We start from the raw sequence: 121,896 nt of genomic DNA, 5'->3' as shown, positions 1-121,896 counted from the left end.
AACTGCATCGTTTCATCAGACGCTTCCCTGAACAGTATATTATACTGAATTAGGAGTGGAATCAATTGACTGACTCCCAACAACAAAGTGAGAGGATTTGCCAGAATTACACTGTTCTTTTTAAAATGAATCTGTAGCCAAGAGGTGGTTGGCTTATCTTAGCATACAGACTGGAGGTTGGGAAAAACAGCCAACTCGCCACCTCTGTCCTAAGTTACTCTGTCTACCAGCACCTCCATCCCTCACTGACACATTATGTGTATGAGATATAACGTGTTAGCCAGGAATTTAAAAAAAAAAAAAAAAAAAGTGAAAATGAGAAGTTGGGGTTTTAGGGGGAGTTATATGGTGGAACTACTTCTTCCCCAGTGATGACCTAAGCTATGAGCGAACCACCTCATGGCTGCAGCACCGCACTTAACAGACATGAGACTGGTATCAAACTCTGCAAGAAAACAAATGAGTCCAATCTTAAAATGTTTCAGTATTTCTCTAAAAAAATGTGTTATTAAGCTGAAGCCAAGTGAACCCTGATGATGTGATTATCTGGATCTGAGGTTATTTTCTTGGACCTGACAGAGCTCCCCCCGGGCCCCAGTAGACATTATAACAAGCCCTAATGCCCTCCACTAATAGACTGACCTTTATGTGTTCCCTTCAGTGAAATGCAGGTTACTTTCACAGCATAACATTTAATCATTTTCAGTGCATATGCAGAGAAACGCAGCAGAAACACAACTGTCAATCACCCAGTTCCTTGTGTAAAGTCAATTTTATTTATTCTGATTCATAGAAGCATTTTTAGAAAATATACTCATTTTCAGGCCTGCAAAATCAGATTAAACCTGGAAGTGATTCACTGACTGACTTAAATACTCTTGAAGAGATGGGAGTGCTAAGAGCATGAAAACGCATTTCTCAATCATCGACACCAGCATACACCAAAAGCATACAAACACAGTTATCAAATGGTAGATTATCACAAATAAAAACATGATTGTTAACCAGTAGAGTACCACGATGGTTAGTGCAGTTTTATATTCAGTATTTACATCTCCGTTGGAATAAATACAGTACAAACTCACTTAAAGTAGTCACAGATTGTCAGTAAAAGACAGGGAGGGGATGAGAGGACAGAGTATTTCCATTATTAAATGATTCTGCACAAATGCGTAAAACAACAGTTCATGACGAGCATACTGGAGAGACATTGAACTACCGCGTGTGCTTGTGTGAAAGGTACTTTATGTACTGCAGGTCAGAGCTTCCCTTATGCCTGAGAAAAACCATAGCAAGTGCAACCAGTTAAAAACAGAAAGCATACAGTACATGCATTTTCAGCAACAAATGTTTAAATGGAGTAAAAAGGAAAAACAGCTGCTGTTGAATCTTTGTCAGTTGAGTCCACAAAAGTTTTAAAAGCTCGTCTCTCTCCAGTCCTCCTTGTTCCATTCTTCCCTTCCCGGAAAGCTTCGCCTGCTCCACTGGTAATGTCATAACACGTCTCTGTGACCAAGCTGGGGGCTTTCATAGCCTGAAGAAGCAAATACAGTGTCAATGCAGGACTTTAAAGCAGCACTAATCAACAGCATAGATTAGCAAGTCATCCAGTGGTTAACAACAGTGACAAACCTCCAGTCAATTATCACCCAGACCTGCACTTCCCTCGGATTCTCCGGTTTTTCGGCTCATTGTTTTGGTTTTACAAACCACAGACTCCACTTTTACTAAGACTGTGTCCAACAGCAACATTAAAAGCAAAAGACACTAAATACTCACTGTGCATGGAGTTAATGGCTAGAAGCTAGAAGCTAAAGAGGCAGGCATTTCCCTCGGGGGTTGGTGGGGAGCAAAACAGAGCTAAAAGGTGAGTGAATGTTGGACCAGCAGCTGAACACAAACACAACTCCAAACAAATGCTAATGCTGCTGAGTATCTGTGTAAATAGGCAACTGTTTCCCGTCGACAAGGTAACTTTTGTTGACAGCAAGTGGCCAAAAAATCAGTCCTTGCAGGTTAAAGCTGCACAACTCAATATTTAATATTAACAATGGAACAAATGACTAAACCCAAACTGTGCAGACTGTGCAGCTCTGCACAGCCTTTGGTCTATTTTGGATCAATGATTTTGGATTTCTGGCACGCAACCCAGCCCTCGGCAATCCTCGTTTCGACCACAGCAGACAGCTGTTTTGAGAAAAAAAAACCAACAACCTCTACATAAATAAACCAACTGTACCTGCTCAGCATCAAACGGCAGAGACACAACATGACTAACCAGCAAGCAGAGTGGAGGATTTAGCTGATACGTGGTAAAAACAGAATGAAATTTGGAGTAACATTCATCAGGTGGGAGAGAACTCCAAATCAAAACTCATGTTCTGTGTGTGCTGGATGTGGAAACACTTCGCCAACAGATTTGCCGTATCAGTTTGATAAGTTGATAAGACTGTATGTCAGCTGTGTTTCAGCCTGTTCCGCTGCCCCCAAGCAGCCACAGAAAAATCAATCCGCTTTAAGTCTGTCAAACTTAGAATTAGGAGCTAATTGATTTGCCACAAACAGAAAGAATCCCTTCAACGCAGACCTCACACTTTGATGTGTTCAGAAACATGTGACAATCTGCATATTATCAAGTCTCCGCTTGATGCATTAGCCTCCCAAAATTTCACCAGACAGGGTTCAGAGGAGCGTTTAGGTTTCACACTTTCTATATATCTGGTTTCTATGCCATCATTTGTGATGTGACCCTTTTATCATTCTCACCTTGATGATAATTGAGTCCCCTGCGGCAGGTTTTATATACAGCTCTGTATTACAGAGGTAATTGGCAGGGGTTTTGCCATGTCATTTGTGGCCCTTGAATTGAACTGCCTCAGGGTTTTCATCCTCAGTGCCAGCTCGGTGTAGAACCTGATGATGAATCAGCTATACATGGCTGCCAATTATTGCAATAATGGAACATAGTAGTTTCAAAAAAGAATTAGCTCCATCTAATGCAGGAATGATAAAATATCTAATAGCACACTTATCCAGGCGGTGTCAGTGCCAGTGTCAGCTGCAATGAGATGTTTCTGGAAAACAGCCAAATCACATCTTCATTTCTTTGATCAGCCAATTACAAAATACCAGAACAAGCATGCATTCAATATGTAGGGTATGACTGATCCATGTGCGGTGAAACGAAAAGTCTACATAGAGTTTGCAACAATCGTTATAAAATGAAGCAAAACATTCTTTTGCATTTAATTAAATTCTTAAAGATGATGTGAATTTCCTACAACTTCGAGTAAGATTAAGACAAAAATGGTTTTAAAATAACTTTGTACTGCAATAACCCTCAAGGGTGCAAACCTTTCCAAGTACATGGTTGTCATACCACACATATTTGCAGGAGGGGAGACAGATACATACACCTGGTCCCAGCAGGGCAGTCCAGAGATCTGTTTCTGTACTGGGGGAAACAGGGGTTTTTCACAGGGAATCTGCGATCTGAAGGCCTCTCCAGATCGTAGGGGCTGTCCCGTTCCATGCCTGAGGGGAAATGGCATGAGACAGACACAGAGTGGGGTGTGGGAACTGAAAAGGGCCAGCGAGCTCTGCAGGCTTGGGAGCACATCAAATAAAAAGACTGCGTGCTGCTTTCATTTGATAAAAAATAACAAAGGTATTGCACCATTGTTATGAATTATGAACAAAAACAGCAAGATGTGCACTTGGACAGCCGTGTGTATAACTGAACAGCATGCATACTGCGCAAATCATGTGCGCACAACAGCAGGGGCATAGACAGACAGTACCTATGTCAAACGAGTTGGACTTCCTGGTGTGACGCGATGTTGCTGGAAATCCATTATGACCCTCTTCCTCGCCTGGTTGGTGGAACAATCACAGCCATCATCATTATCATCATCTGCACAATCTTATTCTGTCCATATAGCCTTACTGACATCAATGACACAGTGTTCTGTCTCCTATACGCCTGGCAGTTCATTCTAACTGGAATAACTTGCATGCTAAATATATTAGCATTAGCAGCTAGCGAGAAAATCCACCAAAAATTCCAAAGACACCGTTTTATTATGAACGATCACATGACGGCGTCTGACTGCTGTGATATAACACTGTTCGAGTACCTTGACTGACAGGATCTGCTGCCTCTGTCCCAGGCTTGGCAGACACTGGTGGGCTTCTCCTCTCGGCTGCCCCCTCCTCTTCAATGACTGGCTGAGCGGGAGGCAAGCTCCTCTGCTCATTGGTTGGTTCTTCACGTGGACTGAGGGGTGAGGTTTTGGGAGAGGTCACGGCCTTTTCCGGAGAGGTCTTGTCTCTAGCGAGGTCGAGACACGGCTGAGGGAGGAACGCAGCATTTGGTCATGCATCAGCTGTGTGAGAGTTACCATGAAAAGGGTTTTTTTTTTCTTTACATGCTGTACACATACCTTATTGGGTATGAGGGGACGCTGTCCCTCTGGCCCTCGTGCTCTCTGGTTCTCTTCATGCTTTCTTTCGCTCTGGTCTTCTTCTCCCATCAGCCTTCCTGCCTCTTCTGGTGAGACAAAAACAGAGACAACCTTACAGTGACCCATCCACGCTAACATTAACAGTAAAACCCTTAAGTATGAATGCTCACAAGCAGCAGGAACACACATTTAATGTGCATCTAAGTCTTACCTAGGCTGGGGCTGAAATCACTGCCAAAACATGATATGCATAGCATACTGGCCAGTTGTTTATATGCTAAACTATCTCCAGTTAAGGGGAATAAACTGCAGCAGCTATTAATAATTTTTTCAGTCCACATACTGCAGCAGGGTTTTCAATCAGAGGATAAGGCTGTGCTTTTCTCCATTTTTAATGTCAATCTGCAGCTGTATAAAGGCCTCTAGCTATTGCACTGACCTTTTAATTCCTTTGAGCCAGAGCGCAGTCTATGGATACCTTTCTAACTGAGGTGGTTTGGCTCATTACAAAGTCTAGTCTTGAAACTAACAATAGGCCAGAACAATGGCCCTCTCTCTGTAAAGGCCCTTATAGTTCAGAGCAGCGTACCTTTGGGACGAAGCCAATCACATCTCTGCACACTACTTTATCTCTCATTAAACTCACGTTGAGAGGCTTGTTTTGAACAAATGTTCTTTTAATGATGTTGACTGTTTATAGTATGATGAGATTTTATTTGGTGTCTTCTGAGCTTTTTCCCAAGAGTTTACACTCTTTAAGCAGTGAGACAAATATGTGTCAGCTGACATTCACACATTTCTTTGTACGTGTCGATCTGATAAAGCATCATTGATGTAATGTTATCACTTGTAATTATTGTCAGTTGAGGCCCCTTACATGATTGAAAAGGTGCCATATGCTGCATTTTAAGATCAGCAAATGTATTTTGAAGAAAGTGTGTAATTACACAGATCTAGCTAGCTTTCTTCATCATTTGTTTACAGTATTATACCACAGGTATCACAGTTGATCTGACTAACCAAATCTGCCACATCGTTTACAGATCCTCGCTTATCAGAGCAGCATTATGTTTATCACAATCATGTTGCTCTAAATATAAAATACTGTTTAATTCTAAATTAAATGGTATTCATCAAATAATGTTGTCAAAAGTACAGTATGTAATTTGCACCAAAATATGCAATGCAGTCTGCAAAGGTCACTGCCACAAGATTACATAAACAGCAATGAGAAATGAAAATTTCAAAATTTGAAACAAAGTAAAGTAAGAATGACCTTTGAAAACTGTCATTTTCGGTATTAAATATACTGTATTACAGTATGTATAGATAATGCAGTAAAGAGTCTGACTTTACATTATTCCTACATTAATGCAGGACAAAAGAATGCTTGGAACTGTGCATCACTGCATCAGTTTACTGTTTGTTTATCAAACTTAAGAAATTGAACTTACTTGCATGTTTAACTATCTACAGTGAGATACAATAATAATGTAATGCAGGAAAGCATTAAAACAGTCTACACTACTGCAACAGGTACTCGACACATTGTAACACTTTGACATTAATCAAAAGGAAAGAAACTGCATTTCTTCTATGGCAGCAGCTTCACTTGCTGTCTAAGTTGCAGTACCTAAGCTCTCCTGCAGGTGTCTCTGTCTCATTGCAGCCAGACTGGGCTTGCAGCTCTGTGGAGGTGGCTCCGGCCGCGGTCCACATGGGGCCACACTTCCACCGCCACTCTGTCTGTCGTCCTCTGTGTCAGTCCGCGAGTCTGTCAGGGGTACGATTCTCTCCTGCCTGCCTGTCTCCATCTGTCTGTCCGTCTGTTGTTTGGAGGACACCACGTGGCCGTTACTCCGAGTATCTGCGGGGGCATCTGAGATGGTGGTTGATCTGTCAGTATCGTCTGTCACTTTGATGTCACAGGTGCTGCTCCCATCTGAGTCCTCGATCTCTGCCCCGATGCAGCTGTACACCATGCTGACCAGGTCTGTGGACTGCACAAAGACAAGAGAATTGATCGCTAAATTGAGTCCGCAACCCCTAAAAAAGTCAGATCTTTGACTTCACATACCTTTGCATGATGCAGTATACTGACTAGGCTTGCCTGTTGCTGGTGATGTACTGAATCATTTAACTGCATACTCGTTGCAGTGAGGAGAGTGAAGGCTATGATTAAAAGGTGCAATTCTAATGAATTCAATTACACCAAAATTAAATTATCCCTTAATTTTGCTGGGGATGTCTTCAAATCCCCACATGGATCAGAGAGGATCCCTGGACTCTGTTTTAAGAACCAAAGGGATTTGGATGACTCCAACTCTGTGTGTGTGTGCGTATTTGGGCAGAGATTTAAAATAGGCCATAAAGTCCTCCACACCTCTGATGAGCTGCACAAGTACAACACAGAAGAAGGCTGGGAATAGCAGGTGGTGGGCACAGCATGCACTGTGACGAGCCATGTTAACCTACAGGAACTGGGAGCAGGATGCTCACATTCTGGATAGCTATTTCCGAGTAAGACTGGAGGCAGACAGAAGCGACTGAAAGAGTCACACACTTACTTTAAACTGTTTGTTATGCCAGATTGATGCACTACTCCACAAAGAGAATAATGCAACGTGAGTCACAATGTTTCGGCAATTTGGAAGCAAAGATGCTCTTCAACAGATGACACATTACAAGCTCTGCCAATGGTATGAAATGCCACCGCACGTCCCCCCTGGAGCCGCACAGGGAACCCCTGTCAGGGGCCGCTTGGATTTTGGATTTCCAGCTGAACCGCGGTTGCACCCACCTGTCTTTGGATGAGGCAGGGGGGGCTGGCGGCCCTCATCCCATGGACAGGTATGCCCTGCGTTGGCCGAGGTGAAGGCATGTTCCCGTTTGCTCCGGGAACAGTGCTCTCTGGCCTCCCAGCGTCCTTAGGGTGCTGAATCATTGAGTAGACGTTTTCTAAGGCGCTGCTGCAACAGACAGAAAACACAAGGAATTTTGATGAGCGAGCCAAATTTACAGACATTAACGGGCTTTGAACTGTGAGGAGCAGGATGTGAAGAGTCAGGTGACCTAACTTGTCCTTAAATTGACTTTCTGGCTATATCATTAATGTTGAGCATAGGAAATCTGTATTCATTATAAACAAATACAGACACAATGTACTGTGTAGCACAAGAACATACGTTCTATGTCAGTGAATACATCTTTAGGCCAGACGCTCTTACATTTCCCACACTCACACACTGTGCTGTTGTAGAAAGGCCAAAGAAATGGATGCAGAAGGTAGCCAATGCAACGACAAGCTCTTTGATTGCTTAGCAACAACGTGCGAATGAAACACAACAACACACGGTAAATTGTTTTTAAGAAGCTGTTTCTATCTATAGCTGGCTTCCAGATGAGTCATCTGTGCCTTTATGATTCTCTGTCAGACAGCTGTAGGCTACTGGCCGCCTTGTAAGAGTGTCACTCCTGCACCACGGCCAGGCTGTTAACCAGCAGAGGTGATTGCGTCACCCATTTTGAGCCTCGCCACAATTCCTCTAAGTTGAATTTATAAGCGCCTCGGTCAGCTGAAACACGCGCTGCAGCTCTGACTGAGTGCCTTTTTCTCCTCCATTTGGTGTAACTCCTTTTAATGGCAAAGTTTACAAAGACTGCCGACTGAGCGCGAGTTCCTTCCCTCAGCTATTAATCTGTGTAATTCATTTTTTAAAACAAGTTTGCCACCTTGAACTTCTTCCCTCTTTGCAATACTGCCGTCTACTTTGTAACTATGACGCCGTTATGTAACAGCAGCGTAAATGTATGCAATGCCATGAATTGGAAGCAAAGGGAAACAGTTGGAGACAGCGAAATATTTTCTTCCATTAAAATATTTATGAAGCTATGACGTGACGTTAATGCCCTGCGCTGGATTCATTTAACAGCCATCTTATTCTCTGGGTCTGTGCACTTAAACGTTAACTTTCCTCCCCTCCTTCCACTCCGCCCCTGAGCTGCAGACTTACTCTGAGTCCTGATTAGAGATGGTGGAGTTGCGGTTCTTGCGGAAGCCGGAGAAAATGGACAACACGCTGCGCCTTTTCTTTCTCCTCAGTGACTGGGCCTGATGGAGGGATGACAGCTGACTAAAGGGTTGAGAAAGAGGAGAAATGCCAGAGGTTATTAGTGCGAACAGAGGAAAAGAAAGGATGGACAGTAGACTCAGAGGTAGACATTATTTTGGTGAGGTGTACTATTAATACATTAAATATATACACACATTCTATACAAGTCATCATTGGCTAACAGAGTCCAGTCTATCTATCTATCTATCTATCTATCTATCTATCTATCTATCTATCTATCTATCTATCTATCTATCTATCTATCTATCTATCTATCTATCTATCTATCTTTGTCATGTGTACAACAACTCCAGTGTTGGCAATGAAATTCTTGCTATGCTAATGAACCATTTGACAATAGCAGGCTTTACTCGGGCTGGGTCTGTGCAGATGGTTTAATATATTTGACAGAAGGCATAGTTTCTGCTCCCTCAATCCATCTTTTTTAGCACACACTGTCAGCCATACAACTGTTGGGGAGCTGCTACCTCTGAGTGGTTTGGGTCATCACACTCCATCATGAAAATTTCTGAGCCATGCGTTATTTTCTTCTAATCTCACTGAATATTTTTAAGCAATAACGTGCCCAAATGACGTAAAATCGCTATCTTAGAAACCGAGCTTTAACGTCATTACAGTCTTACCCCATACTGTGCTACTCATGGCGATGTAATGATACTGTGCTGAAGAATCATTTATGCAGTACAGTACTTCTTCCACATGTAATTTGTAGTTTTGAAATAGCTGGTGCAGTATTAGCCTGTAGGAGGAGGAGGGCTGGTGGCAAAATCTGTTTATTTTCATAGTAGCCTTAGCATCTTTTATTTACTAGGGTCATGTACAGTATATTTATCATGTAGTTTAAACTTTGTTTTTAATTTGCTGCTTGTTTTTTCCATATTTTATATATACTGTATACATACAGTTTCTGTATATATCTGAGCACAGATCTGATTTTGGTGATACACTAAAAGCTGGAACTGCTGCTTAATATTAGCAGTGGTTTATTTTTTGGTCACTTAGGAGCAATGAAAACAAGTTGTAAACACAACGTAAACATTAACATTATGATTAGGACATGGAAAGCTCGTTCGTTAACTGTTTATACATCCATTAGAACAGTATTATTAGTCGCGTTTCTGTCAACTTGAAGAGTGACAAAGAATATCCGTTTTTGGATTCCTCAAATTTCTGAGGGGATTATCTGAATTTTTAAGCTGCTAAATTCTTCAATATGTTCACAGCTTGTGGCTAACTTTGTCGGTCTGCCATTTGGCGCCGGGTGCGTAGTGTACAATGTGCTTTTATAGCTCATTCAGTGAAACTAGCCACCTGCTGCGGGCCTGAAAACCAAGACAATGAGCTAAATGATGCTAATTATCTGTGGATTCATCACATTCACATACAAGTAGTCATGTGAACCATTAGTTATTCAAAAACATTGATTCTAGTCACTTTAAAGTGACCTAAAAGGATACAATCATCACTGGATCACACTGTTAAAAATGGTGCTTTATTGAAATTGATTATGTTTAGAGTATACTTTCACATCTTGTGCCACTGACTACAAACACTATAATCTGGGTTAAATGAGTTTTAATGATGATGTAGACAGTCACTACTGTTTTTCTTACAGAGAAAGCACACAAACGTGCGTTGCCGCCGTGCAGTTTCAAAGAAAGTTTGTTTATGAACAGGAGGCTGGGCTTTGAGATGAGTCATCTGGAATATGTTCTAGTGATTTAACAAATAGAGCTACAAATGAGCCTTGCATTGAGCAGAACTGGAACCTCTCCACTACATCTGTGCCCAAATACTCTGAGAGCATGCTGTTCATTCACTATTGATTGATGTACAAAAACATTTCAGAGAAGGGCATCTACTCGTCCTGATTTGAATACATGTAGTAAGACCTCATCAGTAGCATACAGGAGGGACCCTTGCCTTATGTAGGTGTGTAGTAATATATTGCTTTTTTCCATGCGGCAGGTTGAGAAGTACTATTCTATGCCCAGAGCAGATGTACCCTGTCAGACATAGTGCATCTCACCCATTGGAACCAATTTGATTCACATCTTCATACACAATTAATCTGATGCATCTAGATACATGTTAAGCACCCACAGTATTTCTACCATTCACGTCAGCACGATGTGGGTGAAATGTATGAACTGATTTTGTCCAATTCAATACAACGTGATGGACCACTGATAATATTTCCATTTTAATTATACTGATATAGTATTGAAGCACATTGCATTCACCAATGGGGGAAAAAAATCATCTCATCAGTATAAATTCTGTTTCTCATAATGAGACTCAGAGTCTCATGATTAGAATGTAGTGTCTTGTAATCATGAGGACACATTTTCATAATTCGGAAATCTTTAAGTGATAATTATGATAAAAACTATCCAATATAAATGCTGACAAAGATCAGCCACCCTTTCAGCAGATGGACTTCAATGACAGTTGCTATTATTTCAATGACTAATCTTCATGTTATTATTCATGCTGTGGGTCAACACTGGCCAGGAATCTTAACTTTAACATGCATTATCTCAGGGGGCCTGCTGGGAGGCAGCAGTTGGGTTGAGTTATTACTTAAATGTTCGCAAACAATTCCTTATTTACACACCTAGCAGCTACTTAGCACTTGTTTTTGTTGTTGCTTTGTGATGGCCACCCGACTCTTTAGTCGTTAAATGCTCCAGTATGTCCACCAGTTAGTTGCTAACTTTGTGTTTCTGCCGTTAAAGGTGCTCTGTGGGGTTTTCTTGTAAACACACACAGTTTGTCTTTACATTCAGTGTTACTCACCTACTCAACGTGTGTATTGCGTTGCGTTTCTTTGCGTGTTACTGCCTCCTGCATGTGTGTTTGAACACAATAACAAACAAAATAGGGACCCTTATATAAAAACATTGCTCCATAGCACTACTAGTGGTCAAAAACTCCACAGGGTACCTTTAAGTGGTGGGCGTACAGCAGCATATACTGAGTTTTTAGTTGTGGACGGAAAACTAAAACAATGAGCTAAAAGAGGCTAAAATGAACAACTGCAACTGCAGAGTCATGCGATCATTCATCGTGGGTTCACCATTACAGAGACCCCTTTCAATGATGAGGAGTCATTTGATCCATTTTTCAGATAAAACTATTGACCCTGGCTGCTCTGAGGTTGCTCTAGTAATCTACCAGCTCCAGCCACCAGCACTGTTTTGTGGGAGTGCAGGTCCTTTAATGTTGGTGCTTTCATTCGTGTATGTGTGTCTTCCTCTGGGGCCACTGTAGTAACAACATATCTACTGCAGTTTTAAACTAGTACAAAAATAAAACCAGTTCTATGAGCTACCTGTCGGGTAGAACTCTCTTGCTGTAGAAATCAGGCAGTCCATCCTCCAGCATATTGACTCCTCCGTTCTCTGAGCAATGCTACACACACAAACCACAGGAAACAGATAGAATAACAGGATGGCAAAGATCAATCCACCATGTCAACAAAAAGCTGAAAGGCTGACAAAAGGTATTATCATTTCAAATGGCTGGCTGGCTGGCAAAACCAAACCCACTGCCAACAGAAGTCTGTTTGTAAAACAACTCCTTATCATGCTGCCCTAACTGGGTTTGTACCGATTTAGAAAAAGCTTTTACTGAGTTGCAAAACAAACAAGTTGCTAAGTTAGAGGCTGCCCTGCAGCCCCTGGGAGATGGTTGTGCATGATTAACATTTGAGTCACAAAGACACATGTGACAGCTTCCAACTTTAAAAAGGATCGTATTTTTGGAAAGTGCCACTGGCATGGAAAACAAGATAAATAAGAAAAGTTCACACAAAGCAGTCAAAAGATTTAAAAAAAACTATACATGCAGGCTCTACTCTCTCACCTCCCTGAGCTCTTCTGTGGAAGCACATGGACTGAACTCACGCTCAAAAATGGGGCAGTTAAACATGATGTCACTGGCACAATAACCCCTCCTTTACCTTCTAGGTGCCATAAAAAGGTTACATTTTAAAAGTGGCAGCTGTGTTAGAATCAGGTGAGGACACAAATCTCATACATCTGTTTATGGCGGAGCCACTGCCCTGCAGAGATTTCCATCACAGGAAGCTCGAGGGAAAAGGTGATTCCTGTCTACTTCAGCTCATAATGAGGTCAAAGGTCACTGCCATGCTATTTGCCATCAACTTACAGATTCTGGGGGAAGGTGCCCTGCTCTGTGTCTCCGGGGCGGGCGAGGCCTGACGTGGGTCACGTGACGCAAGGGCGAGCCATTGGTGGGGAGGGTGGACAGACACTCCCATGATGCCGAGTGGGCTAGAGGGGCTGAGTGTGGTGGAGCAGAGGGGGTAGGAGAAGGACTGGCCTCATCACCGAGACCTACAACAAGACGAGGAAGGATAGTGATGAAATCAAATTTCTTTCGTCTTTTCGACAAGCACATGTACCAGTTTCAAGATCCTCTTTGATTCAATTAGATAGACTGAAGTTGCAATCAAATAATGACTAATGACTAAGACTTCTTAGATTTCCATGTTTTTTTTACATTAGAACCTTTTATATGGCCATTTTTTGCGTAAAAAAACCTAAAAACTAAAATAAAGACCAAAAGCCCATAGCCACACTAGCTGCCCCGCCAGGCAGAAAATTAATGAAATGGAAAGGCAACTCTGCTCTTCTTGGACCATTAGCACTAATGGGGAAAAAAATGTCAAGTTTGGACTGAGGGCAGTATCAGAGACAAGGCCGTGTTATTAAAAAACATGAACTAAGAGGAAAATTTAAATCCTTCAATTCCAAAGAGATGACATGCTAAATTAAATACACTGGTTAATAAACAATTGCTATTAGCATTAGCATTAGCATTAGAGAAAAGTTGAAGCAGGCGTGGCTGAAGAAAGCACGGTGCCTCTACGATACATTTCATGAAAAACAGAAAGTCAGTTGACCCTGATGCTGATATTACTTTAAATCCATCATGTTATATGAGCACTTCAGGGCAATTGGCTGCGCGTGGAGGCACAAAAACTCACTCAGTCTGGTGGAGACGGGACGAATTCTTCTAGTTCTGGAGCTCCGCTTCTTAATAGCCATTGTGTCCTTTTGTCAAAGGAAATAAATGTATAATGAGCAGTGACTTGTTACCTCCAGTACATTTTGAAGCATTAGCAGAAATGTCTTTAACAACCAACAACAATAAAATGGAAATCACTTTGGTTGTGTTCCAACACGAAACAGGAGAGTGGAGAAAAAGCTTTGAGAAATTTGGGACAAAGTGGAGGGAATGAAAAGCTGGAGAGGAAACCACTCAGCATGTTCATCCTCTTCAGTAAAAGAAAGAACAAACAAAGCACAAGTGTGAAGAGGGAGACGCCAGCATCTTCTTTCAAGTAGGAAGCTAAAGGGATTCTGGGAAATGTGGTCTTAATTTTGACAAATACTGAAAGACAATAAAAAAGTGTTTGGGGATAGAGGAGCCATTACAGTAAACCATGTATTAGCAAACACCATTAACATGTTCATGTGGGCAGCTGTGGCTCAGGGGGCGGAGCGGTCCTCCACTCGTCAGGAGGTCGATGGTTTGATTCCTGGTGTCTGCAGAATCCTTGGGCAAGATACGGAATCCCAAATTGCTCCTGATGTGTGTGAATGGTTACTGTTTATTGAGCAGGTGGCATCTTGCCACCAGTGTGTGAACACTGGCTGGTGCTGTGCAGCGCTTTGAGTGGTCGATGAGACGAGAGAAGCGCTACATAAATACAGTCTATTGACCCTTTTCATGCAGGACTGCACACATGATCATTTTCAGTTAATGTATTGGTCTTTGTTTTGGTTGATTGATTTTGTAAATCTAGAAAAATGTCAGTGTTCTAAGAGGCCAGGGAGACATTTTCAAATTGCTTTCTTTGTCCCTTCAACAGCTCAAAATCTGATAATATTCAATTACAGAATTTGCTGCAGAGGAAAAGTAGCAAATTGTCACATTTCAGAGGCTGAATGTTTCTCACTTTTTCTTGAGAAATTGATATTCATTTGGTGCAAATCAGCTAACTGATTCAACTATATTAGTTCTATGTTTGGCATGAATAATCTGACATGTTTGCCTTGGAATAAAAAGAACTATTCACTTTCCAAGCACACACACATTACTGGCACATACTCAGATACTTACTATTCCCAGGTTGACGCCGAGGTCCTCATCAGGAAATTCTAGAGACTCGATTATCCTGGACTGTCTGACAGTGCGCCTGCCCGTCCCAACGTCATCCCAACGCTTCGCCTGAGACACTTGCCGCAGCTGATGCAACACACACATCAAACGCAGAGACAGACACACACACACACACACACACACACACACACACACACACACACACACACACACACACACACACACACACACACACACACACACACACAGTGATGACACCTGGAACAATCTCCTTCAACACAATCTCAGAGGAGAAGAGCGTCTGCCCTTGTAGCCAAGAAGCTCCCAAACAAAGCAAAGGGTACCTTGCTGTAGTTTGCAAAGACCATGAAAAATATGACTAAAATACAATAGCTTGATAATCAAAGTGGAGTGAGGCATGATAGAGGACAAACTGGCACTGCAGCGAAAACAGAGAAAGGAAAATGAAATGTAACAGGAGAGGCGGTGAAGGGAATGCAAAGCAGAGCAGGGCAGGAGCTGTTTTTGCCTGAAGTCTATTTTTGCCTCCTTTTCCACCAGCTTCATTTTAAACAATTTCATTTTATGGAGAGGAGAACCTGCAGGGTTTAATCGTGGCCTTAACTGCCTCACATCGAGTTGTTATGTTGTTTCTAAGTGCAATATTCTCCTAAAAAAAAGCTGCTGCATACTTAGAACACTTCATCCCGATGTGGTAATGACATGCAGCAGCTCAAGCACGGTGCCTACTTCAATCACTTAAAGACACTACAAATTAAAGATACACAAATTTGAATAGGTCCTCAAAGCCTTCCATAAGAGACCACAGAGTAATAATGAGCTTCTGCGCTCGAAACGAATTGCGCTACTCCTGTTTTTTAACAAAATTATAGCATTACTAACATTTACTAAGAGTGTAATCTGGAGGCATTTCTGAGCTGGCTCTGCAGCACTCTGGTTGAAAATCTGTGTCTGGAGGTCGAGTTTACATTTTATCAGTAATGCACTACATAACACTGATGTACTCCACAGTTAAGAGTAAAACTGGAGGATATGCTTTAAAAATTCAGCTTTGAGTGTTCAGATGAATCCATGACTCATATTGTAGGAAAATATTGACTCACAAACTGAAATCATAGTGTGCGCACACACACACACACGCGCACACACACACACACACACACACACACACACACACACACACACACACACACACACACACACACACACACACACACACACACACACACACACACACACGCTGCACAGATCAGTGAGTGTCAATGGTACTGAATGCTGCTGTGGTAGGTAACTCATGGATGATTATTATTTGTATAAAAGCAATAAAAATGAGTTGTTTTTGGAAAATATATCAGATTCAGAAACACAGAGAGACTTTTCAAAGCGTGGAAACAATCCAGCCAATGAGAAGAGGTCTGAGGCAGAGGGCGTGGCTGCATCGCCTCTAACCTACCTGAGGGGGCGGAGCCTGGCTCGATTAAAGTGAGTCATTGTTTGAGATGCTTTAAAGCTCCTCAGACTCCTCACAAATTTACTTTGAGGTCACAGATTTATGTCCACAAACTTAAAGGAATCGCTCAACATTTTTTGCTTTTTTTCACTTTTCTGCTGAGAGTCTTGTCGTCACTGTGAGGCTGCTAGGTAACCAGCAAAATTCTCCAGGAAGTCATTACTCTCCACAAAAAAACAGTCCACCACAACACATTGTAAAACTGGAGTTTTGTTAATTATTGAGCTTTGCAGGTGCTGCTAGGAAGACAACCTTTGGACAGAGTCTCGCTCAGCTGCATATTTAGTGGACAGACAAGTGTGGTATCAATCTTCTCAATCAATCTAACTCTCAGAAAAAAGGCAAATAACCACATTCCTAAAATGCCGAACCATTCCTTTAAAAAAATCATTTCAAGAATCAGAATTTAAAGCTGAAATCTGTAATGTTCTGTGATTAATACACTGTCATGATCCATCGTTACCAGAAAGCGGTAAAACATAAATAAATGGAGCTTTTTCTGTGGTTTGTACTATTCTCCACTCCTCAATTTGTTGAGAAATGTTAAATCCTGTTTGTCTGGGAACAGATCAATGTTGCCACCACTGCATTTCATCATGTCCTTAAGAAATAAATCAATATCAAGGTGAAACAACTTTGTAACCCCCGAGGACACACTCCATCATCTTTCTGTGAAGTTATAGATTTCAGCTTTAAACACTGAAACATTCTTTTCTACATTTCTACAAAGAAGTCATGCAGTGAAGTGATATTACCAGTACCAGGGTTTTATGAGTGGTATAGAGCTCTTGCAGAATCTGATCCACGATGGAGTTGGTTAGATAGGAGACCACAGACAACTTCACCTCCCTGAGGAGAGGAGAGCAGAGGGGTACAGAGGCGGGAATACCAATTAGATCGCTGTGTTAGTGTCTGCTACATCTTGGCTTGACCTGAACTGTTTCACCAGATCTCTCTCTTACTCCAGAGCCCTGTTAATATCCTCAGCCGCTCTCTCCATGAGGGCGTTGCGGATGGCGGAGCGAGGGATGGAAACTTGCTCGGAGATGGACGAGAGAGGTGGGCTGAGTCTCTCGGCGGCGGAGCAGGACATCGGGCACAACTCGCGGCACAAAGACACCATCGAGTCCACCACCACCTGGACACAGTTGACCCGAGACATGCGCCACGCATACATTACATAGCATTGTTTTTATAACTTCCCAGCATACACACAAGTATGTTTCCAAAGCGTTTCATTATTCATGCAGTGTTTCTTAGATTCTCATCTGGCTTCTTTACTCCGACTTGTTGTCATCTTTTATTTACATGCAGTGCAGCAATCCATTCATCCATGTATCACCTAGTCACGTGACCATTCATTCGTTCACAACTTCCTACAAATCTTTAATTTTCAGTCAGGCATTTGTCATGAACACACAGACGAAAATTCCCCAGCTGATATTTTTCCAACTTAATTGATCTTGAGCTTAGCAAATCAGAAATGTAGCCTTGCGCAATTGGAAGACACAAACACAAATGTAAATTATGCTCAAGTAAGTTGAAATTCAATGCGACATATCCCAGATTTGTCCTGAGGGTGTGCTGCATTTTTATCATTCCACTGCACTGTGCCGCTGAATCCCAAGGGGGACGGAACGGAACTAAAAAAAATGTTAAACTGTTCCTTCCCTGTGAATTTAAATGCTACATTTCTTTTGAAGTCAGCATACCTGCGCCGCACACACAGCCACGTGCTATTAATGGGCAATTTAAATGCAACTAGTCCACAACTCCACTACTGTTTAAAATACGAGTGGCATCAGGGAATGGCCGTTTCTGCAATTATGTCCACAATTCCACCTCCACCCTACCTGCAGTTCTTTGTCGGCAGCCTTGGCAAGTTCTCCAGCGAGGGTGTCCAGTCGCTGCTTGACGGGGCCGTCCACTGACAACACATGGGCCAACTCACACAGAGAGGGATACAGCTAATACACACACACACACACGCGCAGACAGGAGGAGGGCAGGGGTGAGAAGAAGTCAAAATCATTTTCAAAAGGTGTGTACGTATGTATGTGTGTGTAGTATTTTGATGTCGCAGCAGGAAAAGGTGGAGTTAACTTTGACTACGTGACACAGTATTCTATTGGTTGGTTTATTCACCAGCAAAAATCATCAGATTTTATAAAATGTCTTGTTTTATATAACAAATAGGTACAATTTTCTAACCAGTTATTTTAATTCATAAATCACTCAAAAAGAACATAGTTTGGGTTGCCAGGTTGTGAAAAAGCTCTCCAGCTCTCTCACATTTGCTGTTGGCTTATCAGAAAATCGTGACCTTTACCATTATGACTTTGATACAGGAAACTCAAAATTATGAATCTGTGGCTTAAAAGGCGCTAGTCATGTATGTCTACTTGCCAGCAGGACTTGAAATGTCCCTGTTTGCTGTAAAAGGCTTCTACTGTATGTCGTTCTGATCTTTAATTCCTGGTTCATACGCTGGGCTTCAAGCCTGCCTGGCTCTGTTTTATCACAGAGAAAAAAACAGGTCCAAAGAGGGAACACTGCTCCACCTGGGCGTCTCCTTTGATGTGGGATTGACAGTCATTAGCCTAGTAAGAACTGACTGGAGGTGGTCTCTGTTGGACAGCTCAGGACTATCACGTGAAACATGTACATTTGGAGGATTTTTCACTAAAAGCATGTTTGTGTTCAGCGTGAAATTCAACCTGAACTGGACACAAAACAGCCATAAATGGTTTAGTTCAGGGAGGAGGTACTGCTCAGCAAATCTCAAATGACTTCTCTAATTAATAGTGAAATGGCAGCAATATATATTTGTTACATCCACGTGTTTCATTGTTTCAGCTGTCGGGAGAGCACATGCAACATTGAACGGCTTGTCACTTTGTTAGCTCGTCTCACTCTCTCTCTCTCTCTGTCTTTGTCGCAATGCAGAACTTGTTTTGTTATTTTGGGGGTTGTTGAGTGGATCTGTGTCTTGATCCTCAGGTGTACTGATACTCTCTGTGTTCAGCATAAACAAATGTTTCGTTTGGTTTCCTGTTGGGCTGAACCTGGTGAAGCTGCTCTGCAGACGCTTCAGTTCTACTTGCTGAGAGTTCAAACTGGTCTAACAAGCAGTTGAAGCCTGTGAGATTCCTTCATTGCTGTACGTTAAGATTATTGCCATGTGTCTGCACAGACACACAACATAGGTGAGAGCTGTGAGAGTGAACCAAAACAGTATGGTTCTGGGCTGGAATACCAAAACAAGGCTAAAAAACTCTGTGGAGCTGAGAGGAGTCAGGTGTGTGAAGATTCTCACTCAGGTCATGGTTATCTCAGGATATCTCTCCGGTTATCTCACACACACACAAAATAAAGCGGTATTCTACTCACAGCTCTCGAGTCTCTGGCTTCTTTGAGGATTTGTCTGGCCGTCTGGACATCCTCTCCCTCCTCGCAGCCTTTGAGGACACACACCTGCTGCTGCACGCGCACACACAGCCGCTCCATCACCTGCACACACATAAAACCCATTCAAACAAACACATGAACGCACATTATCATACACAAAAAGATGCCAGCAAAACAAACTTGTTCGCCATCGCGTGCAACAAATAGACACCCACCTGTTCGGCGGTGCTGGTGACGAGGCCTTGGTGCAGCCTGAGAGCCTGTTTCTGAGAGAAACGCTGAGTCTGGTTGTTTCTAAGCAGGGCACGTTGGATCTGTCTCACACACACGCACACACACAAACACACACAGTGGAGTGGAGTGGAGATGACAGGTGTTTACAAAGCACAGTGTGCAGGAGACAGGAGACAAGTCCATTTGCATGGTAATAAGGAGACTGGAGAGAGAGTTTTGATCTCAACAAATAAACGGGATGCCTTTGATTTATTTTCTTGAGTCAGCAGGTGGAGTGTTCACTGCTTAATCATTTTACGTAAAAAAAAGGTGGAGTAACGGGTTCCTCAAGGACTCAGGAGTCTCACAGACAATGCACAGACATGCGAGGACTCCAACTTAAGTACAAGCTTTGTACACTACACGCACACTCCAGATATGAGCCATCTGGCTCGTTCCACAGCAGATTCATTTCTGTCAAAATATCACATTAAACTAAACAAATATACAGTTGATATGTTTTTTTAAGCTTATGGAGGCGACTCAGAAACGGTCCTTTAGCCTCCACGCCTCTGGGGAGGAAAGATGCTGGCCGAGTTTGACTGACAGCTGAGGCGCCAGGGAGATGCAGTTTGACATGCAATGTAAACAGACTTGCTTTGTTAACTGCAGCTTACAAGCCAAGTGACAAACAGCATCCAGTTAGCCGTGGCACCGAGGAACAACGACCACACCGTTCAGTATCTGAAATGACAGATCTTTATATTTAGCTACAAGCTGCTCTCCTGTCTAGTCAGCCCACTTTTCCCTCATGGATACTTGTTTGTGGATTTGAACAAGGCAAGGTGCAAGGTAAGATATATGTCCAGACAAAAAGAGACAATACGGCCAAAAAGCTAATGTTTGCAGACAGTCTGTCTCTTTTGTGTTTTCGTTATAAGCTGCTGTCTGGCTGGCAGTAATTGTCAATGTCATGCCACTGAGAGAAGGCTATTGCTTTATGTAAATGCGGCTTGTAAGTCAAGGTTTTCGTTGTCTCCAATTACATAGTCAGATAAAGGCACACAGAGGGTTACATGAACAGACAGCGGCCCCACCATGATCAAAAAATACAAAAAACACTATACCACTATATGCTAAGGTACACATACTCATCATTAAACTAGTTGCTTATTAGCATGCGTAACAACGGCATATTGGATCTTTTTAAAGCACTTCTTAGTGCTTGCTTTTAGTCCAACCGACCTCCTAATTACTGCCTGTTGATAGAGAGGAAGCCGTACATAAATTCTGATATCAATAACATAACACTAACCCCCAGAATAAGGCATTAAAAGTGCTTTATAATGACTACTAAACAATAAGCTACTAATATGCATGCTAGTAAGCAACTAGTTAATGATGAACATGTGTACCTTAATATGAAGTGTTACTGAAAATGTGAATGGGCACTGACAGAGCAGGATATCAATATTCAGAGCACAAGAAATAATGCAATGACTCTTTAAAACATGTAACCACATCATAACTGCAAACTTCTTGGCAGTGTTGACAACATGGTGTACGGCAAACAGCGACGCATCGAACTGACAAACTGACTGACAAACCCTTGTTTTACCAAGGATCTAACCAAGTTCCCAACATATCTTAAAACCCAAGGTTTCCATCCTCTTGTTTTCTAACCAACAGTCCACAACCCCCATATATTCAATTTATTACGACATAGCAGCAGCTGCTCACAAATGACATCAGTGATTAATTAATTATCAGGGTGGCTGCAGATGAATGGACTGTCAACGAGGTCCCTTCACTCAGCTGCAAGCATGTTCCATAAATTGATGGTGATTACAGGTTATGTCATTTGTGCTATTAATAACTGTCTTTTATCCCCAAGGAAAGTCAACCTATCATTCTTAATTAAAGCAGCTCTTCCTTATCTTTAAAACTGAATCAGAGTGAAACACCTGCCTGCGATGTGAATGAGACACACTGAATCACTATGACAGGTATTTAGTGGTTCAGCTTGTATAAAGGCATTTGTAACCTCTTCTGTATTGTACTGGTTAGATATTGCAACCAAAGTATTCAGAAGGCATTAGAAAGAAGCCAGGTTTCCACAAAAGCAATTCCAATAATCTCCAAAAACGTTTATCATCACCTCTAATGCACATGCAAATGAAAGCCATTCATCACACCCATGAATCACTCTGACCCTAATCATCAGGTAATGCTGTAATTCACCATTTTTTATAACATGATGCAGCAAATTTAGACGTCACAAGGCGAAGCTCCGTTCTCACCTTGGTCAGGGCCTGGTCCGTCTTCTCTGGGGCGCTGCGGTACGACTGCGTGACATCACTGAGGGGGAGGGGCATGTACTGAAGGGTGAAGTTGCTGGAAAAGGAGGGAAAAGTCAGAGAAAGAGGGGAGAAACGGAAAGATAATATTACCCCTGCAATAATAAACTGGAAGATGTGTTCTGATGTTAACAAGAACAAACAGGAAACACCAGGAGCACTTTTAACAGTTGTCTCCAATTCCCTAATACGCAAACACACCCACACACCCTTGTACATACACACACACAGATGCACAAACACAAAATTCAAACCCACGCACGCAAGGAAAAAAGAAAAAAAAGTTTGACTGGCACGCACGTCAGAGAACTGATGAAACGCTGTGTAATAGTAAACATTGTACAGAGATGGTTATCTGCTTTCATATGGGTGTGTGTATGTGTGTGTGACTGATCCATCTTATGTGTGTAACCCTTCTTCAAACGTTTTTTTTTTTTTTTTTTTTCCGGGTGTGTGTGTGTGCGCGCTGCGTTCGTCTTACTGCTCCAGCGCTCTCGCCACGTCTTGGAAGCCTGTCGCTGTGGTGTTGTTGCGATCCCACGTCACACTCCTGAGAGGGATCAAACCAGCAGGAAATAGGGGAAGACAGGCACAGAGAGGAAGAGGAAGAAGATCAGTCACTTTCTAAAGCTCCTACCGCACACACGCACGCACGCACACACAGGACACGGTATCATAGATACAGCACTTATCTGACCATGCAGCTGCACAAACACATCACAGACGGATTAACACGACATTTGTAAGGACTTCTTCTCGCGACATGCACAGAATGAGTCCACATCACAACATTAGGACTGCCTGAACAACTGCCATGCAGCTAATGAGCTTCTGTTATTTCACAGTGAAGGTTCTCCACCTACACTCCGCACTGTCTAACTTCTGTTTTTAATATATCAGTCATTTTCAGCCCCTCTTTGCTTTCATCCTCCTCCTCCACCGCTCCTTCCCCTGACTCACTCTGCCCCAGAAATTCAATCAGCTAAACCCAAATCTCACTCCTTAGGTGGTCTCCCTCTCCAATCCCTTCATAACGTTCCCCCTCTCTTGCCCACATCCAACCGTTCTCCACCCTAATACTTGCATCCTACCACCTGCCTCGCTTCTGTCCTCCTTTCCCCTCGCTCTTTCTGCGTATCTCAGGAGTTCTCATCTGCTCCTTCCATACCTCCACCGACATCACACCCATAAAAACACGCATGATCACATGTCTTCAGTCTCTTCTTGTCTCTTACATTGTATGGCTGAAGGCCATTTTCCCTCTTTTCCCCTCCTTCCGCCGGATCTCCTCCAACCCCTCAGTCTTCCCCTCTTATCTCCGACATGGTTCACTTTGAAGCGGTGCACTGAACTCACTGTTCTGCCTCTCAGCAACCTCAGTATATCCTCTCCTCCAACCATGCCAAACATATTAATTTTCTCTCAGACCCTATTCTTTCATCTGTCCTCTAACGCCTCTCTTTTCCTTGTCTCTCTCCTCCTATCCTCCGCAGTAATGATGCGCTCTGATCTGCAAGGAAAACCCTTCTGCAGAGCGCTGTTTTAACACACACGCACCTGAGGGTTGTGTTGATCTGCAGGGCTTTGCTGAGCATCTTGGCCCCGGAGTCCTCCAGGAGGTTGCCGCTCAGGTCTACCTTACGCAGGCAGGCGTTGGAGCCCAGAGCGTTGACCAGCACCGTGCCCCGCTGGCGAAGCCTCGAGTCAGCCAGGGAGAGGGACTGAAGGGCCTGGGGGAGGGAGGAAGAGAGAGCAAGGAGGGAAAAAGATGGAAGATGGTCTGAAAAGAAGAACTTTGACAGAGGGAGGGTTTCTCAAAGGTGGGCCGACTTTGTACAATTGGCTGCTGTCTTTGTTGAAAATTCAGACTTTTTGTTAATGACGGCTGCACAGGCAACAGGAATGAATTCTGCAGGATCAAGGTTATCGATGAATTGCTGTTATCTGTAAGGCAAACAAATATGCGTTTGCAGTGAGAGCTTGGTTCACTTTACCACGAGGGATAAATAGGACTGGATATCACAGCCTGCTTTTTGAGCACTGGTACTTGACAGACCATTTCAGAAAGCAGAAATTCAGTGACGTCAGTGTTGAGCTGGACATTCACTCTGGATCCAGCAGCATCTTCTCACTCAGTGTTGGCAGTAAGAGGACAGTTAGCTCTAACCGCAGCTGTTTCACTGTCAATAAATTACAGTTTGAATGACACAAAATCAACCTCCTGTTTTTGGAATTTAGTGCTTCCTTAATTTTATATATAATTCTGGACTTTTTCGATAGGTTTCATTTTATGTGACCCACCTGTTGGTATCTGTTCACATTGGAAAGCTCTTTTCCTTTTTCTTTCAGGCTCTGTGGCCGTTTGTGCTTTTCTTTGTCTGCACAACTGTGTGTGCTCAGCAAAGCCGGCTTTGGCTCAAAAAAAAAAAGTCCAGGAAAACCCTGCTGTGGAGTAAATGTGAGTAATGTCTATGTTAAAAGGAATGGAGGTTTTTGGGAGACATGGACAAAAAAAATCATGTAGTCCAGGTAGATTAGAGATGCTGTTCGTTATTTTTAACTGTTAATATCTGGACATTTATCTTCTTTCAAGAAAATCAACAGACTATCATTAGAAGAGCCTGGATGAAAATCTGATTTAAAAACACATTTTCAGCTCAAAGCCTCTGCAGTTGGATCATTCCTCCTAGTTTTTTGTTGACTGTCTTTCATCAGAAGAGCTTTCTGAGCAGTGCTTTTTTTCCTTGGACCTCATCTTCTCTAAACTGTCGTGAATTTTTGAGAACACGGTGAAATCATTTCAGTGTTAAAGTTGGTTTAAACCAACTAGTAAATCAAAGGATATGCTTCTCAGGGAAAATCTGTTCGAAAAAACATTTTTAAATCTCTCATATTTTAGATGTGAACCAACATATTAATCTGCAAAGTAAATTTTACCTGTACACAGTCTCCCGTTACCAATTATGTCAAGTTCTTAAGGATTCACTTTATGGGCAAAAGTCGAAACCTCCACTCTCATGTTTGTAAGCTAAATACGAAACTGGAAATAGCAGCTGCTTAGCTTACTGTAGGTTAGCATAAAGACCGGAAACAAGGACAAACTTCAACTTTTATGTACACTTTCAACAAACGTAATGTGAAATGTTGGCTGAAAGGTGGATTTGTTACCTGTGGGCAGAGCCAGGCTAGCTGTTTCTCTCTGCTTCCACTCTTTTTGCTCAGCTAAATGAACCGTCTCCATGTTTCATTTCATTTTCTCACTTTTTCTGCTCGCAGCCTTCTGTGACTCATACACTGAAGTGTTAGCATGGGGCACTGGACCAAAGCTGTGCCGGGGACACACAGATGACTCTGATGTTTATGTTGTGATGACTTGCTGGGCGAGATGACTAACAGGCCAACCTCTGACAAACTCGGTGTACTTCCTTTGAACTTGCGTACTCACAACTGTCTGTGCCTGTCCGTGGGCCTGCACTGCATGCATCAGATTGTACTCAGTGCAAGAGCGTAGTTGTGAGCTATCACCATCAACAGTGGTAAATAATTGAGTAAGCTACTTGTCATGCTGGATTTGCAGAGCGGAGAGCGGAGAGGAGCCCCGGGAGCCTCACAAATAAACTGAGACCAAATGAATCATTCGTCGAGCCCACAGACAACATGACTTGTGCGCATGTTTGCGCCTTGTGTGTGTGGCAGGTGGGAGACTGTGCTTAAATGCACATGAATTAGGACACAAGAATTTTTGTGCTGGTGCGTGCACGGGAAGTGTGTGTGTGGCTACAAATCTGTGCGGGATGTGTAGGCGTGCATCTGTGCAGAATGCTATAGAGGATTTGGTGTGTGTGTGTGTGTGTGTGTGTATACACACAATATGTTACATAATCCAACTTACACACTCTTCCTCTTGCACCAAATGAACCAGTTTCTGCAGAATTTCATCCAGCACCCTGAGGAGGCAGAGAAAGGGGAAAACATTCATCATCAGCATCATCTTCACCACCATCTGTACTGCTGGTTCCCCACGTGGTCTGTACCTGCCCTTGATGTTGAAGTTCTTCCCCAGCATCAGGTGTTTGAGGGAGGGGTGCCTGGAGAACGCTGGGATGACAGCCAGCAAGTCAGCATCCAAACCTGCACACAACACACACATCACTGGAGTACAAGTGCAACGCCAGCAATGCTACGCTCTGTGAAGCCCTTTATGAAAACTTACCTCTGGGTGGATGTTTAATTACATCCTTGTAAGTACCAATCAAATAAGACAACAGGTATGAAATTTAAGGGAGTTTATCTTTAGCACAAGAAAGACAAGACATCAACAGATACTAAACTGAAAAAGTCACATTTTTACTACAGAAAATTGACACTTTCTGGGCTGTCATACCAGTGACTCATCATTTTCTCTGCCGGGTGCTGCCATTTCTGGCTTTCAAAGCTCAGTCTTTGTCTCCTGGTCTGCTTTGGAACAAAATCTCACTGCCCACTGAAATTCCAAAATACTCCCAATTAACCCTCCCCTCCACTCACACCCACTCACATTTTCAGAACCTCAAGGATGGATGCTGCTGCAAAGAGGAAGTCGTTACCATGGCAAGATATTTCAGCAATGAAGACAAAAACGCTTCATCCAAGAGGCTAAAATATCTGATTAAATAAGCTTAGCTGCCTCTAACAGGAAGTGAGTTAATTCTAGTGGCGATGACAGGAAACTATGACATGACACAGCAAGAGGGGAAGACCTTTTGTTAGAGGAGACATATTAACGTTTCCACAATGCTGCTTGTTCTATTCAACTCCTAAGATGCTAAACGGCAGTTTAAGAATTAAAGCGGAGGTCATGTGCTGTTTAAGTCAGTGGGAAGTGGTTGGAAGCATAATGGCAAAGACAGGACTCTGTTAGGAATGTATGCATTTGGATTTACCATCTGCAGTGTTAAAGAATAAACTTCAGCCGCTAAGAGTACAATGAATGTCAGCCAGCAGTAGCTTCAAGGTGAAGAGAGCTCCAATAGATTTTTTCAAGTGATTCATATTTCATCATTCAGATTCAGCACAGAGACAGCACACACAGAGCCACGTTTACATGAGGTGATCCCTGGCTCGTTCATCGGCTGTTTGGCCACCAGCTGACTCGTAACATTCAATCACATTCATGCAGTTGTGCATCTTTGACAATTCTGTGTGTGTTCCCTTGCTGATACACTAACGTTAACACTGTTAGCTGGTATGTGGCTTTAACTGCGCTTTATTGTTGGTTTTAAATGGTCAGTTCCTTGACATACATGTTTTCTTGTTGTTGTGGCAGTAAAAACATTTCACAAATCCATTAAGAAAAAGTCAAAGACCATTTACGTTACTCTCTTGGCATTGATTAAATGTCTAAAAACTCACTTTGTTCATCAAAATTACATATTTAGAAGTTTTTCCCATGAAAAAAAAAAAAACCCTTCATGCCTTAAAACAGCTTAGATGTAACTCTGCACCTTTGCCTTCGTTTAGTATGCGCTGATCTATGAATATACAGATGGTCCCTTCCTTTATCTCCATCGACCTCTCCACCACTCGCCTGCAGCTCGAGTACACCTGCTCACCTTCACCACTGCTACTCAAACACCCTTTCTGGAAGAAAGCCCTGAAGAAGAACTTCTCCCACGGTACAATATGCACTTGAATTACCTAACCTTGCCTTGCTAACACTATACCAGCTGCTTTCGAGGACAACCTTTATCATGACATGCTTTCTTCAGAAACGATCCAAAGTCGAGTTCGATCAGAATTATCTAAATGAATGGAGCCATCACCTCATTCAGCAGCGTAGCTATCTGACAAACTGTTTCGTTTGCCATAACTTTCAGTTAACAATTCCAAGCTGTGTAGGTCCTGCCAGCATCTGGCATGAATTATCATGGAACGTGGCAAGCTAACAATGGCTAACAATATACGACACACTGCAGATTTGTTGGACAGTCAACTGATAAAAGACAAGAAAAATAAATTTACTTAGAAAAACATTTTGACTTGCATTTGTTCAATACATCTTTGTGAAACTGGTATGCAGTCCCATTCTATCCTTGCAGTCCCTGATGACATCATCAGGGTTCACAAGGCCTAAACTGGACCTTGTGTAAAATCTGAGGAGTGCCCCTTTAATTCAAACGCTCCTGACATAAAAGTTAAAGGTAATGTTGAGCTTGACGCTGATTCACAAGTTCCACTTTAAAAGGATGCATTCCAAATTAACACGCCGGATTCCAGACCATGACGGCCCGGGATCAAAAGGGTCTCAAATATTTTCCATCAGCTGAATGTGAAATGCATCCTTATCTGAAAACTACAGACCATCTCGGTCAATTCCTTGTGGGTGAGTGTGCGGGCATGTCTCTTACCATTATCAGTGATGTCTAAAGTCCCCACGCATGAAACTCGAGGAAAGAGCTCCTGAATCACCCCGGCACCTGCTGACCTCAACTGTGGGAGGAAGGCAGAGAGGAGTGGGACATGATGGGATAGCCACGAGCGTTAATCTATGAAGAAGATGAGTGAATATACCAAGAGCGGCACAGACTGACAGAGCGTACCTCACAGCTGCTGATGTCCAGGTGTAAATCAGTGATATGAGGGTTATTGGACAGACCTAGGAACAGAGCCCTGGAGGGAAACACAGCGAGGGTTGGATGGGAGAAGAAACAGGGGGGGAGGGGGATTGGTGAAAAGGAAGATAAGGAAAGAGTGAACAGAATGATAGGTAGATAAGGGGAGACAATGAGACACAAAGGGCAATTAATGGAAAATGGCAAGACAATAAGAGAGAAAGATCAGCCCCTCATAAATCCAACAGCTTCCCTTCCTCCTTCTAACAGCCTGAACAGATGATCCGACCCCTCCCCGCTGCCCCATCCCGCCCCACCTTCTCCTCTGCACACCTAAAAGTTTTAGAGCCATCTTAAAGGATTAAAGAAAAGTAGCTTAAAAAGAAAATTCATAGCTTACTAAACACCCCACCAGAAATCACCTTAAAAACCTTCAACATTTATTCAGGAGAAGTGGCCAATTGTTGCACACACACACACACACACACACACACACACACACACACACACACACACACACACACACACACACACACACACACACACACACACACACACACACACACACACACACACACACACACACACACACACGAGCCCAGCTGGATGCAGAAAGAAAACTTCATTTGCACATCAAGGCTCTGCTGGAGGCTGTCCTTGTGCACTGAACACACATTTAAGAGTTACGCACAATGAGGAGGTAATGAGGAGGAGTGCTAAGTGGGGAGTCCGCTCCGTCCACTTTGGCTCGGATCCATCATGCAGCACACAATCATCTCAACCGTTGGCAGTTTGCTTTGTTTACTCTACTATTGATTGTGTTTTTCTGGCTATGAGAAGCTAACAGCAGGCTACACATCTAACGGCGAACCTGCAGTACACCAATATTCCATCTATCCCCGAAGGGAAACACGCCTTTTGCTCGGCCGCTTTCTGAGCCGGTTTAGCTACAGATCTCCTGAAGCTAGTAAGAGTCCTGCACAAAGACGCGTCAGCACAGTGGACACCGGCCAACACGGGGGCTTCAATCTATCCGTGTGCTCTGATTGAAGGCCAGTCTACCAACCTAATAGAAAATGGTTCCACTGCTGAGGTGTTTAAAAGCCTTGACGATTAAATCTCACTGATGGTTCGGATGAAAACGCCACTCCGTATGGTACGAGCTATTTTAGTATTCCAGCCTGACACGCCTGAAAAAACAAACAAACAGAAATATAACATCCATGTATGCTGAGTAGCTCTGCTTCTTCTGATGGTGGAATAAACCAGTGTCCTCTCACGGCCGCCGGGCATTAGATGTGCATTAAGGAGCACAAGACAAGGAACGCTGGAATGAAGCACATGAATCCTCATATTTTACGACTCTGCTCTTCAGCTGTTTGCTAAAAGGTTGAATATGAAATTGAAAGGGCCTTGGGTGTTATTTAAACAGCACTTTGAGCACGAGTGGCCCCAGTGGGAATCCATCCTTTAGCACGCTGTTGACACAAAGAAGCGGCATCAGTCGAAACTGCCTGTAACGCGCTGCAAGAGGTGGAGCAGTAGAAATAATGGGCTCCATGGGTCATGTTGTTTAAGCTGCGTCTGTCATAAACATGCTGTAACATTATTTCACCATCAGTCGGCACATTTATTTGAGCCGGACAGTCATCGGAGAAAGAACACCGACTCCAGTATTAAATATAAGGAAACATGTCTGCTACTGTACCACCTCCGTATTGGCCCGTTTACAGGATTCCATTTCTTAATTGGATTATTTTATGGATTTCATGTACTCCTACTCTGTGTGAAAAACATCAAATAAATGCTGGGAGATGTATTATAATAAGTCAAGACAATTTTCTTTCTAACATTCATTTGTTTAATGACTTCAAGCCCTGTATAATATTCCAATTAGGGTTTTGTAAAATCTATACCTACTGACAGTTTGAATTCATTTAACATATCACATAGTGACATACTTTCTTTTGTGTTTCCTCAATAATGAGCTTATATTTCTCACATAATAGCAGTATAATAACACAAGACTGTTTGCATATTAGCACATCCTCTTGGCTTTTATTGCTCTTTGTTTTGCCAGCTCGGTGTGTGCATCCTGTCCAGAAGTTCGGCGAATGAAGGGGAAGCGCTTGTTTGCCAGTTGGCTGTCACAGGTGGTGGATGCACTAGTCAAAGCTGATCACTGTCAGCAGAATATTCATGACATAACCACATCGGGGACACCATGCGGCAGCAAACACAAACACAAACAGAAGATTTGGTAACCAAATGAGTGAGTACCGGGGTATCATCCACTGATTCTACTAGTTTCACATTGCCACAAGGGAGGGACCGATCCAACTTTTTGTCCCTGAATGCTGACTTCGACTTTAATTTGGGGTGTTTGCATATATTAAGTACCAATCCAATACCAGGGCTCTGTCTTGCCAAATTTTGCACATTTAAAATCTCAGTGAACAGCACCTTTTATTATGTATTGCCATCTTAACCAGTGCTGCCTTGGCATCTTTATTACAATTGCACCTGACGCTGAAATTGCTTTTAAGAAAATGCATTTTTAAAATTTGTTTTCATGTACTTCTTGGACTGATTTCTTTATTTTTGCACTTGTTTATAGCTCATTTAAAGAGATGGATTTTGTAAGCAGCATGACCATATGCACCTGTTATCACCTCCCAAGGTCGGTTGGAGATCACATCTTCATTACAGCTTGGGTGCATTTACATAATAATTTGATTCTTTTTTGCTGCATCCAATTAGAATCTGATCAGTCGACATACATATAAATAATGACACATGCAAAAGGAGGCAAACTGTACAAGGTTACAGTAAGACGAGCAGCTGCTCCTTCTTCATCTGCTTGCAGTTCAGACTTTTCAAGTGATTTGCATCTTGCTTAAGGCGGTTCAGAGTTTCAAAGGTCCCTTTAAATCCTTGCCTGTGACAATGGCTCACCTCAGTGAATCAGGAGGGACCTTCATAGAAGCCAGGCTGACATGGGTCAGGCTGAACGCTGAGCTGAAGAACTGGCGGAAAGTTGGCAGAGAATCTCTCGCTTTCCTGGAAGAGAGCAGCGAGAAAAAAAAGGCAGATGTTGAAATGTGCAGGAAGGGGAGAGAAGAGCGAGCCACGGGGTGAGCATTAAAGATGGATCCCAATCGGACAGTTGGACAAGCAGAAAATGAAAGGAGGTGAGAGGAAGGTGAGCACAGATAAGAGAGTGATCAAGACAGGGCCGAGGATGACAGAAGGGCTGGATATGTTGAGAGAAAGTGACAAGAGAGGAATGGAACAACACGAGCAAAAGAGAAAGAGGCAAAAGCAGACAGATGCCGGCTGTGACATGAAGGTCAGTATTATATCACCCAGACGCTGTGAAAAGGCGAAGTTGGCATTAATTACTGCCACCAGTTAAAAAGGTAACACTGACCAATTATCCAACCATCTGCTTGGCATATACAGCACATTAGCCTGTCATCAGGGGAAGGACAGAGGATGCGTCTGTGTGTGTGTACAACATCCTTCTGAGTCATAATACATAAGGGGCCTATCCTCTGCATTCACAGGATGGATGTACTACACTGTCTCAGATCTGTGTTTAGAACTTGTCAAAGCAGCCAATCTGCACAAATAATTCACCACAGGGGAGGATGAGGAGGGAGTCTGCAGACAGCAGAAGAAAGTGATGAGAAGCAGGGGAAGTCAGAGAGAGAGAGAGAGAGAGAGAGAGAGAGAGAGAGAGAGAGAGAGAGAGAGAGAGAGAGAGAGAGAGAGAGAGAGAGAGAGAGGATGAATTCATCATACAGAAACATGAGGATTGTTTTTCAGGAAAAGACTATGTGCTACCTCTCTTCAGGCAGCTGATATGTTGTTTATTTGTGTAGCGCGGAGGCCTTGTTTTTCCTTTTTCTTTTGCAGCTCTATTTTTTCACCCTCATCCTGATAAACAATGAGAATTGTTTCAGTGGTGACGCACTTTCGACAGCATCGTTAATCTGACATTCATCACTTCGGTTCTTCAGAAATAGCGACGTGATAGTCGCACTCAATAAATCTATGAACAGGGGAAAGGAGGGAGAATAGGTTCATCTGATCTTTTCTGATAATTATGCTACAGTTTGACTCGTCGCAGCAGCAAAAGCACAGGTGTTACTCATTTTGTTAATGAGCGCTCAGCTCTATAAATGAATGCAGTCATTGTTTTTCGCTACAGCTGTGTTTTGTGCCATGACACGGCAAAATGTCTGCAAACCCATGCAACATGTTTTCTTTACTTTAACTTTGATTGTACTCGTTTATTTGTACTATCCATTCAGATTTGTTGTTTGAAGCATTTTCTTTCGCTATTTAGGCACAGCAGTGCTCCAAGCTACATGACATCATCAGCATGCAAAACTGTCACAATGACAAAGCAAAATACTGACTTTTACTTCACTGTCAAGCAAGTTAGCACGCAAACGCATGCTCATTAGCACTAAACACAAAGTATATCGGCAGGTGATGGGAACATTGTTTGTTTTGGAGGTAATGTGTCATAAAAAGTTCAACTGAAAAGTAGTCAATCCAATAGATGTTGACGTTGAGAGGTTTCAGTCCCGGACTGATGTGGACCAACAACAGATCAGCAATGACCTCACTGTTCGTGTAGGATTTGTATCAGCTGTGAGAAAATGTTGTACTAATTTTCTTCCAAAACAACTCCACATCATTACACATTAGGAAAATATCTCCTCTCATGCAAACTCAGCCTAAAACATACAGCATCACCTGCATTCAGCAGCCTGTTGGTGGTATGTCTGAGTGTCTAGGACATCATCACTGAAAAGCTGCTGCTCTGCTCTTTGACTACTGAGCCAACTTTGTCATGTGCACATGTGGTTGGCAGAGCTGTTTAATAGCTATGAGAGCAGTAACGGGACAGCCTTCCAGTTTTCTCTTCCGCCTCAGCAAATTCCTTTGTCATAGTGCACTGTGAGTATACTCCAGCCTTGATGTCCTGGTGCACACGGCCCGTTACGTCACACTGATTGTTATGATTGTACTGTTAAAATAAGGCCATCAGAATTTAAGACTTGCATGGTTGACTTAGATCTTAACAATAATAACAGCCACAATTTGATTGGTGCTCATTTCTAGCTCTGCATGTGCGCGCACACACACACAGACTAAAAAAATAAATACAATTTAATAAAATAAAATAACTATTTTCCTTGAAATACAGTATATAAATTTTCCCAGTGATTAGCAAATGGCATACAGCATATGGCTGACTGAGTCACATCTTTCATAATGCTCTGACATTCATCCCACACAGATAAAACCATGTTAAACTGGTTAAAGATAGAAGTGCGAGCAGCAAAGAGGAAATGAATTAAAAAAAAGTGAGATAAGGAAGATGGAAAAAAGTAGGAGAAAAGGTGAGCTATGAGGGCCAAAAAAGAAAAGAGAAAAAAAGAGCAAGATGAAGACATTAGGATAGCAGTGAGGGGAAACCAGGCAGCTGCATTACCAGCGCCTGTCACTGTTATTTTGATAACCTCCCAGTGTGTGAAACACCAGCTCCTCTTTGACCCATTTGTAATGATTAGCATACAGCCTGTCAGGACTGTGCAGATACAGAATGGCTCCTGTCGCATAAGCAGATACTGTGTCACTGTCTCTCTCGCAAAACACTCTCCAGAGAGCTGTATCAGCAACTCGTAACCGCACGTGTGTATGTGCGTAACAGCATCTACACAGACCTCTCATTGTTTCTCTAAAGTGCCAAATCTGTGTGTGTGTCACTCTGGTGTGTGTGTGATGGGTGAAGGTGTCTGAGGCAGTCCGTTCCATATTCATGAGTGGCAGCCGGGCGGTTCTTATCAGCTCGGTTCAGCTTTGTGGCTCTGTGTTGTCACCATAACACCGCAGCTGTCTGACCGGCAGCACTGAGCCAGCGTGCATTTAATACCAGGGGACCCATGACCGGAGGAGGTGTGGTGAACTATGAACAGAGGGAGGGAGGGGAGGAGTGGGAGGGCATGAGTGGTGAAGGGGGTGAAGGCTGGAGGATACGGAGAGGGAGGAAAAAAGAGAGAGGAACATGAGGAGAGAAGGAGGAGGAAGAAAAAGAAAGAGGATGATGCATTGAGGGAGGTAGTTAGCAAGAAGAGAGCGAGAAGAGAGGAGAACAGCCATGGAAAGAGAAAGATAAAGAGCGGACTAAGAAGACGGATGGAGCGTGAGAAATGACAGAGCTGTGTGTAAAAGAGCTCCAGCAAGAGCGACAATTCCCACCATAAAAATAAAGGATGAAAGAGGTGAACAAGAGGTGTAGCCAGAGAGATGCAAAAAGCAAAAAGATGGAGATAGAGCAGATAGAAAGAGTCAGACAGCAGGAGAGAGAGAGAAAAAAGCAGGCGAGGGAGCCTGGGGATTGGAACAATAATTCCCATCTAAAATTAGTCTCATTTTTCACCAACTTCTTTCTCTGTAATTCTGTAATGTAATATGCTGAGCAGGGAAGCTCGTGGGCTCCTGGGAGACACGACATGATGAGAGCCGGAGCCGCTTCTGCCTGCTAGCTAGGTAAACACAGACGCATGCACACACCCACACACACGTACGAAGCGTAACTCGCAGAAAAAGACTTATGGGCATGCAAACAAGTGCTTGACAGATGGGAAACTTGTTAGCAAACAGACATGTTAAATAAAGACAGAAAAACACACACACACACTAGCACAAACACACACGCAGCGAGCCAGAACAAATGAGGGGGCAAGCTGAGCGTGCGCGCTAATTCAGCCATTGAGGTCCAGGGCTAAACACTAATCAACAGCAGAAAATAAATGATGATGCTCTGCTCAGCACCTCCTCACTGGAACTCCTCCTGAGCGAGTCAGAAGCAAGAAAAGAGATGTTTTTCCCCTTTTAAGAAAAAGCATTAAGAAGGATTTACACTCAAGGTGAACGCCCACCTGTGAGAGAAGGAGTTCTTGGACAGGTTCAGGTAGGAGAGGTCAGCGCAGCAGCCTCGCAGCAAGGCCCCAAACAACTGGCAGAGAAACAGAGAGACACAGACATGAATGTGGTTGTGCTATGTTCACTACAGTGAATGAGGCTGCTTCGTCTAACAGTTATTTTGGCTCTTGAGCGCTGCAGAAACGGCGATAGCACAGATTGAAGCTGGCACAAATGCAATCTGAAAGCACTAAAAAAGAAAATAGGCTACTGTATTCCTTTCTTGGACGGAGCCTTGTCAATAAAAAATGTCCCTAAACATATCATGGCAGCATTATAGATGGCATTATAATAGAATTTCACAGAGGCTGCAGATTGCTGTGTGTGAAAATGGACCACAACAGAATAATACTGGGGGTCAAATCGGGACAATCAGAGTAGTTTCTGCAATTTGTTTTAGGATTTATTTGATCCTTTTTTTTGGTGCCATATGGCTAGGTTTCATACATGATAATACAACGTCTGTCGTTAAGTTTATTCCACCGCATACAAGCATATCAGACATCTACATATGTGACTGCCAAGAGACATGGAATCATCTGAGGTGAATGACATACAGTAATGGCCTCTTCTGCTCATGATGTGCTGAGAGCACCAGATAAGATGCTACATTATTACTGTGGGCACTTGAGCAACGCACTTAACCCCAACATGTTCTTTTGTCTGAGAGTGTAACTGTGGTGTCTCAGTTTCAGTGGGAAACACTGATGGGGGGGCTCAAGTAGTCATTGACTTGGTGTCTACACTTTGGGATCAACTGTACACAGTGCAGTGGAAAGTCACATGTGGTGTCTTGTACTGTACTTCCATTTCACATTACATTACATTATGACACCACTACATTACAGCTTTATTTAGTTATTTTCAGATTCATATTTAAAGTGAAAAGATAAAGACAAAAGAAGATAAAACCAGTAACAGGGTTGGCTTCAGAGTTCAGTGTATAGTAAGCATGCAGTTCAGAAGGATGGATGCAGAGTGCTGTTCAATCACCGGACCTCCATCAAGAGTATACGTGTAAATGCATAGTTAGGGTTAATGTCTTAAGAGAGTTGGAGGTTTTCCTCTATTTATGGCCACACAACATGTTTATCTATAAGAATTTAAAAGTGTTCTTCTTTTTAGATAAATGTCATTGCAGACATTTGATCATTAAGTATTGGACAACCTGACCTGATGGTTCACCAAAGTGATCACACAGTGAGGGTGGCATGAACGTGTGAACCAAATGTCACGTCTATATAGCCAATCAAGTTGTTGAGACTATCAGAATTATTAGACTATTAGAACCAAAGCTGTCAACCCTCATGGTTGCAGCTACAGCAGAAGACCGGCAGGCCGACATTGACAACTATGGAGCTGTGCTATATTCACTATTTTTTTATGTATGTCCTTAATGGGCAATGATGAAAATGAAAATTAAATTCAGATTTCATTTTCACAGGAACCCCTTATTCAGGCACTGATAGCTTGAAAAGATCAGGGACTTATTAATTTATTTTTTAAATTCTTGCCAGTTTTCGGGTTAATGCCGCATAGCTCCAGCAGCTGAGCAGACACTGTGTTTCTACCAATCTTTCAAAGCATGTACGGAAAGTGCTCCTCTGTCAGAGAAAGTCTACCAGTTCCCGATAGCAGGACCAAATGGGCAATAAGAAGTGTAATTGTATTACAGTGAATCAAAGTAAAGCTGAAACCATACCGAGGAAAAATGAACTACTTACACTCTTCAATTTGTTATATGGAATATCCATCAAATGTCAAGTTTCACATTAAATATGGAAAAAAAAGTCACTTAAAACTTGTGTAGGCAATTAAGTATGCTGTCACCTACAGCTTCCCTGCTTTAATGATCAGTGTAACATTATGCTGGAATACAGCCATTCATCTACCATCCATCAAAGTGCATATCCAATCAAGCTCTCATCTTGTGAAGATATGGCTCATTTTCAAACTATGGGGCTTTGAGAAGTACCAAAGTGAACGTACAGGAATCTGTGACCCAATTAATCTTGAAATAAAAATGATATATGTGTGTTTGTTAGACAGGATTGAGAGCTCCAGGCAAATATGATTGGCATGAAAACCCAATTCCTTGTGCGACGTCAGGGAGCATCTCATCGCCTGTGAGAGGTTAAACTATCGGACAAATCCATTTTTCCCTGGCAGTGTGATCCATCAAGCAAACTGACTAATCGACCGTTGTCGGTACATTGACGCAGATTAAAACCGGAACTGATTAATAATTCAATCCAACAGGCCAACACTAAAAAAGACAAATTCTCCCTAAGACAGTTCCTCTCTAAAGGATAAATGACAATTAGCCAAACAGGACAGGACGTGAAGCAGCTATCACAGAGAGCACTCTTTTAGTCTCAAGGGGACTTTTAAAGAGAGAGACAAAGTTTGAGTACTTGCAAATAAAGCAGAATAGATGCAATGACTTCCATTCATGCACATAATTTAATACAAAATTCATGGCCCACATTTATGGGAAGGGAGGAGGATTAGTTTCACAGAGTGGACTGTTCCTTCCTGAAACAGATACCTGCTTGACATGCTGCCTGCCTCCTAAGGGTTTAAAACTGCTCGAGTGAAGTACAGCAAGGAAAGAAAGCAAACACAGGCGCAGTAAAGTGGAAGGCATTGTGGTAAGGGAAAAAACAGGGCTGGAAGTGTTCAGGTCCTATACTAAGGAATAGTAATAATAAAAAAAAATGGCAGTTTAAAGATCTAATCCTGAAAATTTCATGAAATGAAAACTCATTTGTTTTAAACTATTTGTTGTGCATTTGTCAAAAATAGCCACTCGATGGATTTACATTTTATGATTATTTCTCTGAATATGGCAATTTTCTTTGTTAGTGGCGGAGTCCGCCAGTCCCACTCTGGTTTGAAACTGTCTTCACATGCACAAAGGGACACAGAGGCAATGATGCATGTAGCCAATCTTCGTTGTGTAGGTCTGTCCAGTTAGTAACTCTATCTCACTGATATCAGCCTCTCTCTTTCACTACTCACGCTGCTGCAGTTGTACCAGAGCTGGATTCAATTACTGCTAATGCAAACTCAAACTTTAAGGGCTCAACTGCAGACTAAAATGATTTGACAAGAGGGAGATTTTTTACACTGAACAATGCATCCTGTCAATGAGTAATAATCTCCAGAATACGCAGCTGTTTGGTAAACGTACTGGAGTAAAAAGTATAGAGTATAAAATGGAAGTGCTTGAACTTGGGCATAGTACTTGAGTAAATGTTCATAATTTACGTTCAAACACTGGGAGGAACACAATACTGAATTAGCAATGGGATTAAATCAAGTGGATGAAAGTGTTGGTGTAAGACCAACAGAGCAGTAAATATGCTGGATCTGTAATATGGCGAGGCATGATGGCGATATAGGGGGTTCAGACACCACTCTCCATGTTAGCAAGCAGCCGCCCTGCTGAGGTGAGCAAGAGTGGAGCTTGGAGCAAATCTCTGACCTCTGGCCTTCCGGCAACAGAGCATTTATGGCTGTTCTATCCAACCTTGTACGTCCCTACTGCTCGTTATCCTGTCAGCTGTAATACAGCACTGACAAAGCAGCAGCGACTGGACATAAACAATAAATGTGAACTCCCATTCAGCCAGCACTTTTCCCAGACCTCTCCGTCTTCCAGAGGGAGACAGACACTAAAAACATCCTGAGTACAGTTGTAACTTTGAACGGTTTTCCACTGAGTCCTGTATATTCACAGTGAACCAGGAAGAAGTGCCATCTCAGCAGCAGCCAGCAGGGGCGGACACGTTGGAGCGTGGTCACTGAACTCGCTCGGAGAGAAAGCTCTGTCATCCTTTCAGCTGTTAGCGGATCTGCTAATGCGGCAAGACACCGTTTTGTCACACTGGCAGACATGCTAAATTTAGACACAGCAACAACACAGACGAAGTCATCTCTCTGAAGTGACTGACGTGAACAAAGGGCCCCGGTATGCTATTCATACAATGTGTGTTTTGTATAATTCATAAGCAGCTATACATTTCTACTGTGGTGCATTTGGAGAGCTTTTCACCATCACACGCATTATGCACACAGGAGCTCTAAGAAAGCCTGCGAGTCAACTGATCTAACATTGTTTTTGTGTCGTTAGCGATTCGTATTCAGGGTGCAACCCCTTTCCATTCCTTGGCCTGAATCCCATTCTAGAGATGAGATCAGACAGCGGATAGTGGGTGGATAGCGACTCTAACAGAGATGGTGATTACAAACCGAGTCCACAGTGCAGTCTGTCCCGGACAGGTCCAAATGCACCAGGCAGTTGGGCTGGGCCAGGAACAGGTACAGGTTCTGCACAGGGAGAAAGAGAGTGTCTTTTGGAGAATGAATATGAAACATATACACACATATGCACAATATATAGAGAAATAAACAGTGCTTATAAAAAGTATTGACCCCCTCCTGGAAGAATTTGTGTTTTATTGTTTTATAAGATTGAACCAAAGTAGATTGAATGTGCTGTTTTTGACACTGTTCAATAGAAAACGATTGAAAGGCACAAGTCAGGAAACCTTTCCAAGTGACTAAATATCCCTTGGACCACAGTTCAGTTAACTCAATCATTAAGAAATGGAAAGAATATGGCACAGCTATAAATCTGAGTATGCAAGAAAAAGGCCACTCGGAGACCTCTGCCAGCCCTGGAAGAGTGCCAGGTTTCAGAGGCTCAGGGAGACGATGTAGGCGACGACAGCTGGCCAGGTGTTTTACCTGTTGCAGGTTTTCATGGGAGGGCGGCAAAGAGGAAGTCACTCAAAAAAAAACTCAAATGTAAAACTCTTATATCAGCTGTGATCTGATGAGACTAAAGATTTTTATCCATCATATCATCACAAACATGCTGTAGCATCCCCACTGTGAAGCATGACGGAGGCAGAGTCATGCTTTGAAGATATTTCTCTGCAGTAGGCCCCAGAAGACTGCATTTATTTTACTCTTAGTAAAATGAAAGCAGAAAAATACAGAGAGATCCTGGATGAAAACCTGATGCAAAAAAATGAATAATTGGGCCAATATTTGTTTTCCAGGAAAACAAGCATAGAGTCAAAGCTACAAAAACAGCAATGTTAAATCGAAACATTTGAAAATGCACAATATCCATAGAACCTGACGGAGCTTTAGCAGTTTTCAAAAGATAAAATGGATCGATACTTATGCAGCATGCATTTTCTATTTGATTCGTTCAGATCACTTTGTAGCAATGTGCTTTCTCTTTGACTCTCTCTGTTGCCACATGAAGCTAACCTTGGTTAGGTTTCCATCCAAATGTGCAAATTTCAGCCGAATTTTCAGAAAATGAAGTGAACATGTTCACATAAGTAACTGGCTGGAGTCCCCAGTCGAATACTTTTTATAGGCATGTGTGTGTGTGTGTGCCTCACTGTGGCATCCTCTCCAGACAGAACTCCTGGGTTTTTGCTGAGGTCCAGGTGCAGCAGAGAATTGGAGTAGTCGTCACTTGAACACAACGCCTGGGACAGAGAAACAACACCTAAAGGGGGGGGCAGGGATAGAGGGAAGGACATGGAGGGGAAAGGATAGAGAGTTTGGATAAGCAACTTAAATGCATCCTTAAGTCATTTAATCATCTCATAATGATGCTTTTTTTTTCCAGTGGGCCAATTTAATGCTCTGGACGTGACTTATTAGCAAGTGATGAATACAAAACTACATAATGGAAGAGGGTGAGCAAGCTTGCCGGAAAAAAAAAAAATACACTAATTGAGCACAGACTAGCAAGCTCATATGGCAGGCTAGCATGAGAGGAGCTTTTGGAGGAAGCCAGCCATCTTTTCTCCCCCTATCCAAGCATCAAAGTGTTCCCTGAAAGCCAAAACAAAAGATCATTCGCTCAAATCAGATCACTACACAATTACACCCACAGGCCCAATGGAACCCCTCATTAAAATCCTCATCCTGAAACACTGATGCAAAGCACAGCACGCCGCGGCAAGTTGAGGATTAAATATAGATACAACAACAACACAGGACAAATATGGAGCCGCAGCACCAACAGTCTGCAAGCATGGTTAGGTGTGCTTTTCACTCTACACACATCATCGATTATAGGCAGCATTTACAGGACGAGTGTTTCTCCTGTTCCCTCGAATTGGGGAGTGTGTGTGGATGAAGCTACTACAGCTACTACATGTGCTGCTAAGCGCTAAGCTCTTCATCCCTAATTTATAGCGATTAGGAGGGAAATGAGGGGAAGAGGGGACAGGGTGTCTAATCCCCTCTCCATCCAGCTATCAGCTGCTTGATTCTGCTGGAAGTGGAGACTTTTAGAAGCCATCCGGTCTGTGTGACAATGTCAAGTGCGTGTGGGAGGAAGGGTGTGACAGCACACGCGTGATATAGCTGCCTATTTGCATGTCCGATCACATCTCGGAGATGGCGTGTGAATGCGCATGTGTGTGTGTCGGCACATGTGTAGGTGTTTTAGAGAGAGACCGACGGAGGGGGAGAGGGAGAGAGATCTATAAATATTCAACAAAAAATGCTCAGCCCCTGCAAAGTCATACCAACACCCTCCATTCAAGGTCAGCACTTCACTGTATTTCCCCGTGTCAACCCGCTGCCTTTCAAAGTCACACCTTGTGTGGTTTCCCCATTCACAACGTACACTAATAGGGTATCGAGGTCGCTGTTTGTGGCATGTATATAAAACACTTTAAGCCTTCTAATTACATTCAACACCTCCTCAGCCATACTGCCCCACAAAGGCAGAGAGTAGTAACTACTGAGGCATAGCAGTTGATAAAAAGGGCTTAATTTTCAAGCTGGCCAGCGAACCGTGTAACAGTCAGAGGGGTTAAGATGCCTCCATTTCATGTCTTTTGGGCTGTTTATGTAAGCTCCCAAATACTGCCTCAGAACTTAAGAGAGTGGCTGGTCTCTTTTAACTCTAGTTTGTATTTCGGGATGGGAACTTTTTTGGTCTAAAATCAATATAACAAATAAATTGACAATGATCTAAAGATAGTGTAATCACACCAAATGAAGTGTTCCACTGAGTCAAATGGCAGTTACAGCTACATTAGCTAGCTTTAGCCAGAGTTTTGCCATTTCTTTTCCCTTCATAATGAGTGGTTTCAGCTACACCCTCATTTACATGTTGGTTTACATAATAGCCAGCTAAAATGAGCTCTGTAAATGTATTTTTAGCTTTAGCACAGGCTAGCCATGTCTGGCTCAGCAGCCAGATTTCATCTCTTTACCTCTTTAGCTAGCCGTCTGTCTGCGGCAGGCTTTTTTTGTTTGTTTGCTCAGTTCAACATCTCTTTCCACAATCAGTGCACAATATAAGGGACGTGAATGTAAAGGCAGAAATCTCACAGATATCTCACCTGACACAGGCTCACCTCGGCTATAAACATATATTTATATGGTTAAACAGAAAAGTCAGATTGTTTTCTGAACACACTTTTGACCAAATATGTCGTTACTGTGTCGTGTGTTTGTAGGGAAGCTGCTCCTCTGCAATAAAAGACTAAAAATGCAACGTGATGACCAAAATTCTATCAAGAGCAAGCTATTAATGTATAGATTTACATCCGTATCAATATGATCCTCTTCAATCTGCTGTTAGACTAGTGGATGATTGTATTGTCTGGGATAAAAGCAATAGAATTGGGACACTGCACTAATTCCTATGCAGGATTTTAAGGGAAAAAAAAACAGATCAACTACTTATGATTCTGACCTGATTATCATTTGGTAGATGGATCATAATGTACATGCACCGGTCTGTTTATCTATGTGAGTAAATGCCAGCCCAAATAAAACCGCATTTGGGGCAGCATTGTGGTTTGAGAGGCTGTTTCATGAACAGAAGAACATGGGCTCAAGCCCAGATTGAGCAGAAAGCCTCCACTCTGCAAAAGTGTCTTTCAGCAAAGCACACCATTTTTGTACCAGCTCCAAAATTGAATGGGACATTAATTTACTTTTAATAACATTAAAAATGTGGGCTCGTGTGCAGGGTCAGCCACTAGAGGCTGCTGTCATTCGGAGGAGCACTCCTACCCTTGGAGGAGAGGGAGGTCTTGGAGAGATTGAGGAGGCGCAGTCCCTTGTTGAGGCGACACACTTGTTGGATCAGGTTGGAAACTCCTGGTATGAGGGGATGGGGAGAGGAGGAGACCAAGAGGGGAAAGAAAATCTTCATTTAAAATCAGAAAAACACACAGAGCCAAAACATTTCATTGATTACTTGCTCAAGTTGTTTCTTGAATTAAAAAAGGCCAAAGATTGAGTTCTTCCAGCCTGTCAAATGTGAATATGTGCAGGTTTTCTAAGCTATTTCTGATAAAGGAATTGAAAATTGTTGCCAAACCAAACAAGACCAAACAATTAATCAATCAACTGAGAAAAAAAAACAGATTAATTGCTAATGAAAATAATCTTTATGTACAGCCCTCTAACGATCCCCATTTGAAAAGTAATGAGCCCACACAGAGCTTTTCCACATAACAAGTTAAAACGCAGCCTCTCTCAATACACCCCCTCCAAAACATACACACACACACATACCCGTGAGTACACTACAGCTAAATAAAAACATCACACCAACATACTTTACAATCTCACTTTCTCCCACATACCCAGCGCAGAGTCAACTCATATGAATACCATATGCCAAGCAGCATTACATAACAGCTAGTTTCAGCTCAGCGATTTGATTAAACACATTACAGCCATGATGATAATAATACGAACTGCTCTGCTTTATTAAAAATGGAATTCATTATAGTGCCAAACCTTGTTTCCTAATTCATGTGTCTGCCTGGCTGCGTGTGCGCGCAGAGCTCTTACTTTGAAAGGCCTGAAATACACATTGTAACCGCTGCAAACAGGCACAGCACAGAAGGTTGTTCTTTACTCAGATTATGGGTATTATTGTTAAGGCTGCAGCGGCTGTAATGACAATAAAGTAAGTCTACACACTGTCAATACACACACACGCGTGCACACAGACACACACACACAGAGGGCTGTAAGTGTGAGCACAAAGAATTTAGTGAAGTGAGTGGAAGTGACATGTGTCAGACAGGAGCACATAAATTAGCTAAAGAGTGATACTGGCATACATGCAAACCCTGGCACACCAACACATGTACACACACTCTCTCCCTGTGCCTCAATCGCACTCATACACTCATAGAGAAAGGTGAATGGTTGATGTGTTACACCAGAAAGGCAGACAGAATTAAAATGTTCGTTTCTCTATATGCTTGTAGACACACATGAGAGGTCTGTGCTGCGAGTTGTGGGCGAGACTGAAAAGTAAAAGCGTTTCTGTGAAGAGAAGGACCACTCACAGACATACAGCATGACAGACAGATGAGAGAGAAAAAGAAAGACAGAAAATAAGGGTTCTGTGAAGACAGAGATTGATTTTGAATTCTTTGAGAGTAAACAAAAGCCGTGGCGAAGCAAAAGCGAAAGAACAATCAGCGGCGTCCAGAGAGAGACAGCAGCAGCAGGGAGAGAGAGTTCACAGAGTCCAGGCTGCTACCTTGGTTGTCTAGCGTGTTATGAGCCAGGTTGAGAGAGTGAATCACAGAGGCTGGGTTCTCCGACAACGCCGACGCCATCTTCTGCGGAAAATCCCTAGAGACAAAATGTTAGAAAGGAAAATGAACTTCTCTGTGAAAACTGGTCGTTCAATACGAGTGTTAAGGACAGAAATGCGCTGAGAGCTTTCCCTAATTCAGTCGAATGAACCTGAAAGTTTCACCATTACGCCTCTCGGTAATGATCTACGACTCGAGCAGCAGAAATGTTCATGAATTGAAGCACTTGTTCTGTGAAGGCAGAATATAAAGGAAGTTGATTTACAATGCACATATATAGTAAAAGTCAAATTAGTTTTTAAAAATAAACAATAAAGTCTTTTTTTCAAGCAATAAGTGGTTGATTCCAAGCAAAAACGTAACAACAGCCTGATTATCCATGATGATAACTAGCTGGCTACCAACAAGGGTTGCACATTGCAATACTAATCAATGCTTAAGAGGTGCTTTTAAATGCAATCAATTTAGGACAAGAGCATCATCAGCTGAAGCCACACCTTCAGGCAGGTAGCCCTGTTGTAACTGAGATGCAAATCGGCGATGTTCACTGGTTGACCGCCAGAGTATTTTTGACCAGTTCTGCATGTCAGTCTAAAGGTTTATTTGCATGCACACAGTGTGATGCACTCTGGTCCGAGGCAATCACCCAGTCGTTTTGCTGAATGACTGAGACCGACATGCTGCCAATCATTGAGGCAGACGGCGAGGGATTAGAAGAGGTAGTTCAGGACCTTGAGCCTGAGTATATTATGCCACCAAGACCTACTGTGACTAAATGCATTGGAAAAACACTTTGAGGAGAACAAGAGTGAGCTAAAAGTCAAGCTAGCCGGGGCAGACAAGCTAGCTCTGATCACCAACTGCTGGACAGCTCTCACAAACGAAAGCTACATCTGATGTCTCACTTCTCTCCTGATTCGGTGAATTGAGAGTTTATTTCGGTAGGGTTGGTGGTGATTGTTTGAACAGTGAAAAGAAGTACCATGAAAGTTTGGATCAGTTACATTTTGGTTCTATCGAGTTTGAATGAAGTGTGTTTAATGATGATAAAATCACTGTTTCTGTAAGTGGAGTCAATGCCAGCGATATAGCTCCGAATCTGGTTAAACAAAAGGATCTTACGCTTTAACAAAGGGGTACATCTGTATGGAGCCTTTCCATAATGTTTTCAGACACTTAGAATAACAATCTGAGTCTGTCAGTGGCAAAAACAAACACTTTGGTGGGCGTACAGAGGGATTACATTGCAGAGCGTTTCGTGGCTGCCAGCTGCAGCGCTCTCGCTCAATACTGGAGCAATTTAAAAAAATTGTTGTCTCCGTTCATCACTTAGACACAGAAATATGGGAAAATAGGCTCCCTAAACACAGAGAACATTTGCCCGGCACTGAAATCTGCCAGGACACGACTGACTGGGAGATGTAGTCCAGCATGCTCCTCAGTGCAAAATGAAGCGGTTGGTTAGCGGTTAATGGTCGTCAGGCTATCAAAGCAAAATATAAAGAAACGGATATCCTTAATGTGAATCCCTACTGTGCTGCAGAGTCAAACCAAGCCAGCACAAGTGTATGGAGAAGAGCTCTTTGACTTAAATGGACAGTGATATTCTGCTAATGTTGCTGTCTGTCTGTTAGATGTGTAATGGGTAATGGTTTGCTAATACGTTAGCCACAACAACTTTATGAGATTATGAAACAGGGTTATGTTTTCAGATGGCCTCACTGCCCCAAATGAGACCAAAAAAAAAATCAGTTAATGCTGATTTACAGCAAGCTAGGTAAAATATATAAAAAACATAAATTTGCTTCCTTCAAATAGATTTATTTGGTGTGAATCCCCTGTGAGCATGGAACGCTTCGGACTGTACTTTCATGTTAAATATGAAACCTTTTAAATCTTTTCAATCAGATATTTCAAATACCTGACACATCAGAAACAGTTTTTCCAGTGGGGGTCAGTCATATACAGCGCTGTTTGAGTATCCTGCTTACTCACTTAGTAAAAAGTATTTGGGTATTATTTTCACATCACTGCTGGCTTTTGGTGCACTGCTTGTGGAGAGCCTCGAATAAAAACTGCCCCCTCTATTGGAAGAGATTCAGCACAGACCAAGCGCAAAAACCTGGTAACTTCATCTTTATGCTGCAGTAAATCATCTTGCCCCGAGGCAGCCAATTTATCTCAATTAATACTCAATAAGGCAACTGCTTTGCTAAATGACACAAGCGGTGCATGGAAGGTGAAACGTCTTGCCAGGTGAAGCCCGAAATTTCACTAATGTTTCAGTGGAAAAGCAATACACCCCGCCACAGGCAAACACAGGGAGCTTTATTGGAGCATTATTGAATGAAAGAGCAGAGGTTAAGAGAGGTGAGAGGCAGAGAAAAGGGAGGAGAGACAGAATTGGAAATGTCACGCCAGCAGAGCAGGGGAGGCTGAGGAGCAGTGGAGAGGTGAGATGAGCTGAGGTGAGAAGGTGAGATGAAATGGATGGAAGTGAGAAGAGAAGATACAAAAGGAGAGGGCAGAGAAAGGACTGGCGTGAGTGGAAAGGACTAAAGAGGAGAGGTGGAGTGTCTGAGAGGAGAAGAAAAGGAGAGGAAATGAAACCACGCGAGGTGGCGGCAGGGCTGACCAGAATGGCAGGAAAACCTACGATTTGAGCCCCGCGTTCTCCAGAGTGAGCTCCTCCAGACTGTTGGACTTGCTGACTGTGTGCAGAACCTGGTCCACCACCTCCGACCCCTGCAGACAAACAAAACAACACAGAGGCTTGAGACCAGAGGCTGCCATCTCACGTGGAACAAGAATCGAGGCAGGGAAACGCAAACCGTAATCAATCAGAGGCAACAGAAATCAATGTTTTAGCACAGGTAAACTCTGCTCCATGGAGCGCAGATTTTACACCATCAATAAGATGAATGGGGATCAATAGCCTCACAGATTCATGTAAATTCTATGAACTCTGGTTGTAGGCCTTACGATGGACCCCTACATAAAAATTCTCTGCAAACTCTAACTTAACTTGAAGGCTTTTTGAGTGTCAAACTCTTACAAATCACAAACAAAGACAGATGTTAACGATGCTGCTTCGGCTTTGCAAATGTTTTATGAGGAAGGAAATGCATTTGAGAAGTTTGTCGAGCTCAGGGATCTGCACATTAGCGTTTGTGAGCAACGCTGAATAGAAACAGAGCTTTTGTTTGTTTCCAAGAAACTTCCACGAAGCATCTTTAAACTTCCAAATCAAGTTTTAAGCAGCTTTCATACATGAATACATTTGATTCAATACCTGTCAAATATTTATTTGCTGACCTTTTTGAACAGCCGATTTCCATGCGGTTCACCTCAGATGGATACCACTTACTCTAATGCATATGATGAATATTTAATGAGGATTGATATCATCTTAAATAGATACGTAAAACCATGCCGAGGGTAACTTGACGCTGTCCTCTTTCAACCTTACTTTCTTAACTTGTTTTTCATGTGGGGTTTAATCTCAACATATTAAATGACATTCCAGTGAGGCTTTATGTGCGTGCATTGGTAATAAATCAACGGCAAATTGATTCCAGTTGACTTGGAGAATGCTAACCAATCCCAGAGCCATCACTGGACAGAGATTTCTTTCTACACGTTTGGACTGTAGCCTGCCAAATGAGCAGCTAAAACCAATCCAACCAATCTGATCCAAGAAGACCAATCTGATCCAAAACATGTAATCTAATAACACACAGGCCAGCTGAAGAAACATAAGAAGAAAAGTAGAGGAGGAAGTTGATTGATAGGTTACATCTGGCAAGAAGCTCTAAAAGTGAGGAAGAATTAAAAAAAAAAGATAGTTACTATGCGCATGTCTTTGCAGTACAGCTTGGTGAACCAGGTGTTGTACGCAATGGACGCCACGATCACCGCCAAGTCTCTGGAATGGGGACACAGACACACAGACAGACACACACACACACACACACACACACACACACACACACAAGATAAAATTTAAAACTTTAAATTAGCGAACTCCATCTGCTCAAAACCATTTGATGTCATTGATCCATAAATTCACATTATCGTGGGCCAAACTTTTTCTTTGCTGGCTGTTTGGTAAAAAGCAGTTTATCATTGTGACAAGGAGAACACTATGGGCAGGGCTGCTTTCTAACAGATGACTGATACTGCAGCCCCGCTGAGGGGAAGCGGAGGAAAAGAGAGAAGAGAGAGAGAGATGTAAAGATCGATGGCTGGGTCAGTGGATTATTCAATAAAGCCACAGTTTGATCCCAGCTACAGACCTCAAACACTGCTACATCCACTGCTACATAAACAGACCCAGAGCCCGCAGACCGTCCTTTGTGGGTTTGTGACGGAGAAAGAAAGAAAGAGGGAGGAGAGAGTTTTAGAATCCTCCAAGGTCCAACTAAAGCCACACTGCTGCCTACCTGCTATACATCATCTGACAAACAGGCAGCAACACGGAGAGAGGGGAGGCACCGAGAAAGAGAATAAGTCCAGAGAGAGGGAGAAAGAAAGAGAGGAGGATCGCAACGGAGGGAAAATACAAAGTGGAGAGGGGAAGAAAGGGGTAATGTAGCCAGGAAGGGTTCTCTTGCCAGTAACTGCAATAGCCACGACATTACAGTAGATCTCAGAGGAGTAAAATGGCTACAGGCTGTGTTCCTTTTTCATTACCATGCCAGCCATCAGACCAGTCTACTCTGACTAACGCAGCTGAGTCTGAGTCTGTGTCTGTGTGTGTCTGATGATGCACATGTCAAAATTCATCATCAACACTGACCGTTGATTCATGTTTTGACAGCAGGACATGGAATTGACCTCTATAATGATTCACTCCGTCATGCAGTGTGTGTTGGCGTCCGTGTGTCGTCTTGTCGTCGAGGACAGGGTGGCACAGCAAGTCAATCTGTCCCTGTTTACTCTTTCACACAGATCAATAGGTTAAGGTGAGGACAAGACTCCAGGAGGTGCTTTTTGAGCTTCAGAGGTGCTGCTCGGTGGATGTTCGTTACCTCGGACAGAGTTAGCCTCGCCGCTTTCCTGCTTTTCCCAGTCTTTATGCTAAGCTAAGATAACTGGCTGAGGCTTCATATTGACCGTACACCAGCAGCAGCAGACACCAGATGAGGTATTGAGGAAAGGAAGCATGAGCATTTTGGCTGGGTAGTTCAATAATCATACATAGTATGAGTAGAACTATATTATGACTGACATAAGACTTTCTAGTAAACCCTTAAGGCTCCAAAATTTGTTCCAGTCCACAATGTGCACAACTTATTTCTGGTAAGGTCTGAGAATATCAAAATCAAAGATGAGAGATGGAGCGCGTCCTGAGGTGGTACTGGAGAAAAGGTCATGAGGTCATTCAACTCAAAGTCTCTCTGGGAGCATGAGTGTGCTCAGAAAATTTCATGGCAATAAGTCTATTAGATTATTAAATAGCTTGTGGGCTGGGTTGAGGGAAGGTCACAGAGGGTCCACTGGGGAGCATGAACATGCTCAGTAAATTTCATGGCTATCTGCCCGTTAGATTTTCATATTTCTTGTGTACAATTGAGATATTCAAAAACATTATTCACCCTGTGGGGACAATGAATATTCATAGCATTTTGTGAGACTATCCCAGCCATGGAAATGGGATATTCTGAGCTGATTGGTGGCAATAGAGTAAAAGGTCAGGTGACGCTAAAATCAGGAATCATCCCTCTGGGGATGTGTTGCTGTTTGGTAATAAATCAATGCTACAGTCTGACCCTGCACAGACCAAGACTCAGGCCTTATAATAGTGACAGGTGAGGCAGATGGTAGCAGTGAGCTGTGGAGCTGCTGTCCTGCTTCAGTAAGAAAAACAAGCATGCAGACAGAATGTGGAAGAAAAGTTGGACCCTGCATGCAGACTGCTGTTTATTAGGGAGTATGCGTGTGGAGTGACTGTCAAGCCAGGGAGCGCCCAAAGAAGTTCTTGGGGCAGTGAGACATTACAATTTCTCTCTTACACACTAAACAAACAAAATGTATGCCGGCAGAAAATCTCTAGACTTCAACCTGCAGTGTGTGTGAGTGTGTGTGTGTGTGTGCGGGGGGCTCAGAGAAAGACAGATGGAACAAGAGAGCTAAGGAAAATGAAATTTTAGAAAATACAGGAAGTGGATAACAGGAGGAGGAGACAGGACCAGAGGAAAAAGGTGTCTGCTTTCAGTCAGGAGGAATGAGCGGAGACGTTGTAATGGACATCAGTCAGCAGAAAAAGCACGGCCCTGTCGCTCGTGGTAACAGTAGATGGGCCCGATCGGGGGGGGATCGAGGGGATGGAAATGTGGAAGGACAAGGAGGGGAGGAAGAGAGCAACACACGGCAAAAAGTATCCGGCCCACGACCATGGAAAGAACAATTCTTAGATCCTGTCTTCAATCAGTTGCACCCTTTCTTTCTTTTTTTCTTTTTTTTAAGATTCCAAGAGTGCGTTTGACAAATCATTGCTTCCTCTATCAATTCTGATTTGATACAACCTCTGTAGAAGAGCAGGGAGTGAGTCTTTAGAGCTGGATTTTGGGCTCAAGGGAACAATATGTTAAAAAACAGCACGGGCAGACAGCTTCCTCTGCAATGGCTCTCTCTTTATCACGCACTATATAAAATACAGGAGGAGAAACAACAGCGATGCAGCGATTTTGGCTCTCAATATGAAAGACATTAATATATTCATGAGTTGCTGCTGCAATCATACTTCTATGAATGGCTTTTTGATTTACCAGCATAGCGAGGCTTCAGTCCTACAATGAGATATGCATTTTTAAGTGTGAATGCATCCTCTGCAGTCGGGATTGTTGTTTCTACATAGAAAAGTAGAAAGAGTCCCAATCAGCCTTGGGGTGTTCTGAGGACAAAACATTCCTCAAACAAAAGACAAGTGAGCTAGGCTGAATTCTCCATTTGCCTGTCAGCTGTCAAATTTTTCATGATTGGCAGCACTCGAGCGATATGTACACTCTTCCTCGATGTGTCTGAGAAAGGAAACTAGGGACGTTAAAAAAAAACAAAAAAAAAACAGATACCGGCAGGAGAAGAGTTACAGGAGAAGAAGTGGCATCTTACAGCTGTTTCCAAGCCCTGACTCTGCCTCTGACAAACATATCATTCCCCCTCTCTGTGATCTTCCCAGACTTCTAACAAAACTGAACAGAGACATAGGACAGCGAGTAAGCCAGAGAGAGAATGAAAGACTAACATACTCAATATTTTATCCAGGGAGGGTCTTGTTAGACAAACAGCCACTCTAATTTCAGATAAGACAAGCGCTGACGGATGACGGTCTGGGAAGCATTTTTGCAAAGCATCATGATGCGGAATGAGCAGGAAAAGTCTTTGAAAAGTACCGTGTTGTCAGAAAGTAATAGAACAATGATGTGTTTTTATTGTTTTGGGTCTGTACACCAGCACAGTGGATTTGAACTGAAACAACATTTCAGATGTTGGTTCCAGGTCCCACGACATGCGTATCGACCACCGGGGGCAGCAGACACTCCTTAAGCAGCTACTGTGCACTGTAAGAACAACTCATGCATAACAAAATGCACCCAAACACACTTGCCTTCATAAAGAAGATGACATTTCATCAAGTTACACCACTATTCTCCCAAATGTCCCTGTGCACCTCTCCTGTCAATGCCTTGTGCTTAGGGTTGAGGGAAAAATCTATTCAGATAAAAACCTCTCATCTAATACAATTCTAAATCAGTTTACAGATAATAAAAATGCATTTTTGTACATTGTTTGTGACATTGTGGGTTTCCCTCAGTGTGCTAATGGACTGGAAAAGTCAGAACTGTGCCACAAGAGCAAAGTGTAGCTCCAGGACTGTGTACATTTACACACTGTAGAGACGCCCGTGGGCACATCCTTAATGTAATAATCTCTGGTGCAGAATGAGTTGACATCAATATGCAAAATGCTTGTAAGATGAAGGTGAAGTGGGATGGTTGCAAACAGGTCACACACACCAATACCCAGAGACCACAGCTAGCACACTGGAGCTCTGAACTCAAAGCAGATGACCTGGTCAATAGCCCGTCTCACTTCACTGTGCTCGCACAGCGTTGTTGATAATGATGGGTTTCTTTGGTACTAGCCTTGCAGCAAGCGGGTACAATCTATTTAATTAATATAATGTCACCAGCAGTGGAAAAAAAAGCACAGTGGAAAACCTGCAGATGAACCTCTGTTTCTACAAAACCGACCTTGCGTGGGAAGGCCAGATTAATTAAACGCTATTGCTTAAAAAGGCAGGCAATGAACAGTTTCAATATGGGTCCTCGTGTTACTTCACCTGAATGTTTGACCTGAATGATTGATATTTGCAGAGTCTGACACTAGAAGTCTTGTTCAAATTCATCTATGAAGGGGGAAGGTCACTCAGGTTAAAACCTGAGTTTAAGGGCCTTTTCGCACCTGTTCAGACGAACGTTTGCATTTTTGTTACACTGTATGCATTCAATCCAGTTACCTTTGGTTTTACACTGAAAATAAGTGAGTGCTCTAAAGAACTGCACCACATACATCCTGTCATCTCCCTTTACTTGACAATGATTGGTTTGTAGATGGCTATGTGTCTGACGTTGCGATGTTGTTCATTTAATTCACCTCACCCTCATCCAGATTTGGTTTCCTCCTCTCCCCATGGGGAACTGTGGAGTCTAGTTTAATTGCGTTGTTTTTCCCATTTCAGATTCTGCCGATAGCCTGCCAGAGCTTCCTGTAATTGGTCAGTCAGGCTATGCATTGGCTGTTTGGTCTGGACCATGGTACAGGGGAGGTTTCACTGGTCTACTTTTGGTTTGGACCAAACTGAAAAGTCTGAAAGTTCATACTAATCAAAGAAGTTGTAAAGGGGCCTTCAGATGTGTGCGTGCCCGCAGGATTACACAAGTCTGACGGGGAAACTTGAAACCTCCAGCGTGCATACATTGAGAGTGTCCTTACGTAAGACATGTTGTGTCCAGCATTTAACCTTTTGAAACATATTTCCATATTCATATCCACTATTAAACTGAGCTATACTGGAATGTTCTTGACTGGCAAAGTCAGGCACCAAAAAAACCCAATGCAAAGGAAGTGTTTCACTTTCTGGAGACCAGCCTGAAGGAAAAAAAAAAAAAAAAAAAAAAAAAAACTGAAAAACTGAAAAAAAATTAAAGATGGCTGCAGCACAGCTTTGGCAAAGCATTGCAAAGGAGTATGCCAAATGTCTGCTGATGACTGTGGGTTACAGCCAGACACTGACTGCAACAGAACAAATATCAAATCTAATGACTTTGTGTTAACTTGTCCAATTACTTTCTGTCCTATAAATGCCCCCTGATGCAGATGTAAACACCCTAAAATTAATGCTGAAAGTCAGCACTTTACTCTCATTTTCAGTGCTTCATTTCAAGTCCAATGTGCTGGAGTACAGAGTCAATGCACACCCACAGACTGCACTGTGTGCTGCTGCTGTCTAAGTCATGTGAGTAACTTGTTGTTCCAATCAGTGCACGCATGCACACTGTAATCAGCCTGGGTGTGGTTAAGATGGCAGTAAACCATGTCACCTGCTGTCGAGATGGCTGAAATCCAGTAAATTGAATTCTCTGTTGTCCTGAGAGTGGTAGATGGTGTCAACATCCTGGAGGAAAGACAGAGTGAAAGAGAGGGAAGATGAGAGAAAAAGAAACTAACAGAGATATGGGGACACCTACATAAACTTTTTTCCAATTGTATAAACAACAGGAGTATATTAAAAACACAACAAAGTACTTTCTACAGCCTGTACAGTGTCCTCACCCACTGCACTTCTTCTTTGCAGCCAATTCCGTTGTAGTCACAAAGAGCTGCATAGGTCTCAGAAAACCCTCCTGAAAGATGGAGAGAAGAAGACAACAAATCAATCCAAACCAGAACCCAACTGATAAGAAATGACAAAGACAGAATAAAGATGGGCAGGGGACATACGGAGGAATGAAAAGGAGAAAGAGTGTGGAGCAGAGATGAAAGAGGAAGTCAGTAAGAGCGAGACCCAGATAGTCAGAGGAGAGGGAGAGATTGGCTGTAAATATTGAGGTGAGATGAAAGTATTGCAGTTCTTCTTGTAGATTAATAGGATTACCAGCAGAAGGGGAGTGTATCCAGCAACTTTGGTCCTCTGACCCACTTAAAGATGTGTCTCCAACATGATTTGGTGCGAGTCAGTGAGTCAGCCAGCGGATGGACAGAAGTGCAGCTGTGTACGTCTCTGCAGTTGTGTGTTTGGTGCAAAATAAACAGAAACGTAGCTCACCGCAGGTTTTCTGGGGCTCTAATGATGACTCAGAGTTTGGTGAAAACTTGCGACTTCCATCAGTCAGGTCTCCCTCTGCTCGACAAATAGGAGGACTGAAAGACAAAGGAAGAGAAGAAGCTCAAAAAAAACAAGTGTCTACAGCCATGCTACAGGAGGGCTGAAGCTGGCACAGAGGCTGAGACGTGAGGCAAAGATGTTGCCAACAGCTGGGACTTATTGTAGTTTGGCCTGCTGATTTGGCCCACTTGCAAACACGACCAGCCGTTGCAGAAGTGGCTGTGAAACACAGCTCATGGAGGCAATAAACGTAAGCGAGGTAGGAAATGAATGCAATTTTTGATACCAAGGGCACTGCAGTCTGAAACCATACCTCGAGATGGGTTTACCTGGACTGGCTCAAGGGACACACCTCAGTGTGATTTGTAAAGGAGGGCTAGCTAATGATAGCATGCGACCTGCAGTGGTGGAGTTTAGCAACGTGATCCTGGGAAGGGAAGCATGGTCTCATAACGAGTTGCACCACACACACTGCAAAGGCAGCGCAGACATCTTGACATCTTAGGCGCCCACAGTGCCAGCATTTGAAAACTACTGTTTTCAAATCCTGTAAAAGTCATGGAATCATCAAAGTCATTCGGCATTATCCTCTGGTCACCATAAACATCTGTACAAAATGCAATAGGGCAATCCATCAGATAACCACTGAGATATTTCAGTCTGGGGCCAAATTGGTGGACCAACCAACAAACTGAGATTAGCATCCATAGAGCTGCTAGCATGGCTAAATGCTGTCATCTTTATTATCTTTAGTTCATCCTTGATTTTAGATAGAGGCAATGCTATGATTAGAAAGCCTCTGCTCCCAGTTACAGGTTGGAGAAAAAAATGGATGGTAAATATTATACCTCCACCTCCCTTAGCTGCGACTGCTGAAGTGCCCTTAAGCAAGGCACTGAACTCCCAGCTGCATAACTGGAGCACTTCAGTGCCCAAGAGACAGTACACTGGTTCATGGCTGAGCATAACCCTCCTGCTCCCTGCTCGCACTCTTCCTGCAAGACACTGTTACGAATGAAAATAACGTCTCTGACAATTTAAAAATAAGGCAACCAAAAGGGTATTTGACTTACAAAGATTCAGAACCAAATTTAGCTCATGCCTACTAAACGAAACACATAAGAATTTGCATAATATCCTCAAAATGATAATATGGTCTTATTTGCATCGGCGAGATGCTAATTTGCAGCAGACTTGTTTTTCATCGATTATGGCTGCTCCAGTCAGAATTAAGATGGAGAGTGAATGTCTCCAATGCCAAAAATGCTTATGACATGGCTTTGGTGGTGAATAAATAACACGTAAACTGTAAAATCGGATCCCTGGGATGCTGTTTGAAGCCACCGCTGCAATTATGGAAAAAGAAGCGAAAAAGAAGACGATTCCTTGGCTTACTGATTGTTCCCTTTCAAATGCTCCTTCCACAAAAAGCATCCGGAAAGAGTCAGGACTGCGATCACAAAGTAAGTACTGTGCTCGCACATAATACTGCGCTGTACCTGCTTTGGCTTTTTGATAGGATTACACCACTATACTGTTGCATTCAACACACACCACCCTTAATCCCATTTGTCAACAAATAACACACAACACCTAACCAAATCTGTGACCTTAATCCCCACCTTATCTTGACAATCATCATCCGCCCCTGGAGCGTGCATGTATGTGCCCGTTATCTTGGCAGTATCTGCATTATGTGCTTCAATGCAGCGGCACCAATCAGTTACAAGGCTGCACAATCAAGCCCGTAACAACATCCCTCCCTCTGTCCTCCCTTCTCTCTTTATTCGCTTTAAATGTTCTCACTGGAAGCAATCGCCTGGCGTGGCCCTAATGGAAAAGAGCCATTCTGAAAGATGATAGAGTGCGGAGATAGCCTTGTGCAGGTCAATAGTCAGAGCACAGTTAATCCCACTGCTCTTAGAAATTTCAGATGAGACCCGAAAAAGAGGGAATACACTCTGCTTTGCTTGCCTGCTCACCCATACATTCACATGACCATGGGACAAGAAATTCTTACCACTTCAACTCTATCCAGGCTTTTTATGCGTTTGTCCTCTGCGCTTCCTTCTCCAGAAGGTGCAGAGGACAAAGAGCTGTGTAAGAAAGACCTTTTGACTGACGGCACGAGTCAATTGCTCCGTCATTGACTGTGTGTTGTGCTACTCACTGCTTATACTAAATAAGCTGCTTTAAAAAGAAAAAAAGAGGCAACACAATGCCTTCAGGTAACAGCCTACTCAGTGTCAGCTGGTTGATTTAATCCCAGTGATTGCTGGGTGTTATAGTCTACCGTGACATAGAAATGGGCTGGATGCAAACTACACCGATACAAGAATGCATTTGGCTGCTGAAGAGGAAAGCTGCCCGAAAAGTGAAGCTGCCAACTTGCCAACGCACTGTCGAGTGCTGTTAACGTCGGCCAACTTGTCTTCGCTTCTCGGCAAATACAACAGAAAAAGACAGAGACTGGTCTCTTTGCTCGAGGCGAGGATGCTCGGAGAAGCTTACGCATAAATGGAGTTGTTGAAGACACGGGAGAGGGCGTAGTTGATGTGGCTGACCATGTGATCCAGCTGGTCCTGGGTCTGTAATCTCAGAGAGTAGGTAGTCTTGTCTGTATCGATGACAACCTGTACATGGACACGGCAGGTTTTCAGTGGCAATACTTTGTACTGCTGTGAAACAGCAGCAAAACAGTTCACTTTAGTGTGTCACCTGGTGTTCTGGATACGTGTTCATTGCTCGGATTTCCAAGAAGTTGAAGGTGACCTCCATCTGAAAAACAGGCAGGAAAACATCACTGTGATCCACACTGCTGCACCGTCAAAATCCCTAGTTTACGTCATCTTTATAGGATAATCACATCTTCTTACTTTCTTGGTTTTGGCCCTCATTTCTTTTGATCAATACTGTGCTCACCAAAGTAACTGCTGAGATGGGGGAACGCAGCAACATCGCTTAAAAGATGTTAGATGGGGCAAGAAACACTATGACTCACTACTATGATTCATGTTCTAAGCAAACGCTAAAGTTAGCTGAACTTAAGTGAAAACAAAGGCGAACAGTAGTAAACTTCAATCACAGGCCAACTTCATGCAACAGATAACTCGCGACCCAACATTTTGAGGACAAACTAATGCTGCACATGCCTCCACAGACACCTTAAATGACACAGAGAAACTACTGCAGGGTCTGAAGGAGAAAATCATTTCCAAGCTTTCAAACAAACTCTCTGGCAGCCACGCTATGACAGATCAACTGGAATCCAGATGACACTTTAAACAAAGAAAATGGACTTGATCTGCTGAATTATTTACAGCCTGTCTGATTGTTTTATCACACGTGTTGCTTGCCCTTGTGGACTCCATTGCAGTGATGTTCCCCATGTCCCAGATCTCAGAAATCATTCTGGTGTGTACAATGCTATGATGAAAATTAAAAAAAAAAAAATGGTGGCAAAAACTAAAAAAAATTCACAAAGTTAAAATAAACCTGAATTATCCTTTAAGAGGTGGTTCATCATTTTGGAAAATATGCTTATTGGCTTTCTTGGTGAGAGATTGTTACCACTCCTGTGGCTGTATAGTAAGTATGACTCTACAACAAGCCGACAGTTAGCTTAGCTTAGCACAAAGACCGGAAGCAGGGAGAAACAGCCAACCAGGCTCTGTCCGTAGACAACAAAATGCAACTTATCAGCACCTCTAAAGCTCAATTAATGTGTTGTATCTTGTGTAAAAATAACTAAGCTAACAACTGCTGCCTACAGCCTCATATTAAAACATGAGACTGGCATTGATCGTCTCATCCAACTGTGAGCAAGAAAACAAACAAGCACATTTCCCAAAATGTCAAAACTATTGCTTTAAGCCACTGACTTCATGCCACCTGCCACCTTACCATCTTCACTGCGAGCGTGTCGTAACTCCTATCATTCTAAAACATCATCACCACAGTCATCATCGTTATCTCTCCTCTCCTGCTCTGAAAGTCTGCTACTTCTTTTTTTTGTCACATCTCTTGCGAATTACCATGAGATCAAGGCAGGCAAGTGAAAGCCATAAAATTCCACTGAGAGTGGGGGAACATTTACCTTGGTGGGCACTTTGACAGCAAAGAGATACAGCCTCCATGTTGCCAGGACCTGAGGGGAGAACACATTCATTTTTCTGTCACAGAGCAGGAAATGCAAAATGCTAATCGCAGCAAAAAATAGCACAGCACAAACACCCCATAAAGAGAGAAATCATCTCTGCAGCTCATCCCAATGGCTCGTAAGTCATGCTAAGCACTCTAGACATTAGCAAGCTAATGATGATAGCGTGTGTGAGTGTGTGTGTGAAAGAAATATTACGGCGAGACTGAGAGTCATATGACAGGGCGATTCATCGCGCTAAGTTGTGTTGATGGACCTAAGTAGCACAAATTCAACAGATGCTTCATTGCGTCAGGGAGGAAGCTGATGGAGAGATATGAGCAGGAAAGACAGGAAAAGTGGAGAAAGATGACAAATGAGATGAGAAGAGAAAGAAGATGGGAAGAGTACGCAGAAAGAGAGGTGCGCTATTGCCAAAAGAAAGGCATTACCATTTAAAAGTGTCTGGGGTGAAGTAAGAGAAGGGAAATGTGAATAAATTCACATCTGCCTATGTAATTAATCTCATTCATAATTCAAAAATCTGCAATTAGCATACCCCATGCATGCACTGTGCATCCCTTTCCCTGCCTAGCTCTTTCTCCAATTCTTGGCCACACTTTCACTCTGCTCTTTTTCAGCTGGCTCAAATTCCGCTCTTGTCTCGTCCATAATTCTCTCTCTCTCGCATCCCGTCATTCCTCTGATTTCTCGCATCATCTCCATGGAAATCTGTTCATTTTCCCCATCTTCTTCCTTAATCCCTAATCCCTCCATCTCCCTGTGTGCCTCAGTGTCCTGTCTGGTTTGCTCCCGCCTTAACACCTCACTCCATCCCCTCACCCCCTCCCTTCTCGCGACTCCCCTGTCTCCTTCCCGTTTCAGTTTTTCTTTTCTTTTTCTGCTCTGTCGCTTTCAATTCCTCAAGGCCTCTCTGTGCTGAATGGCTAATGGCGCCCTGCTGAGTGGCGGCGAGAGGGAGAAAGAAAATGAAACATACAAAGAGAGAGAGAGAGAGGGGAAGAGGGAGAGATAGAGGAGGGGATAGAAGGACAGAGACACCAGATTTTCCTCCTGATAATGAAGTCTTCAGATACTACACCAACTCCCGGCAAAGCTGTCCTCACAGATCAGCCCTGCGACTTCACTATACAGACATCCATAACAGACTCCCACAGAGAAGAGACAGAGGACAGGGAGAAGTATGAAAACATGAGACTGAAAAGGAGCAGACAGAATGATACCCCCACTGAGAAAAAAAAAATGCCTTGCACTAAGCTGGTGGAGGGGCCCTCACACAGGATTGTTAGTCCAATCACTGCTCCTTGACAAGTTTGAAAACTCTGTTACATAAATGGAGAAAGGAGTGGGGGAAGAAGTGTAATGGGACCTTGAGGCAGACAGAAAAAGAGAGGTGAGAGAGATACTTCTGGTGAGAAAATGAAAGACAGAAGCATCGTCTCCCTTCAAAAGCTTAGCGAGTTGACAGGAGGTCTCATCATGTAAACAAAGGCATCAATAATGCAGGCTCAGTGACGGCTGCCCGTTTGATCCTGAACGAGGCCTGTTGTGTACGGTTTCTCCTGTCTTGATATATCATTTACAGCCAAGTGAAGTATCATTACAGGCAATCAATACTGGAGACAGTTATTTTTGCCTACTTGGATCACTTGAAAAAATCTAAATATATATATAAATATATATTCTATATATGACGTATACCAGAGACAGGGCTTCAGCCTGAGCGTGCCACTGCAGCAATGACTTAAAATGTCCCTTCACGACCACCTGCCTGTACCCAGCGGTGCCTCATTTCTTACAGTTAAAAAAAAAGACAATATGTTTAAGATTTTGTCAGATATCAATTTTAAGATCACTTTTATATTTTATAGCACACCATTTGTCACAGTGTCACAGTGCTGTTTATTGTCCCTCTTGGATGGAGCTGTAACCCCTAAAAAAGTACTACTTCCTGCTCACACTCTGTAGATAAATGAACCGTTTGAAGTTTGAGGTTAAGAACTGAGGTTTTTCTAAAGTAACAAAAAATTGTTCCCCTCTTAAAAATTAGGCCGTAAGTATAAATTCTAATATTAATTGTCTCAAATAGCCTAAAGTTAAGCCCAACTCTCCACAACCAGGACTTTTCCTTCTCATGTGGCATTTGGCTACCTTCGCCACAGATCAACTGAAAATCCTAAAAGCTGCACAAAGATTCGTTTCCCTCCAAGGAAATCCTCACAGATGAGATGGTTGACTTTTCTGACCAGGTCAGCCAAGGACACGGCAGGTGACAATCTCCAAAAGTGATGAGGAAGCGGCGCGAGAGAGAGAGAGACAGGGCGGTGAAGATGATGGGATGCGGGGTACAGAGGTGCCCTTGCTGTGACAGTACAGTGTCAGAAGCACCAGTTCAAAGAGCCTGCCAAGCCAGCCGGCCCCTGAAGCAGGCTGCAAGGGCAGGGTGGGAGTGTGTGTCACACAGAGAGAGAGTGTGCGTGTACAGTACGTGCACGAATACAACAAATTTATTTCTTTCTGGATGCGCGCGTTTGCATGCGCACACAGCCAAGAGGGCAGAGGGCGGGGGCTTATATTAATCATAAGCTGTCAGGCTCTGGGTCTTGCACTTCAAACGAGATGGTGCAAATCAAAGTGTGTCTCTGGGTCGCGTGTGTGTGTTGCAGCGCTGCCTGTGAGGGAACAAGCCGAGGATCAGTGCCAGATTTGGCCGCCTGCGGTATTTCTGGCTCGGCCACAAGGGCATTTTAAACACACACACACACACGCGCACGCACACAGACACACACACACACAAACATCATACACACAGCGTAAAATCAGAAACATTCCAATACAGACATCTGCATAAGTCCGACACGCTAGAACAGCACACACTCTTCGTTTTGACTCGTATGCACATATAATGATGCACAATAGCTTGCTAAGCTGGCTTTGGACTACACTCACCCGTCTCTCTCTCACACACATACACACACACACACACACACACACACACACACACACACACACACACACACACACACACAAGCTACCATTACTCAACTGAACGGGGTATCACAAAAACACAACCCTGCCATCAGTCAATCTGTCAGCTTAGATGCATGTGTGTGTGTGTGTGTGTGTGTGTGTGTGTGTGAGTGAGTGAGTGAGTGACGGGGGTTTGAAAGCACAGATGCCCCAGGTCCAGCTTTATAAGTGGACTTTAGAGTGGTTGAGAGAGAGCGAGAGAGAGCGAGCACCAAATGAGAGGAAAGAAATGCAAAGCTCAAAAACACATCTTGTTCCAGATTCTCTCATAAAAAGTCCAATGTGTCTAAATCAAAGAGATGGCAAAGAGAGCGCGCTTTGACACCCAAAGGACCTCTTAAAATAAGAAAAAAGACAGGGAAAGGGAGACGGATAATGGGAAGGGGTTGCAAGGTTGTACTGTAGATGGAAGTAAGATATAGGATGGAGTGTATATAGAGGAGAAATAGAAGCTGAAGACAGGTCATGATTGGGTGAATGGGCTGAGAGGACAAAAAAGAGAGGGGAAAAATAAAAAATATGAGCAAATGCAAGACTGTGGGATGAGATGGATGTAAGCAGTGAGTGTAGCAGAGGCCAAAGGGATGGATGAAGAAGAGAGAGAAAGAGAAGAGAGGTGGACATAGGAGCATTAGGACAATGAGAGCGAGGGAGCGGAGGAGAAGAAGAGAAGAAGAGAAATGCTTAGGATGAAAAGATATAGAGGCAGAGATACTCTGAGCTGCCTCTCAGCACTGACAATGGACACACACACACACACACACACACACACACACACACACACACACACACACAAACACACACACACACACACACACACACACACACACACACACACACACACACACATTTTCTCGCCTTCTCGTAAGGGAAGAGAGAAGGTCAGCAGTCACACTTTACAGCCTCTCCGCCACAGGCTACTAACATGTGTTATGATAATCAAAAGAAAGCACAGTCCTAATTACAGCACAGAGCGCTCGCCACGCACCGTCAGATGGTAAATCCCGGACACTAGCAGAGAAAATGACTGCACGCTGAGCAGCTCGCAGCGAAAAGCCATGAAAGGAAGACCGTGGATGATGCGGTGGTAATGTTGGCTATTACGCAAGCGTATTACACAAACAAACTGAAGTGTTGTTGAGAGACTGGAAGAACAGAAGATTCTGCAGCTACCACGGGCCGTCTCTACTTCGGTGCTTTGTACTCTGTTTTGTTTCACCAGTCAATGCACAGACTGAGAGTGTCAGAGAGAGAGAGTGTCTCTGCAACCAAGTGGCATCTGAGCTGAAAGCAAGGCCTAGTTTCACTATATTTACCACCACACAATCACGTAGTTTACCTGTTTACCTGTGTATGTGGAATGTTCCAAACAGGTGTTTTTGGAGTTGCAGAGTACAGAATTCCTGGGTTTGCATCTGGACTGACACCTTGAGAGGTAAAAATATGCTCCCTTCCCGAATCTCATCTCCCTGGTTGTATAGTGTCGAAGTTAGAAATGCCAAGAAAGACAAGAGCCTTTGGAAATCTTCCACGTTATCTGAAGCAGTTTTGTTGCTTGGCAGTGCGCCATCCTTCTCTAGTCACCTACAAATTCAAGATGTTCAGTCACATTCTCCAGGAGTTCTCGATTCTGGGAGAAGTAGCGAAGCAGTAATTGAACAACACGAGGACAGTTCCTGGAAAGTAGGTTCACTGAGAAAGTAAATTATAATACTACAACGCTCTGCAATGAGCACAAACTGATTAAGATCACATCGTAAGTAGAGATGTGGAGGTTTTACTACACTGTGTTGTTTAATGTACTGATGGTAACGCCAATTTATTGCCATCATTACCATGATTATCTCAGTTTTCAGAGGCACAGCGTGCACGGCATGGTTCTCCAGTTCTATGTTAATTAACCACAAGAGAGCACCTTTTGATTGGTCAAACAGAGGCAGAGCAACTAGAGCCGGGCCAATGAACCATCTACCTCTAGCTATTTTGACTTACTATGCAACCATTGGCTGCTCAACCTACTAAAGTGAAGCTAGTTTGTGACACTGAGTCGAAATGTTTAGTGAGAGAGTGAGCATGCATTTTACATGACTGACATGGGAAATTGCCATAAAAAACATATGATTACATGCTACTGCTGACCAATAAATCATCTTTTTATCGCCATCGCCATATGAATATGAGCGATAAACACATTGCAAAAGACTGTATGAATGTGGCCTAAAATGACCGCCTGCCAAGAGCCAAATGCGGGTAGATTTCCCATTTGGGAAGCAAATCTCTGAAGGCTCTCAGATCCGCTACAGTGGCAGGTAAATAGTCATGTAATAAACTACACTGAGGGTCTCTACCGTGTTTTGCCATCAATTATGGGTGGGCTGCTTCTGTCCTCTGCTGGAGTTTGACACATATGCACACACAAGGAGAGGGACTTCATGGTGCATTCAGGCACATCTTGTAAATTCTGTACTCTACATTGCTTTGTACAGCAAAGCGTGACCAGGACTTCATGATGTATTCAAGGGCATCTCATAAAGTCAGAAATCTATAATGAAATGGCCATAAAGGTTGCTTAAAACGGGAAAAGTTTCTACTTTTTTCCCCTTAGTAGAAATACATGCAGCTAGATCTGACATTACAGTCTTGTTCTTTCACTAGAGCATTTTTAACAACAAAATGCTAAAATCAAAGTAATGTCACACTCATTTCTAAAGCCAGATTTTAAAAAATCTCATCAATATTGTTATCAGCAACCCAGCAAATATTTATCTATCACATATCGTCATTACAATGTTGTTGTTGTTGTTGTTGTTGTTACACATTGCAGATTTTCCTCGTATTGTACAGACCTATAATATACTAATTGAAGGTAAAACTGGGCACACACATCATACCATGATCATCATACCAAATAAGCCAAATATGACACTAAAAAACACATAAGGTTCAAATCATTCAACTATGTATTTTTGTGCATTATGCCCATGAGAGGGAAAACCAATCCAACAAGAGACATGCTACTTGTACATCAACATAAATATGTCTTTTAAAAATTGCAAAATACACAAATAATGTACTAAACGATGTTCTTGAATTATTCACACATTTCAGCTTGACCTACATTTCATTCCAATCAATGAAAACGATGCTGTGTGCAGAGTTTCGAGTTGGTGGCACTCCACGTGTCCTGGAAGATTACAATGTGCCAGACAAATGGGAGGAATTCTGGTCAATATTATGTGATCATGGACACTATTTTGCCATGTTTTTGTGTGTATGTGACTAATGGAGCAAACAATTTTTGAAATTGGTCCAGTAATGAACAAGAGTGCTGACGCTGGCAGCCATGGAAAAGTCTGCAATGTGATCTCTCTGGGTGTCTGTGCAACGTCAATGTACGTTTTTACCACTGACAGGCTAAGATTGTTAGAATAACATTATGGAATAAAATGTCCTTTTGTTAAAGAGTAAGGTCCTTTTTGTTTAACCAGAAACAGATGAAAAACTGCTCTCACCAAAGCCACTAGACTCTATTTATATTTAAACTCGACAGAAACAAAACAAAACTCACCAAAACCTTCTTGGTTCATCTTTCCACTGTTCCAACAGTCACAACTGTGGTTTGGTCAGAAAAAAAAGTCTTAATTCACCGAATCAGGAGAGGAGCAAGAGAGAGGGCAGATACCAGAGAAGCAGTGGGGGGTAGAGCGGGAATACTTTCACATCTTTTCACTGGATATTACGACCAAGAGACATGAATACATTGGACATTAAGCTGATTTTCTTACTGGACAATGGAAACTATGGTTTTGTGTCTGTCATGCATTCAGGGCAGCCGTTGCCAGAATGCTGCTTTTTTTCCCCACAACCACATATTAATTTTCACAATCAGATGTATCAATTCTTAATTCAAATTTAGAATATCCACTGACAGTCCAAATACCATGCATGGCTTTTAGTCCCAAACATGGGTTAAATGCTGGATCCCACAAAATGTAACCAATAGTGTATCTTCATTAGACCATCTCTGCCTGATAAATGTCTTCCAAACTGTACGCCTCTGTCTGAAAAGCTGTTTAAAAACCATGATGACGTCATCAGGGTCATATTTTCAAACTTTCATCGAGTGCCACTTTAATGTCAGCTGTCTAATATAAGAATTCTAACTACACTGGCTTGATGTTAGCACTGCTGACTGACCTCAGGTTCTGGACAAATCAGTTAAGCAGATGTGGTCACTGGACGGAGCACCGAGGAACAGGAGCAATTCAACAATTCCAAAGAGCGCTAAAATTCAAGAATTAAAAAGATGCAGAGCGAGAAGATTGAGAACGCCAATTCATGCAGATGAGATTACAAAACCTTGAGGAGTAAAAGAATCATAGAAGCTTAGCAACAATAAAAGGCAGAAAGGAAAAAATAAAACCAAAAGTGGCAAAATTACATGAAGATAAATGAGAGAAATTTAAAAAAAGATACTGATGATGGTGATTAACTACAAATTCGAGGCAGATCTTGAGATCAGTGAGCTTTTCAATACTTTTATTTACTTGGACTTATTTAGTCGCTCAGATAGCCAAGCATTCACATTTGGAAATTAACTGCTACAAATTTATAGTCAAATCAATTCTATTTACAGTATTTAGTACATAAACACAAGTTTACCTCAAGAGGCTTTACAATCTGTCAATTCCTTAAACCCTCGCCTGAGACCAGGAAGAACTAAAAAGTAAGAAAGTATAATAATAAGTAAATAAAGAAGTTCTTGCATAAATTACTTTTTTGCAGAATAAAGCATCTTAAAAAGTGCTTTCTGACCATAAATCATTATCATATGTTGCTTCCACCAGTTTTCTAAAGAACAGTCCTGTGGTAAACATCCGAGCACGCAACCACAACCAAATCTTGAAATGCTGCACCACCAACTAGAGCCCAAACCTCAGTCCCACTAGAGCGTCATGAGCGGGACGTCGACACAACCACAGAGCCTAAGTAGAAATAACCGTGTGAAGCACCCGAGTGTGCTCAGGACTGTCAAACAGTGGCAATCTCAGCCAGTAATAGGCCCATTATTAGATCGGAGTGAGGGAACCGCAGAGTCAACAGAGGATAACACAGAGCGACTGATCAGGATAAATAAGTGGCGGAAGAACCAAATCGGCAACTGGGGCATCACAGCACATCAGCGATTCCTTCCCCCTCTTTCCCCTCACTCTTTCCTCCATTCCTTTTCCTCTTGTGGGGTGCCCTCCCCTCCTCTACTATCACACCCACCCACTCCTCCCCCACTGTCTCTCTCCTCCTCTCTGCCTTTGAAGATGCTTTGTTTTCCGAGTTGCCTCTAATCTTCAAATAGGGTGATCTAATAATGGCTGTAAGAGTGTGTATGCAGGCAAGTTCTGGTGCACTGAACCATGTGTGTCTGTGTAGATGCCTCCTGCACATGTCAGACAGTACGCATGAGTGTGTGAGTGCGTGTTTGTGCATGCAGGCCCCGCGATGGAAACATGAATGTTGATGCTCCCCAACGCATTGCCCTGGGTGCCGTTTGGATGTCATGCCGACCCCTCCGTGTGTCTGTCTGAGTTGGGGGGGTCAACCCTGGGTGTGTGGGTGTGTGTGTTTGTGTAGCAGCATGATGGCTGGTACAGTCAACACACACAGACAGCTGGTTACCAGCAGTCTCTGGAGGGAAAAGGGGGCTAAAAGAAAAAGCAAGATGTAGAACAAAGACTTTGACACAGTCAATATAAACTTCATGGGTAACACAACACAAACTTCTGCTTTCCACAAACTAAAAGAATCTAGATGAAAGCGGTGATCCTGTCCAGATTTCACCTGCTAAGTCTACTTCAGCCATGAAGGAGGGATCCACATGAAAGGCAGGATGAAGGTAAAAGTAGGCCTCGCCTAAGCCTCCAGGCTCAGAAAAATGATTTCCAAGACTAAATCTCATCTGCGTATTAGAAGGCAATCCCCAAATATTCCACTTCCTCCAACTACCATGTATGACATTTTCAAGCATGAGTGAATATTTTGTGCTCAATACCCAGCGAGACTGAAACAGTCGATTTACGAACTCCCTCATCTGTTCACCCTTCATACATCCAAACAAATTTATCCATTAGAGTGAAAAGATTGCCTTTTAGAGGGGGAGACCTTGACAACAAGCTAGAATGAATGCTTATATCCATCTCCCCCCAAGTCTGCCATCCCTTCAAAGAATTTGGAGCAGTGGCAGCAGCAGCAGCAGCAGCAGCCAAGGCCCATTTGGATAGTAAAAAAACTCTCATAAGGCAGAGACCTAATTGAATTGCTTCTGATGGAAAGAGGAGCTCAATACCCTTTTACAGGTTTGAGTAAAGATGGAGGGAAGGGCATAAAGGGGAGAGACGGAGAGAAAGTGAGAGGCGACTGGGGTGGTGATGGTGGAGGGGAGGAGGGGGGTGATGACGGGGAGGAGAATAATTGAGATGGACAGATAAGGAGGGAGGGAGGGAGGAAACAAAGAAAGGAGATGACAAAAATAGAGAGGGGGTGCGGTTATGATGGAGATAGATGGAGGCGGGGACGGAGGGGGGGATTGGAAAGAAATAATAGAGATGGAAAATTGAGAGAAGTACTGATTAATAGTTTTGATTCGCTTATCAGCTTGTCTTTTTTGTCGCCTTCAGGGGAGCAAATGAGCTCGCCCTCGCACATCGCGACTGCGTGTGAGTAACTGATCAGTCGGTAATGTGGCTGACTAGTTGACGATTTCTCATAACAGAGGTGGCCTTGGCTCGCACCGGTTCTTTGAACACATCCCAGGCTGCCCACACACCCTCTGGTATACAGTCACACAGGCTTCTTCATCAGGAAAAAAAAAAAAAAAAAAACAAGAAATGATGCCCCTGTTTGTACACCACGTCAGCCTTACACACACACACACACACACGGCGAGCTCTTGCCTGTGGCATTAAGGCCATCCTGCCACATCTAATAAACTCTGAGGATGGACTCAGTAGGCCATGGCATGGTGTCCACTTTGCTCTGCTTAGGCAGCATCTGTCTTAAGCCTGATTTTCAACGCGTCTGTTGTGTGTCTCAGGATGCGTAATCTGTGCCTTCTTATGGCTCTTTCAATTTGCCGCAATTAACTTCCATTGATTTCCATTTTGTCTGTAAGGAGCCGTTGCCCCTCTGTTCCATATTCAACGGCTCACGCTTTCGCTTGAATATCTCTTTCAGGTGACCTGGCGTGACAGCCGACGGAGGTGGCGGCTGGGTGTGAGGGTGTGAGTGTCTCTCACCAGAATCCTGTCCTCTGTTTTGCCGCTCCTGGCGTCCTGCTTGATGGCTCGCACAAACTTAATGGCCTGCTTGTCCAGCACCTTCCTGATGCTCTCTGGAGAGAGGAGCAGAGAAAAGAAGGGTAAATTGGGAGAGCTAATTAAATAATGTAAACACATAAGAGAATGAAAAGCACTATCCAGAGATGCACTTAGAAACACTGTAAAAAGCTTTTATGGGGGAAATCTATAAATTCTAATATACAGCGAGGTAATAAATTAAAAGGGAAAAACCTGAATAAATGACTGGAATGAACAGATTTTGTCCCCCACTAACTAATTCTGATACTCTTAACTCTCAGATCTGATTGTCTCATTCTGCTAAGTATAAGGTAGAATGAGGATACTTACTATATTTACTACTTCACATCACTTTTTAACTATAAGAGGGACCTGGAGGTCACGTTTCATGAGGTGACATGAGCTTGCTACAACAAATGAACGGAGCAGGACAGAAAACAATGGAGCTCCTGCTGTGATAATGCAGTTTAAGAAAATGAATATATGCGAGACAATATAGTGCCCAAGGGGTTGCTGTGTTGCTAAAAATTCCGTCGACAGTCTAGTGCACCTGTGTATGAGTGGATTCATTGAATTTTGTAATGGCGGTGACTAAAAAGCAGATTTTAATGCAGGTCGGGGGGGGAGGTCAAGGATAAACTGTTAAGTTCAACATGGACAAGTCCTAAAAGTCTTCAGAAATATTTAAAACTCAGCTGCTGATGAACACCATGTGATACAGTGGAAAGTAGAGCTGTTCATCCCTCTGGTAGAGTTCCAAACACTTAACAGGGAATGCCACCAATTTACACACCAAAGTCTACTACAGCATGTATGAATGCAGTTGTATGAGCCTTTTGTGAATTGCCCTGAAGTGATGTTACTTGAGTCAGCATTGGTTTGGGGCTGAAGACTACACATTGAAAAACTAAATAAAATGTGGGATGTGGAGTTAGAGAGAAGAGAGCTCATCACACCTCTGCAGCCCGCTGCTCATCTCTGCTTGGAGCGAGCAACTTGAAACTATATTTGCTGCTACTAACACATTCTGCAATAACACACGTTACACATCACACAATATCCCCCAAGGAACAGTCAGCGGTTGAGTTGCACCATGGGTAACATAGGCACCAGATTGTGAGAAGGAAGAAGAGTGCAGTAAAAAAGATGCTATCTCTGGTTCTGCTGCATTGATTTTTATCCCTTTTCCCCACATTAGCGCTGTGTTAACCAGTGGAGTACTCTTAAACAAGCTATGCCAATGAGCAGTGTTTTATGGTCACTGAGACATTTTGTTGGGTTTTCTGTTCATTCGTCACCCACCTGTACTTTGTGCTACTGCAGTGATTTTTGATAGTAAAGTAAGATGGACATCAGAGTATTTGGGCACCAGCAGGTGACAATTTCTGGACATGTCCACATGGAAATGAATCAGTGACTCTGTTATCTGAGAGCTCGTTTGAAATCTCCCATCCGAATTAGTTCTACAGTACCTGAATATTGCTGTGTATCAGAAAATGTGCCCATCTCCCAGTTACATCACCACGCTGATGCTGATGATGCGGTCATCGTGTTTTGTCTTTCATTTCCAGCTTAGGGAGAGACTGGTGGATTATTCCTTTAAAGACAGCCGCACAGGGGTGAACAGTCACAGAGAAGAGTAGACAGCTACAAAGACACAAACATGAGGACAGGCAGGCAGACACACGCACACACATCCTCTATCTGAAGAGGACTCATAACTGGGCTATTTTTAGCCTCAGAGAAAGAAAGAAGCAGCCTGGCTCATCTCAATGGAACCGACCACAAGACCCAGAGCTGCAATCTTTAGGGGCCTCTACACCACCACACACGACCCTGCCGAAGCTCACTGAACCGCACAGGAGGCCTCCTCCATTTACATCTCCTCCACAACAACCAATGCATCATGCTCTTCACAAACACAATGCCAACCTATATCCTCAGACTGCAAATGCGCACATATGCCTGCAAGCTGTGCGATATTCACATTTCAAGCGGGGCCACCCATGCTAAATATGAGCCCACCAGATGGAGATACAACACGTCATGCTGTCTCACAATCTCCCAACTCTCTCACTGCCGCACACTCATAATTCTCACTTTCCACATCCTGCAACAACCATGAAGTTGGCTCTCACACTTGAGCGAGCAGCAGCAGATGCGGAGAGGACGAGGTGGCGATGGGGTGGGGGTGGGGGAACCACACCGGCAGATCGAAGGAAGGATCAGCCGTAGACAAACAGAGAGTTATTGACATTAAGCTGGGTAAGGCCCAATCGCTTAAACCTTTTAACACACTCTGTGGCCCCCACAAGGCCTGCCGGTGACCTCGGCATCTGTTCCCAAAGGACAAGAGACAGGAGGAGGAGGATGAACAACCAGGATGGGTCAGTCTCCCCTTTTCCCCTTCAATTCCCTCTCATATCCCCACTGCCATTTTTGACACTTTGATGGATATTCTCACTCAGCTCCCCCCATCATGAACCCCCCTCCACCCCATCTTGTTTTCAACTGGCAGGTGTGTGGCCTAATGCCGCCTGGCTCTGATCACCAGGCCAGACAGACGGGGCTTGACCAGGTTGAGCTGGTACACAGCGGGATTTAACTGGCCGCCTCAGGATAATTAGCAGCCACAGAGACACCTTCTTTAACACCTGATCATCCAAACATGTTGGTGTGTGTGTGTGTGTGTGTGTGTGTGTGTGTGTGTGTGTGTGTGTGTGTGTGTGTGTGTGTGTGTGTGTGTGTGTGTGTAATGCACTGTACTGTCCAATCTGCCCAGCAGAAAGGCTCAGCCTGCGTGCAGCTGAGCCCATGCTGCCTGCAGCACGCGAAGCGCTCCCAGTCGCACAATAACTCCCACGCGCGCACACGCAAAGAAAAGAAAGATGAAAACTCCTAATGAACGCACGTCAGAGCCGCGACGCGCACGCTGCCACAGCAACACTTAAAACCAACTCTGACTGCGCTACAGGACTCCTGTGCGCGATAAATTTCACGGCGCATCTTTAAACTAGATCACTACGAAAATGAGCGCGGCCGCTCCGTGATCGACGGGATCACAAGCTTCAACAGCCATTAACTCCGCTTTTGCCTTGGGAGACATTTCCTGCGCTTGCATGCGGTGATAACTCCTTCCAACTGAAATGCGCTGGGAGAGCGGAGATTTAAAGCGCAGCTGAGTGAAGACAAACTAATCCCTGACGCGTCCTAAAACAGCTCCTACTTCTCCACTTCGCTTCTCTGAGAGGTTAAAACCTACTTCCACCAAAAACTCATGTTCGAGCTCACCTGTGATTTCCCTGCTGACGTTGGCGAAGCCCGCCGCTGTGGTCTCCTTTGAGGCCATGGTGCGCTCCTCCCGCCGGTCCGGCCCCTTCTCCTTCCTCTCCTCGCCTTCCTCCGCTCTCTAATATCCCCGCTGCGCACCACTTCTTCGCCCTGTTCCCTCCTGCAGGTGCTCCGAGTGCAGCAACAGTCCGTGCAGCGTGATGTGGAGCGATGCCGCGGTGCGCACTGGCAAAAACCCGAGGAGCGCCACCGACTTCAACAGACAAGCACATGAGAGAGAGAGAGAGAGAGAGAGAGAGAGAGAGAGAGAGAGAGAGAGAGAGAGAGAGAGAGAGAGAAGGGGGGTATGAGGGGGTGAGAGGTGGAAGGGTGCGCCATTGTTGGGTTCCTTCAGACAGGATCATACAGTATATAATAGTGAATGCAAAGGGGTGAGGGGTCCAGATTGGGTACAAAATGTGACATGTGGTCAGTGTTTGAATTAGTGCACATGACTTCTTTAAGACCCCTGGTTGAACAAGGGGAAGGTGAGATTAATAAACAAACATAACACACACTGATCGCAACTGGCAACAATGAAACTCAGAAAGATCCAGTTCGTAAATCCACCACAAAAAAATCTCAACATGACAATAATCAGTCCATAAATAATAGGGTTCAGCTGAACTATCACCCCGGAAGAAGTTTTATAATCCCTGATTAACAAGATCCAAATCTAATACTGACAACACTTACTTTACTAATTTTAAGAGCTGTTTAATTGATATTACATGGTTAGTTTAGCTGTAGTTTCCACCCCTGTCTGTCCAGACAGATATAAAGTAGTGGTTACTTTGAAGGAATTTAATAAAAAGTATTAAGTGTATTTTTTGGTGAAAAGGCAGTTCTCCCTATATTGACATGTATGATTCCAGTGAATCATTTTGAGTGAAAAGCATACTGTCGTCACTCGGAGACGGTTTTTCCAGGCGCACAGAGGACTGATAGAGAGCTTCATCACATGGTGCATCAACAATCACCTGAAGGTTAATACCAGCAGAACATTGCAGAGCGTGTGGTGGACTACAATGCTTCAAATATGGATGTTGCTGCAAAGGAACTACACATTATAAAACAAAGATGCTTCACACACATCTTCACCCCGCAGCACAGAAGATCAACACAATCAGCACAGTTTCAATGTGGAGACCAAAGATTAGAGTCACCAATTCAGTCTCTGAACAAATGTGAAATATGGTCACAATCTCCCCTTTCAATCATTGACCTTTGACCCTTTAGATATAAAATGTATCATTTTATCCTATGAGACATTTGTGTGAAATTTGGCCATAATTGGCATATGAATGCATGAGTTACGGACAAAACCGTCCAAATTCTAATCAGTTCATCCTTGAGTCCAACTAGATATTTGTGGCAAATTAAAAAAAATTAAAATAAAAAAAATCCCTCAGGGCCTGAGATATCACATTCAAGACAAAATACAAAATAAAGCACAACCTGAAAACAAAATGCCTCCAGCCACGGCTGCATGGAGGCATAAATATAGACATGAACCAATTAGTTTGGAATATTTTACTGTTTAAATTACCAAAATTTGCTAATTTTTCTTTTTTTTTTTCATTTCAAAGTGTCTTGCTCAAAAGTTGTCAAAAGGCTGTTTTCCTTTCATAATAGCGTTTTTCCCCATCGCCATTATTCAGTTGTCACCTGTGTCCGCCCCCTTACATTTCAGCCAATCCTCTCCAACCTTGACCAAAATGTATCCAGATACCTCTCGCGAGTGCAACAAGGGCGAAGTCTAAACAATCAATACAGTCCACAGATGCAATACAATAACCAAGCTCTCGTTTAATCTAGTTTAATCTAGCCACACGTGCCACTTGGCTAATTTATGATAGCCAGCTAACTAGATGTCGGCTAGGATTCAGCGTTATTGCTCAGCATTAAAGTGAGGAGCCAGTGTAAGCTGCGGAAGCTAGCTGGTTAATTTAGAGTTACCTCGGAGGTGCTGTAGTCCTAAAGATGTTCTCAAATAAAGACACACAACTCTGCGCAAAAACACACGCGCAAAAACACAGAGGGTACCTAAAATCACCCCTTGTTCACTCACCATTACTCTCTAGTTGGGAATTATTACTAAGGTCTTGTCCTTCTTAGTCGCTATACACAAGTAAATGAAGTAGCTTACTGCGGTTTATTAGCTCGTTGGGAGGCTGAGGGCAGTTATGATTGGCTTAAAGGTGAGAGGGGCGGTCGCTATTGACAACTCCGCTGTCATGACATTATGCAATAAAAACAGACTGTCGAAAAAGAGCATTTTGGAATGAAAGTGAACGTCACTGACACTAAAATGAAAATGGGAGTGATGAAATAATACGCTTTCATAATAAGACATGTTTACCTTTGATTAAATCATTTCATAAATTATTCTTTTCATATTGCCTGTATATTACTTCATGTATTCACATTATTAGGCTATTTATTTCATCATGTTTTACTTATCTAGGTAATACTGAACACTTAAGGGCCCCATATTGTTTTTTGTTTTGTGTGTGTGTGTGTGTGTGTGTGTGTGTGTGTGTGTGTGTGTGTGTGTGTGTGTGTGTGTGTGTGTGTGTGTGTGTGTCTGTGTCTGTGTGTCTGTGTGTTTACATCAAGGTTCAGACAAAAAGGCATAAATAGATAACACTTTATATGCAACAAAATCAGAAATAAACATAAATGTGATGACAACAAAACAACAACAACAACAACAACAATATAATCTAAAACACCCCAAAACAACAGCAGCCACAGGAGCTATTTCCTGAAAAACACCACATTTTGCAATTCTTGATTCAACTGACTACAGAAGGTTCCAGGCAGAGGGAGCGGTAGTAATGGAGCTGTAAGTCTGATCACCAAATGGAGGTCAGGCTACCTGGCGTTCTCATTTCCCTCTGGACTACTGATGACAATCTGGCCATGATGGCCCAAAATTCTTCTGCCAGATGAACAGAAAGGTACACACGTACTGTCTGGATGAGAAGAATGGACAATAAAATGTTCAAAATAATCTAAACAATCCAGGATACGATTTGAAAGGCTTTCATGTGTTGGCATTCACCTGGATCCTTGTCCTCCTGTGACAGAAAATAAGCAATTATTTATCTGAAATGTGTTTAAACTATAGCTCCTCACAGAAAAGTAATGGCTTTGTTATGTCAGAGCAGAAAGTTGATTTGATGCTGTTGATAAATGTGTTTTCATGGCAATATTTCTGTAATGATGTGAGGACACCGCAGGAATAGAGCCATATATCAAATAGTTTAATTCAGTGCTTTTCTCATCGGAGCTGTGAGATCACCACTCATGGCTGTGATAGGATTTGGGATGGAGAGCTGGGAGGCCAGGTTGAAGCTCAAGCTCTAAGTAACAATGATATATGATTTACCCACTCATCTGAATGGCTGCCACTTGTCAATGTCATCGCTTATGCAACACAGTTCAGCTGTTTTTCATGGATGCAGCCAAAATTAGACCAGAATTTTTAACCCTTTGATTCCCACACCTTCTAATATGACAAATGTGCTCATAAAGACACAAATGAATGGGCTGTGGAGGCTGCAGCTGTGTCTGGTGTCATTTCCAAAAATTGGCCCTCACAGCAACACAACAGAAGTGCAGCGTCTGCTACATTATATGCATACATGCCTCTGTGCGTGTGTGAGAGACCTTTGTGTCTGCATCTTACTGATACTTCACTCTGATGAAAAGAAGACCCAGTGGGGGGCATCCTGCCAGCGAGAGAGGGGGTGGGGATGTTATAGGAGAAAGGCGGAGGGCCAAGACAGCAAGAATAAGAGGTTTATAGTCTGGGGCACTGTAGCTGCCTCCAGGTTTCATGGGGTTAAAAACTTCGGCACTGTTCAAAGGTGCACTTGAAAAGACGTTTCATTACTTATTCATCAATGCAGCATCTCATAGACAGGAGTCGAGATGCTCAATATGCCCTCAATTACTTGCCTGTGTAGGTACTGTATGTGCATGAATCTGCTTACATAAAACAATGCTGGAATAAAAGGTTTTTGCAAAGGCACTGCAATCCAGGCAGCAATGTGTTTGAAGGAGACAAAGCGAACGTGCAAAAAAAGGAAACACTAATTTGTTGAAAATCTGTTCTCTGCTCCTACTTCTGCAGACATTTGGAAGTCATTTGGCTGGCAATAACACAAGACAACACAACATAGAAGAAGTGAGACAATCCACATATCACACAAACACTTGAGGCAGTGAGGGAGGGAGAGGAGGAGGGAGTAACAGATAATACACTGCCAGACACATGCAGTGTGTAACAGCCAGCGGATGAAAAAGTGTTAACACCTGCCATCTCACTGTTTTTCCTGATGTCAGTAATACCTCAAGATGATGCTTCAAAGCAGGCTTTAGATCAGCTCCCTATATTCACCACAGGCTGGGATCTCCTCAGTGTGTAAAACGTGCGACAAAAGAACACAACGATCAGGCTGTGCAGCAGAGCTGGGGTACACTGCCCTCATCTGGTGGGAAGCAGTAAACATCAAACCACGGACAGAAGTTTATATTTCCTGTAAGCAGAAGTGTTAAATGCAAAGTAGCATGGATCAGTCTGGATGGCTGCAGTATTACCAGCAAAATGTACTTCAAGAATCAAAAGTAAAAGCATGTGCTCTGCAGAAAAAATGGTTCTAGTAATTATGTTTTTCATGTATGATATTTTCACATTGTTGCTGATGCATCAATGCATAGTAATTCACTGTTGTAGCTGGTTGAGATGGAGCTGCTTTTAACTACTTAATGCACCTTCATATCGTTAGTCCAGTGGTTCCTAACCTAGGGATTAAAATGTGTGCCTCTAATCCAACCAATTATCATAAAAATGTGTTTGAGCAGCAATAGAAATAGCTATGAAAATACAGAACTGCACGACATTCAGCATTTTGAAAAGCAAACTTGAATAGATTATCTTGGTTCTATTGTTTTATACTTCTGTAGTGCTATTGTTAGTTTAAGATCGCAAGTGTTGTGTGACATTTCCTCCAGTTTCTTATCCCTCTTATGTTCATTGCAGCTTAATTATGTAGAGAATGCTTTTTTTTACTTGTCAGCTCTTAGTTGTGTCGGCACAACGACTGAAAATTAGCTGTTGGGCCAACCCCAGTACATTTACACTGAAGTCATTAACGCCAGTGTTGATTAATGTGCACTGACCCATATGAATAAACAAGCAGAGCTGCCCAGTTTTTATTTATACATATGTACAAATATATTGCTCTAAACAAGACATAACTTAATGTGTGCCTCTGGTCTCCTGTTCCTATAACAATAATTGCCTTTTAAAAGGCTTTTAAAAGGCTGTGTGAAAGGACATATCACTCAGTAGGTGTCCAGCTTATTAAACTCAAAAGTTTGTAAGTCTCAGTGATAGGTGGATACTAATTATAGGAAAAGTGGAACGTAGCCTAATTTTTCATGAAAGAAACTGGTGAAATTGTACAAAAAGTAGCAAAATGATCACAAGTAAAAAGAAGCCCAATTACATGTAAAACTGCCCAATCTGGCAACACTGCTATTATTTTTTATTATTATTCTTATTATCAGTAATAATGATAATAAAGCTTCTTGTATATCACCTTTCATTGCAGCAAGATTGTAGCTTTCCGAAGCCAACAGTTGACATTCACATCCACTTCACACAGTGACTGGTCGGCTGTGCGGAGGTGAGGTATAACTATTTAATTTTCATCTTGCACAACCGAATGCAACACTATGAATGCCCTGAGAGACTGCACTGTTATTTAAACAATATCATGCCCCGGCTCCATAATCTGACCCTAATAACTCAGGCAGAAAGTAGCCTCTGGTTTAACTTTTAACAATGTATTCAGTTTAATAAGCTTATCGTGTTTTTTGTGCATACCTGAGAAGTAACCAGTAGCTATATCAGTCACATGAAGGTAGTGGAGTCAAAAGAACATAATAATTACATCTGACATGCACAGTATGAAGTAGTAGAAATGCTCAAGTAAAGACAAGTAGCTGAAAATACAGTGCTTGAATGACTGTAATTTATTACTAACCACCACTGTTATCCCAGTTGCATTTTCACAGATGTGCTTCAGGGTTTAAGTCCCATCTATTTTGGGGGCTTCCCAGGAGCATAAATTTTAGTTGACCTTCACAGCAATGACTCTGCTTGAGAAAACTGAATCCACAGCAGCCAGTTGCTAAATGAGCCTGCATACAGATTAAGAGGGAGCGTGAAACAGCTGGCAGCACGCAGACAGCCTGACTGCCTGCATGTGCTGCACTCCACCAGAGGCTACACACTCTGCTTTGTCAGGGCTCCTGCTGTTACAAGGCTTTATTTTGTCTGATTCCTCTCTTTACTGCATTGGCGCCTCAAGAAAAAAATATAGATGGTGAGTCAGTGACTTATTGGAAGTAATGCGGAAGGTCCCTTTTAAGACCAGAGAGTGGATAACAGCATGAGCTGAACTCTCTGGCTTTCTATTTCATGGCTTCACTGATCTGTTAATGTCACACACCACAAGCTGAAAAGAGTATTGATTGGACATGATGCCTAAAGGGCTTCACTGTCCTTTTCCAGACATCTTTGAGGTCTTAGATGTTTCATAACAGACAGAATTTGACATCATGCCAGAATGGGAGGAGGGATGAGACCTTCACTTGAATAATTTTCAGTCGAGACACTCACATCAAGGCTTTAACCATTTATTGCTGCGATCATTTTGAGTTTGGTGGTGTAGCTCTGCCCCGGAAAAGAAGGCTTGACACAGACTATCTCTGAGCTCACAGACAGACCCTCCGGCGCAGCCTTAGATACAGTACAAAGCATCTGAATGAACAGGAACCCATGGAGAAAAACATCCGGAAATCACACAAATCTAAATGCTAATGCAGGAGGAGGCTGAGGAGATGGAGGGAGCGAAAAGAGGCAGTGCAGCACAAGGATCAGTGGTGAGCAATAGAGTATGCAGAAGGAAGGAATGCCAAGGCTTTATGGTAGTTAGTAGAGATATAATAGGTTGTGGCCATATATGATTGAATAGTATTTAACCTCTGGCATTGAAACAATTGTGCATGAAATGTGTTTTCACTCTCCAGTCAAGGCCCACACACTGGTGTGAGTCACACCTCAGATTCTTCATCAGCAGATGGAGTTTGCTTGCTGTCATGGAGATAGCTCTCAATTGTGGGTCACATGGTGACAGCTGAGCTATCTTCATGTCTGACTGTGAGAGTCGGCTGAAAGCATTGGACAAAGGTTGGTAAGTTGAGTTCAGATTTTCTTTCGTCAAACACATCGTGTTTGTCTAAACCAGCAAGTGGCTGATTTGACGCAGCACCCTGGGATGCCTTAAAGACGGGACAAGGATGCTGATTAGTTCATTTCCATATTTTACAGTATATTTTTAATGATGTTTTGCCATGAAAAAGAAATAGTGGATATACATTAACTACATTATCTTATTATGTTTTCAAATACGGTAAAACAAAAGAAACAAGCAATAGCCAGTGAAATCTCTACACTTAAATATATCATAATATGTCTTCTTTAGGGTAAAGCTGTCTAGCAATGGTGGCAATTGCCATAACTAAGAGAGCTGAATGAAAGACAGTTTTAATTCAAATAAATTGTCATGTTAGACATTCATGGTGTTGTGTATAGCTGAAAGGTTGAGCAGTATTGGGACGCCATGGAAAAAACTAAACTTATCTACCATAAGGCTCCATTAAGTTGCCTTATTGGAAGAAGCAGGTCACATATCCTCATACAGATATACACTTAACAGCAACAACATTGTTGAAAGCCACATTTGAAACACTCAATGGGGCACTCGAATCCACCCAAGTGTTGGCAAATTAGCATCTGTGTCAGATGTGACGACTTTTATGGCCCCTTTTGCAGCATTTTTTTCCCCGAAAAGGAGACTAGTGACAAATCTATTGATTTTTGGACAAATATGTGCTGCTTTCCCTTGAAGACAGTCAATAAGAGTGCAAATCTTGCTGTAACTCAGCTGCATCCAGAGAGCAGGCTTCTTCAGCTGACCACACACAACAGCCACAACGAGTATCCACAGCATGGTCACTGTGAAACTACAGTTGCTCAGTCTTGCTTTGGTAACCAATGTCAGGATTGATTGAATAATTCTTGTATTTGACCAGGCACGAAGCTTGCAGTACATGTCTTTTTCTTGTTCGTTAGAAGCCTTGGGTGTACAAAATGAATGCGTTCTTCTCTATGATTTTTATCTGTTTTAGTCGATCATGACATTCCTCAAATAAGAAGGTTATCTGATCATTTCCACCCATCTGTGTTTGTTTTCTTTGTCCGTGATCAGCATATTTTGAAAGCTAATGGCCGAATTGGCGTGAAATCTGTTGTGTACATTCACACTCCCACTAGAAATCATCACCATCAGGCCACACTTTGGATTCTCTTATATAACCAATATGTCAGCGCAGTGTTGAGGCTTTAGTGGATTTCTGCCCTCTGTTCACTATGTTCTCGTCTGGTAACTTTGACAACAATGGCCAACTGTCGGGCAGTTATACAGACTTCCATACTGAGTCATTTCAATTGAGTCAAGACCCTGAAGAATTTTGCGGCATTCAGCAGCAATCCTTGAGTTAAACATTTGTTAAATATGAAATATGCAGTGAAAAGTGAATACACCAAGAGACAGAGTGGCTATGATGGCTTTAAAAGTACATAAATGTATTCAGGTGTCAGGGTTTAATATCCGCAGAACTTGCATTAGTTGAGGGTAACAGTTTAAGAGTGACATAGCTAAGCACACTCCATTTGAATTAACAGTGTGGTTTTGAAATAGCTCGAGTGGAAGAGTGGGCAAATGTTTATGCATTTAAGGACAGAATTCACGGCCGAGTGATCGGTGGTTGATGCAGAGGATGAGTGCCACATCCATGTTGCAGAGGGTTATGACAATACCTGCAGTATTAAAGTCTCTGTTCGTCTGCACGTAGTCCCCATCTGTCAGTTCACTTTTCTTTTTCTTCATGGGTAACAGTCGTACATATGGACATTTTGATGTTTGTGACCTGCAGCAGATTGCAGTATAACAGGTTGCAGTTATAAAAAGTGTACATGGATAACAATCTGGCGTGGTATGCATTCGGTAACCAAGAACAGTAACCATGGAGTCAGTGGCACTGTATGTGTCATTCTGTGCACCTGAATGTGGAATCTTGACAGACTGTTACTGATATGGTTGCTTAACGAGGATGAGGACTGTACAAATGTATTAGGTTTCATGTGGGTACCAGCAAAACATCAGTGTTCCTTGAAAGCTGGCATTACATGTGATACTTTACAGTAAAACAGAGTGGCATGTTGTAGTAGTAGGGTTACACGTATGCACTGTCTTCAAAAAAAAAGCTTGTTTTCATAATTACAGCTGGGAATACTATAATATAAAGGTATTACAGTGCACAACGTTTGATATTAGAGCATAGATGGATACATTTGAAGTCTTAAGTACTGAAAATCAGTATTCCCTCAGTTCTTAAGAATCCATGAGCAGCCTAGTCAAGCGTACCTGCAGGTCCTCATTTATTCAGTCATTAATTTTCTTTGCCCATCTGTTCCTTCTCTGGAGCAGGGGGGCTGGAGCCCATCCCAGCATGGACTGGATGGGAAGCATGACTAGATCACTTAGAAAATGAGTAATACTCAGTATAATACAATGTGGGAGAAATTGAGAAGAGTGTAGTTTTGTGTATTTGAATTGATTCCAGGGAACAAACATGCCTTATCACATCAGGCAAAGCATAATGTTGTTCTGTTAAAACTGAATGATGCATAGTTAATGCAGTTTTATTCTCTGTGGGTCTGGATCCGCCTCCTGAAGTTAAAAATTAACTAGCACAGCAATGGAACCTTAATTTGGCATGTAAATGCCAAAGCCAAAGTAGACTTTATTCCACTCAATAAAGCCACATCAGCGTGTCTCTTGACACCAGGAAACTTCACATACACACTTCACACACTGAGGCTCTCACAGGAATGTTGACATTTTGCAACTGGTAATCATTTGCAGTGTGAAGGGCTTGCAGCATTGTGAATTATGTGCCTTTTAAAGTAGAACTACTGAAGTGTACTTCAGAATTGTACTTCAGTGCACTACTTGAGTAAATGTGCATCATTTCAGTTGTATTCTTTATATACATAGACATTGCAGCCCTTCCTCCGTCTAAGGCACACCATCTGAATAATTATGCACATTTCTGAAGTGATTAATTAAGTTTACATTGGAGTTATGCAATTAAAGACATTAGTTAAAAAGTTTTTTTTAAAAATCTGAAAGTATATAGAGTACATTTATACACTTACTTCTTACCTGTTAATCAACAGCTAGGTGTGCAAATTAATGTTAGCTTCTAATTCCCTTATTCTTCCTTAAAACGATGACATAATTGATTTTGTCATGGAAATGAAAACTACACAAATACACCTCTATCTTTCTCTAAATATGCCCTGTCTCTTTATTTTGAAGAAATGCAGCCAGTATGACACGAAAAAATGAATGGACGATCAAAGCTCCTGTTACAGCACCGTACAATGGTGTTTCTTAAAATTAGAGGGACATGTCTTTGAACTGAGGCTGCATTGATTTCTGTCCACAAGGTGGCAGAAAAACTCCAAAACACACAGCCCTGACATGCCACTACCAAATAAAATAGTTTTGGTTAAGAGGTCAACCAGTTCATCTGTCCAACACAGAGCAACAGCACTGCCTCATTGGAGTCTGACCGTGAAAGTATAATAAAATAAAACAATAAAAGTCCAATATTCACCCTTCTTTTAACTCGGTTTTGGCCTTGCTAAACTGTGTTAGATTGCTGCCCTGCAGAAACCCCCCTCAACCAGGTGGGAGTGGTGGGCTGTATAGTATGTAATTTATTTGTTTTTGTCATGTCATGTTCACCCCACCTCTCCCGCTCCCCGTCATCTACAGTCTGGATTACTGCATCACAAGCTCCCCTCATGGCTTCCTGTAATAGTCTGTATGGTGTCCTGTAGTAATTTGTCTGTAGACCTATTGATCCGTTGTGGCTGTGGGTTTTCATACTCTCGAGCATCAACAGCACATAGTTCAAACGCTGCTTTCAACCATCAGATGCGCTTCAAAAATGCGGTTTTGTCATGGGTGACTGTGCGCTGTCAGTGAATTCATACTGATGACTTAAGTAGCCAACATTTCTTAATCGCGCTGTTTTCATGCTGTCATATTGTTTCTCTGACAAAACACCATATGGTCCTGTTAAGATGCGATATGCTGCAAGGGCTTTATGAAAGTGTTTTGCACAAAAGTGCGATTAAGTCTAACTGTTTTAATGGCTGTGGTTGTATTGGCTAAATTACAAATGCACTGTGTGGTTCAATTAAGGCTTCATCATCAACTTCATCAATTCTTCTGTGCTGAATTCTGTCCAATAATATGTATATATCAAATGAAATATGTGCAGTTAAATATAAATATCAACAATTTTTCAGCTATTTTCCATTATTGATGTTCATGATTAATGAACTCCTGCAGACACCAGATGCCCGTCCAAGAACTTTCTTTTGGCTTCCTCTCACAGAACTGAACCATCCAGTTCTCTTAATTAGAATTTTCACAAACATGATTTTGTCAGCTGGGCGACAGGTAGTGCGCGTGCCTCACAGCAAGAAGGTCGCCGGTTCGATCCCCAGGTTAGGGGACCTTCCCGTGCATGCGTGGGCTTCCTCCCACAGACCAAAAACATGCTCATTAGGTTGATTGGTGACTCTAAATTGTCCTCAGGTGTGAGTGTGAGTGTGAATAGTTGTCTGTCTTTGTACGTTGCCCTGCAATCGACTGGCGACCGGTTCAGGGTGTACCCCGCCTTCCACCCAATGACAGCTGAGATAGGCTCCAGCCCCCCCGCAACCCTGAAAGGGATGGTTGGGCATAGACGATGGATGGATGGAAGGATGACTTTGTCAGCATTCATCAATACATGCAACGTCCTTTACATTAGGCTGCTTGTGAAGCTTTGACAGGCACAAAACCTGGGCTGTATTTTATAACCGATCATTTAGTTGATCTCGCTGACTTCATTCAGAAAAAAAGTCCAGTTGTGGAGTCTATTACCAATAGTTAGTGCCAGTCAGTATCTATCAAGGTCGACAGAATGGCACTGATATCTTTTTCCATTTTCATCTTGAAGAACGAGGGAGATGCTCCGCGACAACCTGGACAGATTGGTTTGATTATTTTGTCAGGAGGCAAGCTACCACAGAGGACTAACAATGTCAAAGTTTGCTCCCCTTAATGAATTCGAAGATGTTCTGCAAGCATGCAAATGTCCTAAATAATGAGCACAGCTGTGAGCCTCTCAGAAAAGTTGCCGCGTAAATTGTGTGTGAAGTCCTTATCTACCATGAGAGGTTTAGTTTAAACAATGCTTTGTAACTTACAGCGCCAGAGAAAGAAAGAGACATACTGTAACTACACTGTGGGTGAAGGGGTGACGCACCTACCAATCCTTCAAGGTTCAAGGTGGTGTGGAGTTTACCTTTTAAAATACATCACACTGAAGCAGAAAAGAAGGTCTAGGACAGAATATTTGGTAGGACAGTGCTTGGTGGACACTCTTGGCATCGTGGGTGTCGCTGCTGCTGGTGAACCGACACTGACACAATGAGCCACATCTTCTCCTTCAACCCACAGACAATAGATTTTTTTAAGCAGGAAAAAGATTATTTTGTTAGCATTTGTTAGCAACAAGTCTCCTGAACTTTAGCTTCGGGATGCTGAGAGAGCCTCATGTGGCGTTGTCCCATTCTCTTACAACCGTTGTGTTCCTTCATTATTGAACTCAGTTGAACATAAATGCTGTTTTCACGTCCTCACAATGCTCCTATGACCGCAACTCTACAGATTCACAAACTGTGTCATTATTTCTGGACATCCTGTCAAAAAGTCCAAAATCATTATGACCTTTATTTAATCCCATACACCATGATCTAATGCACCTGAGTGGCTGTGATAGAAATCTCCAGGTGGGATTGTAAGCTGCAGGAGTTTTGCTGGAGCGAAAATGATCTGTTGTTTTTTCTGGGGATTTTCTTGCTGCGCACCCCTGCCCCGATCTGTCCTTCAGGCTCGTCTGTTACTCGGAAAGAGCAGCATACATGGTGGGTGTCTTCAGGATGGTAGTCAGATGGCTCAAGCTGAAAGAGAAAGGGCCACAGAGTATAACTGCCCTGTCCTGCTGAAAGCAAAGCTCTTTCTCAGGATTTTATGACAAGTTATCTCATATTCAGTCGAAAACCCTTTTCATAATTTCAAAGATCTGCCACTCCAACGAGGAAAGCTCATATACAGCTCATTGCACAATCTTGAATGAAACAGTCATCTGTCTGATTCAAAGTAACCTCACTGAAGTTGAAAAAAGCTCTTGAAGCAAGTTAACATGCGCTGAAAGTGAAATTTTCACAGCACATTTCTCAGGGGTGTTCCAGACTTAAGACAGGATTAATGATTTATTAAGGTAAAGATTTATATGCAGCACAGCCTTTGCCACTTATTTGAGCATCAAAGGAAAAAATGTAAGAAGACGGATTGGTCGTTGGCTAGATGAAACATCACGGCCACAGTTTCAGGATTTGTAGAATAAACAGTGAGGCCGCATGCTGTGACAGAGCTGATTTTGTACCTTTTGATATTTTGCAGTAGAAACACAGGTCGAACACAAATTCATTAATCGATCACAGTCTCCAAATCAAGTTACTTTTCAATAACAAGAAGTCAACAGAACAAGCAGAGGAGGAATTGTTCCCTCAGGCTTTGATCTAGTGACAAATGCTTTTCCTTTATTTCCTTTACTTTGACTTGAGCAGAAGTTGAAGAGAAGCGGGGAAAGATATGAGAAAAGTCTTTGATGTGTCCTCACAGTGACAACAAAACACAAATCTACCGACTTTTCAGAAACCCGTTTTTTTTTAAGTTATTCAAAGATTACCTCTCTCAAGGACTCACCTCCTACAGTGATGATTAATTCTGCACCTCCTTTCAGCATGTTTCCAAAAAAGAGAAATGTTTTATGAAATGATCCAAGATAATTAGCTGTATCCTTGAAACTGATATCAAAATGTAAAAATAAACTAATTATCTCAAACTGTGTGTCTGTGTTCATTTGTGCGTGTGTAATCCCCTACTTAAATGTAGTTATCATTAGTCGGGGTAGTGCATTAATTAATGGTATGAGTTGATGTATGCCAAGACAGGCAGTTCAATAAATGTAGAAGACATTATGCTGAATTTGTGTTAGCAGAAAAAGAGCAAACAAGAGCCTAAAACCCTCCAGGCTGAAATATTCATTGCATGCTCCAAAGCCGTATTGTTGGATGGAATGGACGCTGTGCTAAAGTCTGGGTATTTTTAGAGCCCGGTCTGTGATGAAGCAAAATAATTTATCTTGAAGGTGGTGCTGCAAGAAAGGTCATTATAACATTACAGTTAACATGGTTTATCCCTATGGGAGCACTACTGTGCCCAGCAAATTAATTGCCAATCTGCCTCTTACTTTAGGAGATACACTGTGTTATGTGGAGAGGTGACATTGTTTCCTGAAGGTGGTGCAAGAGGACTGTTGATGGCGTGTCCACAGTGGAAAGGATTCTTGCCCCACAGTGGATGTAAATTCAACAAATGTTAATGGCAACTGTATGTTGCATTTAGATTCTTTTCTTTTGCATTTTTAGAAGAAACTACACAAAGTGTTAGCCAAAGAGAGATTTCAACCCGTGTGGTGTTAATAGATCAATCTGGAGGACTGATGACCAGGAACCATCCTCTGAGGACCATGAAACTGGGGGAAATTTCTCAGCAAATGTCAATCAGTCATTAGTTTTTGAGATCATGGACAAATTTTGTTTTTGATGGAAAGATTTTGACCTGATGGTGGAATGGTCAGAAACAGGACAAGTGAAAATTCAAATTACATAGAAAATTTAAAATCAACCATTATTTTCTCCATAACTTAATCATCAAGCAAAGTCTTTGTCAAGTGGAGAATTTGACCTTCAATTACTAGGAAGAATCTTCTGGGGACCATGGCTATTTGATGGCAAGAAAGTAGCCAACTAGTTTTACAACTGCAATATTTGACCTGATGTTAGTACAAAAAAATGACCAGAGGTCTCCAGAAAAGCTGGACCCATCCTCTGGGGACCATGAAATTTGATGAATGAACATTTCAAACGTAATTATAAAATTCTTGCGATTTTTTCTTTATCATGGACCAAAGTGTTGTCCACAAGGACATTTTAACATAATGGTGTTACCAGATGAAAGGTCAGAAAGTCACTGATATTACTAGATTTGCAATGTTAGCACTGCCGTATGGAGGCTGCACCTGGATTTAGGTGCTTTGTGTAAATGTTACAGTATGTGCATGTTAGCTTATAGTCCTGTAGAATAAAATGCAGTCAGTGAATGGTTTGATAAAGATTGGGAGAATAAAACCTGATAAATAAATATGCAAATTTTTCAGGGGACCATCTGGAATTCACCCAATGATCCTGTTGTTTTTGCAAGCGGGGAAACTAGACCCAAACGCTGAACTCAGGACGCAGAGACAGGTGTAGAATAAAAAGGTTAGCAGTTTAATGAATATTCAAAAATGTGCAAGAGACGAGTCTTGTAGATCCTCAAACAAAGGGGATCACAAGACAGTGGACGGGCTGGAGAGGAATCCAAATCCAGAGAACTCATGGGGGACAGATTAACAGGGCGCTGGAGTCGACCTGATGGGAAAAACAAGCAAAAATACTTTGATTTGTTTGATTTGATTTGTGTCTCAGTCGTTACCACGAGGATGAACGGATGATTTGACGAATACTGAGAGGAAGGATGGTGCTTCTCTACTATGGCAGCAGGTGAGTCTTGATTGAATGATTGGTGTCAGGTGTGCTCAGGAGGCTGGACCACACCTGTCAGACACGCCCTGCAGGTAAACGTACACAACAGACAGAGCAGAGACAGACAGCAGACGGAGTGGAAGGGAAACACAAGAACACAATAGCAGAAGGAGGGGGAAACTGGAGCCCTAAGAGATCCCCAAGCGTTCCCTTTTCACCACTTTCAGAGGAAATGCTTTTAAGTATCCACTTTCAGAAGATTTATAGTGGCCCTAATTATGGACCAATTGTTTCACTTTTATTCATCTGTACCATTTCTTTATTTAAACTCTCCCAGTGCCCATTCAGGAGTTCCTCCTTCTCTGCCCTCAATTTTATTGACAGCTCTGTTTGCCCATCCTTCTCAGGAGCTATCAAAAAAGCAGCTGCGGTCTATATTTTCCGCCACTGCATCAGCAGGGGACTGATGACAGCGATCACAGTAAAAGGATTTCAGACAGCTGGGTTATAAAACCTACTGAGTCTGTAAAATATATTAAATGGTTATCTTGAGACCGAATGGGGTATTATCTTTAGTTCTTTTTGTGCTGAAGTCTCACATAGGAGTGATTCTTGACCTCTTGTAGCTACCACTCAACAGGGAATTGAGTCTTATATTGGATTACTGTGGCTTGGAGGTGGAGAAAAGTGAGTATAATACAAACTGCTAATAGAAAAAGATAAAAGATTCTGAACCCACCTCTATTTTGCATAGTGGAGAAATGTTTTTGGCCCTTTAATGAGTCAAGGTTAGATTTTTGTTCACAAAGATTGAAGGTGTCAGCAAAAAAATTCAGTCCAAGCAAAATTTCAATTTTTCATGGTATCTTCCAGCAGTGAAGATAGAAACTGAAACATAACAATTGTGCAAAAAGTTTTCCTGTATCATGCTGCAAAATGCCTGAGGAAACCTCACATGGTCGTGTCTCAGCATGTCCCAGTTTATGCTATTTGGAAGATGATCTTGAATGTGATTGTTTGAGATGATGGCCAAAGCCAGGGGGCAAAAACTAGGAGCCAGACAGAGGAGCAGATTGAAGGACCTGGGATGAAAGAGAATGATGACTGACTGGGAGGCATGTGAGGAAAGAAAACTGAGAAAAAGAAACAACCTGCGGTGAGCAAAAAAAAAAAAAAGTACTTTTAACACAAAGACTGTATCCAACCGATTTCGTAAGGCAGAGCACATGTACCTGCAACCACCTGAAGGAGCAGCAGTCTTGTTGTTGTTGTAATGTCGCTGTTCTGAGCGACTGCGTTTGAACAATCTGATTCAGATCTGCAAAAAAACTTAACACTTAACATAAGCATAACACTTTAGTGGTAAAGCAGCACGAGATCTTGTGAAACACGTTTGTCTCTAAGCCATATTTAGTCAGAGAGCAAAGGAAAAACAAGTGTTGAAAGCTTTAAAGGTCTATGATCCAAATGTGCACACGTCCCAGGGTTGAAAACTGCTGTCACTCTCAGATTGACTGACAGCTATCCTGATACAAAGACTGAATCCAGATGGCAATGACAACAATGTTTGAGATGTTTTCTGAAGTGCCGTTACAACAATAATTTTCATTATCCAGAGGCAAAATATCAGACATGAAAAGCCCAAATGCTGAGTTTTGATCTATTAGCCAAGCTCTCCAATTATCTTATATACCTGGTAAGAAATGACTGGCTGGACTTTTAAGGTACAGTTTAACTGTAAAGTTCCCTCTGAGGTCCTGTGAACCCCTCCTCAACACTTTAAATACACCAGACTTTTATATATGCATATATTACAGCATGCAGGAAAACATGCAGTGCATGTCTGTGTCTGTCAGTGAGGAATATGCTCATGCACAGGCCATATTACACATGTGCTCTAGGTGGAGTGAAACTGATCACTTTATAAGGGTGATGCTCTCAAAGTATTGAAAACTCCCAAAGTAAAGACACCCAGATAGTGCCATAGGTATGCATACATGAATAAACATGGCCTTACCTTCTTCATGGTTGTCTTTTTGGCCACACATGGAGCTCATCAGAGACTTTACAGAAAGCCAAAAAAGAACTTGTTTAATCTTATTAGAGCTGCCCTGCAGGCATCATACACAAACTAGAGTATTTTTTTTTTTTTTACACTGTCAAAGCAGGATTACAGCATCTCCACATCATGACATCCATCCCATCTTCAGTATTTCTGAAGTGACTCAATGCCACTTTCACAAGCTGTTTTTCAGCTGGAGGACACTGCACTGTAATTCCTTTTATACACACTCTGCAATGGCATCATGAAGCAGAATCAACCAGACTGATTACAGATATTTGATGCATGTAATGAAGCTCCAACTAACACATTTATTCTTTAAAGTATCCTGCAGATATAACCCCTTGCTTCATATTTGATTCAATTCGTGCAAGAAATCATTTTAACAACCAAACCGAACCCCCGGTGAGTTAATCTACCTACGAGAAGGTGGGATTCCTCGGCACAACCTTTTCCTCTGTGAGGTCTGTGGGATTTGATTTTTCCCCACATTCCAAAGACATGCAGGTCAGGTAGACTGGAGAATTTTAATTGGCTGAGGGTGTGGACGTGAACGATAGTCTGTACAAGTGAGTTGGGTCTGTAATGAACAGATGATCTGTGAAGGGTGCTCCCTCTGAGCACGCTGGCTCCGGACAGCCTCTGAATAAATATCAGCAGGGGGAGTAATTCAGCAGCTATTATTCCAGCAGGTGGCGGCAGACACAAACCAATGTAGACTCCATTAGCTGGACAGGGCTGTTTATCTAAGTGTGACTGGACATGCTGTGGTTTCAGTTTCTCTGTGGATGCTCTGATTGCATGCCCTTTTTTTATTGGACGACTGCAGAACAGAGTTGGTCCATTGTTGCAGCTGTCATGAATTTCAGAGACAGTGAGATGCCTTTCATGCCTCACAGAGCCTGCACTCTTGCATGCATACTCATAAGCTCACGGTAATGCGACGTTTCGAGGCCCTCTAACATCACTGTGTCATGTGTAACCACGCCTAAAAGTGATGTCACAGTGTACTGACACACGCTGGGGTGCACTTCTACATCACTGCAGACAGGTATAGATTTCAGGTGGTGCTAAATTGCTCTGTTTATATGCCCTTAAGACTAAATCTCTGCATGTATTAAAGGCAGACATTGACATTAAACCTTTTCTTAGAATATCTAAATCTTGTCTGTCGTCGTTGCATGATTTCATTAATAATTTACTGTCACTGACTTTTGGTTACCTCAGTATTTTCAATCACTCATATTCTGAATGTTATTGATGAATAGCTGTGTAGCCATTGTATCCCCAGCTGATATCCTCAGCTTTGTGTAGGCGTAGTCTTCAATCCCTTTGTCTCACCAGTTAAACACTTTGTAAGAAGCTATCAATCACTGTGAATTTAAATTCCAGTGGAGATCCCAAAGAAACCACTTAAGCCAAGTTGAATTTGGAGGAAATTAGCAGAAAACGATGTGTAACACAAGCTGATACACAAATGATACTACCAGACAGATGATTCAAACAACCTTAAAGCTACATTAAAAGAAAAGTAGGTTAAAGGAAACAGTATGTTAAGCACTATTGAGGTATGTGTCTTTCTGAGTAATATTCTTCTCTGTATAATGGTTTATTATTTTGAATTCTATTAAAAATTGAACGTGATGTTTGGATGTTGGAAATATTTTTAATATTTAGGATAAATAATGTATGCATGGTCATATAACATAACCGGTACAGAGACAAAAGAGGCCCCCAAGAAGCAAAGTCAGCTAAAACAAAAAGTACAGACTCTAGCATTGTCACAATTGTAGTAATATTACAATTGCATTGGTTTTCTCATGAAACCACTGCTCCAGGACAACTGCTTTCTGTAAGGACGACTGCTTTCTGTGTTGTAATCCTCAGAGGATTACTGGATGGTGATACATGTATTTCTAAAAATGGTTATGTTTGGTCTCTTTTGAAGTTTACTACCATGTACTGGATTTGTGAACGAGACAAAAGTGAAAAATTATTCATGTATCCGCCCTGAATTGAACAGGTTCTTCCTTGGCCCATGCTAAAGCGTTCCACCAAGTTTCATTAAAATCAGGCCAGCAGGTTTTCTGTAATCCTCCTGATAAACAGACAAACAAACCAAACCAAAACCACGACCTCCTTGGTGGAGGTAATGATAAAGAATAAATAGTATTACAAGTGAAGTAATGGGCAGCATATTACATCACCACCAGAGAGGCTCCTGGCCTACATTATTAAAGCCTTTGAGCATAAATGAGTGGAGATAAAAGTAAAAAGAATTACAGGCGGAAAATAAACAGAAAATAAAGTGAATTATATCGAAATAAAATGTTAAGACAGAAGTTGGACACTGTGGCCAAAAAACAAAATAGGTATCCCTTACAACAAACCATATTAATGCTTTTAATTAAACATTAGAATTAAGAGAATCACAATCCAGTGTGGTATATATCTGATGTCTACACTGGATCTGGATGCTGAGGCTGGCATGTTAATACTGTAGCTACACTAAGAAATTCAATTCAGTGTGTGGGCGTCTTTTTCTTTGCTTATTCTTTACTATTATTGTTGAAATCCAGATGATATACTCCAAGCTGAAGTGGCACTCATGTGGACAGATATGTTTTATTTGGTAAGGGTCTGGAGCTGCATTGAAAAATTCACTCGGATGAAAAGGGGATTCTTAATGGCCACACACACTGTTTGAGTGTCTGTTGGTATTTAGTGAGTGGGCAGTTGACCAAACTCTGTCTCTGCCTTTTCTGCAGCCCTCAGATGTTAACATTTCCCCATGATCTATGTAGGACAATAAGAGGCACATCTGAGGAGAATAAATCCCCATGAACATTTCACTTACGGCAATAACATCCGCCTCAATTTATTATTCTACTCACTTCATTGAACAATTAACCAATCTGACACAAAGGGCTAATGAACGTACTTAACTCTCTCTCTGTCTGTCTCTGTGTTTGTGTCTGTAATTGGTTATCATGTTCTCTTTTTCTTTTTGTCTCTAATGATCGGCTGTATAAATTGAGCCTGTCACCTCCCGACGCACACACATATCCACACACGCACACACGCACGTACAGGCTTCTCTCCTGAGTCTTGAGCCCCCACAACAACATTACTGCAGATATGATCACCCTGCTCGGAGCGGTCGACCAGCTCAGCTCCCAGGAAACCACGCTGAGCAGATAAATAAAATGCAGGTCCAGACACTATCTGCTGCCCTCACAGTTTAGAAATATTCAGCAGCCACGTGTATCTGTATGTTCCCTGCAAATAAAGCAGCAGCTGGACAGCTAAACAAATAATGCAGTCTGTGGGGGCAAATGCAGTCTCACTCAGGCCAGGTTGCTGCCTTTGTGGGCTTCCTGTCACAGGATAAGGTCCTGGGCTAGCTCAACTTGCCTGGTTTCCCTCAGGCGAAAATCTCCTTTCCTCAGCTCATTGCCTCCACAAAGAGGACTGCAGAAGGATTCTGATGGTTCCTGATAGGATAGCTAACTACAATAGAGCCGCAGCGAGGGAAGACATCAGTCACTGAAGGAATTGAAAAGAAGCACTGTTCGACAAGTGAGATTTCTTCTTTCATTTTTAAGAGTGGCATGCATATTTTAATTGTGCTGCAACTTAATTGTTTTATTTACCACCCAATCCCTGCAAACGGCAGCTAAACACTATGCTGTAGTATGCAAATGTGGATAAGAGAGGGAGCATTGGGCTGCATGCTTAGCAGTGTCTTTGAATGATTACTGTCTGGTATTAGGCAAATGCTCTATGCTTATGGAAGCACGATAAGGGATTATGTCGCCTCAAGTAACACCATGTCACCAAAAAGCAAGACAAAGAGCAATTCCAGTGACGATTTCTGGCTAATAATGTCCCCTTCAACCTCCCGTCCCCTCCTGCTGAGCGCCAGTTTGCCGGCAATGCAGAGAGGAGAATTGCACATGAACCAAAATGCACCCCACACTTGTTGGACAGCCATTCCACTATTTGCCATCAACCAGCGGGCCACTTTAATTATCCACCTCCTCCATCCATCCCCCTGCCTCTAAAAGTGTAAATACCTCTTGTGTAATTTACTCTGAAGCTCCCATTCACTAATTACCCCCGCTAATCCTCCCCCACCTTGCCGAAACCAACTCCTGCTCCAGGTCTCCCCCCGCTACACTATGGATTCCCTGTCGGCTTGCTATGGGGAGATCGAACTCTAATTAAGATTGTTAATGAAGATTTAATTTTCCACTTCAAATGAGCCAGTGAACTCTAAGAGCGTCCCGAGCGAAACGCATGAGCGAGAGAGCGCAAGAAGAAAGAAGGGAGGACGTCAAGAGGAGGTGAGGAAGAGGAATGGGCCTGTGTGAAAACTGCAGGGACAGGTGGTGTTAAAAGTTACTTAGGGGGTTGTTCGGCGTTTAACTACGGGGCAGGAAGTTGCACTCGCCTCAAGTTCCAGGGCTGTTGAAATTCACCTCGTTCCCCAATATGTTCCTTGTGTTTGGAAGCTGCCTTTAAAGCCTATACGTACTTGAAATGCAAAGATGCACTGGCACAAGTTCAGACACGCACTGTATACACACAAACATGCGCACGCACACACGCACACACACACACACACACACACACACACACACACACACACACACACACACACACACTCTGTGCTGAATAGCCAGAGGGATTCTGTGTGTCAGTAAGGTTCAAACAGAATGAGGAATCTCCATGTACTTGAATTCACACACACACACACACACACACACACACACACACACACACACACACACACACACACACACACACACACACACACACACATGCATACTCACACACCAACTCATAAGTCCTGTGATGCAATCCTGCAGCACATTGAGTGTGTATGTAGCTCTCCAGTTCAGTGTATAGTCATTCCCATGCGCACGGCTTTAACAGAGCCCGTTTTATCTCCAGCGCTGCCATTATACTATGATCAATTATGCATGCTGTAATTATTGACAGCACATCTCACCTAGAATGCTGCATTGCGGTGTTGATGCTTGAGGCACACTGATAAACGTACATATAGGAGTTGTAAATCGATAAGAATGTTATGTTAGTTACAAGTCGGTGTGTTTTATCAGCTTGGTGGCGGAGGGCGGGCGTGGTGGGGGGGGGGGGGGGGGGGGGGGTTAAAGCAAGTCAAGGCTCTTTTGCCTCCAACTGACTTCACATCGTCTTTAGATCCAGGATGTTGCCTCCGTAAGGGGCAAGTCAGCCCCATGAATCTCAAAATTAAGGGAATGCATACACACACACATACAAGAGACAGAGAGGGCTTTTTCTTCAGCAGTCTGCAGAATCAGCTCTAACCCAATCACAAATACACTTTTATGTAATGCAACAGACTTGCATATTAACTGCTAATATGGTTCTCTCTATCCCGTCCCTCTCCCTCTGTTTCTCTCTCCCTCTCCTGACTTGAGGCGGGTATTATCATTGTAATCAAGCAGAGACCCAGCTAACACGATCATTCTCTAAGCCATCATGTAGAAATAATCCCCTCCTTCATATTTGATTATTGTAATAAATCTTTTTAACCAGCTATTCAGTCACACAGCAATGGCGCACATCTCTCCGATCCATCATTCAGCCACGACAAAGGCTGCAGAATGCAGGAGAGCTGCAGGGGTCGGTAAAGGGGTCTTGTATTATTTGGTCGCAGCTGTCAGGTCTGCTCTATTTGCTGCTGCTCTGGAGTTCAAAATGTCCTTTTTTCCTTTTTTTATTTTTTTTTCTTTGCCGCGGAACAAACAGAGAGCTCTCCCCCTCCATCTAAAAGCGTGATTGCTCTGCAGAACTCTACGTCTGTCCTCTATTACTGACCTCACATCCCCCCATCGGGCTGGATCAGACCAGACAAGGTGTTCCTTCATCCTGCAGTCAGACACACACACGCACACACACACACACACACACACACACACACACACACACACACACACACACACACACACACACACACACACACACACACACACACACACACACACACACACACAGTCTGTGGTTTGGAAATTTCAAGGGGCCAATTTGACATGGCACACCCACCTACTCACAACAAGACACATGCTCACAAGGTGTGCACACATTTGTATGCACCGCACAGCACATCTCTCAGTTGCTCTCTCCCTCTGTCTCTTCCTCTTCCAGACGCACGCACACACATTCATAGAGACACACACACAAATAGAAAGCACACGCAAGCAGCAGAAGTCTGATTATCCAGAAATTCGGGAGACTGGAGAAAGGAGCACGGAGCAGGTCTGACTCATCTCTTTGAAATAGTTCCTTTTTTATTCAAATTTACAAAAAGAAAAAGTACAACAGAAATAAATACACTTTGTTCAGCACGCAATTGTGGAATTGTATCAACATCGTGCAGGAGCAATGAAGTCACTGGGGGGCACAGAACCGATGGAGGTACACCTGTTTGGGGTCAAGAGGACTCTTGAGGCCATAGCTCGTGACCTTCAAACTACACCCTGAAGCTACATATCAATGGATCTAGATGCTAAGATACCTGCTCTTATCCTTTGAATGTGACTTCTCCATCCTCAGCATACAGGCCTATGGTTTCTTATTTGACAGAGCACTGGACAAATGACCTGACAGGACCACTTTCGGCTGTCACTGTGGGTTGTTGCATGAAAGCTAGCTTAAAGAGTGAAAAAGAGCTGTGGAGTGCTGCCGAGACTGCAGGCTTTTATTCTATTTAAAACAACTGATTCATCTAATCACGCTTTTGATTGAACCAATTTGCCGGGCTCAGGAGGTGGGATAATCAGCTCCGTCAAGTGGTTTAGTCGGCGCAGCACTCCAGAACTGTGAAATAAGACAAATCAGGAGAATCATCACTTTGATTTTGACCAATCAGCCAGAGCAGAACTTTGAATTAGACCAATCAGCAGAGACGAAACACCTGGAGCCAATCAAGACTGTGGAATACACCATATAATTAGAATGGCAAGAAAGGTCACTTATTGGGATACCACGCTAATTGCTTTTGCAATGGCTGCCCCAGAATTGGCAATACTGGTACGAACATGAGGACATTTTTTTTGTGTGTTAAGAGACAGAGAGATTCAGAAAGTTGGCACATTCCACACAAACACTAAGGAAAACATTGCACAGATGATGCATCTGCAAATCAACACGTTAGTGCTCTTAACAACACTTATTCTCAGAACAAAATGCTTCCAAGTTCTTTGTCCTTTTAGGTGTAGCAGTGAAATTATCATCAATTTGTCCATTCTAGATGGTTTGAGATTTGACTCCAATAAAAAGAGGTTTAAGGGATAATTCTGGTTTCTTACAGCTTTGGGTCTGGTTTTTGTATTTTTTGATTTCTATCAGTTATGATAACTTTGTATACATCTAATTGCTGAGAACAGGGAATATGCCAATATTGCTACAACAACGTCAGACAAGTCAAGAAAGAAGAGAGGTCAGGTAAATCAGATAAAGTGGAAGTAAAGCAAGAGGGAACCCACCCTAAGACTCAATTTATACTTTCAAGTGTCTTGTATCCAGATTAAATCCATATTGTTTTCCCATGCTTGAGGTCGGCCCTATCAGGCCAAAGGGTGGTGGTGATGCACCTGAAGCTGCAGAGGAAGCTGCTGAAGATCATCTGCACATGAACAGCTTAGCTAGCTAGCTAACAACTGTCTACAGACTAACACAAGCTCATGGACGTATTTAAGCACCACAAGTAAGAAAAGTTCCATCATGTTCATGGGGTCTCTTTCACGCTGCTCCCTCCCCCCAACACAGAGCAATGTTCTCTCACCCACACAGATCATTCAGAGTTTGAACTGATCAGAGATCAGATAAACACACTTCTGTGTGACAGAGAGAACAGCAGCAAGTATCAGTTTAATATCAGTCTCAGAGGACAGACACTGCAGACTGCTTGCTGAGTAAAAATTACCAATGCATCTTGAGGCGGATGCAATTAGCAAATACCTTTTCACCATCTGGGTAGAAAGTGGCACACTCTGATTTCAGTCTGCATTTTCACTTGCCTTTTTAGCTATCTGAAACACCCAAGACACATGAAATGACTTGTACATGGAGTCATGTTTGACCTAGGAACACTGTGTGCATGCACAACTACAGCAAGCACAGCAGATCAAATTTAAACCAGGAAGTCAGTCCATAAACTGTCTCTGCTGGCCTCTGTTTTCTCTTTCAAATAAGTCTGGCTAACCTTAGGATTTTTTTTCAGAAGTAAGTCTGTGTTCCTTGCCCCGCTGGACTTCCTTAAAATAATGTTTAGTAGTCCCATATCTAAGCAATTAACTTGCAGAGTGGAGTGTTATTATAACTGATAGAAATAATGGCAAAAACTCTGAAAAATTAGAGCAAGGTTGGAACAAACCAGAACTATCCTTTAAGGTTGGCACTCAGTATATTGCTATGAAGTGTCACTTTGGATTACACTGACAGGTACACGGCTGATGAAAGCTTTAGGTAGCTTTAAGATGCTGAGGTATTGCTGATCAACCAGATTTAATTATAACTCAGATTCCCCTCGAGGTTCTGCGTCCCCCGCTCCTCTCCAGTTATTGTGCAGTATTTGTACATTGGTCCTGATACCATCCAGTCTGCACAGTGGCACTGTATGGACGAGTCTGTGGCTCAGGTAAAGGGTACAAAGGTGTATATGGGTTTCACTTCAGTCGGCACGAAGCCTGACTTCCTGATCAGTTAAGTAAGTGTTGACAGAAGCGGACCTTGACAACAAGATTATGGTGGACCAAACTGGTGGACACTAGCAAAGCTGGCAGCTTGACTTATGTGGGTGGCTTTACAGTGAACCAGTGATAAAAGGTGACATTTCTGCGATGGCACACCAAAGACGTCCACGTTCAGGTTAGAGTGTGTGGCAAAATCCCCTCTGGACAAAGAATTCAGCTTTTTAGGAAAGTCAACAGATTTGTGTGTTGGGTTATTATTCAAAATTAGAAAATTTGCTGGACTTAAGATACAGATTTGCATTGCCTGAAAAGCATGAAAAATGAAGTTTGATATCCTCATATTAAAAATCTTAATTGTACAGTTTTTTTTTATATTTCTAGAGATAAGTAATTATCTATAAAACTGTGTTTCATACCTCTCAGGCAGTACAACACTAATATCAGAGATGTCCTATATTACAGATTCCATTAAAGTGTATTATTCTACTTCTGCAGAGTAATAACACAGATCTGAGGGGAAAATGTTCTTTTTTGTTGTTGTTGTTGTTGTTGTTGTTGTTGTATGGCTACTGGGGAATTTCTCCTCACTCCATTGGATTTTCATCAAATTGGTTGCTCGCTGGGACAGGAAGTTCTGAGGCTTTCTGTAACTAATATGTTGCGCAACAAACTTCAGCCAGAGGCCACATGTATAATTGGATCCTTGGCTTGTCCATCTCAGACGAGACCTACCACAAGACAAACCCAAACCTGTTCATTTACTACACAGATGTTGAATACATGGTGTTATTTTCAGTCCAGGAAGCTGTTTAATCCAGCTCAGTTAATCCATTTCTAGTCTACAGTACATACAGATAGTCCCAACAGTGCTCCATTTGGACATGTAAATCCTGTTTTAGATTTTTTTTTTTGTACTCATTTTTCATTTTATATACTCTCTTTCAGCAATAATATTCAGTGGTATTTACATTTGAAATGCTTTTACATACAGTCAAACATTGTATCTTTTTCTTTAATTGACATCTTATAAAACAAATGTAATCTTCGACATTATTCATGATCTATTATTGAACATCACACAGTATAAAAGTGCATTCCAGCTGAAAACTTCAGCTCATTTGCATCCTGACCTTTCACGAGAACAAAAAGCCTGCCGTTGGAGTCTCTGTGGTGTCGTTCCCCTATAATTTCAGTACAGATCTTTAGAAGTTTTCATTTGGGCAGCTCGGGTGTTCAAAGTGGATTTGATTGCCTTTGTAGGTTTTTTTGTTGTTGTTTTCCAAAAATCATGCATACTTCGTTCTCAAGACGTGTCAAGTGAGACTAAAGGGGGGATATGCATAAAAAATAGGAGATTTCTTCCATAAAAACATTTAAGAGATCAATAATTGAGTCCTCATTACTCCATGTTGCAGATAGAATACTGGGTGGATTTGCTTTTATAATTTACTGTAGTACAATCAAAGCCTTGTGGTGTTCAACAGTTCTTTTGTGTCTAAGTGAGTGTTTGTGTGTGAATCTTTGTAAACATACCAACACATCAACTACAAAAAGCTGGGGGGACGAGAGAGGTGGGGGTGGGTGGGAGATCACCCCCCTAAATCATTTAAATTTTTCACAATGTCTGTTATCCTTGTGGGCTGAGAGGAGGGAGAATCTTTTGCAGGATTTAAATGATTCATCATTTTCATTTGGAATGAAGTAGTGAGCTGAATAATTCACTTTTCTGCCACTGCAGATGGAATAAAAAAGTAACAGATTCTGTACAATCGTCTCACTTCCCCCGACCATTTCTCTCTATACATCCATCTCCATGTCCCATTCACTTTGTATTCAAATATATATGTCATCCCCTGTGTGTTAGCCTAGTTTCTAAACTTGCTTGTTATATGTTTAGTCTTGCACATTGTCCCGAAAACTGATGTTGCAGCTTACGTATCATCAGTCAAAAATCTCATCTTTAAATTGTCTCTGGGTGTCATGGTTTCTCCCAGCCACTGCTGCTCCGTCCTCGTGGTGTACGCGCACATATACACTCACCAGTGTGTAAATGTACTTTCGCTCACACATCCGTATTCCCTTGTGGACTTTCCTCCCACACAAACACGCATGCAGACACAAAGAGCAGGCTAACACACGCGGCGAGAAACGTCTTCCTTCTTGCTTCCTGCCGCTGTTTCTCATTCCATACGTGAGAGCTGGATTAAATCGAGTCTTGGATGTTTGGGTTGTTTTTCTTTGTCCAAAGCGTTTAACAAATTGTTGCTGCCCCGAGCAGAAGCAGCCTCTGCATTGTCTCAGTATCTGTGCTCAACCATATCAACGTTTCAACACTTATTGCTTTAAATTACATCAATCACTCCCTCCCCTGCCCTCGCATTCTCCATCCTCCCTAGGCTCATTTTTCTCTGTCTCTTTTTATTACTTTGCCTCTTCATCTTTCTCTCCTTTAACTTCTCCTCACATTATTCTAGCTCCGGTTGCCTTTTCATCATCCTCCTTTTCCCTCCTTTCCTCTGTTACCCCCTTTGCCCCTGTTCATTTTGTTTTTATCCGTCCTCAGTCTTTCCTCTCTTCTCCAGCCTGCTCTCCTCCTTCTTTTTTCTCTTTCCTCTCTGGCTCTTCTTTCTTCTCCTTCTCTTTTTTGGCACCCTCTTCAACTTTCTCCTTGTCCTCCCTCTCTTTCTCCCTATCTTTGAAGAGTTGAGCTAATTTCTGGAACTGGAGCCCCCACTCTTCCAGTCCTGCGCCCCACTCCTCCTTCTCTGCATCCTTCTCTCCCTCGCTCTCCAGTGAGCTGAGGGATCCAGCCCGGGACCCTGTGCCCTCCAGGCCGTACACCTGCACAGAGTCGTACGGTGGCTGTGATGGGTCAAAAGTGACCTGGGCAAGACGCAGGCGTAGGAACTCACCCACCCTCAGAGCCAAGGAGGGACCCCCGGGCCCTGGTGCTCCTCTTGCAGCCTCCATTCCTGGAACCCAGCCAGCCCCAAAGCCCATCACCCCACCATACGCTGCCCGAGGCTGCCCTGGGAAGGGAAAAAGCTGGGGAGTTATATCCCTCCTGCCCAAAACATAACCCCCCAGACCCACCCGATCACGCCAGTCTCCAATAAAGCCAGCTGCGTCTGGATAGACAGATGATATCCCTCCACCCTCCCTGTCTGGCCTTGCCACCGTAAAGTTGCTCCCCATCTCCAGTCCTCCTCTCCCCAAGCTGCCAGGGTAGTCCCTCTGTCCAGATGCCTCCCCCTGCAGGACAGTGGCGTAGTTACCACTGGCAGGTTGCTGTTGTCCATCTGCAGAGGTGCCCCCACTTCCATTTCCACCTCCACTTCCTCCTCCTCCTCCACCGCCTCCACTTCCACTGGAGTCAGATTCAGCCTGGCCAGAGCTTGTGCGCTTCGGGGACAAGCCGGCGCGAGACGCCCTGCGTCCTGCCATGGGGAGGGTAGCCGAATCGCACACCCAGCCTCCTGCGCCGTGACTCTGGCCCATCATGGAGCCGGATCGGGTCATGACAAGGTTATGCTCCCTGGGTAATGTCTCCGACTGCACCTGGAGGGAGCGTAGGTGAGCACGAGTGGTTTCAGTTCGGGGCTGGGGTAGGGTGTGGCACTGTTAGGTTTGGTTACAGTAACACAAAATGGGATGAAGGATCATTTGAAAAGAGGCACAATAAAAGCAGAAAGATGGGGGTGAGTGATGAAACGGTTCCCAAAATGGAGGAAAAGCAGGAGATGGCGGGTGATAATAAAAAAGCGATTGAGACAAAGGAGAGACAGAGCAGAACAGAGTGGAAGAAAAGCAGAGTTGGAAGAAGCCATAGATATTAATTGAACACTAAAATGAGCTAACACTGCACTGTGAGAGGGAGATGGAAATGGAAGTGATGGAGAGATAAAATATTTGAAAATTAAATAAAGGAAGGGCCAGAGAGCTTTGCAATGGCCTAATAAATAAAACAAAACATAGAAAAGATAATGAACAGCAGGATATAAATGTTCTGATATTTCTGAAACATTATCCTCTCCCAGCATTGTCCTGGACATTTCTGCGACTGTACATAGATTAAAAACATTAGACTGTTGCAATCGCTGCAATAACACCATACATGAGGTTGAAAGCAACCTTAATAATTATTTTATATTTGCTTAATTACTTTTTTACTCACCCGTTTGCTTATTTAATTGAATAATTAAGTAATTCATTCATCTTTAATGCTTTCTTTGATGCAACCATTTATCAATACTCAAGTCATTTATTAAATTTTCATTCATTATTCAATGCAACATCAATCACTTTCTGCTTCCTGAATCACCCATTCACCCATGGATTAAACTGTGTTGCAGTACAGAATCCATACATGTGCTAGTTTCACACCAAGTATGCATCATTTGCACAATGTAGATTGAAGGATGTCATCACCTAAATCATGACAGCACAAAACAGCTACCTCGGATGCTAAGGACAACATTGTTATAAGAACAATAAAAGCAGGCTCAGTGTAAGTCTTACCCAGTCCACATCTTGACTGTGGTTCATTTTGTCCTCACCGCTCCCCTCTGTACAGTTGCTTGCAGTTCCTGTCCCCCCCCCTTTCTCCTGGCTGTCACTGGTCCTTGGCGTTCCTCCGTCAGATGTGCTTACCCCACTTTGGGGTGCCGTCCCGTCGCGGCTCCCGGTGCGACTCCCCGTTCGACTTCCTGTGCTCAGGTCTGTTGGAGCTATGTACACTGCCCCAGACTCCATCGGCCCTACCATGGCGCCTTGGTTCTGGATTACCAGAGAGTGGTCTGGCTGGCCTCCAGGGAAGCGGTATCCTATCTCTGCCAGGCCTGGTTCAAATGCTCCCCCTGGTGTGCGGCGTAGAACAGGTAATGTGTGGCTGCTGTAACAGAGGCGGCCATAGAGAGGTCCTCCTTGTCCTGTGTAGCTGTGATCCACACCTGGGTTCTGAGCCCAGCTGTAGGTGCGAGCTTTGTCCTGGCCACGATGGGCATAACGTCTGTAAGACAAAAGGTTAAATCTAAGATTTGTAGTCTCCAAGCCCAGACCAAGATATCTCTGATGACTTCATTGGGGTTACTTTCAGACTCAAGAAAGCTCCTTCCAGAGCCACAGAAGACTGCTTCTGCTCGCCATGACAAGCAAACAGAAATTCATATGTAAATTTGGTGGAAAGTTTGTCAGACCATACCAGTGCAAACAGAACCACAAACAACAGCTTCAAAGTTACCATAAAGTTTATCTCTCCACTCCTCTGTGACACAGTGTCAACAAAAATGAAACATTAGCAACTTCACAAAGGTAGTATTTATTGCAGGGATATTGCAATGGGTTGCATTAGATTTAGAGGGTTTTTCATGTTGCTGTGTCCACCTCCATAACGTGCAAGAAGCAATTTTCGATAAACTAAAAGCAGCCTTTGTACTTGTTTATGGCCTCCCCATATGGCCTGCATGAATTCATCTGAGCTAATTATTAGTCCAAAGGCAATAATAGTGTTTCGCAGAAACATCAAAGTCAGTGCAAACAGCTCTCTGATGCAGCGGAACATAAACAAGCTTTAACAAAATGACCACAACAAAGTGGTCTCCAGGGACTGCAAGGCTTGATAGCCTATTGGTCAGCATTTTGATCGGTGACTTTTTGGGACCTGGGAGGTTGTTTAAAATGATCCGTTAAGTGCTGGACTGAGATAAAGCTTGTACTCTAGAGGAGCAAATTTGTGAACTTTTTTGACTTCCTCTCAGCGTGTCATAAGAGGCCAGTCATGAGTTATATAATATGTATGACCACACCTGAACAAACTCTCCCACACACTCCCCCTGATACTTACACATTCCTGCTGTCCAGTGTGCGGTAGCCACGTGAGCGTGAGCTGTGCGGGGCGCTCTGGAGTGCAGCAATATCAAAGGCGGCAGTGTCGGCTTCGCCGCCGCCCTCGTCATCATAGGTTATGATGTTCTCACGTACGTCGTCCTCCTCCAGCGGTGACAGGGAGTCACGCTTCTGTCGCCGCAATGACAATGACAGGGCGCTCACGGCTGCAGAGGGGAGGTGGCAGGAATAAAGGATATTGAGGCATTGGAGATAAATTGGAAAAAGAATGATGAACAAGGGGGAAGGGGGCAGAAGTCACAGGGGAAATAAAGGGAAGGCAGAGGGGTGAGCGAGGGAGTGAATTTCAGGTAGACAAAGAGGTGAGACACACAGAGACAAAACAAATAGAGAGGAAGCCTTGGGTTAGGGGACTGGTATATCATATCAGCAGGTTGCATGCCTCCACTGTGTAATTGACTTTGAGCTCCAGCCAGGCAAATGGACGCCTTACTCTCCCATGACTTCATGACTCTTGTTCCATATTCCCAAAACAGAGAGCTATATTTGACTCCGGGCTGCGGGCGAAGAACCAAGCCATGGTGGCTCTGCAACAGCTGTCCAACAACGCTACCTGTGATAAAATCCAGCCGCAAAAATGGATTTTGTCTGTTCTAGTCATGCATGATTTCACAAAAACTTTTTTCAAACTCAGTAAAAGAAATATTATCCTTGCACAGTTAACATAGGGAATATCTGTCTATGAAAGGGCCTGTGGAAAACCTACCCAAACATGATTTGCATGAATTACTCTTTAAAAAGGCTCTTGATCCAAAGGGGACCCTGAGGACAGTCAAAACAGATGAAATGACCTGAGGATCAGTGATCAACTGATGTTTCAGTTTCAACATACCCCAAACAAAAGCGGCTTCTCATTACGAGGGAAAGTTAAAGTCAATGCCAAAAGTTCATGAGTTGGTTTGAAGCTCAGTCTCCACCTGGCTACTTGATGTTTCCATCTGAATCATTTTAAAAGAAGAACCCTGTAAGAATGTCACTCTCATTACTCTGTGATGAACTTGCATCTTAGTATATCACCCACTTCCCACTGGGTGGATGTTCTAGCTCTTCTAAATAACTCTGCAACATCACAATTAAAGCAATTAACTAATGACATGCCTCTTGCTTTTGGAAGGAACGCCAGGTTATGACTGTAAGTTGGCTAGCCAGGCACATGTTTGTGCATATGTTGCTCCTGGGATTGGTTCTGTAAAGGCCATGCAGAGTGTGAAGAAATACAAACCTTGACAGGCGTGCTGTGCCTAGTTACAGTTGCTGAGCTACGATTGGACAGTCACTGTTGGGGAGTGGGCAAGCAGTTAATTATTCCATTTGAAAGAACTACTTCTGTGTGCATACTGTGCACACATATGTGTTTGGGTCTATGGATGTACCAAAGGTGTTTAAGCTGCCACAGTAAGTAAATCTACAGCTTTAATATTGTTGGAGGTTGCATTATTAGATTTCCATAGAGCTAATCTAATCTTCCCTGAAAGGAGAGGGAAAACTCTAATCTTTCATAACAATATGAGGGATCACCCTGAAGCCATGACAAGCTTGCCTTCTCTCTTAGGAAGAGCCTCTATCCACACAAGGCTTGTCTGAAGACTGGCTACCAAATGGCTTGATACCCACCTTATGTATGCCAAGCCGCTTTTTAATAACCAGATGGGACCCTGATGGAGTTGTTGTCGAAGCTTCTGAAAGAACATTTGGCATTTGGTAGAGGGCCTAGTTATACTGTTTGGGATTAGCAAGGACCTCTTATAGACAAGAAAAGCTAAATTACACTGCAACTAAACTCTATGTCAAAGCTACAACCTTGAGGGGAATGCTATAAGGCTGTGTGTATTTCTGGGGATAGTTTATGCCCTTGTCACTTAGAGAACTAAATTCTAAACTCCACCAAAAGCAACTCTGCATGATCACCTTCACGCCATGTTGAATTTCTGTCTTGATTGAACTGGTCTCTCTCAGAATGATAATGCCCCTATCAACAAGGCATGAGTAGTGATCCAGCAGACTGAATAGAAATGACAATGATGCTGGCCACAAGCCAAAGCCTTCTCAGCACCTAGACATTATCCAATTGAGCATTTAAGTTTCTGCAAAGGTGGCAGTGGCATTTTATTATGCCGCTATCAAAAACCAGAGAGCCCGGATAATCACTCAGAATTGTTATTTTAGCAGTGATTAGCGCTGACCTTGCCAGAGGAGATAACTGGACCAAAATTGCGAGGAAAAGTAAACCCTGTTATTGAGCAGCTGTGACTAAGAGAAATATTTACGCTGCTGCTTCCATTATTTTCATATGCAGATTAAGCATCCAGGGATGTAGTGGAGGGTAAATAGCCTTAAACACTGTTTATTCATGTTTTCATTTGTAGATTAGCATTAAACTCCTTTACAGGCAGCAATTCTTAATGATGTAAATAATACTATATGCTGCCCTGCGATCGACTGGCGACTGGTCCAGGGTGTACCCCACCTCTCGCCCGTTGACGGGTGGGATAGGCTCCAGCCCCCCTGCAACCCCGAAAAGGATAGTCGGGTATAGGAAATGAATGAATGAATGAATGAATGAATGAATGAATGAATGAATGAATGAATACTATATGCTGCAGTAACACGATGGTTCCTATTGTCTCATTGCTATTGTGTCATGGTGAAATCTCTAAGTATTTACCCAGAAGTGTAGCGACACAAGCCAGGATAGCCAGCAGGGCGGCGGTACTGAGCCCAGGGGAAGGCAACGTGGACTGCTGAGGGAGACACACTGCCTCTCTCTCCCAGTCCCACTCGCCCTCAGTCTGTTTGTCCTTCTCTTTCTCCCCGGCCCGTGCTCCTCCTCTCAGGCAGGGACAAATGGACACAGTGACCGTGCCAGTGCTGGTGAGGCCTGATGTCCCGTCCCTCAGGACCAGCGGCACATACAGCGTCAGGGTGGAGGATGCGGAGCGGGACAGCGGCTGGAGCTGGGACAGCAGCACCAGACTGGCTGTGGGGCCTGGACAAAGACAGACAGAGAGGTAGATAGAATGCATCCATTGTTAACTGAATGGTGTAACTCTTATTTATTTATTGTGCTGAATGGCTGTAAGATGTTATAATTGAGAAATTATCCTCAAGCGTCACTGTGCTCATGTTTGCAAATTTTCCGATCTAATGGTGATTAATTTATGCCACAAATGAATGAGGAGGGAAAAGATCTAACTTTGGTAAATCCATCTTCCCCTATGGTTATTAATATTTCTTTTCATGCTTCCTTTAATTTGAGAACTTCTTCTACCATGTCATGTCTCACATCAGTGTAACAAAGGTACTAATTTGTGCAAACAGGATGGATCTATTGTAGTGTGACTTAGTTTAAGTATCCCCCACTCTTTTGCAGCCACACTTCATGATTAATGTCTCCCAATGGGCTACAAAACTTTAAGTCTACAGTACTTTCACATTTGAAACTAATGCCATTACATCCATCTGCTTGCAGGACTGTTCAATCTTCTCATACCTGTTGGCTCACACCTGTCCTGACTGACAGTGCCAATACAGTCTGTGCAGAACAGAGCCTGTACATCTGTAATCAATGAAAATCATCAGAAGTCCACATATCTTTCAATAAGTTTCAATAACGAGAGGCTCATGGGAAACCATTTAGGACAGAGAGCAGCAGCCACAGCGCTAAGCGAGCTAATGGCTTCAATTGGTCTGACTCCTCTTACTTTTGGGCAAAAGAGCTGTGAAGTGTCTGTGTGGGAGTTATTTTTAGATTTCTTCACAATGAAATGCAAAAGGCTACAAAAAATAAGGCCACAGATGAGGAGGCACTTAAACATAGTGCGGAAAATATTTAATCAGCATGAGAGCCACTGCAAAGTGTATAAACATGACTCAATTATCTTCTCTGATCCAAATCAAGATCAAATCATTGTCTTTTCTAACAAAGCAAATCATGTAGCATGCCTTTGTCAGACAAGCTGTCCATGTGAGAACATCTTTTCCTCTGTACTACGGCTGGATGACACATCAAAGACGCCTTTGATTCCACATGTCAGCGAGTTTATCCTGCTGATCCACAGTCCAACCGGGAGCAGTTTCACTCCTCATGGTTTTACCAAGTTTATGAACAATTAGCGGGCTGTATGGTGGTGCAGCAGGTAGTGCGCGTGCCTCACAGCAAGAAGGTCGCCGGTTCGATTCCCGGGTCAGACGGGGCCTTTCTGTGTGAAGTTTGCATGTTCTTCCCGTGCATGCGTGGGTTCTCTCCGGGCACTCCGGCTTCCTCCCACAGACCAAAAACATTCTCATTAGGTTGATTGGTGACTCTAAATGGCCCCTAGGTGTGAGTGTGAGTGTGAATGGTTGTGTGTTTGTGCCCTGCGATCAGCTTGCGACCGGTCCAGGGTGTACCCCGCCTCCCGCCCGCTGACAGCCGAGATAGGCTCTGGCCCCCCCGCGACCCCGAAAGGGATAAGCGGCATAGAAAATGGATGGATGGATGGATGGATGAACAATTAGCAGGCCAGTGGTGCAAACGCCAGCCAAGGAGGACTGGTGAATGGCGCCGGAAATCATACTGTTGAATATGACATTAGATATCAGGCTTAAAAGAAGACAGTTACCAAATAACAGAGGATGTGTGCACAGCCAAGAATACACATATTAAAGATATTAGAAATAGTGCAATTTGCTTCAACTTGAACTAATCTATACTTTATATTACTAATACATCAAACAACTGTGTAATCTGAAAGGAGTCACTTGTACTGCAGAACCCACAGACAATTATAAGCGAACCCTGCAGCTGCCCTTGGCTCTGTTTTGGCATATATTAGCTAACTCTTTTGGTTTTATGGCCCGCAGCTTTATTGTTTGGTTCACTGTCACCACTCTCATCAACTCATTTTTCAGTGAAGAAGCTCTGACAGACCCTTCAAGACAGACAGACAGACAGACAGACTTGGGATGTACCCCATCATCCTAAGTCTCTTAAATTGCATCAACACTGCCCTCACTTCATGTCTTAGCCAGTCCCTCTGAGGATGCATGGACAAATGTGAAGGAGGAGAGATGAAACAAGGATATATATTTTCAGAGAGATGAGATCTATCCTCTGAAGTATCACGTGAAGCCGTGTCCGTGTCTGATGCTGGCAGCCGTTGATCACAGCTGGATCAGCTGTCAGTCGGCTTTAACAGCTGCAGAGACTTTTGATGAATTTGTGTCTGCACATGTGCACTGTGCTAATACGAGTAAAGGTGCACAGTTATCAAAGCCAGAGCAGCAGTGTTTTCTCTCTGTAGCCTGTTACCTGTTTAACAAACACCTGCACATGAAATAACAACCTGCATTCTGTATTTATACTGTGCACTGTGTCCTGCTTAGAGGCACAGGCACCATATCTACTGGCAGAATATGTTTATATTATTCATTCATAAGTGATTGAGTGGAAATGATGTTAAATGATGCCAAAAGTGTTTCTTGCTGACAGTCAGACTCTCCAACTCTCTCTAGCTATGAAACTCTAATGATCTTGTCATGTATTGGATAAGTCTGATCAGCTGCACTGTCCAATCAATAACTGATATCCAATAAGGGGCCATGTCAGCCGCTTAAAGACTTCAGTGAAGGCTGCTGTCGTGTAGCCTAGCTCACAGCTCCTCAGTCTTATGCTCCTTGGAGCAGAAATAAGAGCTTTGGGATGGGCTGCAGGATGCCGAACCAGAGCGACTTCTGGTTCAGGCTTAGGATGTAGCTAAAGTCAGCAACTGCCTGCTGAACATAGTGGAGCAATTAGCAATTGGAGTTTGCATGTTCTCCCCGTGTTCACCTGGGGTATCCTCCATAAATATACCCCCACTAAAAACATGCAAGAAGATCACCACCTGACCAATGGTGACGGAAAGGAACTGTGTCCCCGGGCGCCGCTGTCGGCTGGCAGCCCACCGCTCCTGGTCTGCCGCGGAGGAAGACTTACCAGGATGGGATAAATGCAGAGAAATAATTTCAAAGAAGTATGTCGTGTGCAGTTTCCACCCCTGTAACTCTGCATGGTGTGTGAATTGTGACAATAAAGGATGTCTTTCTTTCTTTCTTCAATTCAAGCCAAACTAGACAAAATTCCCTCAAGAGGTGGTGGAGAACCAAACAAAGCAAAAAAGGAGAGAGAATAGTGGGCGGAAAGATTTCATACAAAAGCTATAGACACATTCAACATTTTGGCTTTTTAAGTGATGATTGTTTTCTGTTGTGGTGCGCTAAAGCAGTCCCCAAAAAATCAATAAATGCTAATTTAAAAAACCTAAGAGTGAATGTATCTGGAACAAATCAACTTGCTACAACTTCATTCACAACTGACATCCCAAGCTAACATGACACATGAAAGCAACTAACAACTTCTCTCACCACTGTTGGTGCAATGTTTGGACATGCATGCACCCACAGCTTCCGAGGGCAGCAATGCAAATGCACGTGAGAAGCAAACCTCATGCTAGTGCACTGATCAACAGTCCATGGCTGCATGCATCGAAACGTGCAAACAGCAACAGAAAACTGAAGACGACTGCTGCTGAGTTAATGTACGACTGTAAGGTAAATGGTAATATTCCAAAACTTCAGCTTTGCAAATGTTTCATGTTTTATTCAGCATGTTTGTTAGGCCTCAAGGATGCAAAATGTGTGCTTTGTTGTGAAACACTGACTGTTTGTTTCCACAGGTGATGCATGATTGCAAGAAAATACATTTGTGGACCAATTATTTTGTCTCTATGTAGAAATAATTGTGAATATTAACTAAGTCACAAAATTTCTGTGAATGTAATTTTAGCACAGTCCATATTTGTTTGTGTATTTTGTACTTATTTAAAGTTTTATTCATCAAAAATAATCCTCAATATCTATGATTTGATGCTGGACCTCAAATAACCATTCATTATTACTTGAATAGGCCAACGTGCGTCAACGTTGCTGTGTATGCGTGTACTTGCACTCTGTATGTACTATGTGTGCGTAGTTGTGCAGGAAATGGGGTTCAAGAAAGCAGTAGAGACAGAGAATATACTAGAAACAAACACTAAGTAGCTAAATTCAATTGAGTTGAAGTGAATTAAATGAGGCAGGTCTGATTTCTTCAAAAGCTTTTCATTGGAAACAGTGAGTGTGTGTGGTTGTGTGGGGGAGAGATGGATGGAGTGGATATGGGACGGCAAACAAGAGGGATGAATAAAAGAGAGGAAGATAACAAAGCTAAACAATGGGGTCAACAGAGTTGGGAGATGGATGGTAGAAGAGAGAGGCAGAGACAGAAAAAGGGAAGAGGGAGGTAAAGAGAAGAGAAGAAAGAGAGGGTTTGAGAGGAGGGTAAAAGACCGAGAATGGTAGAAAAGACGAAGATGGAAAGAGAAAGACAGACAGAAAAGGCAGCATTAAGAGCCTTCCGTAAAAAAGTGTGTGTGTGTGTGTGTGTGTGGGGGGGGGGGGGGGCTGTGTGTGTTTGCCTAGGGAACTAAAAAAAAAGGAATGAAGAGACATACAGAGAGAGGGAAAGATTGAGTGCCTACCACCACTGTCCCTGACGCTGAAGTTGAGGGCAGCGCTGGACTCTGGAGGGATGCTGAAATACACAGTGCTGTCATTCCCTCCCTCATCTCTATCAATCGCCCGCAACACCTGCACCACCTGAAACACAGAGATAGAGAGAGCAGAGGAGATTGGTTAAGGGGAGGGCGTGAATGTGTGTGTGTGTGTGTATGTGTGTGAGTGTGTGGAGGGTGGAAAGCACTGGGAGCAGAGAGAAGAGAAAGAGAAGGTAATGGGAGAAACACTTACACAGAGAGTGCTTTTAGCTACAAACCATTAGCCGACGTCAGCAGGAATCAAAACAAGCTAAACAATTAGTATGGAGACACAAGCCAACTGTGTCTGATACTCACAGCGAATAAATAACAGAGTCTGACATGAATCGCCTTTCACGAATACAGTGCTGCGTGCCTTCCAATTTAGTAATAGCATCTGCACAAGTCTACAGTGGCAATCGTAACAAAATTAATCTAAAAAAGAGAATAAAATCTGCTGCAGCCTAAGCTGACGGGTAATTTCTCTTTAATGAAAAACTCCGGTTGTCATTAGGCAAGATGTCCTTTCAGAAATGCTTTCGAGTGCTGGTTACGAGACTGAATGCGAGGATGAAGGGTGCCGCACGCTCTCTGAGTTAGTCAGTGTCTCCAGGCCTTGAGAAGATTTGTTATGTACACCCGCATAATGTTATCAGTCACTGTGTGTGAATATTCATACGCATTTTGGCTAATGACTTGTCATACAGAGACGTGCATACACAACCCCAACGCGTTGGAAGATATCATAATCTTTCTTCCTTGAATTGTCTCCTGATCACTCACACAACGACAAACACGAACGTGAACATCACAGGAAAAAACAAATCAATGCCGTCGCCATAGAATCACAGATTTCGTGGTGTAACAACAAAGACACAAGCAGAGCAGTGAAAACACTGGCAAGAAAACAACAGATGGGCCAAGATACCAAATTATGACGATGGAGCCAGTGTGGAATACTGAAGATGGAGGAGCGAGGAAGAAAAAGAGAGCAAAGCATGGTTTCCAGGGAGAGATTGAAGAGCGCAGAGATGATTTTTATAATTGAGATAGGATCAAGTAAGAGCACCAGGATGCAGAAAAACAGACACAAATAAAGCAAGGCGGACGGCAGGAGGGAGGGAGGCAGTCTGAGAGGAGCCTCGTGCTTAATTACAATGTGAATAGCTGCTGCGTTCTGATAACGGGCCATAGAGGATCCACCTGCCTCCATGGTGAATGGGCACACTGTTGCGGTATGCTGCCATATCTGAACAGACAGAGCTTAGTGCTGCTGTACTGTATATGCTCCTATACTTGGATAGGTACAGCTTTGTATAAGGTGGTGCCTTACTTGAACGGAAACAGCTTGAAGCTACTGTAGGTTGGTGTATAAGACACATCACTGCTTGAAATAAAAGTCCTGACAACTGACGGCATAGACCTCTTCTAAGTCCTTGTTTGAAAAATAGTGTTAGATTGCAATTACATGGCTTGTACATGAGCATATAGCACAATGTATGTGGCTGTTATAATAACAATAATAATAATCATCATCATCATCATAATAATGAACTTTAATTAAGATTGATTATGAATATTTGCATTTTTTGGTGCAATGCATGTTTTTTTGTGCAATGCATCAACATGACATGAACACAAGGATAATTGGAGTATAAAAAGTATAAATCTATGATCTAAGGTAGCAATACCGAGGCTATTTAAAATGTGCATTAAAAAGCATATACATTTTATTAGCATAGTACAGCAGCATAAGCACTAACTTTACCCTAACAAGAGTCTTCAGCCATGTTAGCAGCTCTGTGAGTCTGTACTGAGGCTTTGAGCTAAATGCTAATATCAGCATGCTAACATGCTCACAATATCAGTGTGAGCAAGCCGATGTTTAGTTTAATGTTTACCATGTGAGCATGTTAACATTTACTGGTTAGCAGCATAAACACAAAGTGCAGCTGAGGTGTGAGGTCAGTTTAGCATGGTAGGAATTTGGTCATGAGCCAAAGTAAAGATGGTGCTCAGTGAAAAGTGAAGGGCTCACTTTGATTGCAATTCATTCTAAGGGGTAAATGAATGTGTGGAACAAATTTCATCTGAATTAATCCAACAGTTGTGGAGACATTCACAGAAAACCACAAATGTCATCCTCATGGTGGCGCTAGAGCAAAAATCAGGTGATGATTCAGATCATTAGGGTTCATCATCTGGGGACTATGAACATCTGGACAAAATATCATGACAATCCATCCAATAGTGGATGAAAGTAATGAACCAATCCAGACTTCTCTGTCTCTAGAGCCACACCATGAGTTCAACTAAAAATGAACTCAAACCTGCAATGTGATGCGACACACATGCAGTCCTTTCTCACTGCAGGAAACTGACCACCTATAACTTATAGCTTCCGCCGCCTCAGCATTTAAAGAACCTTTTGAGGCTTAGGTACCAGTTTCTTTTGCATCTTCTTGACTAATTGCAATCTCCAGTCCTGCTGACAACCCTTGAAAGCACCTGGAACTTGCATTTCATATCACCACACGAGCAGTGCCAAAAGTTAGTTCCAGGAACTTCTCCCAGGGGTGGTGGAAAAGCGTGGAAACAAAAGCAGAACCTGTGACAATGGCTATACGTCAAATGCTGTTTTATTATGTTCCTGCAGTGGAAAAGGACTAATAGACTGCATCAATTTTCACTGGGATTGTCCCATTGTCATACAAACAAAAGCTTGTTCCAGCAGAATAATTTACAAGATGCCATTAAAATCATTTCTTATACGTATGGGGCTTTAAATTGTACTTTTGGAACAGAATGCTTCATGCAGGCGAATACATTGACATCAAAGGTCACTTAAACACATACTGACCTGCCCGATGGTAGATGAGTCACACATGGCTGTTGTGTATTGCCTGTCCAGTTCAGGTGCGTTGTCATTCAGGTCTAATGTCTCTACCGCGACTACAACTCTGGATACCTGGCTGGGATTGTCTGAAAGAGCCGATCAGAAACAAGCAGCTTACAATACAGCACAAGATGCCCACAGACCGCTGTGTTTGGAAGAACATATGAATGCAATTCCCGAATGCAACAAACACCGGCGTGCTCACGCACACAGGTGCATATTTGCACTCCATTAAATCCATTCAATTGTCCTCTTAGGCAAGATCAAGCATTTCAGTCTTTGTCCAAAAACTTCAACAGCACTCAGATCACATTAGTGGGCACACACTGGCTAAATATACAGCAGTACATTTGGTTTCATTTGGCTTGTGTTACAGCTCACAGGCTCCCAGCTGGAGTACGACTGATGCTTCCATAGCAGTCAAATTTTTCCACATCAAACTGTTCCGTTCTTAGCCAAAGCATCTCACAGCGTCAAGTGTGTGTCTGTGTGTGTGTATGTGTGTGCATGTGTCTGTGTGTGTTTCTAAGAAAGAGAGAGAGAGAGCAGAGGAGGGAAGTAGAAAGCGGTCAATCTGCATGCAGTTACACAAGGGCGCAGTTTAAATGGATTGGCAGAGGGTCTCCCACACCCCATTCATTTGGATATACACACACTCGAACATGAAGTTCTCACAGCTACGCCTGAGACACGAGTCGCACTCTGAGCTGAACATCCAACATTACATTTTAGGCTGCTCTTGTGTAGCGCTCACATAATCCAGGCTCACCAGCACACATCTCCACTCATTTATCTAAGCAGGCGACCCTGCGACACAGTGGGCCACATTTTCTCTAAACTAACACACACACACACACACAAACAAACACACATGCACTCCTACACCATGTTCTCAAAGTTTGAGCAGTAACACTGTGTCACGGATGACAGCGACTGGTTCCCACCGCTGAAAAGCTGAAAATGAGCTCTTGCTGTAATGCCACCGGGTGAGCTGGCCTGCCCATGGCCATGGCAGGGCTCCTGCTGTGCGCTATGTCAACACAGCCTCCAACAGTCTGTTTATTAGATAGAGCTCATTATTCAAGACAGGCACTCACTGTGCTGCCTCCACAGTCCTACCAACACTGCTGCCACAAGGAGCCCTGAGAAGATTTTAAGTAAAGATTAACTTTGTCCAGATCAAGACTTGGCAGGAAAACAACTTCCCTTCCTTGTACACAGCAGCCGCTGGGCAGCATTGGACAACAATACATGCACTTCCACACTGCCCAGTTTGATTGAGCTTTTTAGGGCTGGGGAGAGGATCCAAATAATAGCTCATCACCTGCCAAACATGACAATTAGAACTTTGCCAGGAAATAGCAGGAGGCTGGTGTTGATTTCAAACTAAACAAGACAATAGGTTGTCATTGCCTTCCAAAATGACGCATATGAGCATCTTCTGATCTGACACCCCAGCTTCATCTTCAAACACACATATGTGCATTAAGATGGCTGTTTTCTCGTCCACCACCATGATGGTTAATGAGTAGTTTGATTTAGGCGCAAACCTGATGAAAGAAAGATCATAGTTTGGCGATCTGGCGATATTCTGTATTTTTTCAACAAATCCCATGAAGACACAAAATCAACGCTGAATTCATCGTGTAAAAACACGCCTGTCTGATGTATCTTATTCCTCTGTGCCATAGAGCTCCACTGTTATTCAAAAACTGTTATAAAACTATTATAAATATAAAAGTGTCCTTTCCATATCGTGAGCATGGTTACCGCAGTTTATTTTGAGGCAGTCCCACATACGCCTGCTGCCGCAAATACTCAGAGCACCGTGTGTATTGATCCACTGCTGAAAATAGTACCCAACAAACACGCACTGTACTTACTCGTGTTTGTGTAACATTTGCTAAAAAAACCCAGCTGTTGTAAGAAATTCCTCAGCCATGTTTTAAAAATGAAACTCATGACCCTTTCCTTGCAGTAAAAACAGTGAGTGCCACAGACGGGTGAGGGCAGTCAGACAGTACAGTACGAGAGGCGCACTTACATACTGTTATTTTTGGCCTTTTCATGACATTTGTAGATGATAATTAATAGAATATTTCCAGCCTTATCCTTTAAACCAAACCACACTACCTGTTTTGTTGCTCATGCTGTCACTGTGTGCTCTCGAACATCCCCCACCACCAGTGTAAAGGCCCAACTATAGAGGATCTATAAATGGCTGATAGAGTTTAACACTATGTACTTGAGAGGGTCAACACTGAAGTTTCTTGATGAATTAATATACTGCATCTCTTTGTTTCACAGTTCACTTTTGACTTTAGAAACAGCACGACCTCACCTTGATCATGATTAAAACTTCATTACCGCAGCTAAAACGGACCTTGTGACTGTCCTCACATCTGCATGTTTGTTCACTCGCCTGTCTCTCCTGATTGAAACAGAGCCTGTGAAGTGCCTCTGTGTTTGATGAAATTGAGTGTCCCTGCTTGGAAACACAAAGGTGTTTACCGTTCTCCTTTGCAGCCTGTAAAGCAGTGGCTGTGTTCGATTTGTTGCTTTAATTCTTTCTTTCCAGTTGAATCCTTATGAGAGCAGATCTGTTGCAGTATCAGATAACTCAGACAATATAGATCAATTGATTCTCAGGCACGCTGTAACAAACCATTTGTGGCGCCAAACAGCATTCCCCTCACGGCCTGATGATTCCAGTGCTAAGCTGCTTAGTGAAGTGCATCGCACACTGGATACTGTGCTTTTCAAATACTGTACAATATACAGTTTGCACTTCTTTAAACCTCTTACAACCTTATGCTCATCAGTGGCTGCAGGTATCAGTGGTGGTAAAATGCTGGATCATTCAGGAGTTTTAGCTCTGGATGACAAATATAACCCAATGGACCGGCTCTAATAGAGTTAAATGATGTACAAAGAGTGACCTCTGACCTCTCTGTGTGGCGATGACAGTAATGTTGTGCCAATGCTCGCGTTCCCGGTCCAGTTCCATGGCTGTGGTGATGAGGCCGGTGTCTGGGGTGATACGAAACAGAGCCTCCGGGTCTGACTGTGGATCAACGGAGAACCTGGAAAAGAAAAATCAGGGTGGGAGGAGAAGGTTAGGGGTGTCGAGAGGACAGGAAAGTGAACTTAGATGAGTGAAATGAGGCAGGGGCAGAGAGAAGAAGGAAAGAGGGAAGGCAAGAAGCAAGCAGAGATGGCAGTGGGGTGCAGAGTGAAAGAAGTAGACAGGGCAAGTGTGTGAGGGAGTGATAAGGAAGTCTGCATTCAAATGTCCAAAGAATTAATATAGGGAGATTATCACAGCTGATAGGAGCTCTTTTGAAGTGCCACCGATTATCTACGTATCTCCATGAATATACAGACTATCATTCTTCCCCACACACTCACTCTTAGCACTTTTGCCGGTGCTAATTGGGACACGGTCCTCTGCAGTTGTTACAGACAAATCACTGGCCTCCCTCCTCGAACTATCTGAGACTAAACCTACTGCAAACACAAGAGGAAAGACTGAACCCCAAACTTGTGTGGTTACTGTCGGCTCAAGGGAACCCTGAATGGGCAATTGGTTGGATTATATCTATCTGGGTAGGTCTTACTGTTGTGTCCTCTTTCTTTCAGTTGATGATCAGTTTTTGGATTTCAGTGCAAAAAACTAGATATCCCTCGCCTGAAAATGTTTCTGCCAGCAATCAATATAAAGAAAACTCTAATTCTTTACCCTAAAACATGAAAGAAAACGAGAGATATGACTCTCAGCACAATTAAGCGCTGGTTTTCCTTTTAACAGTGAGACCTCCTTGGTTGTAGATAAAAACAGGATTGATGGGATTTTATAAACTGTGGAAACTTAAAGGAGCATTGTGGGAAATGCGCTTTCTTCCTGAGAGTTAAGAAGAGAAGGTCGCTACCACTCTGTTGTCTGTATGCTCAATATAAAGTCAGTCAGCAGCAGATTAGCTGGGCTTGGCACAAAGACTGGAAACAGATTTTTTAATCTTTATAGGCTAAATGCACAGGAATATAACCATACTGCTTAAATTCTATATGTAGAGTGTGAGGACAGAGGCTTATTATAATACCTGATATTATTAGTAAGACCAGTATCGGGGTCTACAGCGCTGATTCTCCCCACAGTGCAGGCCGGTGGGCAGTTTTCAGACACATCCATGTGGTATCGGGCTCTGGAGAACCTCGGAGGCTCGTCTGCATCCAACACGGCTACTCTGATGGAGGCGCGGTCCTTGAAGGGGCCTCGACGCAAGAAGCGAGGATCCACGATGGGGTTGAGGACCTCCACAGAGAAAGAGTAGGAGCTCCGGCTCTCATAGTCTACCGCCTGGGGAGGGCAACGGAGAAAGGTGAGTTAGTAGGCTTGAAAATGTTTAATGCCGAGGTGAATAATTGTAGCTTTATATATAGACTAACTGTGAAATGAGTGACGGTGGCACTTTTCAAAAGCAAGAAATTATGCAAATGTCGCTGCTGCGAACATCAGATCCGATGAACTGTTTTGTGCTTTCATTTGGTCCAATTCTCACACCAAATTTTCCACAGATGACTGCTAAATTACATATCAAAAGCAATGAGATGGCAAATAATGAATTATTCCCACAGATAAGTGCTCGCAGAGGCTCGAGACTGGTCCCATCCAAAATCAGCTGAGAATGATTTGGAGTAAATAATACCACAGTCGCCTTACATGTTGTGACGTTTGGTGTTTTGAAGCGATACTTTGAAGGCGGTTGTGGGCGGATGCTGAGATGGTGGGTTTTGTGTGAAGTCGGAAAAGACATTCATGAGGTGTTGATGTTACAGCATTGCCAATGAGATTCCTGATGCTCAAAGAGTTGAAAGGATTCTTGGGAGCTTCGACGCTGAAGTTGCTGCATGTCTGTGCTGATGTGACATTGCTTAAGGTTGATGTGGGGAGCCTTTTGTCATGCTAAGACAAGAGGATCCACAGTATAGCTGTAGGGAAGTTGAACGTTGTTGACGCATTCGTAGGAGTTGTGTAAGATTAGTGTTGCTAT

The 121,896-nt window shown here is 42.9% G+C and overlaps 2 protein-coding genes across 6 annotated transcripts in view; both read right to left on the bottom strand.

Annotated features, from left to right (window-relative positions):
• Positions 1–753: 753 nt before the first annotated feature.
• On the bottom strand, positions 754–73,961 carry carmil3 (capping protein regulator and myosin 1 linker 3). 2 transcript variants are annotated; one of them, XM_070974250.1, is made up of 40 exons: positions 73,690–73,961; positions 70,339–70,433; positions 59,957–60,007; positions 58,579–58,638; positions 58,372–58,493; positions 55,801–55,895; positions 55,308–55,378; positions 55,076–55,149; positions 49,320–49,395; positions 48,127–48,215; positions 45,413–45,507; positions 43,921–44,007; positions 41,274–41,383; positions 40,105–40,182; positions 35,808–35,884; positions 31,804–31,908; positions 28,837–28,906; positions 28,645–28,726; positions 26,293–26,389; positions 26,151–26,205; positions 23,816–23,988; positions 22,740–22,808; positions 22,202–22,295; positions 19,904–20,002; positions 19,671–19,790; positions 18,134–18,247; positions 17,243–17,418; positions 17,042–17,129; positions 14,750–14,875; positions 13,611–13,677; positions 12,770–12,957; positions 11,931–12,010; positions 8,477–8,596; positions 7,264–7,432; positions 6,097–6,463; positions 4,443–4,549; positions 4,137–4,350; positions 3,801–3,872; positions 3,415–3,534; positions 754–1,534 (listed from the first exon to the last, which is right to left on the bottom strand). In XM_070974250.1, the coding sequence occupies exons 1-40, from the start codon at positions 73,745–73,747 to the stop codon at positions 1,494–1,496; spliced, it is 4,251 nt and encodes a 1,416-aa protein (XP_070830351.1). In that variant the 5' UTR covers positions 73,748–73,961; the 3' UTR covers positions 754–1,493. The 2 variants fall into 2 exon arrangements, with proteins under 2 accessions (XP_070830351.1, XP_070830352.1); XM_070974251.1 differs by lacking the exon at positions 3,415–3,534 and having other exon boundaries at positions 73,690–73,927.
• A 24,066-nt stretch (positions 73,962–98,027) lies between these two features.
• LOC139339494 (uncharacterized) overlaps positions 98,028–121,896 on the bottom strand; it is a 138,601-nt gene continuing 114,732 nt past the window's right edge. For 2 of the 4 annotated variants that reach the window (XM_070975141.1, XM_070975143.1), the window contains 8 exons: positions 120,946–121,202; positions 119,792–119,928; positions 116,810–116,931; positions 113,896–114,013; positions 109,023–109,343; positions 106,296–106,503; positions 104,972–105,461; positions 98,028–104,071 (listed from right to left, as the gene is read on the bottom strand). In XM_070975141.1, the coding sequence (XP_070831242.1) occupies positions 103,013–104,071; positions 104,972–105,461; positions 106,296–106,503; positions 109,023–109,343; positions 113,896–114,013; positions 116,810–116,931; positions 119,792–119,928; positions 120,946–121,202 (2,712 nt within the window). In that variant the 3' untranslated portion in view covers positions 98,028–103,012. Of the gene's footprint in view, positions 104,318–104,971; positions 105,462–106,295; positions 106,504–109,022; positions 109,344–113,895; positions 114,014–116,809; positions 116,932–119,791; positions 119,929–120,945; positions 121,203–121,896 lie in introns of all 4 variants that reach the window. The other 2 variants (XM_070975144.1, XM_070975145.1) reach the window with 2 other exon arrangements.

This window comes from Chaetodon trifascialis, chromosome 11 (genome assembly GCF_039877785.1).
Source record: "Chaetodon trifascialis isolate fChaTrf1 chromosome 11, fChaTrf1.hap1, whole genome shotgun sequence".
NCBI classification, from domain to species: Eukaryota; Metazoa; Chordata; class Actinopteri; order Chaetodontiformes; family Chaetodontidae; genus Chaetodon; species Chaetodon trifascialis.
The sequence above is the reverse complement of the archived record's forward strand: the minus strand, read 5'-3'. Positions and strand labels throughout refer to the sequence as shown.

Coding starts and splice junctions, on each gene's coding strand:
- carmil3 (XM_070974250.1), bottom strand. CDS start 73,747: ATGGCCTCAAAGGAGACCACAGCGGCGGGCTTCGCCAACGTCAGCAGG. Junction 45,508..48,126: donor GAGAACGCGGGGCTCAAATC/GTAGGTTTTCCT, acceptor TTTTGTCTCTAG/GGATTTTCCGCAGAAGATGG. Junction 12,011..12,769: donor GGCACCTTCCCCCAGAATCT/GTAAGTTGATGG, acceptor TTGTGTGTGTAG/CATTGCTCAGAGAACGGAGG.